The 121,896-nt window shown below is 38.3% G+C and overlaps 2 protein-coding genes across 2 annotated transcripts; one reads left to right on the top strand and one right to left on the bottom strand.

The window, feature by feature from the left end:
• Positions 1-272: 272 nt before the first annotated feature.
• Positions 273-47,368, top strand: LOC131586083 (1-phosphatidylinositol 4,5-bisphosphate phosphodiesterase zeta-1-like). The gene is made up of 13 exons (XM_058852820.1): positions 273-427; positions 1,438-1,588; positions 6,050-6,284; positions 12,785-12,986; positions 14,575-14,719; positions 16,563-16,718; positions 23,932-24,159; positions 26,295-26,451; positions 28,379-28,495; positions 37,425-37,597; positions 40,497-40,629; positions 42,174-42,323; positions 45,749-47,368. The coding sequence occupies exons 1-13, from the start codon at positions 273-275 to the stop codon at positions 45,832-45,834; spliced, it is 2,088 nt and encodes a 695-aa protein (XP_058708803.1). The 3' UTR covers positions 45,835-47,368.
• Positions 47,369-52,199: 4,831 nt separating this feature from the next.
• Positions 52,200-111,218, bottom strand: LOC131586158 (pleckstrin homology domain-containing family A member 5-like). The gene is given in 4 exon segments (XM_058852992.1): positions 52,200-52,346; positions 108,006-108,063; positions 110,898-110,991; positions 110,994-111,218. Coding segments are annotated over 4 exon segments (369 nt in total). The 5' UTR covers positions 111,081-111,218; the 3' UTR covers positions 52,200-52,216.
• Between the last annotated feature and the right edge of the window lie 10,678 nt (positions 111,219-121,896).

The raw sequence follows: 121,896 nt of genomic DNA, 5'->3' as shown, positions 1-121,896 counted from the left end.
CAGTGATTTGAAGGCTGATACTGGTGTGCCTCAAAGCAGGACATGGACAGCTGCTCTTGCCCAGGCTGGTTTTGAGGACAGAGAAGTTCCCAGCAGGAAAGTGGGAGCTTGGGTGGCCTCCCAGCACTTTGGGGTGGCATCCCACAACTCTCAACATCCACCATCACCCTGTGCCGTGAAGCCAGCTGGTTCTCCAAGGCCCAAAGAAGGGATTTCCCCCCAGGTCTCTGCAGTGGGTTGGTAGCACAGTGCTCCTGGTTATCTGGGGGAAGATGTTGTGCTGGCAGCCTCTGCCTCACCAGCTTGTCACCTCGGACCGGGACAGAGAGACCTCGGCCAAGCTGGCCAAGCTCCCCTGGAGGACATTGGCACGGCTGGCTGCAAAAGGCCTGCTCTGCCCCACACAGCTCCTGCCAGCACACGTGCTGTGGGTGTGGGATATCCTAAGGGTGGGAGACGGGCAGGGCCTGGAGACGCTTTGTGCTGGAAGGAAAAGGCACAGGATGGTGGCAGGGTGGTGGAGCAATGGGTGGGAGACGGGCAGGGCCTGGGGACACTTTGTGCTGGAAGGAAAAGGCACAGGATGGTGGCAGGGTGGTGGAGCAATGGGTGGGAGACAGGGGCAGGGCCTGGGGACACTTTGTGCTGGAAGGAAAAGGCACAGGATGGTGGCAGGGTGGTGGAGCGGGGGCAGGAAGGGGCCTGTGCTGGGCGCCTGCAGTTTGTGACATCACCAGAGCAACACTGGAGCGACACTGGAAGGATGGGGGAGTGAACATTCCATGCCATTCTGTCAGGTCACAGTGGCATGAGGAGCCCACTGTGAGCCCAAGTGAGATCTCGGCTATGCCACTGCAGTGAGGGGCCTGGAGCAGGCGGTGCACAGCCACCATGGATGAGAACAGATATCCTTTTCTTCTTCTACCTTCTCCTCTTCCTCTGCTCTCCCTGCCCTGTGACAGCTGCCATTGGGATGCCCCTGACATGGCCCTTTCCCCTCAGGCCTGGGCACACAGGGGATGCCCTGGAGGGCCTGGGGCAGCCAGTCCTGTCAGCCAGGGCCGGTTGATAATGTTTGGGTGGGCACAGTGCTGGGAGCACTCGTTCCCTGGTGTTTCTTGGCACTCCCCACCATTCCCTGAGCCTGCTGAATCCCCTCGGCTTCCCCACGTTTCCCTCCTCTCACTGCAGCCCTTTTTGCACCCTGACCACCCCTTGATCACACCCTCCCTTCGGCCCTTCTGTCACTGCTCTCTGGGACTTTGAGGACAGAGCAGAAATCTCTTCCTGCACACCTTGGGGCCTGCTGCATTCTCAGAGGGCAGAATGCAAGGATGTTCTAGAGTATGAAGAAAGGGAAGCACAATCTTCTTAGGTTTAATGAAATTAAACTTTTCCCCCTCATCCCCTCCATTAAAAGGCAATTTAATTGGCCAGAATCTTCCTTAACCTGACGTCTCATACGTGGTTTTGGAATACAATTCAGAATGATTTCATGAATGGGAATGTTGATTTAGAGGGCTGCAGGAGGCTGCTTGAAAAAATGCAAATAAAATTTGATGAAGACCATTTAAAACATATTTTCAAGGTAAGGTGTATGTCCATTAAGCAATGAATGGTTTAGAAGTTCAGTTACACACATCATATGTTTGCTGATTTTTTTCAAGTTAATTTTTTGGGAAATGTATTTCAAGCTAGTGTGGTGTGCAAAATCAGCAAAGAATTTTCCTCCTCCAGGTCTTTCATGTCTGTGTAAAATAGATAACCCAGGGTTTGAATTTGAATCATGAGCCTTTAGATTGGAAGGTATCTCTAAGATCACTGAGTCCAACCATTAATACATTGAAAAGTCCACCTCTGCAACTTGTCCCTAAGCACCACATCTGCAAGCATTTAAGTACTTTCAAGGAATGGTGACGCAGACACTTCCCTGGACAGCCTGTTCCAATGCTTGACAACACTTTCAGTGAAGAAATTTTTCCTAATAGCCTGGCACAACTTGAGTCCACTCCTGCTTGTCCTACTGCTTGTTACTCGGAGAGACTGACACCCACATAACTCTGTCTTTTCTCCACAACAAATTAGTGTAAGATGGAAAATATGTTGGTTTGGATTCCCAGGTTTTTTTTTGTAACATGTCTGCGCTTGAGAAAAGTTAAAGCATTCTGGTTTCATCCTATTCAGCTTCTCTGGTCAAGCTAATGAGCCCAGACATGTCTGTCTGATTCTGGACAGAGCCATGAGAGCAATCTTCTCAAAATCCTCTTTCCAGGAGGACAATTGGGATTTCTCTGAGCTGTCCAGGCTTTAGATCCAGCACACATTCATTCCTTTCTCCACTATACCTCTCCTGTAATATTTAAGAGGTGTGCCTGAATGGATGGGAATCGCTCTCTAACTCCCTGGGAATGGATTTGGCCTTGAGAGGTGGCAGTTTTAAAGATATTTCTGTGAAGATGACATGATACAGCTAGAAGCTGGACTTAAGTTCATTTAGTGTAGGCAAGCAAACTACTGCCAAGCAGATCTTGTCTCAGTGAGCAAATACTAACAAATGAGTACTGGATACATATTTTCTTCATGTAATGACTCAAAATATCTAAGATTTTCCCTTTACATCATTTCCCCCCCAAAAAACCCCATCTGTCTGGTAATGCTTTTTCCCTAAGGGAATGAAAACAAGTGTGTATATATATATAAATATATATATATTTATTTATATAAATACATGTATATTTACTTACTTTCACCTTTATAGATATGATTCTTTTGAGAATGTTGCAACCAGCTGGCAAATTTTGTCCTGATTTGGCAGAGACAATTAACTATGGCAAGTCAGAAAGGTCATAAGAAGGAAGGCACTAAGCTTTCCTCACCCTGTCTTCCTCTCTCATTGTTTGCCTTCTCAAACCAAGGTAGAACCAGCAGCATGAGCTCAACCCTGGCTGAAGAGGCTTCCTGTGGTTTTTTGAACTTTCACTGCATGGAGAAAGTTTCAAAGCTAGAGGATCTCTTGAGAACTTAAAAATATTTCTTGTGGTTTCCTCTATCTTCCCCCTACTTTAGTTTCTGGCAGGAATGTGAGAGATGGTCAGCTGTGGGAAGAGAAAAGGAGATTTGAGGGAAGTGACCTGCAAAGAAGAAGTCTGATCTAGTTGTATTTAACAACATATTATACCCAATAGCCTGATCTAGTTATTTATAGCAGTACTGTTAGGTGCCCTATGCTATTTGAGAAAGATTTACAGGGGTTCAGTAGTTTGAGGGGTTCAAATATTTCATCAGCGAAACAATATGTAAAAATCCAAAGCATTCTGGATGTTATAGACATCTTTGTAATTAACTGCACATCAGCAGTTAATCTAATGGTTATACATAGCAAAATACATTTTATAGAAAGCTAATTTTAAGGAATAATCAGCTTTTTTCTTCTCTGTTCTCTTTGAGCTTATTTTACTGTAATACTCTTTTGAGCAGTATCAGAATTATGAACATTAAGGTTTTAAGGAATAATAAATTTTCATCTAATTTCTCTCAAGACTTTGTCTCTTCTTTTTCTGAACAGCAAAAATTTGATGTGCATTAATAAAAATAGGAATGATAAAAATCTACCTCAAAAATTTACAATATCTTTTTATAGTGACATGATTTTTATCACTTTAATTTGAAGAGTTCTTTTGTGTAGTATTATTGCCTGTATTTCACCAGGAGGCAGCTAAAATAGAAACTTTACTTTTTTGTCCAGCTTCTCTTTGTGCCAGTAACTAAGTGAACATCCTCCAAGTCCTGATAGACTGTTTATTTTCAAAAGAAGTTGGTATTTTCTTTTCCTGCTTAATGGTTATAAGCAAATTTGCAGCACTGTTAAGAACATTAAAAATTGGATGGAAGAAATCAACCTTAGATGGGGAATTTCTCAGCAGTAATGAAATGTGTATAATTAGCATTTGTACAGAAATATTTTCTTGCTGGTGATTTCTGTTAATAATGATCATTATTATTCTCTTTTGCAAACTCAAAGCAAACACTGAAGTACTCATTTGTAAGATTTTTTCACTAGAACTCCTCATGAAATTTAATTTTGTACTCGTTTCAGTTATTTAATATATTTTTACTCCTATTGTACTTATTCAGAAGTGCAGAAAGAACTTTACTGCATAGGAAGGAACTGGCACCAGATCTTTAAACTTTTGGCTTTCATGGTATGGCTTCAAAACCAATCTAATTTAGCAGTAATCCAATCTCTTGATCAAAGAGCAGCCAGAGCTCAAGTAAGCAATTTCCTGCTTCTAGACATTTCTGTGGAAGCCAAAGCAGCCATAGTAAGGGCCATGTTTGGATGTTTGGATGCTGGAACGTGGTGTCTTTGGCATCTCAGTTTAAGGAGCCAACAACTGAGAATTTTCATCAGTTTACAGTCATAAGCACTGAGGCAGTGGATTGCCATTTGTGGTTTTTGTGAGCAATTTTGTCAGAAGATTTCTCTTGATTTGGCAGGTTTTAAGCAAAAATCAGGCTAAAATGATAGAAACATTTATATTTCTGTATTGATATTAATTAATTAATCAGTACATAATTAACTAATATATAACATATATACAATATACAGCATATAGCATATACTATATTTTATATTTTATATTAATAAATAATATTAATATACATAGTATATATTATATAGTTTATATAATAGAATATATGTTATATATTATTATATATATGCTATTATATCTTAATATACGTATTACATATTATATCTTATTATGGTTATATTATATTATATTATATTATATTATATTATATTATATTATATTATATTATATTATATTATATTATATTATATTATATTATATTATATTATATTATATTATATTATATTATATTATATTATATTATATTATATTATAAATGTTTTAATAAATTTCTATTTATATTTCTATTTCTATTTCTATTTATATTTATATATTTAATATAAATATTATTATATATTAATATATATTAATATATATTATATATTATAATATATATTAATATATATTAATATATTTAATATATTTATATTTATATTTATATAGAAATGCAATTTATATTTATATATTATATATATTATATTTATATTTTTATATATTATGTTTATATATATGCAAGACATATATTTATTTCTATGGTTATTTTTATATATATGCAGTTACTTATTTTAAGTAGAAAATTTTAAAGGAAAAATAGAATTGTTAAACCTGTGAAAAATGTAAAAAGCAGAAATGGTAAAAAAGCATTATTCTGCTCAAATTCTTTTGTGGCCTTTTAACTTTTCTAGTGACTTTTATACTGAAACACAGAAATTAATTACTATGCTAACATTCTGTAAGCTGTATGAAAACAAGCTTACAATTCAAGAATTCTGAAAGTGTGAATAATTAATCTAAGTTAAACATTCTGGCTTGTTAAGATTAGAACATGGTGTCATAGGTTATTACAAAATATCTTGTCTTCAAACTTGAATATTGTTTTGTTGTGAAACAATTAACTTCGTTTATTGAAGTGTTGAAAGGGTTGTATTTCTTGGCAATTTGGTCATCCTTATTTCATTTTTAAGATTACTGGTTGCTGATTTTGTGTGCAAATTTGACTGACAGTATTTACAATATGGTGTAAATAGCTGTTGGAGAGGTATTATACTAAATATATTTTCCACTTGATAAGTTTTATGCTGCACATTTATTTTAATGCATAGCATTTTAAAGATTTTCAACAATGTGTTTGAATATTAAAAATGCATTAAATCTAAATTTATTGCACTTATTTAGATGCTAATTGTGTCATATGGTCCATTTTACTTTACATAAAATATTTGTAGCACACAAAGTGTCATCTAAAAGTTGAGGAGTGTAATCTGATTGTAGTCACTGTTGCCTGAGGATTCTTCTATGATGCTCACTCTTATGGTCAGTTATAAAAGAGTGTTTGGTGCATAATTTGTATAATTGCATGTTGTTTCATTAATTTCTTTTTTTTTTTTTAATAAATTTTGCTTGCTTTTTTCCCTCAGAAAACTATTGACAAACAGTCAGGAAATATTATTAGCATGGACGACTTCAGAGCAATTTATCGAGCTCTTGTACACAGGCCTGAATTTGAAGAACTATTCAAGGCTTACTCGACAGATGGCAAAATTCTACCTGACAGCCAGCTCCTTAAATTTCTTATAAAAGAACAATTTCAAACTGAAGCTAAGGAAACAACTGCCTTAGAAATTATTATGAAGTATGAACCCATTGATGAAGGTATGTACAGTTTAACTATTTGATATCTAGCTCTTATTTCTCGTGCTTCTCTCAATGACTGTGTTGTCCTAAACCTCATATATTTCTTTCTTTAAAAGCATGTCTTTTCATCTATTTATTATGTTTTCTTCCTGTGTTTTAATTTCTTTTTATGGTGCCCTCCTTTCTCTGCTCTGTTCTTTTTTCTGTCATTTCTTTATCTTTTTATTTCTAGTCCTTCTACAAATTCTGTTCTTCAGCACATTACAAACCATTTTCAATTTGTTTTTCTTAAAGTCCATATCTGCCATTTTTCTTCTCTGCTCGTTACACTGTCTTCTCTCCCTTGAGTCACTTAGTGAAAATTCAAGGCCTCAGACAAGACTTTTATGTCCTTCTGACTTCCTTGCAGGGGCACTGTGGAAAATTTTTGTAGGTGCCTGGTCACCTTTTGTGAATCACTAGAATGCTGAGATGAGGAGGGCTTCATAAATCTGTAACATGTTCTTCACCTATTTAAAGGTGCCTCAAGTTGGGGTGTAACACTTCTGCTGAGCGTCACTGATTTCAACTTGTGGCAAAATTTACAGCTAGGAAAAGGATAGAACTGCATTTTGCTGCAAGCTGTTACTTTATTCAGTGGAATATGTTCAATTCTTTCGTTTCCTTGGTTCCCAGTCGTTGAAAACGGGTGGAATTGATAAGTGGTTAAGAAAAACAAACCCAAGGGGAAAATATTTCTTCTGGGATAATAGCACTGGATTTTCTATGGTGACCTGTGGTGGAAGAAGAAAATGGAAAATGCCACTTTTTCAATGAGAAACAGAAGAACATTGGGTGTTTCATTTAGAGGCACTTACTGTCCAGTAATAAAAACATGTGACTCCTTATGCCTTTACTCTTTAAGGTTGCCTTTCAAATTTAACTGTATTTTATTAAACATATTCTGCTCTTTCAGAGGAGCTAATGTTTACTAATTGTTCAAATTACCAGCTTAAAAGGTTCCTTTTATTTTGTGTTACCTGTTTTGATGGGAAAGTTCAAATCTATAGCACAGTTAAACAATGAATAATCTTCAGTCCATTAGAAAACACCTTTATAAATATCAACTGAAGTTTCTATAGGTTTAATTTAATGTCTGGTTGAAATTTCAGATGCTGAGACAAATTCTTGTTTGTTTCTTCACCTGTGATAAATTTGTTTGTCTTGTTATTGGAAATAATCTCGCTGAACAAAATAACCTCTGTATTGTTCATGCTCCTTTGAGTGAATTCATACTCCCACTCAAACATATTTATTGAAAAGTTCCAGTTATGATTGACATGAGAGATGATTCATATGGTATTGTGATAGACCATTTTGTGTAAGTGTCGTTCTGAATTTGCTACAGAACATTATTCATCAGGATGATCTGTTGGACTCATCTGTCACCCTTGCCCTCCCTGTGTCTTACAAAAAGGGAAAAGGCCAGGCTTTGACATTTGATTGACAGGTTTGCTAATAGTAATGACCATTCTCTCATAAATGTGATAGCACTGCTATGTCAAGATTAGGATGAAAACAATGACTACATTTTACATCTAATTTAAATAAATCCATTTATAGCATCCAGTGCATCCCTAACATTTCTGCAGAGAGATTTTCAAAGCTATTGAGCCAGATAACTTTGAATTTATTCTCTGTAGGTACTGTAGCTAGCTCAGGACAGTATGGAATAAACTAATCTTTCATTCTTGTTATACAATTTAGATGCCTAATGTCAAAATACTACACTAACAGGTTTTTTCACGTGTGTGCTAAAACCTTGCATTTTTGGTAGAAAGAGCCATTTCTATGGAATTGATCACAAAATATGTGATTCACACCTGACAGTTGTGTCTTACTAGCACCCCAATGAGAGTTTTATTCTTCCCAAACATTCCATTATCTTCCCATTTTACTATTAGCTTTGAATAGAAGACTCAACTCATTAAATGAGATTAAAGAAAACATGCTAACTAAATAATTTTTTTTTAAGCTTGGTATATATGTCTTTTTTAAAAAAAATTCTGCTCATTTACATGGATAGGATTAGAGGCACAGTGAGGATAAGAAAGTGCATCCCAGTATTATTTACAATGTAGAGCCATTCAAGGACTCTATTCCTGCCTATTTTCCTGCTAGGCAATACAAAAACAGGGCAAAAATGCAATCCTGTCTTAAAAAAAACAGCTTGCTTTGTAAATAACAATATAAGCCTGGTGCATCTGTCAGACAAGGACTTTGAGTAATCCAGAATGTATTTGTGAAGCAAAAAAAAAACATTCGCAGTTTATTCCTAGTGCACACAGTCGTGAAGGTTTTTTTTGGATTTTTGATGTATGTGAGACAGAGCTGAATGTAGAGCACAAATTTGCAGAAGAGAGCATTTGATCCCATTGGCCAAGGTAAATCAAACTTAATAAAGGAGACATCTCTGCCAAACTCCCACAGATTTCATAAAAAATCATGTGAAGTAAGAAAGATGGCTTAAAAATCTCAACAAAGACAATGACTGTGGCTGGATTTGAGAGACACAATATATCAGATTATGAAAAGATGTGTAAAGGTCTAGTCTCGGGGAAAAAATTCAAGACAAGGTGATTATGAGATATAAACCCTTAGAAAACTGAACTGCTGTTCAGATAGATACTTTATTCCAGCATGCACCAGTTGTAAGTGTGGGTAAGGGAGAAAAAGCTTCCCTAGAATATAAACTGAGACTAGAAAAGAATTAAGTGTATTATAACTTTAGTCAAGGAAATACTTCTCTCTTTACTGTTCCCTTAGAGCATGAATGTTTCATACTGATGTAGTCAAATTTCATAGTATGAAATTCCATCTGATGATGTTTCTGCCTTTTAATGACTGAAAGATTCCTCCTTCCATTATAGCAGAGTAAAACCCTTGTCTGTGATTGCAAGTATTTCTCATGAGTTCACCCCTAAAATTCCCAGCAAATGTATCTGTACCCACTCCACTCTCTCTGTCCCAAGTACCATAGACATTTAATTACTCATTTAGCTCTCTGGAAGCAAAGAGCACTCACATACATTTAAAAACATGGGAAACATCTCTCTCTCCACATTTCCTAGTCTCACATTCCGTTCAGGCTCTTCTCCTCCCCACTCCTGAGTCTCTATTTCAGTCCAGACACCTCTCCCAGACCCTGGCAGGGCTGCAGGTTGTACTCAGTCCCTTCAGGAGGAAATGGGTCTTGCAGGAGGCTCTGGCCAGTGCAGAGTGATTTCTTGCTTGGTTTGTCTGCCTCATTGTGGGTACTCTAAAGGCCTTCAGGGCAACAAACATCTTGTGATAGTTTTCCATTTTTTCTTTCTGAAGAGAAACATTTTCAAAGAAATTCCAAGGTAAATAAGAAAAATGGAATGTAATAAACTCTGAAAATAATGTATAATGTAATCCAAGTTTTTCAAATACCCAGGTTCAAATATCCATAATTCCTCTCTGATATGACAGTATTTGTATATATGGCAGAGCTGGAGTTTACCCTAACAGGAGGAATGAGAAAAATAATTTTATCTTAAATCAGATTTTAAAAAAACCCAAACAATATAAAGGAATATTGTTAATAAAATGAATTGTACACTATCCAAAAGAGGAGGGCAAGACAAAAGAAATCATTGAACTTTGTGAACAAAAAGAGGCAACGAGAAGACAGAAATCTTTTCTTGCCTTCCCTTTCTACAACAAATGGATAGGTGTGTGCACACTAACTACTGCTAAAAGGTCCTAATGGAGAAAAAGACTGAGGTTCCTCCAGGGGAGAAATGTAAGGTCTTGATGAAAGTCTTTTCACTGTGGAATAGTTATGGAGATGAATTCCCATTTCCTTTAATGTAGAAGCAGAAAATGTCTGTAAGTGGTCAGAAAATAGCATGGCTGGGCTATTCCTCAGAAATGTAAGCTCTGTAAAAATACAAAGATTTTTAGTCTGTTGATTGGAGACATGAGCTGAATGTTTTACTGAAGTCTATGAGCTTACATATTGACTAACAAAACAATGTTAGATGTTCATTTTTTGGGGATTATGGTCATTAGCATATTTGCTTGAACATTAATTTCTCTTGAGAATATTGCAGTTAACTTTTGTCGATGACAAGAACAGCCAGGAAAACATCATAAATAATTCAGAAAAAAAGCAAGACTGAAAAGCCAGTATTTTTTCACTAATTTAATAAATAAATGCAGAAAAGGTAGAACATAAAAGATGTACACACACACACACACAAATAGTTACTAGCTCTACTTGTAATTGCTCAGAGAAATCTATAGACCATGAAAAATAAAATAATCCAAAATGAAATCCAGACAGCTCATGTAATTCATTAGAGGCAAAACATACAGGATGAGTGTATTCTGTTTTGAGTAATGTGAAAAAATTCAAAATGTTTTTTAAAGATCCAGACAGTAGAAATTTAATCCAGTTGTTACAAGTATAGAACAATATACCACGTGCATGTGGATAAATCTATAGGATTCACTTTTCAAGAGTCATCAAGGCTGCAAGAAGTCATCCTGCAAATCTCTCAGCTAAAAGAAGACCAAAGAAATTCCCGATGCAATAAGTACAGTCGGTTCTGTAATATTATTAATATTATTAATCTGAGTAAGATAGTCAAAAATATGGATGGAACAGGGTAGGACCTTCTTAAATGATGTAATCAGGTCAGTGAAGACAGGTTGACAAATCCAAGTTCTTAGAAAATTGTAACAAGCTTGACTAATACAAGTCAAAGGTTACTTTTGAAAACAGGGGGGAAATGAATGATGAATTGAAAGACTGGAAAAGATCAAATGTAATATTTGTTTTAGAAAGGGAACATCTAAAGAACTAGTCACTGTCAGTGACTAGAAAAAAAAAGGAGAAAATAATAAATACGTAAACCCTTCTAAGACGGTAAAAGTGAGTAGCAGTTTGTCAGGACATTCCATGAAGAAATAGTATCCTGTTTTCTCCTATGAAAGATTAACAATACAGATGGATAGCAGAAAAACGAAAATTATCAGAAATCTGAAACAGAAAATGCCCTGGATTGGATTTTTTTTTGAGGAAAGGAGTGGAAAGTGGGAAGTGCAAAAGCAGTGTTCATAGGAGAAAAAGTGTGAAAAAAGAGGAGAGGAATAATACCAAACAGAACAAATATTTTGGACAGCAAGGAAGTTTCAGGGTAAATTTCTGTTTCCTAATTATGAAAAATTTCCTAACAAGGTTATTTAGCAGTTGAAATGCTTTTGTTGGGTTGTCTGTGGATTCTTCATCAATGGAAGACTGGAAGAATAACTTCAGAAAGACTTCTGTTAGGAATAAGTTGTTGGGTGAATGCATGTTTGATGTCTGGATGCCCTTCTGTTTTTCTTTATCATTGTAAAACATTGCAAGTTTTCTAGTTCAAAGACCTGTGTAATTGAGAAACAATTATTTTCTGTAAATTCTCATCCAGGTGTAAAACTTCCAGTCTGTCACACACCAAAGATCGATAATTGCAATTCTAACTTGTACATTCTGATTCTTATAGCTGCAGTAAGAATTACCAGGGCAGAAAAGGGGGTTTTCCTACAGGTATTTCCAGTCCCCAAGTTTGTATACATCGACTTCTAAACTATTATTAACATAAAATAATCTTGGATTATTTACTTATTGTTAACTACTAGCCTAACGGTGACAATAAAATTATTTTAGAGTAAGAACTGAGCAAAATCCCTCACTAATTCAAACTATATTTTGAAGCAAATCTAACTTTTGAGATTATATCATTTGTAAAATGACTGCATTACAAACATGACATTGAGAGCAGTAGCTGGCAGTGTAATGGCTCTGTTTGCCATTAAATCAGTCAAAACCAAAACAAATGGGATGACTATCACTGGTATGGACTCAATTAGTTCATTTTGTTATAAATATAGTAGTGTAATAGGCTTGATTTGCAATTCATCTGTGTAGACAGTTATTTCTTTGGTTACAATGCTATTTTTATTTCAAATATTTCTAAACATGATTTGATCAATATTTATTTGGAACTTTCCACCCCTGGCAAAGACATTTGGTGCTAGAAGTCATAGTTTCTGCAAGATTATATTGAGAATTTCTGACTTTTTAGAGAACAATCCTGGTTCTTTTAAAAGAGAAGATTCCCTTAACACGTTGTCTGGCATGTTACTTTCCAAAGTAAATGACAAATATTTTATTTATATTTAATTAGGACTACTGAAAATTCTTCTTAGTGCTGTCCATAGAAGAATAAAAGTGTCAAAACACATTTTTTTCCTCTCAGAAGTTTGAACCACAGCAATTCAGCTCCAGAGTCACACGTATCTGATGTTTGTGTTGTTTATACATTTGGTATGAATTTTAAAATTGCAGGAAAGCTTTGTGCTGTATAACCTTTAGCAGTGTTCAGAATTGGCTATTAAAAATTTCAGAAAGTGCATCAGAGTGGCTTCACAACAGAGATTTATTTTTTTTTCCTTTTGTTTTTGTTCAGTGAGGAAGAAAAGGCAGTTGTCATTTGAAGGATTTATAAGATACCTGAACTCAGACGAATGTTCAATATTTAAAAGCCAGCACAAGACCGTCTATCAAGATATGAACCAGCCATTATGTGACTATTTTATTTCGTCTTCTCACAACACCTACTTGATAGCTGACCAGCTAATGGGACCCAGTCACTTATGGGGCTATACCAGGTATATAGACATAATTTTTAATATTTTAAACTTTCTTTGGCTTTTTTTTTTTTTTTTTAAATTAATGCTAAGTCACATACAATCCTACTTGGAAATAAGGGACAAAGCCATCAAAGATACAAGTTGAAATGAGAGTGGTATTTTATTTTGTGTGTACACTTTTCAATATATTTGCCAAACCATCTGTTCATAGTCTGGAAGCAATCTATTTTTTTCACTTACATCTCAGAAAATCAACCTTGCAGCAAATGGAATCTATAGTATATTGTACAGTACACGATTAAATCAGTTTTTAATCTCAACGTGCCATGCAAAAAATAAATAACTCCCTGAAAGAAATGTAAAATTCCTGGGCAAGCTGTGATCTGTTCAATGTAGAAGATGTGTGCTGGAGTATGTCTGTGTCAAGGATATCTGTGTTCAGTGCATGTTGCAGTGTGGGCAGGTTAGAAACAACAAAAACAACAAAACATGGGCATTCAAGTAGGCAGCAGGGAGAGGAACCTGTGCAGTGTGTGACTCCAAGAGGATGATGACCAGGATGCCTTATTGCCAAGACAGGGAAGAAAGAAATTAATTGTGTAGTAAATGCAACACTGAGAGGGCAGGATGTATTAAGAATTAGGAGGAGATGTGTCCAGAATTATTTGTACTACTTTAATGAAGAGAAAGCAGCAGGAATCATCATCTATCTGAACACTTTGTAATTTTTTTTTTGGTTGCTCTCTTGATGTTCTTTAGTGACTTGCAACCATCAGAAACAGTTCTAACAGTAATTAAAATTTCTAATTCTAATTTCTAACAGTATTTAAAATTCCATTATGTTAATGCTGCCTTGCTGAAAGTAATTGCAAAGAAGGTATAACCCCCTCTCTCTTTATCTCCTATATGTGTGAGGAAAATGCTAAAATCAGCTAAAGGCATATTTGACATATTGTTAATGTGTGAAAAGCAGGATGTAAAAGACAGCTTGGTAATTAAGTAAAACAGTTTATAAGAAATGTTTCAGTTAGTTGCAAGTCAAATATTAGAAACCTAAGAATTTAAGGGATGACACTAACATATTCAGATTAAAGCAGTAAAGTCAGGGTGTCTCAGAAACTTTAGCACTCTTAGAAATGTGGTCTGGGGAGAGGAACTGTTTTATGTAAAGACCAAGTGCAACCTGATTCTCCAAGTACTATAGATTTTTAAATATAGTGATTCTCAAAATTCTAAGCAAGTTTGGAATAGTAGCACAAAATAGCATTGAAAATATTTATTCTTTTATTTTAAGTGGCAATTTGCCTTTGTTCCAAAATTCCTTAATTGAAATCTTTGATTTTTAGCCTTTTAAGGAAGATAATGCAGGTAATCCCATATTCTTTAAAGGTCTAATAAAGTTTATTAAATAACACACACCTAAAATAGGCAGAAACAGAAAGTATGTCTGTCTCATATAATTCTGTAGGATTTCTATTTATGGTGAAAATGAGGTGTTTTTTCTGTAATTAATCCCTGTGCTTGTAATTAGAAACACAGCAACTTGTATAAAAAAGTTTGCTATCTTTCTTTTGGCTGCAAAATTGTTTCTCTTGTTCTTCTGAAGTGCTCTGTTAAAAGGATGCCGTTGCCTGGAGATTGACTGCTGGGATGGCACCAACAACGAACCTATTGTGTATCATGGTCACGCTTTAACAAGCAAAATTCCATTTCGCTCCGTAATTCATGTGATTGACAAGTATGCATTTATGGTACGTACAGATCTGTGTGTGTATACATGAGTTGGTTAGAATGGGATGGTGGCTTTAACTAAGTGGGGACATGGCTCTTGTAAATTCTCCAGGGTAAAAAAATGCAACTGAGCAATGGGTATTTTAAAAATTAATTGCAGAGCAATTGTGCTATTTGTTCTTAATGTAGTTTAAAATCTAGTTAAAGGAATCATAATCATTTTTCCTGATAATGAATATAAACCAAACTTAGTGCAAAGGATTCAGGTGATCTCACTCAGCTTGTTAGGTGGAATTCTCACCTGACATAATTTAAACAAGGACTGAATCTATATTGAAGACCTAGTTCAGATTTTTTCTGATGTTTTCCTCCTTCTTTATATCCCTTAAAGGTTTTTTTGTCACTTACTCTTCTGCTGCTATGAGTCTGTCTTGTATCCTCTGTGTGAATTTATAAAATAGACAAAAATATTAGATAATAGATGAGTTTGAGACTTTGTTTTCCATTTCCTCTCTTTTGATTTTGAATGTTGACACTGATAAATGTTAGCAGCTACTGATGTTTTTTGGTCAGGTGACCCATCAGAGCAAAGTTCCTTTTACCTATCTCTAGAAAAACACTGAAATCTGGAGAGTTTTTGCACCGTCTCAGGCTTTTGTATAAGCTTCTGGTGAAACTCCTGCTCAAAGGAAGTGCTGAATGACTATTAAGATAAATCTCAGAATCAGGCCAGCATTATGTGTATGAATATATACATCCACGATCATAAATTTATGTGGATTTTCATGCATATGTATTTATAGCCTTCTCAGTGTTAATCAAAGCTGCGGTTTTTTTCTGTTTTCTATATAAAACTTAATTAATCTCTGATTTTAAAAGTGAAATTAAAAACATGATTTTATTCCACTGTTTTTCAAAACCCACTGGATAAAACTTGCCTCTTCTTGCTAACACACAGCATATTGTGCTTAACTCTAATTCAAACTTCAGTTCTCAAGCCCAAGTGCCAATGAGATGATAAAATCACAACAGGTCATGGTTGGTACCAGCTGTCCATGCAGGCTGAGCTTTTCTTCTCTTAAAAGTCAATAGCAAGTGCTCAGGAGACAAATGTAAAGACAGGAAAAACATAAAATGGTGTTTTCCTTATTGACAATTTAGGCTCTGCCTGAGCAAAGATTTCATTCAGACTATATTTTTGGTATCCACCAGTATTATTGGCAACTTATGAGATTTACTTATAAGTCTAGATGGATGCATTTCTTTTGAGTTCTTCTCTAATTTTTACTAATTTTCTCTTTTTCACCTTTTAGCTTTAATTTTTACTCAATTACCCTTGCTTGAGTAGTGTGATGAGAAAAGTGTATACTGTCCCTAGAAAAGTTTGTGGTATTATCAAAAATAAAAAATATCCATAGCTTGTTCATGTAAAGGAAATAATTTCTGAACAAGCTTTGGGGAGACTATCAAAGCCTTGATAGACTATTTGAAAAGTAGTCAAAAAATCTGTCATAAACTAAAGCAAAAGACATTTAATTCTGATTTATGCTTTCAATTTTAATTTTAGAATCTGATTTTAGCTTTTAAAACCAAAACAAAGCAGTCCTTTTTTCATATATGTCTAGCTCTGTTTTAACTTTCTGAAGGTGCATTTCTTTTTTCTTCTTCAATTGTGCTTTCTTTTTTCCACAAATGTTACCTGTTTTATTGTGTTACTAACCTGGAACAAGTGATCTATATTCTGAAGTTTTTGAAAATGAATGTAAATACAGATGGCCAAGGGGACTTTTGTAAGATATTTTGGAAAAGCAATTATTCATATTTTTATTTATTAATAATAAAATCCTAAAATTATATTTCCAGTCATCTGCCTATCCAGTTATACTGTCTCTGGAGAACCACTGCAGCCCTAAACAGCAGGAAGTAATGGCAGACTGCTTGAAAAGTATTCTAGGTGACAAACTTCTCACTACACCAATTGGTGGTGCAGTAGATATGACTGAACTGCCTTCTCCTGAGGTAATAAGTTTTCATTTTTCTCTGTGAAAGAAATGGAAATGATGGTGGGGTTCTTCATTATTTTTTTTTTTCAGTCCTCTGGGACTGAATTTATGGATCACATCTGTGTCAGAAATAGACTTCAGGTAGTAACAAAAATATTTAAACTGCACCAAAAAAACACATGGAAATACATCTGTTATTTGCTGATTTATTTTTTTGTTGCTTAAATTGAAGGAAATTCCTGAAATTTAAACATGTTATTGAAATGGAAACCTGAGCCTACATTTTTTGTCAATAACAGTGATGATGGAGGTTTTTTTTGGTCCTCTGCTACTGCAAAGCCATTCTCTTTCTCAGTGTGTTTCTCCCTCAGACAGCGTTTCTCAGCGGATGGCCCGAGACCCCTGGGACATGAAGTCAGAAAAGGCAATTAGATGGGTGTTGAAAATTTTATTGCAAACTAAAACAAATACATTTCCTTTGTTCCAGTCTTTGCACATAATTTTCTTTCAAGGACAAAAACTTTTTTCAAGTCTTTTGTAGCACAAATACGTGCACACATACAAAATACTTATTTCAGCTTCTCGCTGTTGCCAGTATAGCCATATTTTATTCCTTGTGTTTTTACAGTAGCTAAAAAAATGCAAATGAAAATGTGGGAAGGAAGCACTGCCATAAGGAAAAACAACACACAAAAGGTGTTTAAAATAATTTTTTAAGGATTTGTCAAGGAAAAATATTTTTGAAGTGATCTGTGCAAGAAGATGTGCTGAAGTATTACCGTACTCTTATATTTCCATAACAATGTTGTAATATTTAATGTTCATGTTTCTCCACCCTTTTTTTTTTTTATTGTAGCAATATATTTTTTTGCATCATGGTTTCCAACATAATTTTGAAGCCTTGAAAACTGTTTTTTCAATTAGGAAAAAATCTAAACTCTATCAAACAGGAGGGCTTGTTGTAAAGCTTCTCAAATCACGGCTGGATTCAGTGTAGGAGATGTGCAAGGATCATATGTCCTCTGAAGCAAGCACAAAATCAGTGAAATGGAATCACTGAATCACACACTTAAAAATATTAATTTCTATGATATATGTCCCTTACCATATGGTTACTGTGATACAGGGAGTTCATACTTCATATTTCCACAGCTTAGAGTTTTCATGAGTCAGCTCTGTAGAGTTTTGCCTGAAAATGGATTGCTGGGTCTATGTATGGAAATGCTGTCAGCTGAGATTAATTCTCCTGAGCTTTTAACATATTAAAGTATTGTGAGACATATTTCCCATCTGTGCAAGGTGTAAGGATTACCTAAATAACGCCACTGTCGTCACCTGATTACAAAAGTTTTAATTCAGAAAATTATTATCTTGAGAATGAACACAAATGAGGATCTTCTCTGTTTCTCCTAGGTTTTCTGATCATGCATGTAAGAAAAGTCAGTAGGACTTTACTTAGCAATGGAAATATGTAGCTATGACTGAATTTGTAAATTCAGTTATAAGCTTGACTTTGGCTGGCATCTTTTTGAAGAGCCAAAAAAGGAGTTTAGTGACATCACATCTTTAAAGCTTGGGACCTTGTGCATTTTCAAGGCCTGGGTAAATTCATTGTCATTTGAGAAAACCAAATTCTGAATTTAGTCTTCAGACTGCTTTACTCAAGCTGTGCAAAAGAGATGTTACAGAACCACAAATGATGAATTTGAAATGCTCTTTGTTGGAAGGATCCTCAGTTAGTGTGAAAAAGAAAAAAGCTGTCACCTATATAAGTTGTTGGTCCACTTTTTTCAAGATGGAGCATTAGCAAGAAAAGGGAAAAAGCCACCTCAGTGTTCTTCAAGATCAGAATTGAATGGTTATTTTGTGTGTACATGAAGTGGGAAATCACATAGTTTCTCCAAACACTTCAAAGAAACATTAGACAACTACAGGTTCCTTTTAGGTTTTGGAGTTTTGGAGGCTTCCATCGAAATAATTTTCTTTTATATGGTCAATCTTCTGCTTCTTTCTTTAAGTAGGTCTTGAACTATACCTTTGTCAACTGAGATGATTGTGTGTGTGTGGAAGGAGGTTAAAATGAGGAACACGCCCACTCTTAGGTGGTTCCTTGGACCACCTTGCAATGATGTCTCCTACCATTGTAATTCTAAGTGAAAATCACATGGAGGCGCAGGAAATAAAAGCGGAGGATCACTGAACACTTCCTCTCTCTGCTTTTCCCAACACTTGCTTCATCTGAAAAACAAACCCCAGAAAATTTCAGGACTAAAGGTTTTTTAATTCTTTGCCTTCAGTCATATATTCACACTTCCATCTGACTATATTGATATTATTAATTCCCTGCAATTCCTGTATTCTGTGGCATCTCAGCACACAATTCCTCCTCTACATATGGAGGAAGGAGAAGACTTTTGCACTACTTCTTTCTTTCCCACAAACTTTATCCCATGAGAAACTGAGGCTGCTTTTAAGCTTCACCTGTCCCATCTCTTTCCCAAGAAGATGTTTTGCCACCCAAAGCGACAGACCTGATACAATTCTCTGCTCCCAGTCTTGGCCATCATGGTGCTTCTAAAGAGACTTCATGAACTCCCTCTAATCTTCACTGGAATAACAGGTCCTTTGAGTCAGGTCCTGCATTAAATTAGATTTGACATCAGTGACGGGCGCCAGACATCTCTGCTGGTTGTACCAGCACTCCTGGTGATGTGCTGATAGAAAGTGAAGGAATGAAGTGCCTTATGCAGCAATTTGTAGATGAACTTAGAAAATATCTAGATGCTAGAAGAGATAAGGTTTTACTTACCCCGCTGTGTTCTTCCTCTCAAGAGATCTGACAGCAATTGAAAGGAGCATGTGGGCATCCAATATAACACAGAAAAGAATGTAAGCACATTGATGCTTTGATGAAAGTTTGTTCCTCAATTATTTTGCATTGTAGAGCATTGAACTGCCTTACACTGCTGACAGGATAGATATATCAGATAGTTAGGAATCTTTTATTATTTGCAGGTTTCCTGTCACAAAGTTGGAATGAGATATTGCTGTGTGATTAACTGAAAGTGAAGTGGCAACTACTGTGATTTTACAAGTTCTCTTTAATGTTTACCACACAGCTGCAAGATCAATTACTGCATTGTGATGTCTCAGAAGCATTTCTGGCCAGGATTGCCAAGGCTTCCCTATGGTTGTTAAACCTGTGGTGTCCAAATAAAAGGATCTGTTTAATGAGATCCTTGAGAAAGATCAATAGAAGGCCTCCAGTACAACTTCATGGGCTATGGATATTTTAAATTCTGCTATTATGGGGAAAACCAGCTAACTCCATAAGCCAGGACTCATCCTTCACACTTTTCTTCACCTGTATCTACTCAGTATAAAAAGGAGAGCTTTCTCTACACAGTGAGTGTTTTCAGTGAGAAATTCAAGATTAAGCACATCTAATTCTGTTGCTTCATTTATGAGATTAATTCCTATTTATTTTGACCAACACATTCACATATGCAAATGTCTTGACCAAGTCTTTGCATCAGAAATACTTTTGTTTCTTAGCAAGTCAAAATGTTTCTAGTCACTCTTATGCCTTTTGATCAGTCTATGGCATCTATTCTTTACAAAAAATATGAAAAAAAAAAAAAGAGAATGTGGTATGTCTTGGTGATGACCTCAAAAATAATAATAAAAAAATCCATACTGTTTCTCATAAAATTTCAGGAATCTCTAGGCTGTAGTGAGTACATACAGAAGACTCATCTAATTCCTTCACTATTTTTAGGCATTGCACTCTTGAGGGAACATGATTTTCCCAGAAATGTGGTAAACATGTGACAGTCATTATCTGTTAATAGCTTCTTTGCATTGTAAAGCAACTTCAGGAGGTAACTAAAAACAAGACATTGCCATATTTTATATCATTACCCAGGTAGGTCTTGGGTCAATGGCTTATTTGGTGTATAAAAATCATGTGGTTTGTTTGGTAAGGCATCTTCTTGGACCATTGAACTTTGGTAAGGAATCTGTGCAATGAAGACTCTGAGCCAACCTGTAACCATCTCATCTTTCTCTGCAATCATCTGGACTTATTTCCAATGCATCCAGAGATTTAGTTGCCCATGTAGAATATAGTTTCAGCTATAGCACAGCTATTTATCCTTAAGTAGACTTAAGGTAAGTAGACTTACCTGAAGTCTACTACAGAGCACAACACAGAAATGGAATTTTCAGGGTAGGGTGCTTCTCACTGGGTAAATGTGTTGTAGGAAAACTTGCTATGAGGTAGCTAAAATGCTGCTCCTGATATAATTAATATTTGTTTGCCTAGAGCTCAGACCTTGCTGGTGGTATTGATTAAAAATATCTGTATAATAAGTATACAGTATTGATATAAAGTATCTGTAGATGATAACTGTGATTTATAAGGCTGCCACAAAGACATCCATTCACACTTCACTAAGTGTGATTCGTTAAAGATAGCTGGTGTTGGGTTTTTTTAACAGCTGTACTTAACAAATCTTGTCATTGTCTCAAAACCTTTCCCTGTGTCAGACTTCACAGGAGGTGTTGTATCTTAACCCTATATCAGTATTTAAGGCAGCAGTATCATTCTTGAAATAGAATATTATGTAAAACTCAGAAGAGATTTTAACTTTGTTACTTAGCAAGATTTTCAAGGCTTGATATTCCTCTAACTGAGCACCTACAGCTGGTCAGGAGAGAAGAAGGGAGAACAACAAGCTCAATTTAAACAGGAGAAGCTATTCTGTCTTTAATACTTCTGTCTCAAATCCAGGGTTTGTTCCTTACATTTCTGGGCACTGAATTTTCACATTAATTGTAGTCATCAATAGGTGGGTTTGCCCGATCCAAAGTGCTTGTGATTTTTATCTTGGAAACTTGGCATTACTTCAGCTGATTTGTGTTATACATCCCATTAACCAGAATGCACAAGAAAAAGGTTTTGTTCATTTAATTATGTAAATATTTGTTCTAGTTGATTGCACTTCGAGGTTTTTGCTTATGCCAGTCTTGAAGTCCCACTATGCTCTAGGGAGGTCCTATGATGTTTTACATATTTGAATTTTTTAGTATGCTTGCAGTTTTTATAGAAGTAAACAGCAAATGTATTTTTAACATATTTTGCCTTTCATAATAAAACTAGAAAGGAGAAGTTATAGTGAATGCTCAGACTTTCAGCTCATTAAAAGGCTTTTCAGCTCTCTTAGAAGACCTGGACATGTAGAGGAAAAGGTGTCACATATTTAGCAGTGCTGATTACCAATTAAAGAACTCAGATTTCACACAGTCACTGAATTTGTAACCATACATTTGTTATAAGTTTTTTTGAAGATGTGTGAAGTTCAGACAAAAGCCTATGCCATTTTTTCACTCTGTGTTTCACTTTCAGTGATTGGGGGTAACTATTATTGTCATTTGCTTCTGGCCAAAAAATAGCAAATTCTCTGGAGTATTTTTGTAACTGTTTCTGAAAAGAACCATGATTTTAGAATGTTACCTTTGTAGAAAACAAAGCAAACCTTAAAAAACTTCTCCTACCTCAGGATGTTTATGTTTTTGCTAACAGCTCGCAAACAGAATTTTAGAGACTGATTGACATCATGACCCATTTTTATATCATTACACACACACACTATTGTCTTTTTTTACTTAAAGTTATGTTTGCATATAGGAGGCAGTAATGTAACCATAGATAGTTTTTTCTTCCCTTGTATACCAGGTCTTTTTTTATTTTATTTTATTTTTTTTTATTTGTAGAATGAAGTCTTCCCATGAATAACAAAATACAAGATCAAAAGTGGATAGAATTGCTTTTAGATACTGGGAAATGTGAACATGCAAAGCAAAATTCAGAACTCTTAAAAAACATGAGTAGCATTAATCATATTAAAACTCTTCTAAAAATACCAGAGAAAAATAAAAAAAAGAGTGCATTAATAAGAAATGAAGGCAATGTTAAAGGGCATCCTTATCCTGAGTCACCAGTGCAGAGAGACTAATCAAACCTTCCAGCAGCATGGCATTGATAGATATTGGGCATAGGATGTCTCATTCCACTGGCACCCTGGCAAACTACCAACACGAGATCTGAAGCGATAGGGGGATTATGAGCAATGGAGCTTGCAATGGAAATAAATGGAATGTCTCTATCCTTGCCTATGGCTCTGGTTTCTACTAAAAAACTTTGGCTTTATATATTTCTGTTATCCATACCTTTCATATTTACTTCGTGGATACCTTAAAACACAGCATTTCAGTTACCTTTCATTTATTGTGAATTTTTTTGTTCCCTCTTCCCGCCACACTCCCAGTAGTGTAATCTTCCTTTCCACTAGAGCATAGGAAATTCAAAGAACATTGTTGTGGATCACTTTATTCAAGAGTGACAGTAAGTCCTGTTACTCCCTGACAGCTCCTGTGCACAGATGTACTGCTGCATAATAGAAGCTTTACTATTAATATAGTTTTGTAAATTGAAGTGAAATATATACTCATAGGATTCTGTTCCATAGATGAAAGCCATGCTGTTAGAATCAATATAATTCAATGATGTTTTTCTCCCTTTACATTACATATTATGGAGGTTGATACACGTCCATTTAAAAATAGAGAAACTGCTTAGGCAAAATCACCAAACTTTTGTTTCCCTGGCCAGGTAAGACCAGCATAAGGTTCTACTGTAAAATAACACAAGTTATAAACAAAAGTTTTCATTTGGTACACCAGAGAGATATGCACAAAGGCATTAATCAAATAACAAATTTCCTGCAGGCTTAGTGATAGATGAAAACATTCCAAATGAATAGCAGACACATCTTTAAGTGTGTATATACACATAGAAGTACATTTAGGCTTAAAATAGAAGTAAAAAAATAAGTAAAAAAATATACCTTCTATGTCTTGCCTGGCTATCACTTTTGGCTCTTACTTAGCTTTCTACTTTTATCTTTTCATAGTTTCAGCATCTGGGTTCCTGTGGAAGAGAGCCTTTTTTCCTGTCATGGTGTTAGATAGGCTCATTCTGTTGTGTACATTGATCCCCAGATTCTGTTTGGTTTCTTTGGCTTTGGCTTCTGCCTCACTCTATTTTAATTCATTTTGCAACCTCACATCATTATATTTAATAAACAACTTTGAAGATTGGTTAAATAACACCAAGAGATGAAAACCTAAGTAATTCTAGTTACTATTGTTCAACCTCTTTTCTATAGGCATTAAAATTCAAAGTTCTGATAAAAAATAAAAAAGTTGGAACAATTGAGGAAGGTCTGCTCAGGATGGATGCTGAATATGGTGGTGAGACAGAGGAACTGAGTGACTCTGAATCTGAGTCTGAGGATGACGACGCAGATGACACGTTACCTCTTCAGCCATCAAGGAGTCCCACCAGAAGAAGAAGAGATCATAGACTTTCACCCCCACCTCAAAAAAAACCAAAGGTAACTTTTGCTGCAATTGAATATAGAGAACACACAGATTTTTTTTTTTAAAGAAACTCGATTATCTTAAAATAGAGACTAAACTGAAAAGTTGTTATAAATAAGTTATTTTAAAATAATTTATATTTTAAATTTAATTTAAAATTTAAAGAGAAAACTTTAAAATTACTAAGATCAGTGCATTTGGAAATTACATTTTTTAGCTCGAGGTTTCAGAGTTTTCCTACTCTTATAAGAAAAGTCAGACTGGACCACATTTTAGTACCCAACTCAAAATCAACCCCTTCCTGTGCTCCCATCTTGAACTTCAACATTTTCCTCTCTCAAAACTTGTGCTTGTCCCAGGCTCTCGGTCCCACAGTAGATTTAAGATGTGTTTTGTTGGTGCCATGGCTCTCCTGGAACTATGTATAGAGAACACTTACAGCAGTACCTGATGACAACAGGCAGAGTTAACCATTTCTTCCCCAGGTCTTCCAGTCTATTTTTGAGATAGATAAAGTCTCCTATTTTCTTCAGTTCTGGATTTTTTTGCATTAAATTAGGTGCACATTCCTGGTTGTGCTGGAACATTTTTCAGCACCTGGAGCTGAAGAGGTGTTTTTAGATTTATCATGCAGAGACTTAACTTTATTTCTGAAAAAAGTGTAAAAATTTGGTGTTTGAAAGTCAAATTGAACTTAGTTTTTTTAACCAACTATAATTCTCTACCACGGAAAATCTGTTGCTTCATCAAGGTTGAAACTGCCTTGTTCAGCTTTTTTAGGATGTCAGGCAGCACCTGGTGTACCCAGTCACTCTTGCACATCATGCTCTGATTGCCTGAATGTGGCTAAACCAGCAGTGCTCCTCAGAGCCCAGCACTCTCGCTGAGAAGCAGTGTCTCTTTTTTTTTATATGATTTGAAAGTTTTTTTCTTCTTTCTCATTCCAACTGACATGGAGAAATAGTAAGGAAAAATTCTGAGGAAGGATGGACTCTGACCAGGAAGGACCAGCTCTCTAGACAATAGGTTTCAAGAATATTTGTAGGACCATGTAACAGACTAGAATGAATTCCACAGACTCTTAAACAGCAGCAACAAAAAGGATCTGCTCATGTTTCCCAGGCAGAAGAGAAAGTGGTTTCCAGGGTCCCACTCTGTTGGAATATTTGCCTTGATGTCCCACTGTATTGCTTTATGGGAGGGTGGGAGAGCATTTGAATCCACAGCCAAGATACCCCAGTGATGCTGCTGGCTTTGCCTGCCTCCAGAGTTGTATTTTTCAGGATTTCCATGGCAGTAGACTCCTGGTGTCCTCATGGGACATAGCCCCAGAATAATTAATGCACTTGAACGTTGCATAGTTTAAGAGCCATGAGCAGGCAATCTCTATTATTTTGTGGGATGAGAATTTGCCTTCAAAAGCTTTAATGGAATGTAAACATGATTAGCATCAGCAGCTCTCTGCTGGCTACTGCCCCCAATTAGCTCAGAAGTTATGCTGAGGAAAATGAAGTGGTCACACAGTGCTTCTCTGTAAGAGAGAAGATCCTGGTAAAATTTCAGTCACTTTGGCTTATTTTGGTAATTGAGCAAGACTAAATGAAGATTTTGGTGAGAGAACTTTCAACCTTAATCAAGAAGAAAAGAGTTTTCCTAACTTCAGGGCAATGCTTAAAGGAATAGGCCTTTGATTAATTTTCTTGGCGCAATGTAATATTTTCCTGTTATTCTACATTTTATAGATGAGTTTATTCTGTTGGTCTTTTCTAGTACTTTATATATTTATGAATAGAAAGTTGGAGGTATATTTTTAAGGAGCAACATTAAAAGCCATGAAAAATTATATTATTTGCAAACCACTCTTAGGAGCAGGAAAACTGTAAAGCTATCGAGAAGAACATTCTGCTAGGAAGGATCTCTCCACTCACCCTATGATTGCTGTGATAAACGTGGGCACAATAACCTCAATTTTCTCTCAGCAGATCAGATCTCACTATTAAAGGTCATATTTATTAGATTCATTAACTGAGACGTTTTTTCATGCTTTATGCATCCAAAATGATTGTTTCTCTGAATTATTAATATTAATAATAATGAAATACTCATCATTGTGACTTTTTTATTCCATTATTCATCTGATGATGTTTAGGTGAGAAAGGGAAAGATTGCCCTTGCATTGTCAGACCTCGTGGTTTATACCAAATCTCAGAAGTTTGTGAGCTTTGAGCATTCCCTGCAGCATCAGCAGTGTTATGAAAATAATTCAATTGGAGAGAGTGCAGCACGAAAACTTTTAAGATCTTCAGGTAATTTCTTTGGAGTCAATCAGTTAAAAGTTACATTGGTGCTATGATTGCTTCACTGCTTAGGCATTGAAGGGTTAAAATTTCATGAAACACCTGCTGTCTGATTTTATTTGGTTCTTTGTATAACACTGTTTTAGATATGTCCTTTGCATAATATTTTTATTTCTGTTGGCTTTGGGAGGAAAACTGAAATTCAACTTTGCTTTAATTCCGTGTATTTTTATAAGAACAAATATTAACACAGTCTAAAAAATGTACGTCTGCCTTTCGATTCATTGTTTTCTGCATCAAGTAATTTAGGAATTGCAGTCAGCACTTGAAAAAGCGTGGAATAAATTTCACCACCTCCCTCCCCACCCCCATGTCTGGGCTGAGAACTGAGCGGAGTTGGCTCGGCAGTCGCCTGGCTTTGGTGACAAGTGCAGATAAGAGAGTCCTCATTAATGGGATGGATAAACCCCAGAGCAGGCAGCTTGCTCCACTGGAGCAGACCTTCCATCCCAGCCAAACTGAATTATCCAAACCATTCTGGGCTGGAGCAGCTCCATTTGGTGCAGCCTCTGCTGTTTGAGCTCCAGCTGCCTGCAAAGAGCCCCGAGGGAGCGTTAAAAGCAGAGATCACCGAGCATGACAGTGACAATGACAATGAAGGCTGCCACATGCCCACTCACTTTGTGGAGGTGATTCAGTGGCTGGCTGTTGCTAAAGGACACAAAATGATTCACATGAACACTTTCCAGTGGTAGAACAGGAAAGAAGGAACTTTATTTTCTGACCCCAGTATTTATAGATTCTCAACAATGACCAGGGATTGGATAATTAAATTACACCTTCCCAAGCACACTGGTCGTGTGAAACGTCCATCAAAAGATGTTTCTTAGAAGGAATGTGATAAACAACTTCTGTTTATAGAACTTCCATGGGAAAGTAACTAAAACTATGAAAACATTATCAGGTTTTAGTTTTCAGGGCAACAGCTGGCGAGGTGAATGATGCTGAACAGTGTCACAAAGTAGGATTTTCCAGCCACTGAGTCCTCTCTCTGGTTCCTCCAGCACTCTAGGAGATATAAAAGTAGCTCTAGAACCTCTCCTCCCCCTCAATAAAACCACCCCCAAACAACAAAGCAAACCAAACTCTACCAAACAAAACCGCTAAACAAACAAAAAATGAGGTGAGAGGAAAATGGAGATCAGAGAGATGACCCTGGAAATGTAGATTTTTGTTTAATCACTAAAAAGGAATCGTGCAGATAGAAGTCATCTGAAGTTTCCCACATCCCTGCAGTCAATGCTTACATATGAGAAAGGAGGGAACACTGCCAGCAGAAGGAAAAACAATGTACATGATAGTTATCTTCTGAGGCTTATATAACAAGAATTTCAGTGGCTTTTGAAAACGTGCTCTTCCCTGGTCCTAATATTATTTAGCCATTTTATTTAAACCTCCAAACAACAAACAAGCCAAGATCATCTAAAGATGATTTTTTTTCCCTTTTTTTTTCATTTTGAGCTATTATAGAAGGGGGAAACTTTTGTGCAGTTTCCTGTGTCTCAGTTTCCCGTGAGAATACAGTGGGCTTTAGTGTAGAAATCATAAGCTTACCCTGCAAAAAGGTGAAGAAACAGAATATTTCAGTGAAGGGATGGTTTTTGGATAATGAACTTCTTACAAAGGAATATATATTTCTTTATACAGGAATACTGTCAGATTCAAATACACACAAAATATTAAGGTTTAAAAATTAATTATTAAATGAACAAATGAATATATTTCAAAATAAAATGATGTTAAAATAGAATAAATTGGCATAATATTATGTAAAAAAATTGCTGGATCAAATTACTGTATTTTTATTATTTGTTCAAATAGGATTTCTTTAATAACAAAGGTTTTCTTACCAAGATTTTATCCTTCTGTTTATCAGCTAAAGAGTTTATTTCACATACTACAAGATTTATTACAAGAATTTACCCCAAGGGAACAAGAATGAGCTCGTCAAATTATAATCCTCAGGAGTTCTGGAATGTAGGGTGTCAGATGGGTATGTATCCTTGCAGAAACTATTGCATTCTAGGCTTTACAGATAAAGGAGTTTCTTGCTTCCTATAGTATTTTGGTGTTATGTAGGTTACGTAATTTTCCCCCAGTGGCATTATTTTAATTTTTGTTGTATAAAATTTTCCTTCAACCCACATATTCCACCAGTTTTTTCTCACTAGTAATTGTAAATATCACTTTGTGTTAAATAGCTGTTTCCTATGCCAGATATTCCATTTATTCTATTTTATTAATCTCTTTAAACTATCTCTTTGAATTGGATATTAAGAAAATCACTAATAACAAGCTCAGCATTTTTAAGTTTCCATTACTCAGCAATGCAAGTTTCTTCTGAAGGGTCTGTGGGTTTTCAGTGGCACTCTGTGACTTGCTTAGGTGCAGATGTGAGCACAACAATTGATAGTAGTGCCAAAAATTCCCAGAACAGGATATGCTACACAAGGCAGCACTCAAACATTCCTGGTCAGCACAACATCCAGAGACAGCTGGGAGCTGCTGGGAGTCTCCAGTCTTTATTCAGATGAACATACATGTAGAATTTTAATTTCCAGTACAAAACATATTTGTTTCCTGGGCAACAAAAAAAGTGCTAACTTCTGCTTCTTCATTGAAAGTTATTTATTTGAATTTTTTCAAAATAAGCATGGCATGACTTCTGTACCCAGCAGGCTTTGGAAAACCTCTCACCTGTAAGCATTTTGTCCTTTTTAATGGCTTTAGAGACCATTTTACCTTCACGTGTTTATTCTTCAGTTTAAAAGATTCTCAGTTCCAGAACATATTTCTATGTTTGCCTGCTAAATTTTCTTCAGCCCTAGGTAAAGTAGAGCAGAATAGTTTTTGTACCCAGGTATATATTCTGTCTTTGAGTCTTTGCCAAGGCCACCTGAGGGAGACTGTGGGGCGAGCAGGGCACTTTGCCTTAGGCTCTCGGTTTTGAGAGGTGAAAGGTGTGGATTCACCTTGTTATGTTGAAATACACACTCATCCAAGGACAGGCACAGATTTCATTCTGTCTGTAGGGCCCTGGAGCTTATGTCACCCTTGTTCCAGGCTTCCTTTTCCACTTGTTTCCTTTCTCAGCTCTCCATATATCTTCTGTGACAAGTTACTTTCTCCATCCTGACTGTTATTTTACATAACTACATAAGGAGTACAAAAATTACTATTTAGTATAAATTTGACTTGCTTCTATGTCCTCATAAATGCTTATTTGCAGTACAGATTTGGACTTGTGCTGGACTATCCAAGTATCTTCTCATCACCATACTGTGTGAAATTGGTTTGATTATGTTGTGTCCTTGTGGTTCATCCACACTTAGTGCCATGTCTGGATTATTTACCTGGGGTGCTGCCCTCCCTGTGTGCTATCATTGCTATCTAAACTATACATTGCCATTAAAAACTAGGAAGTTTGTTTCATTCTTAGAGAAAGCACTCGCCAGAGGTCCTTAATTTAAAATTGAATTAATCTCCCAGTCTTATCATACTGCAATTTACTAGTTTTCTTTCTAGCCTGTGAATCTCCACACTTATCTCTACAAAGGATAACCATTTGTTAGATCACAGACAGCGCCAAAATCTTTCAAAATTACTACACTGGCTGTTTACTCAGAGTGTGCCTTAATGAGAAGTCAGTCTAAACATTAATATGCAAAACATATGACTTTTGGTGCATAGGGGGTTTGGGCCCCTTCCTGGAAGAATTAAAAATCTGCAGGAAGTGGTTAGATTTGCCCTCTTGGTCACTTCATTTGCATCTTCACTTAAAAACCCCTCTATTTTTCACATGGGAATAGGCTGATTAAAACCAATTCTCCACATACATTATTTCCAAGCTATGTTAGATCTATTTATTCCCTAATCTGCTTTAGATAGCTGTTTGGCAGAAATATAGCAGCTCTTCACAATGCAACTCCCAAAGTGAGGGTATCTCAGTGAATCTTCTGCTGATGTCCTTTCACTGATTTAACACAGACTTTTGATTTTTATATCTGTCCCATGTCTGTATAATTCACACACCCCTCCTGTCTGCCTGCCTTTGTGCTTTACACCCCATGCACAGAAGTGAATCCTCTAGATCCCTTTTGCAATTCCCTGAAACTCTTCAAAGGACTCTTGGATTTCTCTTTGCCACCTATTCCCCTTCTTAACTCCCTTCTCCTCCCCACACCTGCAAGCTTACATTCCTTTAACATCCATAACCTTTCTGGCTGGGCAAAGAAAATATATTAGGTTTTGTTCAAACCTACACATAACACTGCCTTCCAGGGCTCTGCATCTTGTAATTATGAGAACTGAGTTACTCCTTCACTTCCCTTAGTGATTGACTCAAAACAGTGCTTTCTTCTGTACCTTGCCAGCAATTTTCTCTGAATTGCTTGGAACATATTAACTTGGAGCAGCCTGGCACTCAGCTAAAGCAGGATGAAATGGTCCAACAGGCTCAAGACTTTTTGGGGCTGAGGACAAGACATGTAATTGTGTAAACCTAATTTCCAGAGGAAGGCAAGTTAAAAAGCTCAGTAAAAAGTACAGAGTTTCCACAAAATAGCTTTTGGATATCACTGTGTACTCCCTGTCCATTCTCTGAAAACTGAGACTCACAAGAACAGGAGGTTTTGGGAAAAAAGAGGTCTTATGGAGAAAAACCCTCACTTTTCATAGTCTGTGAAAATTAGTATGCCTCCTGCATACAACTGCAGTGAGGCACTGGAAAGAACTGGTTTGATGTATCCATGTCTCCTTTTTATTTAGGAAATAAAATGAAATGGAAAGATTTATGCAGGGAAATAAAATTCAGGACATTTATTTAAATAAACTGATATCAGTTGTTTTATATAGACTGAAAAAAACAACAAAAATCCAAAATGAAAGAAAGCCTTGGTGAAAATCATAATAAAAAAAGACTTAAATAACCTTTTGAATGTGGCATTTGGAAATGTTCTACATGTACCAAAGCACTCTGCAGGAATGACCAAAACATGCCATAACTTACAGGAGAAAACCATGGTGTTGTAGGTAGAGAATTTTATTTCAGAATATCTCATATGTGCTTTTTGGGGTGTGCATAAATTTATATGCTGCTGTGAAAGTTGTACTTGTATGATGGGTTTTTTACTTTCTGTAGGTTTTATTTTGGACTGTGACACTGAAATGCAGCTTGGCAATTTTGTCACATCTGTTTTGTGGTTCAGTCTTGTGTGCAATAATATGACAAAATATGGTAAAAAATGATGCATGAAAAGAGGAGTGATAAGGAGCTCTCTAACTAGTTCTGATTTTAACCTCTGAAGCAACCAAGGGAAAAGAAACCAACTAATTTTGATCTTGGTATGCCTCACCTGTGGAAATTAAAATGACTCAAACCTGACCCTGCTTGGGTTCTGTGTCAATAACTATATTATTGCTCTCTTCTACTGGTTTTAATAGTCCAGAAATGCCTCCTTAGGAAGTGAAACCTAGAGGACTAATTTTTTTTTTAATGTTTTCCCTTGAATTTCACTGATTTAGTCTTCACAAAGAGTGAAGTGGTACTGCTAATTCAGGTGTAGACACCTGCAAGATAGGTGGGATAATATGATTCAACATCTGAAGCTCTCCAAATGCACTCAACTTTCCTTTGGAATGGCTCCAAATGCTGGGAGTGGTTTTGAATGAAGGTTTTATGTCTCTTCTGCAGAAATGCTTCTACTGCCAGGTTTATGAAAAAGCTCTTGGGCTATTCTGCTTCTTTTTAGGCAGTTTTTGGTGTGTGTCATAGATACTGGAATTTCACTTTAAAGCAAAGAAACATTGAAATTCCATTTTATCAGTTTTTCCAGCTGTCTTCACTGCAGACAACCAATAGAATAGTAAATAATTTATGTGAAGTCTAATAAATTTTAAAGGAAGATGGGTAAAAATTGCAGGAACACAATTGTTTCTGAAGTAGTTGCTGATCTTGTTCTAAAACCTGTCAGTGACTCCAGACTAAAACAGGAGAGGGAAGCTGATAATATTCACTTTTCTGCCAAGAATCACAAGTTAAGTAAATTTTAAAAATTATTTTGGAAACATTTCAGGTGTAAAATTGGTCAAATGACAACCAAAAATACTCAGACTTACACTGAAGTGTGACTTTCAGACTGACACATTAATTAGACAGCAAAAATCAATTTAGATTTTTAGATCTGATAATTTATCAGAAATGCTTTAGGTACTTTTCCCATGAGAATCTCACAAGAGAGGATCTCTACTTAAACCCTTTGCAGATTTACTTGGACAATGGAGGACTCTTAATCACCTGACATCTCTTTTCCAGTAGGACCACTTGTAATGAAGTAGGAGCAATGTCAGCAGTTATGAACTGTGTGACTGGATTCTTCACATTTCTAATGACAGTGTCTTTAGAGCCACAGTATTAAACTGGCCCAAAGACCATACAAAAAAGACTGACTGCACATTTTAAGGATGTTATGTCATGCAGTTATGCATTTATTCAGCTCTCAGAGGAGCAGTCCCTCTTCCTACGGCAGAATCCCTCACATTGTAAGCCATAAATCAAGCTTCTGTAGAGTGAAAACAACCATTTCAAAATGTGCAGGTGAAAAATAAAGCCAGAAGTTATCATTAAGATTAATATAATTTGGAGTCTGTTAGGGAAGAGAAAAAATACAGTTTTACTGATTTTTTTTTTTTGCCAGGAAGAGAGGTGATACTTTTTATGCCAAAATGTATATTGTCCATATAAGCTTGCTCAGTGTTGTAGGAAAATCAATCATTATATATTTTATTTTTTTTCTGGTAGAAAAAAAAAGAGGTTTTTTTTCTTTATTTTTGGTCTAGTAGACCAAAGTCCTTGCTCATAAAGTTTGTGTGGGGTCTCACCTCTTCACGGGTTTATTCTCTTTCACTTTGAAGCTCTTCCCCCCTGTCCTGTTATGCCCCTGTAAATAGTCTCGCTCCATCTTTCCTGGACTTCTGAAATATTTCTGTAAATTTGGGCAGTGATGGATTGAGTGCAGCTGTGACCTGCATGTGAGAAGAAAGCCTAGACAGTCTGTGCCCAGCTTGGAGTGCTGGTGTGGAATGAAAGCAGTGGCTTCAAATCCAATCACATTGATCATCTCATAAGCAATGGCAACATTCCAGAGCATTAGGATACGCTCCTGTTTGCAATAGCATTTCCCAGGCTGGGTGGAATTCAGCTCAGATTTGGGATATCTGAGGCACAGATTTTCGTTGCATTCATTGTGAGTGGCCCACTTTAAGAGCACAGACAACTGGAAAGAGCTGAGAGCAAGACAAGAAGGCTGATAAAAGTGTGATCTATTACATCTCTTTAGATTCAAATGAGTGAGGTAAACCATGGGGATAGGAACATTGGCACTGTGAGTGCTTTCTGAATATGAGTTTTTTTGAGAGGGCATAAAATTGATACATTTTGAGATGCATTTTTAAATGGCATAAAATGCAATTAAGTAACTCATTTCAAGAAAAAATGGTGACAAATGTGTCCTTATCTATTTTAAAATCTTCCCATTTAAATGGGAAAATGCATTAAACCTTATGGTTGTGATGTAGCTGATAGAACCAGGAAGCGAAGAACAAAAAATAAAAAATTACAATTTAAAAGTCCCACTGGGAATATTAATGAGAGGCAGGATCAAAAGATGTGCAGTTTTCCTCAATGCCTTCAAATCACAGTCACAATTCTCATTTTGGTTTTACAAAGCTTTTGCTTTTAGTCCACAAATCAATTATGTCTTGAATGGTGGCACCTATAGAAGGTGCTGTGTATGAATATTTAGAGTGTCTTTAGTTCTGCAATTAGTGGTGGAACTGACTTCAGTTAACTGCTTGTGATACAGAGGTTTGGGGTCAAAAATAATATTCTTCTGTGTATTATGGATTGGCTCATTTTTTGGAGCTAGTCTATTTCCTAACCTCAATTTGCCATATGAAGTTATTTACATCTGGGGCTTACTGGGACTGCCATGGCAGCTTTGGTACTTTGCAAGATGATTTGAGTATTCAATACTCTGATCTGAAGGGGATTTAGCCTCATGGTTCTAGGAATAGTTAAATCTGTTTTAGGTGCAGGAATCACAGTGAAGAATTGCTTTGCTCAGGTTGTTCCCCAAGCCCATGTTTTGCTGTGCTGCTTTGATTTTGATGTCAATATTAAAATTCTTCTGGTGCTTAATGAAAGGACTGAGGAGAAAATTTAATGTACACCGTGTTCAACTTCAGATGCCTTTACTTCCCCATGAAAACCATGCATTAAGATTATGTACTGCTCAGATGGTTTCATTGCAAGCTCATTTGGGTTTCTTTCCAAAATAAACTGTCAGTTTAAATCTCTCTTCATACATGCATTATATTTATACTGTTTCATAAAACAAAAGTACAAAGAATATTATTGAACAGTTCTGCTCTTGAATTCACCAAAGCTAAAATGAAACACTGGGTAGAAGTTCAGGATTGTTTGCAGAAAGATATTGCTCAGCCCAAGCTGCTGGGCATAGCTTTTAGTTTATGATCCTTGCCATTTCTCAAGAAGTGTTAGGGCTATACTGCACCTGATTAAAAAGAAAAATTGTACATCAATGCACCATAAAGTAGTGCCCTGGGAGGCTCCAAGCAGCTATGAGCCCTGTAAACAGTTTTAGTAGAGGTTTGCATCTCAGAGAATATGACACAAAATCTCACATTTGCTTAATCACCTTAAAACTTGCAATACAAAGAAACCAGTAAGTAAATTAAAACTACTGTTCCATGCGTTTCTTAACTTGTTCTTAAGGTCAAATTAAATTAAGTGAAAACACAGTGCTGATGTTTAGAGATATCAACCCATAATAACATTGCCCTTCACTTGTGTTGCAAAAGTAATTTTCCTAATGTGATAAAATATAAAGTATTCTCGTTTGCTTGTTGCTGCTGTTACATCAGATTTTCCTGCTTAGTCGCCTATAAAGCTTGGTAAATTTAGCAATAGTCTCATTATGTGCAATCATGTAATTTGGTTCATCATGTGGAAGCTGCTATTTGAAGCTGACTGTTCGATGTGCCTAATTTCAGTTGCACTTTTAAACCCACGTATCCTGAAAGTGTGGCCTAGGACTCACCTGAGGACTGAGAGATCCTGGCTTATCTGTAGTTCAGACTTCCAGGGGCCACAGGGTTGCAGCTCCTGTAGCATCCTCTGCACAGCTTGATTCAGTGCATTAAAATATACAAGCATCATATAGCACCAAATTTGGGGCTGTTTCTGGATGATGGGTTGAGTCATAAAGAGAAAATTTTGAACCGCTGCCAAAACCATACCAAGAAAATACCAACCCTGTTTAAAAAAGGCAATGGTGGGCAATGGGCAATATGAACACTCTGAAGTTTGGTTTCTGTTGTTAAAGGTAAAACAAAATTCCTGTGTATATTAACATAAAATCATGTCTTTACATTAACACTTAGATCAAAGCAGGAGTGCATGTTGTGTTTTGTTTTGGAGGCTTTTTTTGTTTTGTTTGAGGTTTTTCTAGACAGGGTTTCCAGTTATTCCTACTTGCTGCATGTTGGTTCATGATGCAGAGCAATTTTAGCTAGCACAGATGGGATTTCTTTCAGATTAAACAGATGATGCACTCTGGGAGCACTTCATGTATTCCACCCATTAATTGGTTTTGAGACTACGGAACCAGAGCTCTTCAGAAGTAACCCCACCAAAAACATGTGTTTATATATCATATTATAAATATCAGGTCCATTGTACCAGCTGCTTCATTCCTATTTGTGTTGTTTGCTTCAGAATATTTTAAAATGATCATCAAAGCAGTGAAGGAACGAGTAATTTTTGCAGTGAAAACAATTTTGTGTGTTTTCCACTTGCAATAAGGATTTTTGCATTATGTCAAATGTTCATTCAATGCATTCATATTATCTCCCAGGAAAATGTAATAAGGTCCTCTTTATGAATTATTATGAGTCACTTGAACTGCTTAAAGTCTTCTTTTTTCATTCCTACCAAACCATCCTTTTAAGTAAATGACTTCTTATCATTCTCTGTTTAACACATGTCATGGGTTCATAATGTCATAATTCATTGCTGATTTGACTTCTGCATTTTCTATTTGGAATGTGACAAGAAGCTCCATTGCACTGGAATAGGGGGAAATTTCATTAAACAGGTCTATTTCAATGTTGGCTTTATCTCATGAATTACAATATCCTGTTGATGAGAAGTGTGATATTTTATTATTGGTGCTGCAGCAAACTGAAAATGTTTTGAACTGCCAAGGAAAGGAAAAAATCTGTCAGGTGTATTCTTAGAATAATCACCAGTACTTGAGGATTAAGCTCCAAGAGAGTGTGTGCTCACATAAATTTAAGAACACTTTTAAAATTGCTTCTAGTTCTATAAATTTATATGTATTTTCACTGAGTATTCTAACTAAACTAAAGCTTCTTAATCTTCTGGGTGAGATGTTTTTGTGATGAATTCTGCACCATAACTAAGGTTAGATACAATCCTGAGGTTTTGACTTCTGCACCAGATCTTTGATAGCAGGTTTGGAGTGCAGGGTCTTGCTGCTGTAGAGAAACTAGGATGTGAATTCAGTTCTTGCAGAGAGAAGGATCTCTTATTTCATATTCTCCAAGGTCTAATTTAGAAAGAAAAGGGAAGAGAGGTATAGCAATGTAAAAAAGATCTATAGATTAGTTCTTAAAAGAGGGTGCAGTTCTAAAGAGTGTACTGTTTTTGTGCACAAATAATTCGTTATTGAGTATCACTTAATTTAAGGGAAATAACAGGATCCTACATATGAATTGAAAGATGTAGATATCTTAAGCTCATTTGAAATTTTTTTTAACTTTTTTTTATAAAATGTTATCAAATCTAATTCACTAAAATCAATACTGATATAATTTTACAGTGGCCTTAAACTTCCAAACACCGGGAACACAAATGGAATTGCAAGATGGAAAATTCCTGGACAATGGTGGTTGTGGCTATGTGCTGAAACCTGTATTCTTGAGGGATCGCAATACCACATTTACACCCCGAAATGTGGGAGGATACAGCAAACCAATGTCTCTGTCAATAAGGGTAAGATGACTGAAGTGTTGTTTTGTTCCATGAAAATGGGAAAGCAAATTTTATGTATTTCAGATGCAATTATTATCTAATTTTTTTCCCCATTTTATTCCTATTCCTGTTTGTTGGGAACTAATGTTTTCAACAAGATGGTAAAACTCTCACAGAGTATCAACTGCTGCTTGGGTGCTTTCCCATCTGTATTTCACTTATGCTTGCTAAAAATATGTAGGGGTTCAGAGCCTCCAGGAGACTGTAAAAATACATGATTTTTAATGATGCTGTACAAATAAATATAAATAATGTAGCTGAAAAAGGGGCCAGACAATTGTGCATGTGGAAGCTGAACTGAAAGCACAGAATTCAAATGTGCACTTTGGGTGTTATTTCTTTCACTATCAATAATACCACCTGTACTATTATAATGTTAATTGACAAATGGAAATTTTTAAAGATAAGATAGGAAGCTTTATGCTTCTTTTAAGTCTCATTATCTTTCTATGCATATATAAAAGACTATTTATAATCCTTAAATGGTATAAATAAGGGTGAAAGGAGGGATGAATTAATAAGTCTTTGAATTATTTCTACTTCTCCCAAATTATAATGTGATTGACTTCCCAAAAATACTTGAAATGCATGCCATTTACAAATAAATGATTAGATAAGGCCTTTATTTTGAGGTCAAGTAGATTTGTTATAATTGTTCACTAATTAGAAAAGTCCCTTTTCCCAATGAAAAAGTAATATTTCTGATTACACAGAATACCACTTGCATAAATGCTATTTAATTAGCATATAATTAGTGTGTAATTGCTATTTTGTTTCTTTCAGAGTAATAAATAGCAGAGATAAAACAATAGTTAGTGACAATTATAAAATACTTACATAATGCACGCACCTAATCAAGAACATTCTAGTGTCCTGACAGTGAGCATACCAATTGTGAATAGACATTGCTGGATGATTTCAGGCAGCCAGGCAAATACATCACTTATTTTAGCCCTAATTTGTATGAAGCTGGAATTAGGATGAGGAGAAACCCTGAATTGTAATGCAGGAGACAGACAAAACCATTGTCAATGCAGAGGAAGTGTCTGAGTTTGGAAGGAGCTGGAGAAGAGAAAGGCTGTGTTTAAGATTGAGGACTTTAGACTGAGACTTCAGGCTGGATAGTGCGGGCTGCAGAGAGGCAATGGCATCCCACTGGCTGAGGGAATGAAGGGCACAGAGAGCCCCATTCATAGCCAGCAGCAAAAACCAGGAAATTGTGGTTGAAGACAAAAGCAATTTGGAGCAGGAGTCAAAGGAAAAGCAGCTTCTGCTGAAAAAGTTACTAACCAGATGAATGCAGAAATGACAACAGAAAGCAAAGATAGAAAACATCTAAAGGGCAAATCTCTCTGAACGAATGAATGAATGAACGAATGAAGAATAGAAAAATCACATAGGGCCTGATGTTACTGAATTCCTTATCCTTAACCCAATGTGCCACAATTCCCATCAAGAGGCATAGAGCCTTTGAAGCAGAAATAGGGATGTTCAAGGTGCTTCCTAAATTTTTACATCACTCTGTATGTCTGCTTCACCTTGGATGTCAAAAATTGATTTGATTTATGGATTTGGGTCATGGTGTGCTTGAAAGAACTCACTCTTTTCCCATGCCAGGGGAGGCTTAGGCTAGGTCTAGCAGTGGGTCATGCAGGCCTTGGCAATGGCCCTCAGGAAATGGCAAGGAATCTCCCATGTCCTTAGTGGGCAGCCCATCAGTGATTGCAAAGATTCCTGGGGAAGGCAGCAGCTTTTCCTTAGGAAGAAAGAGCATCAGTGTTTGCCAAGCCACTGCTCTTCAGTATTTCAGGCTAGAACTTCTCTGGGGGCAAGGTGCTACAAGCACTGGAAAATATCAAAGCAAAGTGTGGGATTTGTGGGTTTTGATTTTTGGGGTGGTTGACAGGGGAATAAGAATCTCTTATGATGCTTAGGCCTGAGACCAGGATTGGGAGTCATATCTTTCACCTGTGCTTTCAGGCTTGTATATCTCTCTCAATACATGTTATATACTAATTCCTAAAAGGCTGATTACTGCACAGATGTTGACTCTTTCCTAGCTACCCTGAAATATAGATAAAAAGCAGACAAAGTTGTGACTTTCATAAATCCTGTCTTAGTCTGGGTGCCAGATTACAGGGCAGTCTGAGACAAAATTTCCTGTTTTTGGAAATTTTGGTCAAAACACATCAGGAAGCTCACTGAATGAAGAGTTTTTATCTAATACTAAGGAACACTGTGCAAGAGATGAGGCACAGGTGAGGCAGTCTGCTACATACCCTGTAGCACAATGCTGATGTCACGGTGGGTCTTGATGCTGATCCACTCCACACAGATTGGAATTCATGAGCTCGATAGCAGAAAATGTAAAAATCACTGTAGGCTGATTCCAATAGGATTATTTTGTACAGTAGCAAAATATAATTTTTATGTATAGCTATTGAATAAAAAAACCTGAAAATTATTGTTTAAAATATTATTTCAGTTATTTATTTATCTATATATTTATTTATTTATAAAGAGGGTGGTGAAACACTGGCACAGGCAGCCCAGAGAGGTTATGTGTATCCCATCCCTCTAACCATTCAAGGTCAGTTTGGACTGGGCTCAGACCAATCTGATCTAGTTAAAACATGCTCCTATACCACAATATTTCTAAAAAAAAAAAAATATATATATATATAAGTAAATTAGATAGGAAGCACCATATTCTTGATTCCACTGTGTTTATTACACCAGTTTATGACTGGCATATACTTAAAGTAATTTCTTTTGAAAGCTATTTCTATTATGGTGACTATATGGCTGTGGTGAATTAGTTCGTTCTTACAGTTATTTCAATATAACTTTAATTTTCCAGCTGATCAGTGGCCATCAGTTACCACCCAGCAGCATCTCTAGGACCAACAAAGCTGACCCCACAGTGCAGATAGAAATCTATGGTGTACCAGAGGACCAAACAAGAAAGAAATCTAGTATTGTAAGAAGCAATGGTGAGCATCAGTCTGCTCCTCGAGGCTGTGAACAAAGCACAACAACATTTTATAAGGAAACACCAACTTTGCATCCCAAGGAGTTATAGAAAATGCAATTATTTCTCTCTAGACTAGGATTTCCTGGCACAAAATCTGTAGCAGAAGTTCATGCTGTGTGTGCCATGTTTCTAGACTGATAGATTAAGGAAGCACAAACACACAGCTGGGAGCACTCCCCCTTTCTAAAGGAAGGTGGAATTTTTTTTTTTTGCACACTGCTGTGGGCTCATCCTGGACAGCAGCTCAGCTCCAAAGAGCTGCTTGCTTGTTCTCCTCTAGTTGAATGGGAAGAGGGCTGGAAAGGCCAAAATGAGAAAACCCTCGGGTAGAGAAGAAGACAGTTTGATAGATAAAGCAAAAGCTGCCCACACAAGCAAAGCAAAATAAGGAATTCATTCACCACTTCCCATGGGCAGGCAGGTGTAGAGCCATTCCCAGGGAAACAAGGCTTCATTTTGGAGCTCTGAGGTTACTTGGGAAGACAGACACTGCAATTCTGAATGCCCTCCCTTCCTCCTTCCCCCCAGCTGTGAGCATGACACCATTTGTAAGGAACATCCCCTTGGCCAGCTGGGGTCAGCTGTACCACTTGTGCCTCCTCCCAACTTCCTGGGTACCCCCAGCCCCCTCACTGGGATGGGGAGGCTGCTCTGCAGTGAGAAAGACAGAAATCTCGACACTGTGGAAGCCCTGTTCAGCAATAGCTCAAACACTGGGGTGTAGTCAGTGCTGTTTGAGTCAAAAATCCAAAATGCAGCACCATAGGGGTTGACATGAAGAAAGTTAACCCTATCCCAGCCTTAACCACTTAACTTAATGACGAGGTTTTCTTAAGAAATTGCTGTAACTTCATCACTCGTCTCATTTGAAGTCTCTGGTAGGAGTAATCCCTTAATTGCTTGACAGGTGAAGTGTGTACTCTTTGTAGCTGTCTGTGAGCACTCCCTTATCTTTATAATACAGATCTTCTTGATGTCTCAGACTACAAGCTTTCTGTGATCTCATTTTGTCTGTGCCTCTGTCTTCTATGCTTCCTTTTTCTTTTTTATAGATAGCTGCTGTTTAAAATCAGCCCCTGAATTTCTTTTCCCTGTATGAACATTGCTAAAGACCAGGCAAACCCCTCCTGTTCCACATTCTCTTTTTGTATTTCTGGTCAAGTGAACGTTCTACTACCTGAATTTATTCATTTCCAACACTGTGAAAGGAGAAACTTTGACAAAAGCATGAAACTGGTATGGCTATAGGAAAATTTAAGCTGAGCAGAAGTTCTTAACCTGGCTATCCTTGTCTCATTTTTCTCTCTTTTAAGGGATGACACCAACTATCTTAGGCTTTTGCCCCACTACAGTCAGTGGGAGTTTAGTTATTTGTTTAAATGGGCACAGATACCTAGGGTAAAAGAAACTCTTTACCAGTTCAAACTAGTGATAGCAGCTTAGTTATAGAGTAGAAAAAAAAGAAATCATATTTTAATCCTGTTTCTTTTCTCCTTTAATTAGCTTTGAGCCCTAAATGGAATGAAACATTCTCTTTTAACATCCAAGTTCCAGAACTGGCAATGATACGCTTCTGCGTTCAGGATGAGATTTCTCTGTGTAACAACGAATTCCTTGGCCAGTACACTTTACCTGTGATGAGCCTGAATACAGGTAATATTTTTATGTCAACCACCTATAACAGCTCAAAAAAATCTGCAACATTCCAGGCTTTTTTTGTTACTGTAGCATTGAGAGACTTCAGCACTATGTTTATTTTCTAGAGCACGATTTTGTAACAAAATGAATAAATGGCACTCTCTGTTTTTGAAATAAACATATTCTCTGAATGCAAATCCATGATGTTGAAATCAGAACAATATTAATGGCAGGTGATTCTTCCCACTGCAGTGTTCCATTCTAGATGGAAACTGCCCAGGTGGTATTTTAATTCATTGCAAGAAGTGAGACTAGTCAGAGCTGCTATGAAGACAGTGGTTTTGTGCACTTAGATAAGTTCAAAACCCAATACCAAATTAAAACAAAATCAACCACCAAAACCCCCTCAGGTAACCTATCTGCAACTTTTCAGAGTGGAGCACAATGGTTAAAAATAGGGCAAAATATTCATGGTATTTTTCTTGCTGGAGTTTCTTTTGTTAAGCCAGTAGAGTTCCTGGAACTTTTGTAATGAAAAGGCTGCTCATAAAGAGCAGACACAGAAGCCAATAGGCCAAGGAGAAAGGCTTATGTAAAATGGCTGTTTACTACACTGGCTTTCCAAAGCCATTTCTGACAAAACAAACAGCTTTTATTAGTGAATAAAGACGGCAAGGCAAAACACTGGAGCTGGCAACAGGCACCACACCTTTTTTATTAAGCTTAACAGGATTTGAAATGGTGCATTTTTTTTCCCTCATGTTTGGAAGTCATAAAGCTGCTTGTGATTCTTAGTTGAGGCTGAGGAGTTATACAAGAAAAATGACATTACTCTTAGAGCTCAGTTGTTTTTCTACAACATGAATTTTTACACTGATAACCTTTTCGTTTCCTTTTATTTGTATACTTCAGGATAATGAAAGAACACTCAACCTAACAATTCGCAATATCTGAGACAAATTCAAATATCAGGCACTGCTGCTTACAAGTACTTGCAAAATTATTGATTGAGGCTTTTTTAGATACAAATTTTCAGTGAGGCTTAATGTCTTTATAATTTTGGTTACAAATGAGGGATTCATATTTTGGAAAAGTAAGAGCAGTAGATTTCTGAAGAAACATTTTCAGTGCAATAATTAAAATTCTAGGGAGTGAGTCTAGGTACAAAAATTATAAATGATGCCAAACAAATTACCCCAATCCCCACTTAACACAATATAAAAAAAGTAATTTGCTATCAGAATGCCCAGAGGCCATAAATAAAATGCTTCTAAGAGGTAAAGTGATAAATAATTTCAAAATTTATTACAAGCATTCATTGCAATGCTTAACATTGAGATCTCTGAAAGCAGGTCTGGAACGATGGTTTTGCTTTAGGTACCCAAGTACTCTCTAAACAGTGAAATAGGAAAATAATGTTCTTGCAGAGGGAGTCACAACAAGCAGAAGACAAGGCAAGAACTGCCTAATATGCTGGAGAGTGAGCATGGATTTCAGTCTTAGTCTTCAGCATTCCAATTGCTTAAATCTGTACTACAGGACTGTCCCCAGGTCCCTAGGATTCATATCCCTGAGGTTTCCCTGAGGGCAAGTTGCTTCCAAAAGCTGAGCAGTGCTTACATCTTTTATTTTCTTTGACAGCCAGAGGGGCAAAGTTGTGCCATTTCCTCCCTCCTCTGCATTTTCTTTTGAAAGGATTCAAATCTATATCCACACTGCCTTCCTTTCCCCAGCAGCAGACTCCCAACTACCTGTAGACTCCACTGGGGAGGAATGCTCGCTGTCCAGCTGCAGCAGAATTTGATTTTCCATGTAGTGATTATGTAGCTATACTCAGAGGGGCTGAAATTGAGAAAAATTCTCTACCTGGGTGGTTAAAGGCAAATAGGAGGGGGGAGTCCTCTCTTACAGTCCCTGTGCCAATGAATCTGCCATGGTGAATACTAATACAGGACAGGAACTCAATTTTTAACTCTATTATCATGGGATCCAAGAGTAGTTAATCATTTAATGCAAATTGGGGCAATTTCAATAACAAAAAAGAAGTTTTACTTCTCTCAGGAAACTTTGTAGAATCTTCTGTAGGTAGGGGCTAGAACACAAGTCTTCAGAAATTAGTCTTAGTCTTTGAAGTGTATCTTCGGATAAGAAATCAACCAAGCCTTCCACATATTGTGTGCATGCCTTAAAAACTGATCTCAAATGTAAATTGCCTACAACCAGCTTTAATATTTGCTGCCTAGAATCTGAACCTTAAATACCAGAGGAACTTATGTGTAGTGTGACAGAACAAGGGGAAATGGCTCAAGCTGTGCCAGGGAAGGTTCAGTTGGACATCAGGGAGAATTTTGTCACTGGTAGGGTTGTCCATTATTAGAAAGAGCTGCTCAGACAGGAGGTGGAACCACCATCTCTGAAGGTGCTCAAGAAACAATTGGATGTGGCACTCAGTGCCATGCCCTGGTTCACAAGGAGGTGTTCAGTCAAAGGCTGGACTTGATGATCTTAGAGCTCTTTTCCAATCTAAACAATTCTATGATTCTGTATGAAAGAAGCAAGAAATTCCAAACCCAGGTAAATGTGGCTCCCAAAGACTCCACAGGCATCCACACACACCTAAAGAGGGATTTTGAAAACTACTGTTCAGAACATGGATACTTCTACAAAACAGACTTACTTAAATAGCTGGAATTATTTACATATATACATAGAAAAAATACAGAATTTTTTTTAACCATAAGTGACATTGTCACTTGTTATTAAATAAGGGACATTTAGTCATATAAAGCAGTACAGGCCGGGATTTTTAAGAAAAAGTTGTTTTGTTTTCTAAGCAGGTAAGTGAATTATGTTTGAAATTGAGAACTATGGCTTTTCCAAATGCTTCAATAACCAGATGAACACATAGTTTCATGATGGCATGACTTATCTCTGATAAAGTGAATTACTCATATGAAATTAACATTTAAGAAGTCATGGTAGGAAGTCTTACACTTCACTTTTTTCTGCCTCAGCTGCACAGTGCATGGCTGCTGCAGCACCGTTCTGTAGGTGCTATCACTGCTGATTCACAAGTTCTTTCATTTGCTCTCAAAACAATGTGTGCAGCACATAACCTGGGATGTTACAATGTAAGTTTGCCCATGTTTAAATATCACTGGGCTGAAAGTCTTCCATTTGAAAAAATATCACATCCTGCAAAACACTGGGCTTTTTCACTCTGACACCAAAAATACCAGAATTGAAATACTATATATATATATAAATGAGAAAAACCAGCACAAATGATATTCAGTTCTAGTATAATTTCATTTTATTTTAAAGAGCTACTTACAGAATCATAAATTATGCCTTGTTTGCATTGGTGATCATAAAAACACTCCATCATAATATTTGTGCTTGTGGTTAATACACTAATAAAGGTGTCATTATATTTACAGGTTACCGTAACATTCCATTGATATCCAAAGAAGGCATCAAGCTGGAACCTGCATCACTCTTTATTCATATTTCATATTATCGATGATATTCTGCAGAAGAAATCATTAAAATAACATCTGTGGCTTTGCAACAGCCCCAGTGGCCTGATTCCCAGAGAGGCACATTCACAATGATTTTGTGAAGCCAGAGGGAATATTATGGAGGGGGTATCCCAAATAAGGGCTGCTGTCCTTGGCCCTACTGCTGTTTTTCTGTAGGAGAAGACTGGGTCTGAGAAAACCTAAGGAGCCTTGAGGTGCACAGGTCCATGGGACGTGATGAGAAACATCCACAGGTCCTGAGGAAACTGGCCTGAGCCGCGATCCCTCACTTGGGAAGTCAGGGCAGGTTGGGGAAGTTCCCACTGATGGAAAAAGTGGAAACATAGCCCACATCTGCTATCAAAATCAGCGTTGAGGGAGGTGATTTTACCCTCCTAGTCTGCTCTCAGGAGGTCCCACTTGGGAAGTTGCATTTAGCTTTGGGGCCTCCAACACAAGAAAGAGGTTGATCTTTTGGAGAGAGTCTAGAGGAGGGTCATGAAAATGATCATAATTAGCATCTGTGAACTTAAAGGAACCACTCATGTTAATTATTTAATATATAAATATATATTTATAGCTCTAAGTCTATTCAATGCATGTATTGACTTGAACCCCTTATGCAGCATAGGACTGCAATGTGGGAAGACTGCTGAACAAATATCTGTGGCATCATGAGCTTAAATAAATCCCCCCTGAAAGCTCACACTCAATATAATCTCTTTATTCATGAACATCAGCTTCTCCCTCCTCTCTTCACACAAATGACCAGTTATATCTGCCTCTTGGATGTCAGAATAAAAGAAACAATGATACATATTGTTGACAAATTAATGTCCTGGATTAAATGTGACATTGTATCAAAACTTCTAACATTCTTTAAAAAACCCAAAGTATTGATTGGATAAGATTTAATATGAAATTTGCTGGACATCTGCAGGGAAATGTATTGTCAGGGAACCATCCCATGGTCCTCTGGTGAACTCATCACATGCAATGATGATAAATTACATCATTACCAGCATTGTTTCAACACCATCAGTGGAATTAATGGGCAAAGAATGCGGCCCCACACACTGAGAATTTAGTATTTTTACTGTACTATTTAATATTAACAAAACCAAGCCCTTCATTGCTGTCATAAGAACTTCTGCATATTGCTACAAGTCCTTAGCACGTGATTCCTTAAACTCACGCTGTCAGGAATCTGTGGCAGGAACATGGTAGCACATTTAAGACAACAGCATTATGAAATGTTAGGATATGTGCTCAGCAGATGACTGCCTATTCTCAAGGGCAACTGAGACAAAATGTACCGTGGGAAATGGGATAAAGAAACATTAGTGAGTGGGCAAATAATTGAATCATCTCGGAGAGCATTTAAATTACACTGTTTCCCAGGGAGTACCACTTTTCTTCATTGAACTGGACACTGCTCAGCTGAATGTTAACAGCTCCCACAAATGTTCCTTTGCTTTTCACAACAAGCTTCAGTACACGGCCTTGGAGCTCTGGGACTCTGTCATATACAATCTGCAATAATATCTAGTGAAATAGAAAAAAAAATACAAGTTTGTTAATCTATTTGACAGGCAAAGCACTTCAAATAGGATGATGATTAATCCAACTTTGTGATAATTGCTTTAAACTTCCATCCAGAATAGTAAGCTATTAACCATGAGCCAAATTCACTTAACTTAGTGAATTTACCTCAGAAATACATTTGACCTTATCTAGTTTATATAAAGAGATTCTACCTTAGAATCACGAGCTTAAGCTCATGAAATCTGATTACCATTTTAAAATAAATTTGAAACCTGTCTTGAACAATGCTTGAGAAAAAAAAAAAATCAGTATTCATAATTTTCCCTGTGAAAACTGGGAAAGATTGGACCCAGTTGAGCAAATGGAAGTTACTAAATTTAGATATATCTGATACTCCAGATGTGCTGTTGATACTTCTCCAAATAAATGAGATGGTAGTTTAGCATGTCTTAAACAATTATTAATGTCTATAGATTTAAAATAGCTTTTAAATTACCTTAATATTGTGAGAACACACAGGGATAAAGTATGAAATTATAATGGTGTAGTTTCTGAATTTTAAAAAAACCCCAAATAATCTGGAGCAATAGCCTAACAAGAATAAATTGCACTTAGAACAAATTCCCATGCTTCAGTCCCTGCATTAATCAAAAACTGTTGAGCAAACTGCATGTGGGCTGATAAAAATATGAAGGAAAATGCTCTCAGAGCGGGCCTGAAAGGTAAGTTTGCTTAAGAGAAGCTCATTTAATCTAAAATTGGTATGGCTGGAAATGTTTTTGCTATTTCACTTGCAGTGGAAAAATGCTTTAAATTTTAATCTCTCTATGCCATTTAAAAAGCAAACGTGGCGACATTCTCTCACTTCAGGAGAATGGAAAACTGAAACTGCCTTAAAGTCATTTGCCTGCTTGGATTTTCCATGGAATCTGAATGCAGGCTGTTACCTATGGCACTGCTGAGGAAAAGGAGAGGCAGACTGAGCCCCTCTGGCTTGGACCTCTGTGGGCTGGACTGATAAACCCTCTCTGTATTTCCACTTGCAATTGCATTCATGGAATGGACAGGACACCAGGCGATCCTCACAGAAAGCACCAACAGGACACCAAGAAAGGTCTTACCAGGGGGTTAAAATTCCCTTTTCCATTTAGAAGCCTTTGGAAATAATAGCTTGGGATGGCTGTCATGAAATTTGCACCTGGTGCTTTTTGGTTTTCATGTTTACTGTGCCTAATTTGCCAGATTGCCCATGAATTACAGATTCCACAGCTTCTCTTTTCCTCACCAAAATAAAAGTGAGATGATGAAGAAAATCTGAAAAGCAAGGACAGGCACAGTAAGCAGAATATAATTTAGAGTAAGTCTGTGATCTGATGCTGAGGTGATGCTAATGCTATCAAAGAAAGCTGCCTTGTTTCTTTGCCAATGTATTAAAGGTACCAGCTGTTGCTTTAAATCACCAAAACCTACACATATCAGCTGTAAATGTTAAGCAACTGAACTGGGGTAATGAGCAACTTTCAATCTTTGGCCAAAAATAGGCTTTCATCTTTGAGCAATGACAGACTTTTGCAGTGCAGGGTAGGTGGTTTTCAAATTCTCCCAGTAAACTGTTTCTAAAATGGTATTGCAAATTCAGCTGGAGTAAGGATTATTATCAGGATGTAGGGACAGAAGAAAGGTCTGGAGAAAGCTGAATAAGGGTGTGGATAAAACAAATGACACGTTCCAGAATTTGGGAACAGTTAAATCCTGAAATGATTGTGCTGTGAGAATATTTGCCTGCCTTTTACACAGACAGATCCGATGGAGGTGAGTTATATGTGGCCATGCAGCAAATCAGTGGGACAGTTAGGGCTGGAATTCAACTATTGCTGGCTGCAAAAAGAGAAACACTGTTGACCTACAGGAGTCTAATGACATTTTAATCACAAATGAGGGACAGTTGCTTCTCCATAGGTAGCCATGGCACAGTTCCTAGATTTGGTAATTAATCCAAGGCAGTTTTGATGCATGGTGCTGGAGGGAGCAGCCGTGGCTCCTGGTGCAGTTCCCCTCCTCCCCTTTCATCAGACTGGCTGGGGCTGCTCTGCCTTCCTTTTCTCTTTACACTGCATTCCACTTTTCTGTGTTCCTTCTCCTCTTCTCTACCACCATTTCTTAATGCAATATAACATTAACTGCTATGAGTGCCACAAATTCCAAAATCCAAACACAGGCACAAGAGAAAAGAAGGATTTGTTTGCTAAAAGCAGCTCCACAACATTTGCTGTAACTCATTTTATTGTCAGCCCTCCTGGACTTTCACATCTTCACTCTCACACCCGAGTAAAAATCAAACATAAAAAGCAGTTTTGCAAGGTTGATAATTTGCTGTAGGCAGTCATAAGCAATAGAAGTACAAAACTAGAATCAAAAATACCCAAGAGAAGCACATTTCAGATTTTTCTCAGTCTGGAACAAAGAAGGAAATTAATATACAGCTTCCTTCCAGCCATTTGGCTTTAATAAAAACTTATGAACTCATAAAAAAGGCTACTACATTTCTGTACACGGTGTTTTGGACAGCAACTAACTTAAGAGACAGCTGACTTATATTTTTAGTAGTTTTGCTTCCCTGGGGCGGCTTCTGCCTCAGTCTACCAGCCTTGGACAAAAAAATGCATCCAGAATGACATCACATATGGAGGAGCAGAGCTGCTAAAGCACAGGCATCGGGTTGGAAGGGGCCAAGTTCAGTGGAACCATATGTCCCCACTGTGATTAGCACTTCCCAGTGAAAAAGATTGAGCATCTGGGAAGAAGGCTCTCCGTTTTGATTAAGGACATTAAAGCTTTCACGAGATTTCTTTTAACAGCAGCGGAATACTCGTGAACCACAATTAAATCTCCTCCCAGTGACTAGTGACTAACTGCAGACGGGATTTTGGATTTCCTTGCATTCAAAGGTTTCTAAGAGCAATTTGAAAGATAATTGTCTTCCAGTGTTGCTGGCTGGCTCTTATCTGTTGTCCATTTTGGATACCTTACAATGAATGTAATGATATAATCATATTATGTTTGTTTGCTTTAAATATCTTTCAAATGTAAAGGAATTTCTTTAGACAGATTAATTAGATTTATTCCACTCTGATAGCGAAAAAAGAAGGAAAGAACAGAAAAAATAAAGCCTAGTTTCTTGTTATTCCACTGCAGTACTGTAGGGAGGGAAATTTGTCTCAGCTGTGAGCAGCAATACTACTCAGGGAGCCTTCTTACAGAACGCTGGAAGTCATCAGTGTAAGCAGGCAACTTTTGTAATTAACAGATGTGGGAAAAGAGAAATATTACAACTCCAGGACTGAGAAACGAAGAGATAAGCACTGAGACTCTGCTGACTAACCTAACCTTCATCATATCTTATCTATGGAACAGGGTGGAGTGGTAATATTTTCCACACCTTCTACTTTATAGCCTGCTGAAAGAGCATTTGTAAATTGCTTTGAGATCTTTAGGAGATTTGTTACATGTAATAATTATAATCTCCAATCCCACCTACTGTTTCAATCTCATCTGCCCTTACAAATGAACACAGTTTATACCACTTCCCATTCTGCCATAAATGCTTCTCCATACAAATGTTTCCTTTCACCCCAGAGGCATGAGCACTTCAGTGGTGTGTGAAATAATCATATATAGCTGTGAACTAATGGCATTTTAACATGAAAAGAACCTGGCTGTTCATTCTTGTGTTATCATTTAGGACAGTGACAGCCAATTTTCAAATGTTAATTTGAATAACAGCATCCATTCAATTAATACTTTTCATGCTACTGTGCATATCTTCATTCAGAACTGCTGGGTTATGGTGCAATGATGCTTGATCTCATTTGGCTAACGTGTAACTGTGGTTATGGGGTAAGACAGGGCACTGTGAAAAATCCAACTGTTTTCCTGAACAGAGAGACATAGAAGACGCTGTTTCACTTCTGAGAAAGATGCAAAGCAGACAGTCATCACCATTTGTGGTTCTCCTTATGGTACATTCCTTCTTCTTGGTCACCCTCATTGCAATGGCTCTAAAAATGTTGTATTGTTGTTTTGTTTCAAGAGAGGGCAAAGCAAATAGAACAAATTGCACCTGTGTGGGTTGTAGGTGACCTGCTGGGAAGGAGCTCTGCAGAGAAGGACCTGGGGGTTCTGGTGGACAATATGAGCCTGCAGTGTGCCCTCATGGCCAAAAAGGGATCCTGGGGTGCATCAAGAAAAGCACTGAGAGGAGGTTGAGGGAGGTGACCCTGCCTTTTTACTCAGCCCTAGTGAGGCACATCTGGAGTGCTGTGTTCAGTTCCAAGCTCAGCAGATGAAGAAAAGCAGGGAACCACTGGAGTGAGTCCAGTGAAGGGCTATGGAGATGGTGAGGAGACTGGGGCATCCCTCTCATGAGAAAACTCTGAGTGAGCTGGGCTCACCCTGGAAAAGAGACAGCTGAGAGGGGACCTCATCCATGTCTGTCAGCATCTGCAGGAAGAGGTCAGGGAATGTACCAGGATCTGCTCCATGAGGCCCAGAAATGGGACAAGAGGCAACAGGAGGAACAGATACCCAGGAAGTTCCACCTGAATGGGAGGAAGAACTTCCTTGTGCAGTGATTGAGCACTGGAGCAGACTGCCCAGAGAGGCTGTGGAGCATCCCTCAGCAGTGATATCCCAGAACCATCTGGACACAATCCTGTGCCATGTGCTCTGGGATGGCCCTGCTGGAGCTGGGAGGTGGCACCAGATGACCACTGTGGGCCCTTCCAGCCTGACCCCTTCCATGATTCCATGAAACAAGAAGGGGTGGAAGAAAGTGAATGGTACTCACAAGTTCATTGTAAGTAGGGTCAGAGCCTCTTGGAGCTGTTCTTGTTTTCCTTCGACTGACCTCATAAGGATCTGGCAGAAGATAAAATTCAGCGTGTGCACTTGGGGCAGAGCCATCTGGGAGGTGCTGGAAAACAAGAAGGTCATAAATATGAGTGTCCATGTTCTAGCAAAGAAAACAAATAAAAAGTACCAAATGAAATCTGTGTTTTTAGCAGACATAAAAACATGTTGCATTTTCAGTATTCAGTATTCCACTGGAGCGCCAGTGGAATAACAAGCATTAGTAGAATTCAGCTTAAAATGGAATCAGGAAAATAAAAATTAAATAACACAAAGACAAGGTAAAATTATCTGTCTTTAATATTTTCATTCTGATGGAAAAAATCCTTAAGCCTCAATCTACTCTAACTCATCTTAATCTGATACAAAGTCTGGCCTTTCCACTTTCCAGAGCAAGGCATAGGAACTGGATTTTAGATGGCAAGCTCCTACTGATTTTAACCCCCAAGTATCTGTGCTGATATTGGGGAGACCGATGGTTTCTAAGGGTGTTTTGTAAAACATATTGCTATAGAAGAGCCAGGAGCATTTCCTGCAGCAATATGGGCAGAACAGGATTCTTACAGCAGCCTTTCTGATCTCGCCCATCACACAGCTGCAATCTCTAATTTTCCAGTTCAGGTTACTGAATGATATTCCAGATATTCCATCTTATACAGCAGCAACTCGAGATCAGAGACAATCTATTAACCAGGCTCAGTCATCAACACCAGCCAGTGCTGGTGGGTGGAGAATTTTCTGATAACTTCTGAGGAGCTGTAAAGTCATTCCTAAAGCAGATTACAATTACTCAGGAAACACATGATATTACTTGAGGCTTCAAAAGAACACACAAGAAACATAAAAATTAAAAACTACGGAGCAAGCACGTGCCATTTAATGCTTGGCTTATAATTAAATACAAACCCTTGTGTTGGTTACACAGTATACAGTCAGAAAGCACAAAATGGAGTGTATCAAAATATCAGTAATTTTGATCATATAATCAGCATTTTAGACAGGAAGTTTGCCTGTCAGCAGCCAAGCAATGCAGTGACATGATGCAAATGAGAATACAGGCAAAAAGAAGAGAACTTAAAACATTTGGAGCCAATGAACCCAAAGGATTATACAGGCACTTGCATTTCTATCTCCTGTTGTAGTTTTACACCTGGCTCAGGATGAAGAAATTTCTCAGATTTTGATTATTCACAGTATGTGTCTGGAAATGTGGGGCTTTCTACAGCATTACCAACATCATATCCCTGGGATAGAAGAAACTGCTGTCTCCTAGCAATAAATAATTTCTCTGTTGGGAAGGAAAACAGTGCTTGTGTGTGTGAACAACCAGTTCTTGCACAACAAACCTCTGGTTTTTGTTATCTGAAATGATCCTTCAAGGCAAATGATGTGGTCTACTGCAAAGCTGATTCTTGCTACCATTAACATCATACAGCATCAAAGGATGCCCCACTCAAACCATTACATATTGTCAGCACTATGGGAGTGATTAATATTGCTATTGCTAAGTTCCCCAAAGCACATCTGATTTAAAATTCCCATGGGATTTAGATAGATGGGATTCAATAGCCAACATAAGAGAGCCATTAAAGGGCAATGGAACTAAAGGGTATTTTCCAATGTGGCCACATTGTTAATGCAGGATTTATAATTTACACTGTCCACTTGAAAACCCACCTCTGTTGATTTAGGACTGTACTAAAACTTCAATTGAGGATTACAAGTAACAGTAAACAGAGCATCTCTTAAAAATCAGGAGGGAGAATGAAACACAGCCCTAAGTCCCAGTCCAAGGAACCAGGATCCTAAGTGCAATCTAGATCTCCACTTCTCAATGAATAGGTAAACATCACTGTAACTTGAAGGTCAACTGATTTTAGTTGTTTCAGACAAAGGAAGGAACCAGGCTGAGGTGACAGGCTCCAAAGGTAATGTAGTTTAACAGGACATGGGTGTCCAGAAGTGGATGTGATTAACTGAAAAGGAGTCAGGTAAAACTGTCACTGTGCTTTTGAACTGCTCTTTCTCATGTTACCTTGCCTTCAGCCAACTAACCTTCCTCTGTCAGCTGATTCCTCCCAAAATTTAAGGGAGGCACTTTGCAGCAGTGTTTTGGCTGTATGAGATGGACTGAAAACTACTTCCTCACTATCTCTTTGAATGTATTTAAATCTGTGTTCAAAGAGGTGAGTGGGAGGAGAGGGTCAAGAGAGAAAATTAAAAAAGAGAACATTTTAGAGATTCAGACGGGAAAACTCGACGGGGGAGCTGTTGCTCTGGATTATTTCAGAACTAAAATAAAGCCCCTTTTCATGAATAGTAGCAATCAGCAGTCAGACTGTTAGAGGTAATTTGATGTCCAGCCACCTGAATTCCAAGTAGACATTGTAGTTCTGATTATTGGTTTTTTTCTCCCCCACTTTAAAGGTGACATTTCCCCCCTTCCTCCTCCCTTGCTGAGGAAAGGCAAACAGGCTGCTCCAAATCCCACTATTGTCCCAGTTTTCCATCTGCAGAGGCACTGTTATGCCACCAAACAATCAAAAAAGCTCATATGATGAGTTTATGTCGGTTTCTCTTTTGATTGGCACAAGAGCTGAATTTCTTTTCTTGTGAAAAGCCTGCTTAACCATAGGATTTCTTGAGGCAAGACTTGCAATGGAAAGAGTTGTACTTTGCTAGACACTTCCTAGCAGGAACAAGGAGTGATAGTGGCAGTTTGACTGTAATAGTGCAAAAACAAGGCTTGGATTAACGTGGCAAAAAATCTCTTTTAAAATCATGAGTAGGTGGAATTTGAAGTAAACTGCTTTATTAAGACAACAGACATAGCAGGCAAAAAACCCCCAAGTTTTGGGCAAACTAATCCTCTCCTAGGGTTTCTGAGTTATAAATAAAGGAGAATGGAGAATAAAGGAAAAATGGAGGAAACATCAGAAATATTTTTCTTACTAAGGATTATGACTTCTGTCATATTACAGTATCACATTTAGTGATCACTTCTAACTCAGTCTGCCCTGGCTTATTTATAAATTTAGGTTAACATGAGGAATACCTGACCAAAACCACAGAATCCCAGATGGGGTCAGGCTGGAAGGGCCCACAGCGGTCATCTGGCCCCACTTCCCTGCTCCAGCAGGGTCATCCCAGAGCATATGGCACAGCATTGCATCCAGATGGTTCTGGAACATCTCCAGTGAGGGATTCTCCACACCCTCTCTGGGCAATCTGTTCCAGAGTGTGGTCACCCACACAGGAAAGAAATTCTTCTTCATATTCAGGTGGAACTTCTCTCTTTGCAGCAAAGAGTACCTGCTCTGATAGTTCAGGATAGAAACAGAGTAAGATTTCTAGCAGACTCATAAGTAGTTCTGAAATCCAGCAAACTCCCTCTTTATTCTTATTAAAAGTTTTTAAAAAATCAATTATTTTTGTCCATAGTCCAGGGCAGAAGGAAAATCAAAGGGTACCTTGGGAAAGTCATTTTGCACTTTACAAAACCTTTATGGCTTGAATGGACTTGTGATCAAGGTAACAGAAAAATCCTAAAGTTTTAAAATGAATTCTATTTGTGTTTAATTCTGAAGTAATTTTATTAACCCAAAAATAAAGGCTTTTACTTCCTTAAGAAGAAGCTACTCCCAATTTAAATTACTGTCTTAAATCTTTCATTGTGTTTGTTTGCAAATAAATCCAAGCTATAAAAATCTGCAAGACTGTAAAGGTGTAACACCAATGTTGGAGTCTGAGATACAGACTGTGTGCCCTTGTTTTTAATTTTTAGTTCTGGGATTCAAGAGAACACTGAATTTCATATTATATGAAATTCATGAGCATGTTTTCATGGTGATACATGAAAACAAATGATAAAGTTAGATGAAAAAAGCTAAAAGTGTAGGTGTGTAGATTAGAAAGTTTCTTAAATCACTGGGTGAAAAAAAATAGTTTAGAGAACAGGAGACAAGATGGAGGATTTAGGGTGTTGTCCCTTGTCCTTTCTTCTTTCTTCTTCATGTTCTTCTCCTGGAGGTTTTTGGGTAATAGTTAGTGATTGGATAGAAAATGCCGCAGTGCATCACAGAGGTGATGGGTCATTGGGTCATTAAGAAAAATAATATACGTGTCTATTGTTAATTGGGTAAAAATAGGTATAAAGATAAAAGAACTGCGTAGTTCGGGGCCATTTTGTGTACCAGACACGAAGTGTGCCACAAGGCCTTGTTTGTACCATCAGAAGAAAGAAATGTACCAGATTGCAAAGATTAACCTTGTAACCAGCCTGGAGAGACCTGTTAAGTTTTGTAAGGATCCTTCAATAAACAGGAGAAACAAGATTCTAACGAGCTCAGGAGTTTTCTTCGAATCATAAAGACTGAGATAAGTGGAACTCCCCACGAGGGAGGATCCCAAAAGAATTCAGCCCAAAGAAGGCTGGGAGACTAGAGAAAAGTTGTAGACACAGAGAATAGAGCCCAAGGGAGGCAAAGAAAGAGAAATTACAATACCCTTTTGTAGAGTTATCAGTTTATAAAAACAAATTTAATGAATTTAAAATTAACTACTTAGAAGAACATGCTATTCTGACAACTTGCTGACTGTGTAGCCAGTGCAGAATTACAACCATGAGCACTGGCTGAACCAATCTGAAGAAGCACAAGATCTCTGCCTCATCTCTCAAGTCTCTCAATATGCAAAAATTAAGTTGATGAAATAACAGTGATAAAACAGTGGCAGCAAAACTCGTCTGCATTAGAGGAAGTTTAATATATTGCAAGGGAAACGTGACTAGCACTCCAAATTAATTAAAACAAAACAGAGATCAGCATCACTAATAGCAAAGTAAGAGAAGTACTGAACAAAGAAAAATTCTCAAAGTGATCAAATGGAAAAAGGAATACAAAATTCAATGAAAAGTCACAAGTCTAAATATAAATACATTGCAGGCTCTGAGGAATCACTTGCAAATGTGTAGAGTAAAAAGGGGAGAGACAGGCCTATATCTCAAACCTAACACAGCTCATATTTCAAACTTCAAAATCAGAAAGCTTTTCAACCAAAAAAAAGCCCCAATGAATTAAAAAAGAAATAAAAACATTCACAACAGCTTTTGAAAATGAATGCCATAGCACAGAGAACTATTGGGTAAAACAAGCTAACAACAACAAAAAGAACCCCATAAACCAAATAAGGGAAAAAATGAACAAAACCAAAAAATAATAATAAAAACATCTAACAGGCCTTTCAGCTCACAGAGAATCTGGTTCTCCTGAAAGTACCCTATAAGGTCACTTGTTAAAGCTGCTGAAAGAAACTAAGGTGCCAGAAATGAAGAGATGGTAGTGGTTCACAACAATGAAAGGATGCAAATTAACAAACCTGCAAGGACTTGAGCTCACAAACTCTTCACCCTGATTTCAAAGAGGGAGTGAATACACAAGTTAAACCTTAGCAGTATTCCCAGAACCATGGGTGCCATTCAGGATGACAAGAAGGGCCCAGCTGAAGGATCACAGAAGATTTACACAAGATTAGGAACACAAGCAGTAAAATAGCAAGTGGTATTTCATAGTGGTACTAATGAAAAAAAACCCTCTCTATTTTACACAGGACAAGAGGGAATGGCTGCCAACTGAAAGAGTGTAGAGTTACATTAGATATTGGAAAAAAATCTTTACTATGAGAGTGGTGAGACACTGGAACAAGACAGACAAGAGAAGCTTTGGACATCCCTTCCCTGGAGGTGTTCAAGGCCAGGTTGGATGGGGCTTTGAACAACCTGGTCCTGTGGAAGGTGTCCCTGCCCATGGCAGCAAGATGATCTTTAAATCCCCTTCCAAGCCAAACCATTCCATGATTCTGAAAAATCCAACAGGGGGCTCTGAGACGACCATTTCTACTATGGAATAAAACCTTAGCAGTAACAGTAATATAATCTAGTAATAGATACCATTTCATAGACTGGTCATCTCAGAGAATTCACTGAAAGTTTTGTGTGCATGTATGAAACAACACAGAGCTTTTAATTAGTTTTTAAAACAACTTGTGGAGAGTTGGTGTGGGGTCAGGGGTGAACACAGAAACCCATCAGGTGCAGTTAAACACAAAGATATCAGCTCTGACTCTTGAAGTCACTGAACCACAGACAGCTGCTGGCCAGGAATTCTTGTGCAGGTTCTCCAAAAAACCTCCAAAACAAATCCTCACCTCTGGCAATCTGTTTCTGTCAAATGCTGCAAAAACCACTAAATACACTGTTCAAAACACCTTGAACACAGCACACGACAAACTGCTGGATAATAATATAATATAATAATAAATGTAGGGGAGATAATCTCTCCTACATTTGGCTGCTTTTCACAGCTACATGAAGCCCAGTGGGAATGATGATACAGCATCAATGGATTAGAAACCAGGGTTTTGTCTTTTCAAACTTTAAAACTAACTTCCAACAGTTTTTTCTATTCCCCTGGCTTCTTCACCTTTTCAACAAGGCAGGACGTGATCCACCCACTTGTGACACAGAGTTGACTTTCACTGCCTATTACACAAGCCTGCCAAATAAGAACATCTCCCTCCAGCAGGCCAGAGCTTTACCCTCTGTTCCCTGTTTCCCTGGAAACTGATGCAGCATGGATTGTGGAAGGGAGAGTAGAGTAATTCTCAAGCCACAGACACTGAAAGATTATGAAACCAGTGAACAGGATAATTAAACTCTGAACGATCCACAGCTAATTTGCAGTTGAACTTCCCTACACAATACAGGTCTGTAATTATAAATTTCCATCAGATACTTGATACGAGTCTGTGTTAGGGGGGTTTCACAGACAGATGCCTGAAACAGGGATACTATTTATTATATTCAGACAACAAAATTCACCAGCCAGGGTGTAGCTGTTTAATTTTGTTGTCAGCTGAATCACAGCATCCAGCAGAGTGGATTAGCCCCTAATAGCACAGGCTTTCCTTCTGTCCAAGCTGCCACCAGCTCAGCATTACCCTCCCCAAGAACTCCACGTCAGACACCAACCTCCTAAAGCTGCTGCAAGCAAATCTAATCTCAGTGACAGTTCAAATAAAACCAGCACAGATGAAAATCATCACATTCTGCCTTTCCCTCTCGTTAAAACAGATTTAACTGATTTAATGAGCTTTATACTCTCCTCAATAGGAAAAAGCCTACATACATCAATAAAAACTAGAGGGAGCAACACTTGAAAATGCTTTTTTTAATTGACTTTTGCTTTCAGGACAACAGCCCAGGGACGAAGTTTCATTATCACTCCAATATTTCATGTCCTTCAAAAAGTACACAATTTATTCTCAGGATACTATTCAAACATAATTCACAGGAAATAAACTAAAAACAAAACCACAAGAAAATCAACAATTCAATTGGATTTACAAGAGTAATAAAAGTCTCTTCAGTTTTGAATCCTCCAGTACAAATTCTTTTAAGGTAGTATACACCAAGAATATTTAGTGATTATATTTTCTTAGAATACCCATCTTTAAAATTACTAACACTGATGTATATTCATGTGTATTTACAGTACCTTTAAGAATAGAATAGTAAATACTGGAGTTTTGGCTTCCTGTAAGTAAAAAAGCTCCTTATCATCCAAAGAACTTAAAAAAAAGAAAAATCACAGGAAATTTGAGAGGTAAACTGTACGGTATATTACATGCTGAAACCAAAGTACAAAAACCCAGTTAGCCCAAAAAAGAAAAGAGAAAAATTAATGAGCAAGACAGCCTTCAGTGAAAGCCAGAGGCAATTCATTCACAGCTTGTTCTTTTCATCAGCCTCTGATGGGCTTTTCTTAAGGCTAAGGTATTACTTAGAAATATCCACACAAACACTGAAATACAAACAGTCATAAAGCAGCACTGAAAGTGAAAATTTAAAAAAAATGTTCTGACATCCTACTCGAAAACCAGAAAAATAAAAGAAAGATCAAATGCTTTATTATACACTGATTATTACATGAGAACATGATTACTTTAATCCTCTGCTGAAGAGATGAAAAGAACAAATCAAAATTTGCTTGTGTTTCGAAACTGCTGCTGATTCTGCACCTTTTAAGCCATTTGTGACCCAAGATTTCAAAGCAAACTGCTTGAAACTCAGAAAAAAATCCCTAAACAATTGCATAAATTCAAATAAAATAAGAAAATATGACAAACTGGTTTTGTTCTTAACTGAAAAGGAAGAAAATATATATAAAAAGATATATATATAAAAGATATATATAAAAAGACTGAATTACTTTCAGTAATCCAGTTTGAAAAAGAGAAGTTTGTACAGTTCAAGTTCAGGCACATTGTGAGTGTGCAAACAGCATAAACGGACAAAACCTGTAAATGTGTTTATTCCAACTTGTCTCCAAGTTTCTCCGCCCAACAGCAGCTCTGTCTTCTGCAGTGGATTGTACCCAAAGAAATCTGTAACTGCAATGTGCAGTTTGACAGACAATGATTCTGTAGACAAAAATCACCACGTTTGACCTACACAACTCAACCATGCACAGAGCAAACCCTCCTGGACCATCTTTATTGTCAGCTACAAAACTCTCCAGCAACCATCTCCAGACAAATAAAAGTTTAACATTTTTATCACATTAATTCCTTCATCTGAAAAAATATCTATTGTGTTAGGTGCCTTTAAACAATTTACATAGAGCTACAAGGCAATATCCTATGCTGCAGTTCAAATAGCAAATTATATCTGAAAACCTTCGAAATAATAATCTAATTTACTCTGTATATAAACATGTAGCATTGCAGAATAATTATAAAAGAGCATTAATTATGGATTAATACTGTTTCTTGGTAAATCCTTAGCTGCTGAGACTATAATGCTGAGATATTATAGTACTACCAAATGAATCATTGTGCTCTCAACTGCAGAGCGATGCCAACAGAGCTGAAATAGGTTGGCAACATCCTGCCACTAGAGAAAAACAAGAATTTGTTGTATTTCCATAGCAAAGGGTGCCTTACAGGTGTTGACATCTGCCAAATCTTGTACTTGCAAGGGCTAATGAGACAGCAGCATCAACTAACCCCCAGCTATTAATTGAGGATTATTAATTGAGTATGACAGGATTTTTTTATTTGTCCACCTACACCAGGACAGCTCCTGAGGCACATACTTGCAGCTTCCAGCTCCCAGGAAGTCACACCACAGCCCATCAGGATGTGCTGGGATACACAGGATTGCACAGCAGTACTTGAAGATTCACTGACATCTTTCCCCTGTTTTGAATAATTCATTCAATGTGTAAAGCAAACAAATAAAACACAACTCCTGTTCTAAACTCCTCACCCAAACACTCCCTGCTCAAGAAAACCCAGGGTCTGAAGTTCAGTAATTTGTTTAGAACTGGAAGTTTGACAGACAAAGAAAAAAGTGCTTTCCCAAAAAGTAGGTTTCAATTAATGTGCTAAAACCCTAATCTCTCTCTCTCTCTGACACAAGGTGTCCTCACACTTGTATTATTTTTTAAGATTAAATTAAATAAGATACAGTGTTCTTACTGCACCAAAACATCAAAAACAATCTATGAACAGTATTAAAAAAGTTAATTCTGCTGTAAGTTTTAAAACAGGTGCTCCTACTAAATGTATTTAAGGGAAAATACTACCATAGTCTGAAAGTAACTTTTTGTTCAGGTAAGTATTACACATTGTATTACTAAATTCTGTTAAATATAGGAATTGCAGGGTGTGTTTGTGCTGGGGTTTTGTTGCTTTGTTTTCTGGGTTGGTTTTGTTTGGTTGGGTTTTTATTTATTTTTTTTATAGCTTGTAATAAGTTAATATTCAAAGAAATCCTTTACTTACTGCTCCCAGATTTTAGAGTTACAATTTCCTTTAGTTTTTATATCAGGAGGTAAAAAAAAAAAAAAAAATCAATCTCCACAAGCAATAATCTAGTACTCCACTGCCAACCCACGGAAATAGGAACCGTCCAAAGAGCACATTCAGATAAAAAATGCTACCAAAAGCTTCTTAGAAATACCAATATCTGAACTGCACACATAGAGATATTTTCAGTGTCATTATTGTATGATCAATCAAAATTACATCACCACTTCACATTTCAAATGTGATAAAGAATGTCCTGAGTGTATTAAAGAATGTCAAAGTGACTTGTTTTACTTTCATACAGGGGTATTTTGATTCTTTAGAGCTACATTGTGGCCTACTACATTTTTCCTTTTTATTCTCTTTAGACAAACTGTTTTAGATTTTGTGTGCTTGAGAAATTTGACTTGAGTGCAAGTTGACTTAGAGGCATTTGAATTTCCTTTTGAGTGTGAAGACAGAAGTTACCTTTGATGATTATCACATTTATTCCTTCTGGATATGAATTTTAAACCCTAAATTTTTATTTTAAAGACCAGACCAAGCATTTCTGCTCTTTTAAGACCTGGTAAGAGATCCTCCAAACAAAGTGTCAGCATTTATGCTTGCCTGTAACACATATTTCCTCCAAAGCTTTTGATTTTATTAACTCAAAAGTAGCATTAACCCTCAAATACTTCATCCAAGTTTTAAAGTTTGGAAGCAGCTTTAGAAAGATGACCTGACTGGTATCCTCTCACAGCAGCTTTCTGGTTTAAATTGTGTACAGAACATTTATGCCTGTTTGTGGATGAACACAGGTTAGTGTGGCAACAGGTCCATTCTAAAAATCAGTCCCAAATTCCTCTTCACTCTTGGAAACATTAAGAAATTCTACTTAGTGCCAACTTCCTTCCCCAGAATAACCCATGTTGAAGTGATTCAGATATGAATAACCTAAACAGTTGGAAAAACAGGTTTTATTCATGATGCTAAGTACAATATAATTATTAATTGTATGAAGTACATCTGAGAATAATTACATATAAACTAGTGCTCTTTGGCACTGCAGTACTTGGCATGGTTTTTACAACCTCAAGTCACTTCACCTGGAAAATCTTATTCTTGTGCCAAGGAGTCAAATATGTCCTGCATTAATATTTTAATGTGGAACATGCACAGCTTATTCACAGAAGCATGTGAAAGAAGTAACCTGATCTGCAGCATAAGCTAATATACAAATGCAACTTTAAAAAAAATAACAATACCCCACCAAATAAAAACTAAATCCTATCCAAGTATTTAGCTTGTCCCAACAAAATGAATCTCACAACATAAGACAGTCTACATTTATTAAAATGAGCCTCAAATGTTCTTCCTGGCTTGAACAGCAAGAGCAGGAAGGTTGCTACAAGAATGGGTCTTACCCTAAGCAAAAGCCTTTTAAGTAGTAAAAGAGACATGAGGTAAATTCCTTCAGAAAAAAAAAAAAACAAACCAAAAACCAAACCCCCCAAACAGTCTCACGTTTGTTTGGTTTAGACTTCATCTCAAGTTTCAAAGATGCTGAGAAAGGACTGCTGTGGTTTATCCCCAAAAATCCTTTACATAAATTTTTATACGAAGAACAGAATTCGCCTTCAGAGCATGGAAAATAAAAATAGTAGGTTTCCTGGAGAAAGAGACTTCTTTCCTCTGGGCTATCTACTCAGGCTGGGACAGAAAGGAGGGAGAAGGAAAGAGCCAGAATGGATTAAACAGTCAAAAATTTCTGTTCCTAGCAATAACAGAATTACTCTACCTTTTAAATCTTGTATCATTACAAAAGTCATTCTTTCTTCTTCTGAATCAATAATTTGATTTAGTCACACTGATACACCTGTAACCCACCAGTGACCTGGGCCTTCAAGACACATAAGGATTTAGTCAGCTCCAGCAGATTTACAGCCCAAAAATGCAGTGAGTTAGAGATTTCATTAGAAAAGTGCTATATTATTTAACATTCACAGCACAGGTATTATGAAGTTCTTCCATAAAGGCTAATATTTTTACCAGTCTGTGAGTTACATATTCTTCAAAAGATATTTCCATCTATACTCTGATGATTTTAAAGTGTCTGATATGATTGGCAAAAAATATCCAAATGTTTTTGTTAACAGGAGGAACATGATAAACAGATTATAACTGCATTTTCAATATGTTCCTTGAATTGGTTTGGACACAAAAGTCAACACTTCCATAATGCAATGAACTATTTCCATTCCCTCCCCTATATTCAATCATTTCAAGGACATAAAAAGCAACATTTAACAATATTTTGACACTTGCCTCCCCTTTAGATATATATACACTAACTGGTTGAAAGCACAGTTACCCAATGAAGCCAGTCATGCTTTTTTTTTCCACAGGAAGGATGAAAACACCAAATATTGCAATTCTATTTACCCCTGACATACCTACTTTTCCCACATCATCCTCATTTGTGTCCCCATTGCATTTTATTCCACATCCTACTCCAACACTGCTTTTTTGTCCTCTCAGTTCACTTCTAAATTTATGCCAAAGTAAAATGTTAAACTGGACATCAAGTGTGTTCTCACAGAAAATTTGCAAAGAGAAGAGAATATTGAGAGCTTGAAAGAAAGACTGGAAATACCACCTGATTTAAACAGCCTGAATAATCTCTGCTATTAAAGCCAGGCAACATTAATGACAGATTTCTTTCTAGAATAATCCTAGTCTTTATGTTCAAATTCACCTTAAGTAATCTTTAACATATACTATTTATATACCCTGTATTTATAGGTTGTGCATCCAGTACTCAGACTTGTGCAACAGAGAAGCATCACCTCTTACTCAGAGGCTGAGCTACTCAATCTCCTCTGAGAAATTCCACACAACCAGGATCTGAAAAAGAAAAACCTCTCCTGAGCCAAGCTGCTCAGCATAAGCCACGTTCCAAAAGGTATGGATGGCATCCTTGCTCCAAGGCTGGGAAAAAGCTGACAAGAATCTCCCCCCCTCCTCCCTCTTGGCTTTAACGTGTTTGCCCACATATTAAGTGAATCCAGCTCCTCCAGCAAGCACTGGGATGGGCAGGAGAACAGGCAGTAAATGCTGCCATCTACCAGAAAGTCAGGAGTTTTCTGTTTCAGCTGCAAGTAAGAAAGCAGGGAGCTGGGGGGAAGGCAGAGGAGCTGCTGGGTAAACACAGCAGCCAATTCTTATTCAGTCGTAATCTTTAAAACATAAAAGCCACTAAATAAAATCCACAAGAAAAAAAAGACCCTCCAAAAGGTGGAACCCGGTCCAAGTATGGAAAGCAAAAACGTAAAGCTGCATTTCAGCAGGCCAAGAAAAATTGCCTCTGGCATATGGCACAAAAATCGAACAGAGGCTTGCTCCAAACAGACAAAATTCTCTTAGAATCTTAAGAAGAGGTTAGATCTGAGGAGGCAGAAAATACATTTAAGACAGGCAAAACCACAGTAAAACACGTTTTTCTCACTGGAGAAACCAAGTTCCCCTTAGAAGCACTGAAGCATTTCTTTATAGGCAAGAGAGTTATAAAGCGTCCCAAAGCATGTCACTAAGGAAGTTTTATTTTGGAGAACTCATAAGTGAACTGCAATAAAACCACCTGGTTAAATTAGTATTTTAAAAAAAAATATTACTTTAAAGTAATATTAATTATTCTAAGGAAATAAGGAGAAGAATTAGTAATATGACATAATGGCTGCTCTTCACATGTAAGAGGATGGTTTTATCCAAAGAATGTGGATACCAAAGGGTGATCCTGTCTGCTTATTCACTTCTCTGCTTTTTTCCCAGTTCAGCCTCTATTGGGTGGTTATCGGGTATTAAGAAGAATATAATTATCAGGTATTCAGAGAAGAACATAATTAATAGAAATTTCAATGTATAGAGTATACCGTGAAGAAAATTAGTATCACCTCTGCAGGGGAAAGCCTCTCACATTTATTGTAATGGAATCATATTAATCAGAGCCACATGGTTATCTGTAAAAATGTGATTTTTATTTTTTTTAAGTCCTTCACTCAGATCTCTTAAAGAAGTCTCACAGTAATGAAACAAAACCTGAGCCCCGTGTATGTACAGGTAGGAATATGCAGAATACGGGACCCATTATACTCAAGATATTCATAAACTCCCTGAAAAAGCAAGTGAAGTGCACAGGAATAACTTGCACTTGATATAAAATTATTCAGGACAGGGAAATTTGATTGAAGAGGGCTGCTGAGAAAACCCACAATAGCCTGTGCCTGAGATACAAGATAGCAATTGAAAGGGGTGCATTAATTGAAAAGGGATTCTTACAGGGAACAGAAGCGCAGCCAGGCATCAGGCTTGGATTAGGTGCTGCCTCTCAGAAAAGGGCTGGAAAAGAAAAGCCCAGAGGCAGTCAAAAAGCAAACATGGAACAGCAGCCAACCCTGTCACCACGGAACTCCAGGGGCCATGGAGATGCAGCATTGTGCCCTACTCCAGCCCCAGGGACAGCAATGAACACGGAGGGTCTCTGAGAGCCCGCGGTCACCTGCACTCAAGCACAGAGAATGGGGAGGAGGCACACGAGAGAAATGGCACAGACAAAGCAGAAAGACAAACTGGGGAGCCACACTGAAAAGTGATACTGAAAATTCCTTCTGCACTCATCATCATTCATCATGATGGGTGGATGGATGGATGGATGGATGGATGGATGGGATGGATGGATGGATGGATGGATGGATGGATGGATGGATGGATGGATGGATGGATGGAGGGATGGAGGGATGGAGGGATGGAGGGATGGATGGAGGGATGGAGGGATGGAGGGATGGAGGGATGGAGGGATGGAGGGATGGAGGGATGGAGGGATGGATGGATGGAGGGATGGAGGGATGGATGGATGGATGGATGGATGGATGGATGGATGGAGGGATGGAGGGATGGATGGGATGGATGGGACGGATGGGACGGATGGGACGGATGGGACGGATGGGATGGATGAGCAGCTTCACTGAAAAGCAAGTTTTGCTCATCAAAAGAAACAAATGGAACACATTCTTTATCTTCCATCATAAAGTATCCTAGAGAGCAAAAAAACCCACATGCATATGCAGATTAAAAGTACTAAAATACCACAACATGCTTTGGTGCAGCATTTAGCTACACCCACACACCCAGTAGATACCCTATTTTCATTGTATTTTTTCCTCAAGGTCTTAACATTCATCACACACAGGTCTTTTAGGTCTGTCTGCCTAGTACAACCATTCTGAGGTTATACTCTAGATGACCATTCATTAAAACAAAAACAAAAGCAACCCCCCATTTCCTAGACAATTAAAATTGAGCTATAAAATTCAACCACTTTGACAAAACATCCCAAAGGCAGCCTTAATGCTTTTTTGCATAGGAACATGGGTATCAGCGTAATAACAAAATAGAACATTTAAGATTACAATAAAATCCTACCCTGAATATGCACTTAGGGAATGCATTAGAATTGTTCTGAAACAGGTATATAATCCTTTATGAGAACAAACTGATGCTTGTGGGGCTTTTCTCCCCTCCACTTATTAAAAAATAATATGTTTAATCAATATTAATGCCAGAGCACAGAACCTGCACTCCCAGTTAACTAGTTTATTAACAAATAAAAAAAAAATCTATTGTTCCCAACAACAATATTTTCACACTGCACCACAAATTTAATTACTAATGGCACTTCAGGCATCAACCCAAACTTCAAGCCTAACCCTTTTATCCCCACATTACATCACAGCAAGGTTAACATCCTAACTCAGGTGAACTGACTTCACCTTCCATCAAGAATTTTGCCAGCAATCACAGAAAACAACTCTTGAGTGCTAAAGCACTAAAAGACTCTTTACTCGTTTCCCAGGCAGTCCATTCAGCCATTGCTACACACATATTTTTAAGAAACGCAGCATTAACTCCCAAAAGACAAAATTAATTTCCCTGCAGGAGCATTTACTTGTAAAATCTTGGTAACTAGATGAACAAAGGAAAATAAAAAAAATTTGGCTCCCCAAAGAAAGCACTTGGTTTAGCATGCAAAGCAAGGCAGATTCCTAAAGGTAACAGACAGTGGGTTATAGTACATAGTACTGGTTCCAGTATTTATATAATAACCACTTTAATAACCATTGAATAGATACCACAGAACACAGCTACCACATAATACAGCTGCTCTGATACCTGGTACCATTATAAACACATACAGCTGCCTCAGCTTTACCTGAGAAAATCCCCTTCTTAGCCCAGAAACCAAGTGGTATTTTGATTTGTGCGCTACACATGATAAAGGAAAACTCAGTCAAGGATTAATATCTTATCATCCATATAAGCATAGAATGAAACTTCAATGAGATTTACATTCAGAGAGGGGAAAAATAGACCAAAAAATGCAGACAATATGCAACAGAATGTACCTGATTAATTACTACTGGAAAGCTAATAAATCCATCCTAAAAGTAATACGCATCTGTAAAGTCTTTCACAATGCAGACTGCAGCACCAAAAAAACAAACAAACAAACAAAAAAAAAACTCAAGACTGAACAAACACTGATTCAAAAATAAATGTGAAAGTTTAACACATGTCAACTTATTAGTGACATAATAATTTCAAAATAAAAACAAAAATGCTCATGCAGAGCACATTCTTAGCCAATAAATCTAGGCTATAGCTAGATATTTGAATGCTTTGATCACATGCTTAATAAACAAAACAATCATTTGGATGTGTGTTAACACCATGACTACAAACACAGACTGCAACTGTAATTTGTCCCACCAAGGCTTTTGAAACTATCAGGAATATTCTTCTTTTTACGTTGTTTATTTCCCAGCTCCAGCTTCAGAGCATTAGTACTTGTCCCAGCTACCAGACACAGAAAACCAATTGCTCTCACTTTGCTGCAGCTATTATTAGTGTATTTCTGGAGTTCCTTCCAGCTCCCTCTTCTGTAGGCTACATAATCTCTCCTTACAGGTTGTGTTTCCCTGACTCTCTGATCGCTTTGCACAGTTTTTGTTATCTCAAAGTCTGCACCCGCTGCATGTGATTTTACCGGATTATTGCTTAAATGTGGTACACCCATGGATTTACAACCTTTTCACTATTTTTTGCAGTACATTTGATGTGACAGTTGAAGAAAGTGGAAATGTGCATGTTCTGAAATCCACTACTGCTTTTAACAGGGGCTCATTCACCCTAACCAGGTTTCCACTCTAATAAATGGAACTGGGGACACCGGGCTTTCACAATCCAAAATTCCTAGTATGGATGAAATCACCAGCCCTGCTCATCCTCAACAGGCACACTCCATATCTTCAGTATTTAAGTATTTGGGGGTATTTTTAGTTGATCTCTATGGCTGAGGATGCACCTCTGCAGCACTCTCACAATAAAACAGATCAATTGTAGAGCAACCCCTAAGATTCAGTTACCAGTTCTATCCAGGATGACCAAATCCTGGCAAGAGAGAATGCAAGAACAAGATTGTCCTCCAGCAAGGACATAAGAATTAGCAAGCTCTTATAATAAAACTACTGCATTGCTGACAGGGAAATCAAGATGCTTTTGTAAGCCAGTTAATTACATATGGGCTTGAAAGTGATCTTGCAACAAGGAAATCTTACTGGATAGAGTATTACAGAGAAATCTCATGTTGATCTTAGAATAATACCAACACTTTCTTTTAAACAAAGCAAACATGTCACCACAGTACTTACAACTTGGGAATAAACTTTTGTACAGAAATACTTACTTTATCCTTCAAGCCCCAAAAATCTGCCTCAGAGTTTCCTTCCAAAGCAACAATCGTTGCATGAACATCTAAAACAGCCTCCTCATCTGCACCACTTTTGTCATGGCTCAAATCTTTCCATTAATGAGGCAGATAGAGTGTTTTTTGAGGTTCCTTCCTTGCTGTTTTCTGAGAATGAAGAAACCATAAAACTGTAGGAGAACTGCAAACAAGCCACCGTGATGGACTGGGAATGGTCCATACCCAAATGGGCTTTGCTTCATAACTGTGGCATCAAAAACATTAACTGGATTGAATATCTAATTATATCTATTTCTTTACTCATCCTGTGTATATTTTTAATAAGAACTTACAGTAATTGCACATTTTAATACCAAATAATTTCCCCCATATAACCACTGTCAATCCTGAACTAAGTAACTGTAATGAGCACTAGACAAAAAAAGCTTTTCCAATATTAATTTGTAGGCATAGTATTTTTGGAAAGGAGCAACAGGGGTACTGATCCAACTTGTCCATTTTACCAGTGCATCAGTATTGAAAAAAAAAAATTAATTTTGGAACAAAAAGGAAGAGAACAGTTTGTCCATGGAGAGAGTTATAATATAGGATCAATTTACATGTAATGAATAAATTATTAATAAGATAATGTTGCAATTTAAATAAGGAGTTATTTCCTCTTTACTGGAATATTTTACAGCTTACCTATGTATACTTGCATATTTATGTGAGTGCTTCATAATTCCAGAATACAGGGAAAAATTAGACACAGAAATCTTCAGTACCAACCCCTGCAGCACTCAGAGATTCTTTGCTGCCAAAAGCACTTCAGACAGGACTGGTTTTAATAGGACTTGAGTATCAATTGACTGGATATGAGCTTCTACAGCAACCAAGGCTGACCAGAGAAGTCCATTTCCAGGATGCTCCTAAGAATGACAGAGGAGCAGCTTCAGCAAGGAAACAGACTCAAAAGTCTTCCAAAAGACCAAACATTATGGCCCTACTGGAGTTGAAGCAATCCATTGCATCTGAAAGCTTTCCTGCCCTTCTCCTGCCTGACATGCCAGGCAGGGAGAGCAAGAGAAGAATAAAATGAATACAAAGAAAGAAGAATGGGTTATGTGCCAGACTACACCAGTGGCAAATCTGGCCTTGCCACTAATTCCAAGTTGAGGCACCAAATCTCATAACAAGAATGCATACACTCTCAGAGGAGGACATCAAGTATGACAAAATGAGCCGTATTTATAAAGAAATAAGCTGGAGATAACTTGGAAGAACTCCAACAAGTCATAGAGGCAGTTCAAAGCACTACCAAAGACAATTCACTCAATGCCAGTCCCTCCTCTCAAATGGAACAAGGATCAAGCTCATAAACTACCAATTAGTTCAGACTGCATTAGGCTGTCAAAACACTCTGGAGCTCCCCCAGCCAAACTACCCAATTATTTCACGCTTCAAAGACCTTTCCCAGACTTAGAGACTTCCTTGTCCAGGGTTCCCCTACCAATACTACATTAGATATTAAATGCTTGCTATACATATCCTGTAAGAGTCACCTTAACAAAATAACATGTATTCCTATTTCCCTTCTGGATTTCTCCACTCTCTCTTCTTATATGCTGAATTCTCACTTTTCATTTCATGTCTCTACGACTGTTTTAACTCTCCTAGTTAGGGCATCCCTTTTTGTGTCAGACAAACAGTTGTATTAACTTGCCTCTTCTCACTTCACCCCCTTTTAGAGCAGGTTCAGTCCTCTTGATACCACCCTAATATTAAAAATTAAGAATCCAAACAACCTCTACAGGTTCCTTGCAAAGAAAATAAAGATTAGAAGTAAATATTTCATTTTAAAGGTACCATTTTTCCTTGGAGTACATCCAAAACTGCCTCTCATCTCACACAAATTAAGATTTATTACTCCTCACACACTTCTTAAGAGATCATGATTACTTCTGACTTGAGAAATGAAACTCCTTTCATAAACACCATCCCCCACCCCTTCCCTGACATTAAGAAGTCTCTGGCATCTTTTCTCAGTGGGACCTCAAAAACACACAAACACCAAACAAAAAGCAACCAAAGTCAAGACACAAGGTCTTACTTCATATGGAACGAATCCAAGGTGACAGCCTAAAGGCACTGGTAGCAGCTTCCTCAAGGCATCAGTTTTATTTCAAAAGCCAGCTGGAACACACTTAGGAGATGTGGAAACAGGCTTCTGTCTGCACAAAGTTACACCAGAGTGCCACAGGGATCCACAGAGCAGATAAAAACAGAAGCCTGAAACTGATGGTGATTCTGATGCTGATGTGAAGATGTCCTGAACTGAATTCTGCCTGTTTTTAAAGCAGCAACACAACCACACGCTGCACTTAACACTGCAGATTGTTTTGGTAAAGAACACCCAATCATGAGGGTATTACAGACTCAGCTGTTAGGACAATGAGATCCACGGGCTCCACACAGCAGCTACAGTGAAGTCACAGGATTTAATGTCCTAGCTGACATTTCTTTAGGTAAAAATCTACTGCTTTCCGGTGGTGTCAATCTGGTAGCAACTCTCACAGTTTTAGGTTGTGTTTGTCATCACTGATATCTGCTGGCAAGCAGGAACAAGAGATAAATTGAAAAATTCTCATTGTAAGAAGCTCCTTGAGTAACAGCACCTTTTGGAAGCATCTGGTATTCGACTAGAGAAGCTACATGAATGAGATTATTTAATTTACAGTTCTACTGCACAAAACACAAAGCCGTCTTGCTAAAAGCTATGGAAGCATTTGGAATTGAACAGGACAGAATACACAACTTCAGATGGGTAATGAAGGAGCTGCTAAATGTTCTTATAACTATGAGCTTCACTGGAACAGCAGCAGCACAGAAGAGCCTTGTATTCCCTTTCCTAAAATCTGACACAATAGAGGTAACACACTTGAAACTATAAAAGCATAGGAATTACCAGTGAGGAACTGCAGAGGGAATTTTGAGGTGAAAGCAGAGCAGAGGCATTGGGAAGAAAGCTTCAAAAACATGTCAAGTTCTATCTTTCTCTCTGGTTTAACCACTTTTGGTGTGTAAGGAAAGTCTAAAAAGTCAGCCCAGAAATCACTAGGACACAGTGTAAGTGCCAACACAGGCAACCTTTTTGAAATAACTTCTGAGGTGCCTGAAGCTACAAGATTAAATCCCTTAGGAATTCTAACTCAAAACACTATCCCATTCACAATAACAACTCGAGTATTGTTGATGTGGAGGTTCCAGCAGGATTTGCTGGCAGGCAAATTACCTCAAACTTCTCAGACTGCTCAGCTACGTCCACCGCACTGCTGGGTTACGTCACCTTAATTGAGTAAAAAGCAACTTAAGTTGTGCTGACTGCTGACAGACAGAAAGACTAATCTGAAGGCACATTTCAAAAACCGACCTGCTCTCTGAAGTGATGTGATTTATTCCTGACTCTGGAAACGAGGACAGAGCTCCTGAGCTGGTGGAGCATTAGACTGAGAAGCAGAACGTAAACATTCTGGTTCTCATCACAAGCCGCTGCAGGGATGTGACAGGGTCAGAAAGGCATTCTTTGGAAGGCAGTGTGCACTACGGCTTTTCTGACTGCTTCCCAGATAATTTCTCAGCTCTGAACCCAACGTGGAGATGTAAAATATGCAAAATTTTATTGCTTGTTTTTGAGAGGAAATTGTTTAAAACCTTGCTGGAACGCACAGAGCTTTCTAGCAAGAGTAAATAACCACTCACTGCCCTACTGTCCTGGATAAAGCTGCATACGAATTTCAGCTTTACCCATTAGGTTGCTTTGAACAGCTGCAGAATGCTGCTTTTTTTGGAGAGGTCATCTTTTAGTGTTAAGAAAATCACTGCCCTGTTATGCCTCAGCCTGAAATAATGGCATTCAAAACATGCTATATTTAGTTTGTTCTGTTTATATTTAGTTTGTTATGTTTTCAGTGACTAATTAGAAAAGAAAGATGCTTGTTGTTTACAAGCCAATAAAACCCCAACCAAAAACCAAAATACTCTAAAATACACCCAAGGCAACATTTTTTTTTACTCCTAGAAAAACAAGTTATTTTACTTCTCTACTGATGGTTCCCTAAGAAGCAGAGTGAACCCTAACTAAAGACTTTTAAGCTACAAGCTGCAGTGGTTTTTTTTTTTCTTGAGTTTCCAAGCTATACAGCAGGAGTCAAAATACAGAGGCCCAAATTAACTCTGAACATGGTCATGTTGAGTTAACTGACATGTTTGGTTCACACAGCATTGATCATTTGAATGAACATGATGCAAGCTCTTTAAAGAAGCCAGTGCTGCAATCTGAAGTTTATATTATGCAACTTGTATTAATTGGCCTGTTCACTGTACAGGAAGATTCCACCAGCTGCAGTCTTTGTGTGACTACAGCAAAGGAGCAGATTTAAACTCTATTTTTTAAAAATCAAATGTTATGCCTTTAAAATAGAAAGTATTTTATGGAAGAAAGATGAAAACCAACAACTTCCTGCAGTTATTTCCTGAGACACTTTTACTGATTTTTACATGCAATGAAGCTAAAGAGTCAGAGAGAAATGCTCAGTATTAGAACTCCTTAAATGAAATTCAATGCAAATTCATTTACAGCCAGTTTCTACACTGCCAGTTTGGGATTATAACTACTTATGTATCAAAGTCATGCACCACTTTGGAGGCTTTTGCACGCCTTTGTTGTTTCCAAGAACACAATAAAATGATTAGTAACTGATAGAATTCTTCATTATTTATATCTTGTTAAGAAGTCAAAGGTCTCGTGCAAGAAGAACATATGGAAGGTGCTCATTTGAAACAAAGAGAGGCAGGAAAAATAAAGAGTAAATCCAGCAGCTGGAGCCGTAGTGCAGCTCGGGTCCACATGGGGGACCCAAGCCTAACACTTCAATAGCTCTGGCACCGAATATTCCCGAGGTGAGACATCATCACAGCTCTGGGAGAAGTTTAAAGTCTTTCCAAAGTGGCACATCCAGACAAATCATCTTTCTGATTACCGCAGAAGGAAGCGCTGCAGGTAGGCGAACATCGCGGATGGAAGGGAGGAGAAGGACAAGCGCTCATCCACTGACTGACACAAAGGGACAGGACACACTGGGGACTGAGGTTCCTGAATTTGACAAACTCAACTTCGTATTTGTTTCGTGAAGAACTGACTCATGACCCTCTCCCTAACTGGGAGCAAGAATGCGCTAACCCACCTAATGTCTAGAACTAATGTCTTTAGTTTTGTGAAGTTGTGCCATAAAAGCCTCCATTGCCAAAAAAACACAGGTCCCAAACATTCTAGAACACTGAGGAATTTTCTTGACACTTCTTCATTGGTTGTCACATCAAATATTCCGAAATAATTTCCCGTTACTTCTCCCCAGAGCCATTTCCTTCTTAAAGAGTGACTACTTAAAAGCAAAAGCGATACCCCAAAAGCATTTTAATATTGAAGAAAATTACTTCAAGTTGAAGCACCATGGCAACTACGAGTTGCTATGCATTTTAAGTTTATCACTTCTTTTGAATTTCCATTTATAACAAACCAGAGTTGTTTAACACTCAAACACACTGACAGTCCAACCCTCCAAACAATGACATTTTCATGTGTGATTCTCCATCATTTGTTTCTCAACAAACAAAAAAGGAAAAGAAGTTAACAAAAAACATTTTACTGGCAAGAATAAAAACTGAAATACTGAGGGATGGGGTGACCCTCATAAATTGCTTATTGCTTAAACAACTATTAACATTCTTGCCAGTCTTTTCATATGGAGATGTGGGGGGTCGTAGGGAAATGAATGCACTCACATGAGGTAAGGAAATGTGAGAAATGCTTAGAATGGGAATAGGAAACCATAAGAGGATAACTGAGGATATAAAGTAGAGATGAACACCTGGCAGGAATATTCAAGCTTTAAAAAAAAATCGAAGTATTCTACATGTGGTTGCAGAATGTCTTTACATTTCCATTTACGACTACCTTCCAAGTCTAAAATGTTAAAATCTGCACATGAAATACATCTGAAGATGAAGATCAGAAGTACAAACAAAGGCGCTTCTTATTTTTCTTTAGAGGGAACCATTTTTTCAGTAAAATTGTAAATTTCCACAAGTTATAGGATCCATAGCGATCAACTTTCTGCATGCTTTAGGCAAGAAGAGATCTCAATGCATTAGTACTTTTCTTAAGAAACTCTTCATATTTAAGCTGTTTCAGACCTGTTTTAATTCCTGTGCAGAAAAAAAGAAAAGAATAATATCCCCAGAGAACAATGCAGCTTCAATCAGTTCTCGTGATCTCAGGATTACGCACCTTGACTATACCTTTAGCAAAACAGATTTCTTTTTAACAGTATTGTTATTTTTAAGCTGTTTTGGACTTCTGATGAGATCAAAATACTGCTCCCGTCAGAAGAGTTACTGAATCCAAATGTTTCCAAGGAAAATTTAAACACAGAGTAATTGCTAAGCACACAGTACAAGCAACTTTTTGGTGGAAATGCATTAGTTGGGCTATAATGTACAAGTTTCCCTTCTGGATTTATTTCAGTTCAGTTCCTGTACTGAGGAAGTTGAAACCAGAACCATTTTCCCATTTACAAAATTGAAAGGTTCAAAGAAATATTTTCTACTGTGAAACACGTTCCATGTGCTTCCTGCAAAACACAACTGTGTATTCCTCTTGCCTCTGCGAGTTTCCCAGTAATATCTAACTGGCCAGGGAGTTTGTGTCCAGGGTCCAAATCATTTCAGTTCAGTGATTCTGCTGCAGCAGAACGCAGACACTGCAAATTCAAACCAACACCTGCCTGTGTGACAGCTGGAACTTGTATTTCAGACCTGCAGGGACCCCTTTTCCTACACAGTAATTCAGCTAAGCCCTTCCTGCCAGTACCTTGGGGCTCACATCACAATCTTTTAAGGAACTCAGCAGCCAAAGTTTGGTTGCATCTCTGTTTAAATACAACTCCTCTGCCTGCAGTAAATTCTTCCTTAAAGAAAAGTCAGTTTGCTTTGTGAAAACACAGGTATTATGGACTATACCATGGACATAGCAATTTGCTTCATAATGAAGTGAGAAAAATATGACGTATTTCATATTTTTGTTCTGTATTTTTACAGCTGTCTGTGCCACAATAGTCACTTTTGCTGTAAAAGTTACAATTAAAACTAATGTTGGCAGTCTTTATGCGCTAAAATAAAAGATAGTGAATTATTTTTCCATTTCTACATGAAATATTCAAATGAAGCCCGTACAAATTAAGCACCTATGCTCAGCCAGAGGTTGCATAAAATTTATAGATTACGGATATTAAGTGTTTAATATAACAATTGTATAACTGCAATGCATCCTGTGTGACTCTCTTTGCTGAAAAGGTTTCTAGGATTCATTAAAACAGGAAAGGCAAGAAAAATAGGCCTTCATGACCATTTTTAATGGTGTGCAAGGTAAACGTTTAAAAAACTAAGAATTTTTACTTTGCTGCCTTAATTGGCATTTCAAAACTTGGAGATTTCTGAGCAGAAAGCAGCAGCAAAGGATTACATAATGGAAGGCACTCTTCCAAGACCAAAGACTATCAGATTTTTCTAAAAGGAAAGAAGTGTCAATTAAAAGATTCACTAATTGATAGAAGGCACATCACAAAACGTTTAAAATCCTGAGCAGACACAATCCATAAAAACTTTTCAACAGATGGGAAAACAAGCAGGGAAATACATCAGAAACTGATTATACTATTTTGAATATTGTCCATTTCCTGCTGATAAATAAGTAATAGCCTGTTTTAAAACCATGTGAGCAATTAACAGATCATAACAAGCACATTTTACAGTCATTGACTACAGAAACAAGTAGAAGAAACAGGAACAGAACTTTAAAAGCAAAACCCTTGGTGCCAAGGACACTACACATTAGGTTTGGTTTTGGTTTCAAACACTCCTGAGGAGCTACAAATTACTCCCATAGGTTATCACCTGAAACAGAGCACAGGAAAAGGAAAATTTAAGCTACTATTTCTGCTTCCATGGCCTCTCTTGGCTGACAGAGTAGAGCTGCAGGCCCACATTTTCCTGGAGGGATGATCTGTGGAAGAAAGGGTGCTCACAGAGATGCTCAGCACAGAAATCTCCCCAGTTTCCAACAGAGGGAGCTGGCCAAACTTGCATGGTAGTCTTGCTGGTCTCAAAATAAAACTCAGAGGTAAACCAACCACACGGAATAACTTATTCTCACTTCTGTAGGAAGCAGAATTTAAACATGCCAGCAGCCAGGCTATATAAAAATGGGGGAATGTCACATTATCTCATAAAAAATCCAACAAACAGAAGATTCTAAGGCAAGCAAGTGGCAAGATGTTTGGTTTTATTTGAGACATTTCAGTTGAATATGATCACTTAAAAAAAAAAAAATTAAAAAAAATTTGTAATCTATTCCAATTAGTAGGCTGCTTACAGGTCATGAACAGACCAGCAGAGGGGACACCCTTATTGCCCAGCAGGCAGAGAAGCTGAAAATCATCTCACAGTGATTCCACTAATTTGGAAAAAAAAAAAAGAAAAAAAGATAATTTTTTTCTGGGTTTAAAAGCTGCTAAAAATCCACAGCACTGCTAAATCTTATCCTTTTCCATAATTCCATATGAAACCACACGAGCGAATTATTCATTGTCACAAGTGTGAATGTCAAGCTGTGACCATCCTGACTCCGGACAATTTGTGAAAGAACTCTTTGATGTGGATTTAAATTAAAAGGGCTCTTCCTCTTGCCCCCAAGGTGCAGTAAAATTCAAATGCAGACTTCAGTATCCTGGCTTCATTTATAAATTACTTTTTGACAGACAGAAGACTTCCAAGAGATTCTCTTTCAAGTCGATGGGAAGATAAGAAGAAGGTGGCTGTTAATCATATCCATAACATGCATGCATATTGCAGCTACCAGTTTTAAAATTACCAGGATTTTATATTTTTTTAGCACTTGAAATTCTTGCAGAAGCAAAATTATGTTCCTAACATTTCTCAGAAGAAAAAGTGAGACACTTCAGTATTTTCACATGTAAGAGCTACTTGAATCAAGGGCTGATAAGGATCTGTAACTAATTGATTAAGATGCCAGTTGATATCTACTAAAGATAAAATACAAATGAGAAAAATCCTCTCATATATTATATACACAATTAATGCCTGTCTACTTTTGGAAAAAAAAGAAACTATTAGTTCCATAGGGTTACTTGAGGTTATGGGAAGACTTTCAAATACACTTCTGTGCATCCCCTCCTCCCAAAATATCTAAAAATTGATAACCTGACAGCTCAGGGATGCACTCTGGCAATTCAAGAACTAAGACACATTAAAATACGTGCTAATTTGTGGACTGTAAGCTATAGATTTTCTTTATGATGTGCTATAAATAACAGGAACATCTCTTGCTGCATTGACTCTCCTAAGAGAATGACACAAAAATACCTTTGGTAAAAGTGCAGAAGTAAAGCAGCCTCTTAAATTTAACATCTAAGCAAGGAAACCTCTTAAACCACTGTAAAATGCTGAAGTCTATATGAAAGTAGACTCATTAAAGGATCAGCTCAGCTTCCACATCTTGCAAGTTTCCAATCATTATTCCCCTACCTTGGTTCTTTACACTTATTTATGTAACATATATAGTGTAGTCCATTTTCTGCCATATTCAGATTGCACTGAGGGTTTCAGGATGCATCTGCCACTTCAAGCACCTTCTCACCCAGAAGAACGACTTCAAATAGTCCTGAAGTACCTACCACTTGTGACAGCTATTCAACTTCATTAGTTCAGAAGTTCTGATGTTCTTATCACTGCTGCTGGTGAATTCTAACCACCAAAAGCCTTGGGAGATGCTTGACTCTGCCCCATTGCCCAGGCAACAAACTCAAAATCTAAAAAATCCTTAATGCTGAACAACTTTTATTAGCACTGTATTGAGTCATTCCTTCTGCTCTTGCTCTTCTCTTAGTTTTGTTGTTGCTGTTTTCATTTAGTTTAATTTATGAGTTGTCATGCAATAAATTCAACTTATAATTTTTTTGGTAGGTACCAATGTGATACACCATTTGCCATGTTAAAAATCAACACACATTCACATTCATGAAACTACTTCCTGCCTTGAGGGATTTTTGTTATATCTTACTGTTGAATCTTCTTCCTAAAAGATTAAACTTTAATCTCCCTAAGCCAAATTTATTTAAATATTTTGGCCTGAAAATTATAAATCCCACTTATACAAAGCTGTGTTTGTGAAGTCCTACAGATTTTTACTCTTTCATACTGGCATAACACACTATTTCTCAATGAAGCAAAAAAGTCAACACCAGCATTAAAGTTTGTGTAATCCTAAATTATTTGAAAATGGAGAAAAAAAAAATAAAGAAATAAGAAAAGAAAACCCTCAAGAGCTTCACAGCACTCATCAGTTACTCACCCTGGGGCCTAAAACAAGTTTTTCTTGTTGACCACACCAACCATAAAGTTCATAGTTTAACATGGAAGAACACACTCCAATTAAGCAGTGGTGCACAGAAAGGATGTTTTTTTTTTTCCTTCTGTGTTAGTCCTTGATCATTTATAATCGAGGTAAGATAATTAATTGCCAAAGCTCCTCCACCCCAGCATTACTCATGTGTTTCAAGCTAGAAGTGGAACAAAACAGTGAAAAGCTTAAGAGACACTGTGTTCAAATCAAAGCAACACAAACACCTAAGCCAGCATTTTATTGCTATTACCTGTTCAACTACACTTGAAAGACGAGGTCCTAAACTGGTTGTAAACTGTTGTAAACTCTAAGTTCATCACCTGCACCACCGCCCAGGAGAGCCAAAATCACATGGACAACGTTGTGCAACACACTTAATAAACTTCATACAAAACTCACTCAACCCCACGTTCACCACAGCTTGCATTGGGTAATTTCTGATAGCTACAATATTGTGGGTCTTAAAAGCAATAAATTAACTTTGCTGATGAATGTTGTCCATTGTTTGATGTGGTTCTGGTAAAAGGACTCCCACAGAAGCAACTGACTTCTTTTCTTGCTCCCAAAGATGAGGTTTTCATGTTGGAGCAAATAAGGGATCCAAAGGGATGCTAAGCACCTATGGAAGACGTTTTACAGGCACTTGCTATTTCATGATGTCAGATGAGAAAGATACTGAGGTTTTGGACACAGGATTGCTCATTTTTGAGAGGTGTCTAAGAATGATATCTGGGGGAATTTCTCTTAATTTGGGAAAGTGATTAAACATCCAGATGCTATAAAAAAATAGAGGAAAATATTACAAGATAGCTCTCTGAAGCTCAAAAAAATTAGGCACTTTCACACATTGCCACAACAGACTTAATAACAGGACTCCTTCTCCCGTAGATGAAAAGTCTTGCTTTATGCTTTGAAGCATATTATTAGTCTAAAATACAAGTGTTTATTCCACTTCCTTTTAACCTATGTCAGCCCTAGGAGAGAAAAGGTGAGGGCTATAGTTTAACATGTGGGTCACTTCAACAAGAAGCTCGAGTTCTGTTTCTCTTCTGCTTCTACGAGTCAAAAAACAATCTGTGTCCTAAATTCCCAAATTACTCTTGCTCAGAGTTCTGATCCTGGCAATTAGTGCCCTCCTGAGCAGTCAAGCTGCAAAGTTAAGAGTAGTCTCTAGGTAAGCAAACCCAAACCAATACAGTCAGAACTGGATCATTATTTTAGTACAGGGACATCACTCACACCAGGAACAGGCGGCTGCAACCTCATTTTTACAATCTCTGTGTCTAGAAGAAAGGTTCTGAGCCCATTAAGCCTCAATAACCCTGCATCATTTACAGCCTTTAAGTACAGTATTAGTGGTTCCTTGCCCTCTGCTTTAACTACTGCAGTTTTCTTCCTAAATAATATTTCTAATAGAAAGGCACTATTTGAATACTCAAAAAAAACCCACCACGAGAAACACCTATCCCTAAACCCCACAACAAATGTACACTGATTTGGCTTTAAAAACCACTGTCAAAGAAATTAGCATGATTTAGATAAAAGATCAAAGCTTCTCATATGAGGTGACACAACTGCAGCCATGACTCACATTCATTCTGCTTCTTAAAGAAACAGGTTTGACCGAGTGAAGAAGTTGCAGACTCAACAGGTAGGGTGTTCTCAATATCCTGCTCCTCAAATGAGCTGCTTACAGAATCCTTGTTACTCTTGCAAATACTTTCTCCTGTCCAGATGAAACCACGGCAGTCAAATAGAATTTTCCCAGTGTCTTTTACAACTTATTTCCCCCTACACTGCCATGATGGGGTAGGAAGTTGGGGCTTGCCTGCACAAAAACATGAAGCTTCACTCCATGCACCCTAAAAGTTATCATTTCCTCCAGTCTGCTCCTCATTGTACCACTTCTTCATCCCTGCTTCCAAGTTTTGGTTTTTTTTTCCAGACACATGAACTAAAATTAACTGCAGCGATGATCTCACCAACACAGACTCACTCAAGGAGGTGCCCAAAGTTCATGCTTGCTCTATTTTCTGAAGGCTGGAAAACACCACACTTTGGAAGGCATCTGGTTAGGCAGCCTTCTCTCTGCTCTACCAGGGAATGTCAAGAAATGTAGGACACGTTAAAGATGTGAAAGCACAGTGGAAATCTCTAACAGCCATCAAACTGGAAATACTTGCACACAACACAGAACTATGCAGCAATGCTGCTTTGGTCTGGAACTAGCACAGAAGTATGCCAGAGATGAAAAACAAACAATCTGAAAATCTTTTTATGCTCCAGAAAATTCACTCAGGAAAGATTTCTTGATTTAAGTAGTGGATTCTATAGCGTATCACACAGAAATTAATTTCTGAAGTTCTCCATTATATTTTCTCCACACAGAATAAATGCTTCTATCTGTTTACACAAAACCTTGTAGGGATTAATCATGTTTGAGCTCTAACCCACACCAGGCATGTTTGAAATTACTTACAGTAGATAAATGCCTTTATAAACATGTAGAAATTCATCTCTTCACAGTCACATTTGAACCCTGTGCCTGTTAGCTTGGCTTCCCCTGGGCTGAAAATCAAGGATGAGGATAACACCACCTAAATCAACATCCCACTAAGAACCCCACAGTGCTCTCAAGCTGACACAATGACCTTGCCCAGGTGACAACAGCTCCAAGGTTTGAGGTTTTAAACGCAGTGGCAAGAGAGACCACCAAGGAAAACAGAGACAATGAGAGGACAAAAGTTTCCGAGGGTAGCTGTACCCCATACTTGGTGCTTTTCTCCCACATAAAGAGGCAAAGCTGTTTTTCTCTCAGGTCATCTGCATTTGCCACGGCAAAGTTGCACTAATTGATGCTTCCAGAGAGTGCATAAACCCAGTCAATCCAAAAAAGTGACCTCAACCGAGTTACAAGTCTGTGTGGGATCACAGTCACAAGGCCAAAGCTTCTCCCTGCAATTATTTCTTCAAGAAACACGTCCCAGTGAAATAAGATTAGGAAATTCATCTACTGGCATGAAAAGGCAGTAGTTACAAAAGACAGCAAAAATTAAAAAAAACCCCAAAACTCCCCAAATAAGCACATTTGTTATCAAATTTCCACAACAGATGCTCTAGAACAAACAAAAAAAAAATAAAGATGAGTCTGTAATTTCTACAAAAGTCCCTGTTTCTCTCTTCCCATTTTGGATTCCCACTTAATAGAGGGAATTGTAAAATTTTTAAATTAGATTTGAAGCATAAATTAAACCAGGATTATTTGTAACACACTGCAACAGACTCAAACCACCAAAAAACCCCTCAATAGTGCAAGTACTAACAACTTTAGTTGTTATTTATAAATTTAGGCTCCCCAAATTTAAGGAAGTTCTGCCTCTTTTTATCATATTTACAAGTAACATTCACAGTTACACTACATAAATTAAAACTAATGCAAAAACAGGCATGCAAAATGTAAAAAATAAGACTGTCCTGGTTTCTAGACTTCTTGGTCTAGAAAATAAAGAAAAGAAAGAAAAAAAATGAAAGCACCTATGTATCACATCTATAGGTGTATATATATATAAATATATATATATAAATACAGATATATAGTACAATCATATTATGGAGAGAGATGTTTGGTACCTAAAAACCTACACATTCCTGAGACTTCATAACATACAGTTTGTTTGAATGTACTCTATCAAGAGTCAATTCAAAAAATAAACATATAATGGTAGCTTACATCTGCACTTGTGCTTGGAGCCCTACTCTTACTAGCAGTGCTACTTATTTTACACATAGCAAACCAGAAACGTCTAGGCAAGCATTGTGCCTATAACAATTACAAGTAAATATTCAATTGCCACTGAATTTAAAACAAAACTAAAAATAACAACCAAACAAGAACAACAAATATCAAACAACTTATTTGATTTATGCTTTATCAAATCAAACTTATTTTGTGTGATAACACCCAGAAATGCTGTCACACTCAATTATCCTCCAATTTAATTTTAAATGATTTAGCATCAAATTCTTCATGGACAAGCCCATATAAAAGCACAGAAACAAATTACAAGTTTAAAAAAAAACATGTAAAAGAACAAACTTTAATATTTGAGTTCTTTTGCTGTCTACCCAGAAGTAAAAAAAACAACATGAACCAAACTGAGAAACACTTTATCATTATCATCATCCATGGGATTGAAAAGAGATTTTCCTCTCTCTTATGAAGTAATATTTTACTGGACCAAACCAGAAATGAAGCAACTTACAACACTGCTCTGCAACCTTCCTGCATATTTTCATTTGTGTACCACAAAGCTATCCCAAGAAGGTACACAAGTGTTGGATTGTTTTGTTTGGCTGCTGCTGTTTTTAGACAATTCAAAGACACTACCAAGCTCCCTCTACTCTTTTATTTATTCCTGAGATGCCATTAAAGCACAAGGCAGGAAAAATGCCTTGTCCTAGACACATCTGCATCCTGGAAGAAGAGGTAATTTGATTACTAAGACTCATTTCAACATTTTTTTATAAACTGAAAAGTGCTACGTTCCAAATTCAATGTGATATAGAGAAGATTTTCCTTAATAATTACTGTAGCACTTCCAAACAAAATATACAAATTAATATGAAGTAGAAATAATCCTTGCTACCAAAAAAAAAAATAAAAGAAAATCCACAAGCATAATAAAACCCACTAAAAACACTAAACACAGTAAAAGCACCATAAATTTCTCCTTCACAGTTCACCAAGCTCAGGACAAGCCGGTGCCTTAACCCACTTCCATTAACTTTTATTCTGTATTTCAAATATTAATCTTTCATTGCATCCACTGGGATATGAGGGGGGGTCTTTAAGCTTTCTCTTAACATCACAGCCAACCCCAACACTGCAAACAAAGTCAAAATGCAGCTTTTGTGAGAAGCCTGGGCATGGTGCTTGCTCCCAGTATTCATCCCAGTCCAGACTGCATCACATCAGGCAGCTCAGAACTGAGTCAACCACCTCAGTTTGAGCTTCAGTTCCCTCCCAGGTACACACAGCCAAGACTTTAAAGTCTACATTTAAGGTGTGTCTTGATTTTTTAGTTCAGGGGGCTAAACTGAAAGTCACCTCTCATTGGTACTGAGATCCACAAAGGTGCTCAGTTTTTATCATTACTGAACAAACTGCAATTTCAGAGACATTTCCAGCTCTCTGTAACCTACAACTATACTGGCGACCACAAAAGCATCAAAAATCCCCATCTCTGCTCACCCTGATATCACTCACTTCTCAGAACTGAGATCTGTGTTTGCACTCACATTTATTCTTAGTGCTTCCATATCTCAGCCACAAGCTGATGTCCATGGGGAAAAAATACTGTAATGTTATCATCTTATGGAAGAGCCACTGCTTCACTGACAAAACATCACCCAATGATTTAGGCTGGGAGCCACCTCTGGAGCTCATTTATTCTGACCCCGTGCTCCAAGCAGGAACAGCCTCAAACCTCGTTCAGGTTAATTAGAACCTTGTGCAGTCAAGTTTCAACAATCTTCAAAGACAGAGACCCCACGGCCCCTCTGGTCTAAAGCTGAGATGAAGCAGGTCACAGATTATGCTCCTCTCAAGGATAATTACATTTCCTTATCATCAAGAGCTGGCAAAAGCCCCTGCCATTGCTGACAAAATGATATTACTATGTCAAATAGCACTGGAAGAGTTAGCAGCAACAGCAACAGCAGCTGTCAATGCCCAATAACAGAGTTTCTGCACTGAAAACTGTTTCTGACAGTATTTTTCAAAGCACAACCATTTCCTGAAGTCATCTTGCCAAAACTGACAGAACTCTGGGTATTCAGTCAGAAATACCTCCTCTATTTCATGGCATAGAGGTCCATATATTTACTGCTATGCTGTGATAACAGGTGGGTCAAATGCAGAATACGTTTTCTGCCTTTAAAAGCAGCAGACACATCAAATAATCCATGGAGAAAACACAGTGCTTACGAACAAGTCAGCTAAATGAATGGTCTTTTCCCTTATTTTATCAACATGATAAATGACTTGCTGAATCACTTCTGAAGTCAACTTCTTTTGTTATTTTGGGGTTTTGTTTTGTTTAGTTTTAATCAAATATAGTAATGAATCAAAGACAACTTAAAGATTCAAATTCCCCCTGAAACTTGTTGCCAAGGTAAACACTCCTTTTGCCATTATTTTATATTTGGTGCTTCCCTCCTTGATTGAAAAACAAATCTTTACCTGCTCAGTCAGTTTGGCACTCATTTTCCTATGTTAACTTCAATAGTTTAGTCTCTAGATATGATCTGTAAGTCCAAGAGAGGACCTGAATTTTTGATATTGAAACTGGCAGGAAACTATACTAAATACCAAAGTTTGTTTCATGTGCATACAAACACACGTGCACACACGTGACAGCCAAGAGAAAACACACAGGGGAATCAGCCTTCCCCCAGTGCCAAAGTTCACTTTTGAAAGCACCTAGAAGTTTAGACTTGCACCTGGCAAGTGTAATCCACAGGTTTTACACTCGTTTCAGAGAGTTCTAGTTATTTAAGATCTCAACACACACTGCTAAGCCAGAGCAGCTAATTCTACAGTTCTGATTCATTCCTGTCAGTACAGTTACTTTTTAACTTGATTCAGCTTCCATTTCAGCTGTACCCAACAACATTCTTTTTCAAACTTCTGTGGACAGGCAAGTCGCTCAACCCAATAAGCAGTATTAGCAATTTTGCTGGGTTCTAAAGTTTCTGCTGATTTTGGAGGCAGACTTCAAAGAATATCTCCACATCTTTATTTCAATATGCCTTCTATGCTAGAAATAGCACCTACTTACTGTTTTAGTTAATCAAAGAAAACTGTAAGCATAAATAGAAACACCAGTGAACCGCAGGGAAATACTGAGCTGGCATCACTTAAGTATGCACATAAAAATACTGTATAAAAACTATAAGCAAATCTACATGGCAGATTTTTTTCCCCCCATAGAGCATTACCAGGCAGCATGATATTTGGTGAGAAACATTTCAGCATTAACAAACCTTCTTTAGGCAGATGGAGCCTATGCCAGCACAAAAGTCTTTTCCCTGAATAGCTGAAACTGTCTGAGGAGCTGGTATTTGCAGCAGCTCTTCTGGAAAGTGATACAGGTCCACATCAGCTCATATCTCACTGTAAACTACAAATGACACATTTTCATTTTGATGAGACTTGCCCTATGGCTGCATGATTGCAAAAATTATTGCAAGAGAGGAAAGACTTCATGACCACAGGAAAAGGAATCTGTGGCACTGATAACTTTTATAGCTTCAAGCCAATCTCAGCCAAGATGAACCAATCCTGGCAAAGTGCTCCAAAGGTACAGTGAAAATACAAGCAAATAAAAACCCCTGAACACCTTTTACCCTTGGACTGAGCCATTAACCCTGAGCCTGGCAAAGCCACATCCACTCTATTTATTTCTCTGACTGCAGTTTGAAGTGTTCAGCCTGGAAAAGAGAAGGCTTAGGTGTGACCGAATTGTGGCCTTCCAGTACAGGAAGGGAGCCCACAGGAAAGATGGAGGGCCTGGAGGGACAGGACAAGAGGGAATGGCTTCAGACTGACAGAGAGTAGGTTTAGATTGGATATTAGGAAAAAATTCTCTACTATGAGGGTGGTGAGGCCCTGGCACAGGGTTCCCAGAGAAGCTGTGGCTGCCCCATCCCTGGAAGTGTCCAAGGCCAGGTTGGATGGAGTCCTGAGCTACCTGGGACAGTGGAAGGTGTCCCTGCCATGGATGGTCTTTAAGGTCCCTCCCAACCCAAGCCATTCTACAATACATAATTGTACAGCAGAGCCTGAAGAAGATCCATTATCATCTTTCCCCTATTCTGATTATGTTGCTATATTTTATATATTAGTAAAGGCCTGTATGCACAAACCAGCCTTTGAAATAAGTCGTGATATTAAGGGCTAAAGTCCTTGAAACCTTCATGCAGAAGAGAGAGTAAAGCAAAACAATATCCCTGTGTGTAAGAGAAAAAATGTAAACTGTGTGTGTTAGCCAATAGTAGCTTGCTCTGCCTGCAGACCCTGTAGAACCCTATAAAAGGTGTGCTAAAGACAGAAATAAACGGCATTCACAATTACTTCTGTGAAGACTGGTGAACAGCTCGGGGGTCTTTCAATATGATTATACATTTCATACTGTCAGCAATTAAAGTGGCCTCAATTCACCATTGCTTCAAGCTTGCTCAAAAATTACACATCAAACAGTGGCAGAAAGCAAATGCTGCTTTGACAAATGCAGCTCTTGACATAACTTCTAAGTTATGTCAAATTCCTTGTGTTGTTCCCTGCATTCCAATTTCTTCAGCTATTACAAAGAGTTCTGAAAGAGTTAGGTCCCAAGAGTTTTTTGTAGAGAATGAAAATTAGAAAGCCGCACCCCAATAATTTTTGATGCAGACAGACCATCACATTAGATTAGGTGCAAGCAATTATGTGAGCTGAAAAGCTTGCACATAAAACAAAAACTATTTTTAGATAAAAATACTTTTCAAGTGTCATTATTTTATGCAGAAGAATTTTAAAGTAACTGCATAGAAAGCTGTAGTCTCTCTAGAGTGGAGTCCATTTTCCATTTAGACTTGCTTCTGGAAGACTGGAGATCTTTAACTTTTTTTTTTCAAAGTTCTGTTCGTGCTTTTGCTGTCAGCAACCTGGCTTAAAAAGCTGAAGGTAGTGCCAAGATACTGGCTGCTGGCTTCTCTGCCAAACAATTCTTCTATTGTTCCTCGGGATTTAAACAGGCTTCTTTTTGGATAAGGAGTAGTCACAAACCAGTCCAAATTAAAGAGCCTGAAAATTGGGAAAGCATGGCAAGATCTTTACCAGCATTTGGAAACTCACTCGGCTATTCTTCAGTTTTGTTATTTTCTTATTCTCTCTTCAGAAATGGACAACCATGCAAAAAAAGCCACCAAATGGCTTTAAAAGCTTTGCTGAATACCTGGTAGGATTTAATTCAGGCAGTGTTGGTAGAAGCTTCACAACCTAATTTCTGCTGGTGAACAACTTAAAGAAACAAACTTGAATTAAAAAGTATTCGTTTCCAATATTCTTGTTACTCAGTTCTCTCTTGTTTACTAGATCACATGAGAACCCAGGTTTCCAGTACTCTTAGATACTTACTCCTAATCTTGCTCCTCCCAACCCAAATGAGAAATCATTAAAAGCACATAAACCCTACAGCGGGAATCCAGCTGGTGGTACACTAAGCAGCTTTTACCAGCTAAATTCTCTTCATAGCATTTTCTTCATATTTTAAAGATATTCCAGTGGCACATCCAGCAAATTTAGGATTTGATTCCCATCCTTTGAGAAAGTTTACAAGTCTATCCCCACAAATACAGTTTAACAACAAAACCCATAATCTGTGTCAGACCAGTAATCTGTATTTCCACTCTTCCAAACATCTAAATAGGAAAAAACACCACAGGTTTTCTGTTCTGTTTGATAACATGAAATAATATTGAGCCCAAAGCATCAAACCTTTCACAGAACCTTCTAACAGAGGGTTCTTGTCCTCCAAACCCTTTTGGAGTTGTGTGTATACAACCCACAGTGATTTACTATTAGCAATACTAAGGTAAGTATTTGGCTGTCAGATTTTAGGAATATGCAACTTTGTATTCTGACACTATTTTCTTAGGAAAACAGAAATTCATTTTCAGAGCTGACCAACATTGAGATCCATATGTAAAAAAGCTTCTGGATTCATTACTCAAATAAATTCATAGCTTCACTAGCTATAAGGAAAAAAATCCAAATCCATAACTTCAGAGAAAAATGTTGTCTAAATTATGATTAAACCTCTACAACATTTATATCCCACTTGTTACATTTTCCAAACAATTTATTTCTTTAGAGAATAATATAGAAAAGATAGTTACTTCCTAATAATCCAAGTACTGATCTAGAGTTGAAGAAAAATCATTCTTCAGATGCCCATGTGCTTTGATAAAATGGATCTTTTGGGAAGAAAGGGAGAGAAAAAGAGAAGATTTTCTTTTCAAGTAAGTAAATATTTCATCATTTAGACTGTTGTAAGCATCTTACTCTACACACCCCAAGCTTGTATCATCTAAATTAATCTCCTACTATCTCTAAAATGATCTCATAGGATTTCTGAAAGCAGGTACAAGTTTAATACTTCAAATCCATTTATAATCTGAAAAACAATTCAGCTTTAAAACCTTTTTGCCAGGTTCCAACTCATTCACCCAAACCCCTTTGTGCAAAAAGTCAATTACACCAGTCTGAATCAATACTCAGCCAGCAGACAGTATCTAATGATTTCATAACTTTTATGTTTCTCTCATTAAATCTGTGTGTGTAGTAAAGCTTCAGTAGGAAGATCAGTAAGGTTTTCATGTTTACACAGTTTATTTTCAAAACAAGTTAAAGCCAAAACCTTACTATAAGCAAACTATTAAGCATGCAGCCATGCTTTGTGCACACACAGCATCCATCAAAGCTTTAGTGATAAGATACCAGCCAGAGATACTCTGCAAGACCATTTCTAAGTACCTGCAGCGCCATAATTAAAACAACATTCCTCTCATTTACTCCTAGTAAATTAATATTTATACCCTGGTAATTAACACTGCTCTCCAGAGCTGCTGAACTAGGTTAGATCCACACAGCAGTGCTGTGATCAGCAGCAAACACCTGGGACAGCCCATCAGGATGGGAGGGATGCACAGGGATGCCTTGTTTTGGCAATTCCAATGTTCACAAGTGGGACACCAAACGAAAGGAGTGACCACAGGATTCCATGACTGAAGACTTCCAGCCTACACCATCCCCAGCTACACTTTCCATGTGTTTTCAGCCACTTTCCTGAATGACAGGCATTTCTTTCAGACCTTTGGAACACCAGCCACAAGGGCCAGCTCTTCTTGATTTGTGATTCCTCCTGGTAGCTCTCTTAGTGGAACACACAGCAAACATGTTCTTTACTTGTTCTTCACTTTACTATTTCTAACTTTGAAGACCTGCACTCTCCACATCAGCCCTCAGTGAGGAATTGCAGGCATTCCTCAAATGAAGCTCTTCCATCTTTGATCACCCTTGTCAAACTCCTCTGGGTCTCCAGTCCTGTTATATCATTTTCCTGTTAAACCAGTACTACTTTAGCATAAAACTAAGCTCGCTGAACTGGAACAATATTATTTCAGATGTCAGGCCTTTACAGCCACATGGCTTTTCCAGCTGGAGTCTGATTTTAAGAAGCCTGTTTTCTCTCTGCACTGTGGATGAAGGCCATAGCTTCTGCTTCTTCTCCTAAATGAAAGTGATAAAATATCATCCAAATATCAATAGATTACATTTTTTCCTATCCTGAGGGCATGCAATTCTGTCAATTCATAAGCTTAGCATCACGAAGATATCAATCGAATTTGAGCAAGTAGTGCTGCCTTTCAAATAGGAAAAGGAAATCTTGTTAAAAAGAGCCAGAAATCCTTGCTTGAAAAGGTCAGTGAAAAGCAGTGGCATTGTGACAAAAAAGAGCACACCTAAGAATCAAAAAGCACTTTTTACTTCTCAAATGAAATTATTAAAAATCCCCACTCATCTGAATAGCTTAGGACTCTCTAAGAACTAGAAATACCAATAAGGCAACAAATTGATATAATTGCATGTAAAGTTTTTTTTTAAATGCATGCAGAATTTCCTCGCTCAAACCAGAGGAGTAGCCATTAAAGAAGCAACATTTGCTCCAAGTTAATTTTAGCAAAGTAGAAATGAAAGATTCAATTAAGATACCGGCTCAAAAGGAGACATAAAGAAGAAAAGAAAAACACAAACTCCAACTCATCCACCTTTGGAAAGTCATCACTAAAATTTAAGACCTGGTGGCTCCATAAGCTGAAGTGATAAAATAGCATCTATTATCTGCAGGTTGCCTTTGAAGAGGTTCAAATCACATCAGGCAAAAACAAACAAAAAAAAAACCAAAAAAACCCAAAAACAAGCACAAGCTGTTGTTTAACTCAAAATTAAATTTTAATTTTAGTGCCTGCTTCACAAAAAAATCTGTACCACAATTGACAACAGTTGGGATATATTTGAAAAATTTGAAAGTCTGAAAGAATATGGAGCTGATACTCCTCTGTACTCTGTGTTACTGCTGAACTCAGTATTCACCTTGACACATTTAAAGTGAGAGGCCAGTTTTCTTCCTTGTTATCTTAAATAAGAAACAGATTCTTATATTTTTTTAATTCTTTTTTTAAAGAAACCAGTGGTAAAATCTGCAAAGAAAGGGATTTCAGTGTTCAAGTCAGTACCTAAAGAATGAACCCTACGTGTCAGCTATAGAGAAAAACCTTGAACCAGTATTAACACTACATAGATGTGCTTTTTTTGGCTATTATTTTAATTTCAAAAAGTCCCTCCCCCCAGGCAAATGGGAAAATAAAATAAAAATAAAGAAAATAGAAGAAAATCAATTAAGTAGTCAAAATGAACAAGTATATAAAGAGGAAAAAACATTTACCAAAATAAATTCTCTCTAGAATGTCATTACACATCTCTTTTTATTTTTTTTTTAATGCTGACTACCTATACAGGGTAACCAAGAAAATATTTTAATTGGCCTCTAACTTCATATTCTTCCACCTATTAATCTTGCACCACAATGAAAAGCTTTAATCTGTTTTTGTGGCAAAACAATCTCTGACAAGCAGATGGTTAATTTTGGTTAGATAAAAATAAAATCCTTTAAAAGGGAGAGCTGAGCCATGTAAAATATTTAACATCAACCACTTCAGCAGCCTCAAAACAGGTTACAAAGATACATAAACTTTTGATGAATTCACACTATTTAGTTCATCTACTGCCAAGACAGGTCATATCTTGAAAATACTGCTGTTCTTCTCAGCTTAAAGGAAACAGCTCCTGTATGTAAATTCCTGTCCTAATTTCATGTAGGGTGTTCATCACTCTCTCCTCAGCTGCCAGGACTGCTCATCAATCCTACTCCTGAGCATTTGGAGAAACAATCTTTCTTGTAGATATTTTCTTTCCTCCATTATAAGTTTTATTTTGAAGAAATGTCTCCATTCAGAGGGATGCTGCCTCTTCCCCAAGAGCTCCCTGTTTACTGCTGTAACTCACAAAATATTTACATCTCTAAAGTTACCAATGCACATCAGCTCCTACTCTATACCATTCTCTTTTTTTTTGGGAGCTGCACCTCCTCAGCTTTACATGAGTCAGCTCTCCCCAAATTATTACCCTGGCCATTAGCACCAGGTGAATCAAAGTAAGAGCACTGGAAGAGTATAGCAAATTACTGAAAACAAAATCCTAGCTTCAAAGATCATTCATTCCACACACAATATTTATATACTCTTCTTTATTACGCCTCAAGCAAGTAAATAAATAAATAAATATATATATATATATAAATTTATTAAACATCCAAGGATAACTTACAAACTAGCAATGGTCTTACATAATTTTTGGTGGTCCAAAGAATCACCAGAACAGCAATCAGAAATAGCTCAAAGCAGTGTCACCAGAGAACTCTAGAACTAACATTTCCATGGTATTTTGTGCAATACAAAACATGGCCTAAAGAGCATGAAAAGCTGAGATGCTTTGAAAAGTGAGCAAACACGAGCAGTGGTTTCGTATGCAAATTAAAAAAAAAAAATCAAATATTTAAAAACATAGTAAACTCAAGTTGCTAAATTATGGAAATTATTATGAAATTACATTCTTCTCCATTTCCACCTCTTTTATTTGAGTGCTGGGTGTTAAGAATGTACCATTATGTGGAATTCAGTCAAGCAAAAATTTTTTGCTTTGTTTTACCATTTCAATACATAACTTGGAAAGCAACCAGTGAAATGGCACAACTTATCTCTTAAAACAAGACCAGAGATTTTAGTGGCTCTCGATTATGTTTTCCTTACAATGATCCTTTGCAGAAAAGTACAAGTTTCAGTTTAGAGCCCTGATAATTAGTGCCTGTGGGAATAAAGTAAATTATTTTTTCCACAGCAACATAATTTCCTGTAACTTTAATTTTTCCATGATGATATTCTAGTAGTTGCTCAGACATAAGATTTTACTGCCTGCGGTGTGATCAGGATTTGAAACAATTATCTGCTTTCAGTTTACTCTCCCCATCCAAAGAAAAAGCTGGGTTTATAGTTATTAAAAAACTGTATATGAGGAAAGTACTTGCCAATAAGCTCCAGATAATTTTAGGGATGCTAAAGAACTCTTCTCCTTTTGGATTCAATTATTTAAGATGACAAAATCTAACAGATGCAACTTGAAAGTGCACCTGGAGTAGAGGTGCTGCAGCCACCTTCTCGAGAATGAGAATTTCCTCCCAAAACTCTCAGAATTCATCTTCACTGACCAGGAAAAGCTTAACCTACAGAAAAGGGGTGCAGACAAATTGCTTAAACACAGATTTCAGAGCATTCAGAGCTGCCAGTGGTTTGCAGAGAGGCAAAACCACAGAGGTGATGCTCCAAAGTCATCCCAAGGCCCGCTCAGTGGACGCGCTGACGGAACCCCTGTTGTTCTCAGAGCCTTTCACCAGGTATTTTTCACTCAGCAATGAGAAGAAACCGTGCCTTGCATGGCACAGAGCTGTACAAAAGACAGCAGATGCAACCACCCTTTCCTACTGAAATGAAAAACAAGTATCAGCACTTTTTTTTCAAGTTTTAATGATGCACAGGGATGCTATGTTTAATCATCACACCTCATGAGGAGGAATCATTAAACACTTCAAAAGAAGCCTCTAAAAAAGATCAATGTTCTACTTGATTGAAAAAAAAACCCAAAAAACCAAACAAACATTGGAAACTACATTCCCTTGTAGACATCTCAGCCAACAATATTGGATCTTTCCCAAAAGAAACGCTGGGGTTACAGAATCAGACCAGGGAAATCAGTGATGCAGTGATGAGCTGAAGGGACATCGTGGTGTTCACTCAGGCAAAACCCAAACCTCAGCCAATCCAGATAGTGAAGTCAGGCACTTACTGGTGTTTCCAAAACCCAATTCAACAGTGTTGTAAAAAACAAACCAACCAACCTCACAAATCCCAGCCAGCCACATGCCAGACTTCTTGTCATCCTGCTGATGAAATTCCCATCGTTTTCAAATGGACATTGGGAATTCCTATTATATCATTACATAAACAACAACAAAAACACCACATATATATTCTTCTATTAAGCACCATCAATAGCTTTTAATTTTATTTTAAAAGAAAGAACTGATAGATGAGCTGTTCCTACTCCTTCACATCTAATAGCCTGAGTTTTCACTTGAATATTTTAAGCAAGGGTCTATCAGCACACAGGTGTTTTATCTTTTAATTTTTAGAGAGAAAAGGTATGAAATGTTGATCTCCCAAGTAAATCATTTCTAGTAAAAAATGCTGCTGTCCAATGGCACAAAACTAAGTATTAATAAAGCTGTTCAAGGAACGTATTTTAGTGCTATTCTTGAAAGATAGTTTTACACTCCATAATGCATTCATCTTTGCTTCAGAAGGAGTATTTCCTAATGTATTCATTTGAACTTAACACTACTTTGCTTACATGACAGCTACTAATGCTTTTCATTTTAAAATCTCTTTTATTCTGTGTTCAGCACTGTAGTTTTTCATCAATACCTCTAACAGTTATTTTCAATACCCACTTCAATCCACTGAGAAAATCAAAGTGTTGTATTTAATAACCAAATATTCCTTCATCTGAGCATCATGAAGTCTCCAAGACAAAAACATGAAACTCTACCAGGAACATAACAAAAACATTGTGAAGCAGTAAGGACTTATCTAATGACTACAACACTATTTATCTCCTCCCAAAAAGAAAACAGCTTTGATTTAAAAAAAAACCAACAAAAATTCCCTGACCACAAATCGTATTTTTCTGTTATCACAGTGACATTACCAAGACATCTAAGAGACCTGGAGAGAAATGGAGAAAGAATCAGTCTTGCCATGGTGTGCCAACAGAAAATACCAAAACACAACTCAACCCCTGGCTTGTCTATTAACCTTCAGAGGTTATTTTCTTCTAATTTCTTCAATTAGACAGATTCTTCCCCAAACTCATAGCAGCCAGTCTTTCACAGACAACAGTCTGGAAGACAAATAGAATTAAAGTATGTCAGTCTAATGACAGCAGCCCTACAAAGCAAAAACCCCTCAAGTTCAATTGTTAATCTCCACTTCCACTCCTTGTAAAACGAGAAGTACTGGCCCCTAGCAAGCAATTCAAACTATCATATGGCAAATTAAAGAGCATCACTGATCTGAAGGAATCACAGGGTGCAATTCTCCCTGGAAAGAATGACCAGCAGGTTGTTTGAAGTACAGGAGAAAGTCATAAAGAACGATTTGTTTTTGCTCTGCCACGTGAGTTTACCCCTCTCCATCCTTGTCCAGGGAGAAAGGGAAGAGTGAAGGAGGTGAGGGGAAAAACAGAGGAATAGATGGGCTGAAGATTTTATTTGCTATTAACAGCACATTAGTTGAATGTTTAAGTGTCACTGTATTAAATATGTTGCAGGTGAGCATGCACATACATACACCTCTTCCTCATTTTCAGAAATAAATCAAGTAATCTAATCCATCAATTTACAGAGAGAGATTTCTAAACATATCTGTTAATTACCACAATTCTAGTGAGTAGTCCCTAGTGCACACTTACTTTAGGGGAAAAAAGTAAGCTTAATTAAAATAAAAAAAAATAAAATTAAAAATCTGTAAAGTTGAATATACAATTCAAAGTCTCAACTCTTCAACATTTAGCAGCGTATCCTGAGCAGGCTTTAATTTTGACTGAACAGCAGAAAATCTTGCTGGGTTCATTTCAGGCTGCAGGCATTTGATACTGCACTGACCTCGCAGTATTTACATTCCCCTCAGGAAAATCTGGCATGCAGTCCAACTGGGGAAGATCATGTCTAACACTACTTGAGCTACCAGTGCTAGAAGCAAGCAGAGTAACAGTGAAAATAGTAGGGTGAACAGTAAGGGCATGTACACAGAAATAAAATAAAAAGGAAGAGAAAGAGAAGGTCAAACAGCAGAAGAGGAGAAGAACTGAAGAGACAAAGACTTGGAGACAGTTGTTTTTCTGATATAAATAAATCCTTATTTTTTTTTCCAAACCAATGGTGCAGAGAGGCTTTCAGACTACTAAAAAACCAAATTACTTTAGCTCAAGGAAAATAAACTGATCAGAAGACTTGAAATATTTGCCTCTGATCAAAACAAATTAACAGCTGCCAACTGTAGCTTTGTCTGCATTGTGTTGAATTTTTTGTTGTGGTTGACATGTCTATGTCAAATTTGGACAGAAAAAAACAACCCAGACCATAAAATCCTCCATAAGCTCTGCTTTTGACCATCCCCTCTCCACTCCTAACAGAGACACGTGGTGAACCCAGCTGTTAAATCCAAAACCTGCTCACCTCCATTCATTGCAATTCAGGCTCCTACTGCTGCAAAGAAATTAGACAGGAATACAGGAGCCAATTTTCCACAAATTCTACTCCAATATTTCTTAGAGGTGCTTAACCCATCTTCAAACAAGTGAAAAATTTTGTTTGTTCTTTACAGATTCACTCTGCCAGCAACATAATCTCCTGTATATCAGGCCTGGTGAAAGTGTATGAGACACACAGGTCCTGAACCAGAGCCAGATTCATTTCTTCAGCTCCTTGAAAAAATAAATAAAAGCCTTAAGTTACCAGAACGCCTTTTAAAACCCTGTTTCAAATTGCACAATGCAGTTTTTCACGGAAAATAATAAAAGCAAGAGCTCTTGTGTAAGTTAATGGTTGCAATACTTGACAAAAATGATGGTACCTTCAATCCTCATTAAAAGTTTGAGAAGTCTCTGTCTGCACTAATGACATAAAAACAGCATCACTAAAAGTCAGAAAGAAAAAACAACTCCATTACTGAGCAAAAGACTTCCTCCCCCTCTTATTTAAAACCAGGATGCTGATAATTCCAACTCCTCAGCCTGATGCAATCTTTGCTTAAATCATCGAGGGCTGCGAAACCCCACTTAGAGCCTAATAGGACATCACCACTTTAATCAACAGACTGTTTTCTATTTATGTCTCACTTCTAGTTCTCTTTCAGCAACCAAACAGCAAGATTTTCAAGGAACTTACATATCTGAACTCAAAAATGTTTTGAGGCAGCAGTCACCCAAACAAAAGATTATAATGAACAGGATAAAAGACTGGTATTTGAATTGCTGAATTTGATAGCACTTTTTGTTGTTTTGAACCACAAAATGAGCAATCAGAGGCACCAGAAATCCCGAATTTCTTGTTAGACAGGTTTGGCACTTTTCACCTGAAGTTGGATGAAAACCACAGGGTGAGCTCAGTTCTGAAGCACATTGCAAAGTGTGTAGCTTCGAATGCAAGAATAAAGAGCATTTCAGGAAAAGGTTCAGATATTTATTATACCTTGAAAGTGAAGTAAAATGCAAATGTTCCAGGTACGAAACTTGGGAGTGGGTGGTCTGTAAAAGAGGCATAAAGAACAATGTGTTCTGTATATATATATGTGTGTATATATATACATATAGATGTAAGATATAAACACTAGTGGTAACAGGAAGACCAAAAGGATACCCTTTCATTAGATTTGCATTTAAACAGAAGTCACTTTACCATACTACTAGGCATCACTCATCTAAATAATGCTAAAATGACACTTTTTATGCTGTGTACTATGCACTGTGCAGTATATTCAGCTAGGAAAGTAGGCAAATTTAATGGTTTTGTTGTCACTTTATCTGCTCTAAAGAACAAAAAACTTTCCTTTAACCCTCCTCCTTGTGGCAATCACTAATGTGGCAATCCTAAACCTGGGAAACTTTTAAATTCAGTTTACAGGAAAAAACCCTTTCATTTAGTTATTGAATCGTCAGACAGACAGGAGCTGCAGATGAAGAAATACAAGAGGAAGAGGAGTACAAAGGAAATAAAACACTTTTTGCAGCAGGGTTAGCAAAATTCACACTCTGCCTCCTTCCAGCCTCATCCTCACAGCATTTCAAGGCAAGGTTGAGGTGGGTTAGGGTAACTTTAGTGCCATATTCCTCCAAAATTCACTGTAATAGGGATATTTTCAGGTTTCAATTAAACAAGTTAAAATTTTATTGATTCAAAAATCAAATTATTTTAACTCTGCTGATACAACAAAGAAGATGGATCAATCAGCACAAGCTGAAATGCTATTAATTGAAAAAAAAAAATAGTAACATTTGGGTGCTTTACCAACTGAAAATATTTCAGTGTTTCAGACCATGTAAGCAACGGATCCCCACATCAAGCAGAGAAGATGAGTTTGTACCACAAGAGAGATTTCAGATCAGAACAGATGATATGAATATCTAATGAGGTTTAGCTTGCATCATTCTTCTGATTAAAATTCATCATTAAATGAACACTTGATCTTACGACATTGATTGCTCAAACATGTATTTTTGTTTGCAACTTTCTTTGTCAACCTCTGCATCAAACCTTACAAAAATTTCCAACCAAAGAGTTTTATATTCATCTAGAGGATTTTCCTTATACATCAAAAAAGACAAAAGTAACCCTACAAAATGGTGTGAACAAAATTTAAAATCCACAACAAAACCCTCCACCTCACAGTCTTAGCCAAGAGGAAACCAAGTTACTCTTTCAGGCATTCAAGTAAATAAGATTAAAAGGTTTTGTTTTTCACTGTAAGCATTTGAGAGCATCACGTGTTTATTCTTGTTGCTCACAAAATTTTATTTAAAAGAGAGATTTCTGTCCTTTTTATAAACCAAGTTCACTGAAAAAAATTTTTAGATTATACATCACATGTTTTTACTCATCTCAAAAATAGTCTCAAAAATGATAAATCTTACAGACGTTGGTCAGGAGCTGCATAATCTTCAGGATTAAATAAAAAAATAGGGAATAAAAAAAAATCCAAAATGACAGAATTTTGCTAGTAGTACAGCTCAGAACAAAATCCAAAGCTGTATTTTTGCAGGATTTGTGCAATTACGGTATCCTACTTATTCAGGGAGTAGATGATAAAAGCTTCCAGGAAATACTGGAGTGGAAAGATGGCAAAGATGACATTTGAAAATTGGAGCTTTCACCAGGCATTTTGCTTCCAAATACCTTTTCCTAGTAGGACCTCTCTTGCATGGTCTGACACACTGAAACATTTCCAGTTAATAAAACACAAGATTTATTTTTAAAGCACTTGTTTCTATTAAACATGATTTTTTATAGATTCTGGAAGAAGTAAAAACAGAGAGCCAATTTTAAAGGTTAGGTTGCTTGGCAATGTACCTTTCCTTACAAATAGTTGTTCTTACTAAATCACAGTGGAGAAAGCCATGAAGAATTAAGTTTGTGGAACCTCCTGAATATGCAAGTATTTTTTTAATTGCTTCTATAAAGCTTCAAGACAATCACAGGCCGCACAGAAATTCAAAATACTGTCTTAAAAACCCTTTTTTTCCCCACCCCATAGATTTCAAATAAGTATTCAAGTTTCATAGGTCTGGAGCAGAGATGAAGAAGAGATGAAACTTCTCAACCAAGCATTTAACCAGACCTCCCTGTCCTACCCAGCACTGGGAAGCAGAGTTTTACTGGAGTGCCTCTGCTGTCAAGTTCCCATCCCCAAATTTCTACTTCTGATGGCCACCACTGATGCAGCTTCTTCCCTCCTCACCATCACTGTCAGAGAACACCTCACCTTCAAGCAAATGCAAGGAGAGAGCTGCAAGGCATGGTTATCTCACACATTCCAAAGAAAGAAGGCAAGGGAGGAGGGAGAGAGAGAAGGGGAAAGAGTTTAAATTTAGGTATTTACTTACTGAAACACAGAAAAGAACACATATCCAGGCACCACGCTGGCAGGAATCCCAGCAGTCAGGGCTGTGGAGCTTTGCTTCCAGCAAGGATTTCTTTGCCTGAAGCTCCACAAGAGCCTTCTCCCCCTCTCACAAGCACACAGAAGCGAACTGAGGAGTGCTCTGCACTGCCAGCCCGAGTGTATCTCAGGTTTCATGAAGTCTAATTCATTAGAATAAGAGCTGGGGTAACATAAACATGTGCAGGAAAAACAGGCTTGGCGCAACACCACAACAGACACCGGGTTTGATCAGCACAACAAAACTCCGTCAGACCACAGGGTTAAAAAAGAAAAGTGGGTGCAACTCCTTTAAAGCAAAAGCAGAACATAAAAGGCACCAGGTAAAATTTGGACCTGTAAAAGCTCTAGCAAACAGAGCTACAACGAGTAGTTCACAAGGCACCAGGTGAGGTTTATGGAAGTGTCCCTCAGCTCCGGGTGCTGCAGGATATGGTACCAAGGTGAGGAAGAGAAAAAGAACCTGTGCAGCACCCAGACACAACAGGAAGATGAAATACAGGTATGTGCCCCAAAATCAGTCTGAAGAAGGCACATCAGTTATCTTTTTTTTTTTGCAAAGGGGGGAGGGCTTGGGGAAAAAAAATGTACTACTGTATTTATTAAACACTGCAGCAACCACCTACATGAAAGTTTTGATTGATGAGCATTTCCTCTGCTTTTTGCCATCCTTCACACATGAAAGACCATGCAAGAATTCACTTCACTGTAATAAATGTAGAGTATATCCACTTTATCTGCCAGTAGTACTTAATCACCAAAAAAAGACCAAAGCTGGGGAAAAGATCTTTCCACTTCAAAAACAAGGATCTAAAGCTAGAGACCAATTTACTAATTTGTTAACAAATATCAAAAAAGTTTGAGTGTCTTCAATATCTTTCTCATGGACTTCAGTATCTCATGTGACTACTCATGTATAGGTATTTTTGTATTTTTAAATAATTACTTGTCAATTCTTACAAGTGTTGAAAAACTTGGTAAAGATTTTTAAAAAATCAGTAAGTTTTCTTATGCTTTCAAGTCTTTCTCAGTGAAACTGAAGCATTTAAGGTATTGCCCAATTTAGAAACACACTGCAGGAAAGAGACAGCTCCAAATATCAACCACAGACGTCATAGGCAAAAAGATCCTTTAGAAGCACAGCAATTCCTAACGTTCACATTTGGTATTCCACCTCCCAGACTAACTTTGAAACAGACTCCTAAGCCAGGGATAATGGGCCCTTCCAGACCTGCACACGAGTCAGACAACTTGTTTTTGCAGGGTGAACTTTTGCCACCCTTCCCTCTGGGAGAAATCCCATTAAGTTTGCTCCTAGGAAATCAGCTCCCACTCCTTTTCCTGACTTGCCACCGCTCCTTCCTGCCTGCTTGTCTCTCCACTCTTTCCCTTTCTGCAACTTCTCCCACCCTTTTAGCCTTCCCCTGCACTACAGCACTACCTACAGCCTTGTCCTTCCACATCCAACCCATAAGAAGCTGCTTTTTGGATGCAGTCCCACCTCTCCTCTGACCCACACCCATCTCTTCCTGTGCCTAGAATCCTTCCACCTCCACACCCAGCTTGAGCTTTGCAGTATTTTTGGTTCTCAAAATATTTCAGTGGAAGAAAGAAGCAAATGTTAAAACAGATAATAAATGTGCAGGCATTCCCAAAAAAGTTCTCCTTATCTGAACAGCTTTGCTCACTACAAAAGGCACAGGATAGCTTGTAGCTACGTCCCAGTTCACCCACACACCATTATTTGACCTACAGATCATACCATGTAAGAAAAAGAATTGAGTTTATTCTTCATTTTAGTAAAATAAAGGTTAGAGGTAACAAGAACTAAATTTCCAGGAGGAACACTGCGATTTTTTAGTCCTGGAGAAAAACTCTTTGATCTGTTCATATTTTTCTCAAAGTCCAATTTCCTTTCAAGAAAGGGCTTTTCTGCAAACACTACTGGTTGTTCTTTGATTTTTCTGGAGAAAGTCTCATCTGAATGGGAAAGGGTCTTTAGAATGCACATAAAAGACAAAGGTTCAAATGAAAGCTGAATTCTCAATGAGCATAGGTTTATTTTAGTAAACAATAGAAACTCAGAGCTGAACGAGATCTTATCCCTTTTAATCACTTAATAAATTTTTCTTGCCTTCCCAATTTTCAAGCTACATGTCTACAATAAACAAACCTGCACTGACAAAAAGCCTCTATAAAAGCACACAAAACCTCTGTTTGATGCAACAGTGCATTCACCTTGGCTGTGGCCAGGGTTTGCCAATGCCTTGATTCAGCTAGCAACAGGAAAAAACTGTTCTGATGAATACAGAAAAAGGTAAACTTCAAGAGCAAACCCTAAAAATGAAACTTCAACCCTCTTAATTCTTTGAGTTTTTAAGAACTTCTGCAGTCAGCTTTTTTACTGCCCAAAAAGTGTCAGTCCTACAGCAAAGTTGAGAAAAATCAAATTCTAACATCCAAACAGCTTACCTAATAGTACTTCTGTACAAGCCAACCTAGGCAAACTGATGCAAAATTCCACAAATATTGTATTTGGATTGATTTTTAGAACAACCTTATTTGACAAATTAGCAATTTAAATAATATAATATAACCCTTGTTTGGAAAGGAAAACAAAAAATTACATAAATATTGAACATGTATTCAGAACTATTGCAATGAGAACCAAAACTGCAAGAACAGGAAGCAAGTGCCTGAGTTTAGATCATTGGGTCGTTTTAACCACCAAAAGGGGTTTCTTATGCAAATACATAAATGCACATACACAGTTATGTAATTTTATAGTACTCAAACCCAGTGCTTCGGTGCCTAAAGATTATGAAGTCATCACAAAATCCTAAAAAGATCAAGCTGGAAATTCTCAATGATCTTACTAGATGAGGAGTCTGTGGCCCGTGACCAGGTCTGTCTTCTCCACTGGGAAGGATCACAATGGGATTGTCCCATGGGGTCCTTTTCCTTAGGCACTTATAAATAACATAAGTAACTTAAGCTCCCCATACTACTCTCCAGCTTAGATGTGTTTTGGGAGTAAAGCCCTTAACTTTCCAGAGCTCAAAGTGCACAATACACTCAGCACAATTAACCAGGCCAGTGAGAGACCCAAAGCAGGACAAAAGGAATATCAAGTTTGCTGCATCACAATTTTCAAGCCCCATGAGTTTTACTTCAGAAGATTCAATACTTAACTGAAAACAACAAATGTTGTAATTGAATGTCTTGGTTCTACAGTCAGGGGACCTATATTCTGGGTAAAAGTTTAGTTGTATAAATACCAAACCAAGCACTACTTCAGCAAAGTTTATTGCTGGAGTTCCCACCAAGTGCCAGTGAAGGGCTGTCAGTGCACAGGTCTAATGTAAATTAAACAAACCCAGACTTCTCACTCTGAAAGGGACAAAACCCCTAAACAATACAACCACTCTCCTGAGAACATACACAAGGTATCACCACATTGCACATTCTTTTTAACTCCAAATAGCAAACTACACCTTTTGTCATTCAGGTTTACTAGAGGTGAGGAGGATGTGGGGAAATGGTTCTGTCATTAGCAAATATTCTACTACTCGAAAAAACCCAAAAAATAACATGCAAAAAAGGTCAAAGTCCTAGCTAGCATCAACTTATTAAGACAACCCTACACCAAAAGAAAACCACAGTATACAAAGGGAAAAACCCCTTATCTCTCCCTGTTATAGTGTATCTTTCCAGCTTAAAACTAGAACAAATTCAATGCCATGGGAGAGGAAAAAAAAAGTGTCAAATAGTCACCGTTTGGTATTTACTTATTCTGAAACCGAGTGCACACATCCCAAGAAAAATAGAGTGTCCTTTAAAAATAATCACATTTCAATGCAGTCTGTAAACTGAGTCATTTGTTTGAAATGCCAGTCCAAGGAATGCTAAGATTTAGCTGACGATTATCTCCTCGACATTATCCCAATTTGATTATACAGTGTTTACTACATCAAAGCCAAAAAAAGCACAGTAATAGATTCAGCAACACACCCACTTGGAACACTGAAGACCTATTTTTAAAGAACCAGAGGAATAATTTTCAAAAGGTTTTTATTTTCAAACACAGTCTAGCATAAGAACTTACCACAAAGGAAGGTTGTTAAACATTTCTATTCAACCCACATATTTGAAGCTGTGCCTCAGAACTTAGGTCAAATTATTTATGTGATCAGGAAACTTGACTATCCTTCTTGTCTAACTCTGACTGGAAACATTGCAGCAATCCAACAGACAGGTTTCAGCGGATGAAGCACCAAAAGCATGACATTAAAATTCATTTCATTGTAACTTTGTAACTCATATGGAACATAAAACGATCTGTTTCTTCCAGAACCACAAACAAGATTTCAATATTTTTAGTTTTTAACATAGCTTTATTACGCCGTAATTGGGTATTAATAACATTCAGCAAATCAGTACACACAAATCAGCAGGTTATGGTTAAAAATCCACATGTGGGGGTGTTTGTATAGCAGAAGGTCACAAACAGCCCGTGCTGTTTGCCCCTCATGCAGAAGCCCCACAGTAGTTAAAATTCAGACAACCAGAATTATTATAATCAACACATCACCCAGAGTTACAGTGCCTGGGATTAGAAGACAGTGATTATAACGTTGTCACCCTGTCTTCGTTAGCTCTCACATCCTCTCTAGCACCAGCACAGAGAGGGAATGCGAGACAGCTTTAAAAGAAGCTATCACCGGGCAGGAATTCAAATTCAGCCTGAGACACTACACAACAAACCAGTATTTAACTTAGGATGCCAAACTGGTCAGACCACGTGAACCTTTCAGCAGGCCTGACAGCACCATCCCTGCTATCCTCCTACAGCTCTCAAACCACACAGAAGTGTTTGTGCAACATGTTTTCAAAGGCAGCACAACTTCCAAACACAAACAGAGCTATTTTCTGTTGGCTGTCAGCAAGACAATCAGCTCCATGCACATCCTCACAGTTATGGCAGCACCTTGAACACAAGATCTTGGAAGGACAAGGGTGCACAACCAACTTAGCACTCAGTAAATCTGGCCAGAAGAGCATCAGTTACTGTACAACAGCTGTTCACACACTTGTTTATTCAGGAAAACTCAAGTTGCTATTTTCCAGTTACTACAGCTAGCCAACACTCTGTTCATGGGTTTATTCTACAAGAAAAGGTTCCATCTCAAAGTCCAGAAGAATATTTTTTTTTTCATATTGTATACACACACAAACACAGCTTTCTTTAATTCTCACTTGTCATCATTTAACAATCTGCACAGTACTCCTGAGGTGAAATTTTTAATGGATCCTTGTCCTCAGATTGGTGTATTTCTTGTCAACTGCTACACAACACTCCTGCAATGTAAATTGCAAGAAGGCGGAATAGAACAGAAAAACAACTTGCTTATTAACAAATAATCTGCCCTCGTAGACAGCACAGTGCCTATTCTGGTCAGATTTTTGGGAGCATTATGCTCTATTGTATGCTCTCTATTTTAACTTTTGTTTAGGACCAAATCAAACACACTCATATAAAATCAACCATGAAACACACATATAACAGCCACCTCACGCTGCCTACAATGCCTCTTACACAGAGCAGCAACCTTGTGCTCAACACTACAACACAGGAAAAACCTACCTGCAGCCTATAAACTCTATCTGTAAAGTTCACTCATAAAAGTTACCCCACTAATGACATTACTAACTTAAAGACAGCAAACCAAACACAGTGCAGTGAGCAAAAACTCCTGAATGATTTGAGAAAAGCCTGTGAATTGTTAAATAGAAGAAAAAGAAGCATATTAACCAAATATACATAGTGTATTTTTAGCCACTTAAAAATTTTCCAGATAAGGAATAATGGACTAACTATCTGGAGGGGAAAAGCTTGTAAGAAATTTGTACAGATCCAACCAATACACCCCCTGGATTTCTACACAAGAGCTTGATTTTCATGTCTCTCATCCAAGAAGACAATACACACAGCAAGGCTACCACAGTGAACGTGCTCCTCAAAACATACTGAAACCAGAAGAAAAAAGAAAGAAATAATGGAAATCAATGCTAGAAGCAGAAGCAGGAGGTCTGCAAAGAAAATGGCCAAATTAAACCTTCAGTGTGGCTTTAAACAATGTAATTAGCCAACAGGGCTGAAATCAACTCTTCTCCCAGTGATGAAGTAAAATCTTGCCTTTGTGAAAGCATTTATGGCACAAGAGGGTACGCACACAAATGTCAAGCAAACAGACAAATTCCAGGTATTCTTGAATTGCAAGGACATTTGTTGTCAGATGGTTACATTCATAGCAGAAACTGCATTTGAATCTGCATCCTCAAACAGCTTTAATAAACACAAAAAGTCAAGAAATTGTTTTAGCTGTGCAGAATTCAGTAAAAAAAGGGCTACATACCCTATGACAAATTTAAATGCACCTTTTGGATTGACAGCACAACACTCAAGTTCAGTTGGGAACGCATTCAAAATTACAGTGACATTTAGACAAACTAATTGAAAATTATAGTAATGTGACAAACATTCAACTTACTTTACATAATATCTTGCACCTTCAAAAGTATATGCTTCCTCCCAACCTGTGGGTAAGTCTGGAAAACAAGCAGCAAAACATTCCAATTACCTTCTGAAATGATGCTAGCCATACTGGTCTACTCCCTAACACTGAGGGAGTTGAAATACGGTGTCTGATTCCACATGTCGAAACCTTTAGTCCCAGAAACAAGTATTTCAGAATTGACTCACAAAACTGCCTAAGTGTGAATTCTGTGAGCCAAGAGAAGCTGCACGCCTGAAAATCTGATTGGGCTTTCTTGTTCTCAAATAATACCAAGGATGGCTTCAGTGTGCCCTTGTTTAAGGTCCCTTTGCCCAGCAACTCGGGGTCATCGCCACATCTCCCTGCCTTGAACTTGAGCAGCATCAGATTACCTGGCAGGCAGAGATCTAAACAAAAATCCACCTAACTGAGTTCCATGCAAGTCAGAAGCTCCTGAAGAGGCACGATATCAACTATACCAGAGCATTAGCATTGTATTAGCATAATTCCACCACTCTTGTGACTAACAAGTGTTCCTGCAGTGTTTACAACTCTATTGCATTTTACATGAAAATCATTTTCCATGTAAATCTAGTAGAGAATGTGGGCATATCTCTTCCTTTCTTTTACCACTCTTTGGAGTCAGGAGTCCAGATATAAAAAAAACCCATACCACTAATGGTCAAAATCTCTCAACTAACAGTTTCCTGGTGTGATTGAAGCTCTGGAGATATTGCACCTCTAGATGCACCACCACCCTTAAAAGCTTGCCCCTGTCAATAAAAATAATGATTGATACATAGAGCTCTCTCATTGAATTATAAAAGCAAGAATGCATTCCTAAAGAAAAAGAAAGCAATCAGTCTGGGTTATGTGGTGGTTTTCATCCTCCTTATTATTTATTTGCTCTGGCTGCTTTTTTTTTTTCGCTCCCGTCTTCTGCAGAACAAAAAATCAAGGTGTATTTCGACAATGGGGCAAAGTACAGCAAACAGGAAGTCTCTCCAGCAGAAGTATTTATGGTTGCTATAAGAACTTTGCAAAAAATACCCTTCCAGTGCTGAATAGCTGCAAGAATAAAAAGCACTTCAATTCATAATGGAGGACAAAGCTCTCCTCACCGTCTAGAACATGCCTCACAGAATTATTTAACAGAGAGCTTTGCAATAATATACATCTGCAAAAGAAGTGCCATTCACTCAAAAATTGTTTAAGAGAAGATAGATGCATTTTGAACATATTTTGACTAGGTTCCAAAACAATGGTCAGAGCAAAAGAAGAGATAAACCTCAGAATAATTCTGTTTGATTATATCTGTGTATGGAGAGATTCATTTACATACCTGTGAATGAGGAAAACATTAGGAACAGATCTGGTTTTTAGACACTTTGGTATCTGATTGATGAATTATGGCCAACGTATCCAAGGTCATGTCTCAGTCTTGTGTTCAAAAATAAGTTTAATTTACCTGATGATAACTCTACTCTGTTATACACAATACTCCAGACACTCAAAAGCAAACTGCATTTCCTTTCGAAGGCACTTAACAGCAGAAACAAATGAGACACTTGGAAAATTACCGGGAAATCATCATCAGTCAACAGAGACAGTGGGAATAGTTTAAAAAAAGAATTAATACTCAGCTAATGCCAGTGTTGAATGAGAAAAGCACTTCACACACATCTGCCCCCATGCACATTGCTGTAGATGAAGGCCACTCTCTCTGAGCACTGAGAGCAGGAGGAAGAGGAGCCTGACAGCAATCAGTAGTTCTACTCCCAAGCATTAAATGACTTCTTTTAAACAACAGAACCTTTGCTGCAAATCAAACTGTAGAGTTCTAATAAACAGAACCCTGTGGTTTTTAAACTATTCCCAACTCAAAAACTACAAAAAAAAAAAGAAAAAAAAAAGAAAGGCTGTCCACAGTTTTCTAAAAGGCTGTTTCTGATTCCTTAATGCATAAGTATTAACCAAACATGAAAGCAGATAATCTGATACAGACCAATTCACTTGCAGATTATTTCCCCGTGATTATCCAAGTGATTATACACATAAAAACAACTGCACGTATTACTACACTCCACCACCTCCCAGTGGCATATGCAGCCTGTGTGCAATTCCAGCAGTCAAGAGTTGGCTCCGGGTCTCCAGAGTGTCTGCTGTAAATCCTCCTCCTCCAGCACCTCCTGCTGCTACTTCTCCAGAGTGGAGCAAACAGCAGAAGCAAAGACTTGATTCCACCCTCCTCCCTCCAAGTTATTTCTAATGTTTCAAGTCCCTTTTCCTCCTACCTATTCCACCTCTCACAGTCACTTGGAAACCACACAGACTCTCAGCCTAGATGGAAGCGCAGGGAGAAAAAGGGTTTCTAGGTGACTAGCGAAATCAGCCTCTACATTTCTAGTACACCTATCGTGGTTCAATCTAGGTACCGCTGGAAACAGAAATACGGCGAAAGGTTTCGTGCTCAAGTGAGGAAGGATGCTATGCAGGTGGATAACCGGGGTAGCCAGCAAGGAGCACGAGAGGAACGAGGCGGTCTCTAATGGTAACTACACAGCCTCGCAGGGGTGATACAAGGCAACGGAGGGAAAGCGGAGACAGATACATTACACAGGCACAACTCGGGGGCAGGGGGAGAAGGCGCTCGAAGAAACTGGCGAGCAGGCTGGACACGCAGGAGCGCCCGGCGGCTGCAGCGCTGCTCACCCCGGGGGAACAACTGCGCGAAGTGCGGGGAAAGCGGGATCGGGACTTGTCCCGGGGGGCTGCGGCGGCTCCGCGGGGACCCCGGGCTGAGCCCGCCCGGGCCAGGGGCGGGCGGGGGCGGCCGAGCCGGGGCAGGGCCGGGGGCCCCGGGCAGGGCTCCGGGCAGGGTCCTACCTGCGCTGCGGCGGTGCCCGGTGATCACGGCCTCGCCGGTGAGCGGGTGCAGCCAGGTCGTGCTCTTCGCCTCCTCGCTGCGGGGACGGACACACGGACACAGAAGACGCGGCCGCCCTGGCTGATCCCGTAACTCCAGCTGCCGGGCAGCGCCCGCAGCCGCTCCGCGCTCAGCTCCGCCATGGCCGAGCAGCCGCAGCCGGGGAGAGCCGAGGGGAGCGCGGGCGGGGGGGCGGCGCGGGCACGAGCAGCGAGCGCGTCCCCGCCGCCGCCAACACCTTGGGGAGGGGCGGGAGCAGCGCCCGCCCCGCCCCGCCCCGCCCCGCCCGCCGCGGGGGCGCGCTGGCCGCGGGGGCGCGCCCGGCCGGCGGGGGCGGGTTCCGGCGTGTGGGGAGGGAGCCGCGGGGATGGACGGAGCGCCGGGAGGCGGCCGGGGCCGTCCCGCGGGGCCGGGAGGCGATGTGCGGCCGGCAGCCGGGGAGGAGGGACGGACGGACGGACGGACGGACGGACGGAGGGAGGGAGGGAGCTGCGGCCGGTCGGAGCGCGGCTGCCAGAGGAGGGCACGGCTCCTCGGCCCCGGCTCCGCTCGTTCGCACCCCAGCGCTGCCAACTCCAGAATCGTGGCTGCGCCCCTGGCAGCCCCTCATCGGGTCCGTAAGGACAAAGGAAATTGAAAGTTTTGTCCTATTTCCTCCCCGGGTGAACGCGCTCTTCTCACACCCTCCGCTTCAGGCGTTTTTGAAATTTCTTACGTAAAGGCTCAAAGTATAAAGAAGTGGCATATTTTTCCTTCACGCAAACCGTGCTATCTGTGCTTTGTGCCCCACTTGCGAAAGAGCTCTGGGATATGGCATGGGTGCGTGTTTTCAGTGCTTCAGGGAAGTGGCAGTAATTCAGGTAAAACCCACTGCAGAAATGACTCTCTGTGCCCTTGTGTATAGTTTAATGCACGTAAATTACCCTACTGCACGTGTATTATAGCCATGCACCCCTTCGATTTAACTTATACATGACAAATGTAAATTAAAAAAACACTGTGCCCTGGCCATGATATTTCTAAGGGAACCTTGCCTTGCAATACCACTTTCTGAATAAGCACTAAAGCTGGGAAGTCTTGCAGCATTCCCATGTCCACATCTGTAATTCACGGTATTTTGCACAGGCAGTTTTGCCCCCTTTCCCATTTTGAACACCTTAGGAAAACTAAAATTGTGTTTTGTTGTTTGGTCCCCATCGTGCCATGTGGTCAAAACTTTAAATCCCTGTTGTCCCACACAAGATATTCCAGATACGAAGAGCAGCCATATGAGAAGATCTGGAGTTATCTTTAAGTAACTGGATGCAAGATAAGAATTCCTCCCTGTCCAGCAATACCTTTCATTTCCACTCAGCACTGACAGCACCTGAGATTTATAGACTACCAGAGGAACAATACTCTGGGGAAAACACAAGTTATTCTATAAACAGTTCCCTTCTCTCCTAAGAGAAAGAGCCCTTAGATGATGAGTGAAGTGAGTAATGGCTCTTCCTGTGAAGGGCTGTGGAAAGCTGCCTGACAACAGCAAGGTGGGAATCCTGTGCATTTGGGGCTCCTGAGGTGCTCATGCCCTAATATTTCCCCACACAGCCTAAGTAAAGCGTAGAGCAAGTGCTCTTAATCCCCCGAACAGTGGATACCTTCCAGTATGCAGAATCAATTTTTTTCACAAGCAGAGAAATGCATGCAGCACAGCTAGACTTATATTGGCCTAGATCCATAAATTAGGTATTTAGGTAGAATTTAGGTGCATAAATCCTGCCCAGTCCCAGCATGTGCTTTGCCAAATGGCTTCCTCAGGCCACCAGGTTCTGCCAGTCCCTTGCTTTGCAGCCTCTTTCTGTTTTGCTTGTGCTTAGAATTGCTGCCATCTTGGTAAAACCAGGATCATGGTACTTAAAATATGCCCAAATTCTCAGGCAAGACATTACTGCCCCAGATGCCACAGAGGCTGGATAAATCGGCCGTGTTCAGGCCACACCTAAGAAAGACAAGTTTCATTTCTGAATAACTCACAGCAAACAGGCTGGCAGCAGAGTCATCACCATGAGCACTACGGGGAGCATATTCAGCCTCAAGGATGAAGGGCATTCAAAACCATGCCACTCTATTCCCAGGAAAATGTTTTTGCTCCAAGCTATACGGTGTTCTGAAGCTGAGACTATTCTATGAGGATACTGAAGGTGCTCCTCCTCCCCCTCACATTATTTTGCAAATGTAATTATTGGGTTATAGGGTGGTGGCATGACTTGCTGGTTTCATGAGTAGGAAGCTCAGCCAGGGAGTGATGGAAGACCCTGGTTCTACTTCACCCAGGGACATTGGGTTCAGGGACTCAAGTATTTTATGTTAAGTAGCCATCAAATAAAATGTATTTGCAGATGCTTATCCTGCCAGGTGCTATGCACCCTGAACTCACAGTGATTCCTGGGAGCCCGAAATGTTGCCATTTTGTGGAGCAAAGGGTATGGGGGAAAGCACATCTGCACCACTTGTGCAGGCTGGTGCTGGCAGCTTGTCTTTCTGAAGGCTGCTGTAGGTTCCACAGTTAAAACTTTGGCTTCAAAGTTGGTCTAAAAGTTTGATCAAAACAAATCACACATGGAGTTTTTTTGCAAGGTTCAGTAATGATACATTTTTTTCTACAGTCAGATAAGTGCATGAATGCTCTTAAAAGAGGGACTCGAGAACAACATTCAGGGAAAAAAAAGATTTATCTCTAGGGGGAATAAAACTTGTCTTTGAAAAGAGTTTATATCACTATAAAAACTGCATGCATAATTCAAGACACTACATATTGTACCTTTCACATCATTCCTTTTACTATAAAAAAGAGCTAATGATTCCAAATGTGAAACTGGTCAGTGTGATTTATAAAGCTCAGAGAAATCCATCAGAATGTTCCCATCTGCCCAATGGGGTTTTTTTGGTTTATTTTTTTTCCCAGAAGAGTTGAAGACAGACTGTTGGAGTGGTGACCACCACTGGCACAGCTGTTCTCTGCTCTCTGCATGTATGGCCTTATTTATCTGCTGCTCCTGTCACCGACGGGAAGAGGATGTGGAGCAGGATGTTAATCTGTGAGACAGAGCCCTCCCATCAGTACCCCCAGCCCTGGGAGCATGGGATGAAGCAAAAACCCAGCTCCACTGAGACTTTTCCCGTGTTTCTCCATCTTGATCCAGGCTTCCTCTCTTCCTCTTTCACCTCCACACGACAGAACCTTTCCTAGCAAATCCCTCCAGGCCAGGGAGTACTAAGGGAGAAGTAAGACTATTGATGTTTTAAGAAAATAATTTTGGTTCAATAATGTATTCATAATCAAAATACTTAAAATTCCTGGGGCAAAGGAACCCTGCCCACAAAACAATGAATCCCTTTAAATGAGATTAATTAAAAACAGTGTTGAGAGAACATTCATTGAATAAGACTCAGAGAATTCCATCCACACCTCTCCCAACAGGTCTGAGGTGACAACAAACACAATGAGCTGAGTAGAGAGGGCTAGACCCTAAGCATAGCATCTGACAAAGCCTCTGAAGCAGGGAGTGGACTGCAGTCAGAGAATCACAGAACATCCTGAGCTGGAAGAGACCCACAAGGGTCATCAAAGTCCAACTCCTGGCCCTGCACAGTCACACCACGTGCCTGAGGGAGTTTTCCAAACCTTTCTTAAACTCTGCCAGGCTTGGGGCCATGACCACTTCCCTGGGGAGCCTGTTCCAGTGCCCCACCACCCTCTGGGGGAAACACCTTATCCTAACATCCAACCTAACCCTCCCCTGATGGAACTTCAGGCCATTCCCTTGGGTCCTGCCACTGGTCATGAGAGCGAAGAGAGCAGTGCCTGCCCCTCCTCTTCCCCTCACAAGGATGCTGTGACTGCAGTGAGGTGTCCCCTCAGTCTCCTCCAGCCTGAGCAGACCCAGTGCCCTCAGCTGCTCCTCACACGGCTTCCCCTCAAGGCCCTTCACCTTCCTTGTGGCCTCCTTTGGACACTGTCTAACAGCTTCATGTCCTTTTTATATTGTGGCACCCAGAACTGCCCCCAAAACTCGAGGTGAGGCCATCCCAGCCCCGAGCAGAGCAGGACAATCCCTTCCCTTGCCCAGCTGGAGATGCTGTCCCTGATACCCCCAGGACAGGGATGTCCCTCCTGGCTGCCAGGACACTGCTGCCTCATGTCCAGCTTGCCCTCGACCAGCACCCCCAGGTCCCTTTCCCTGGCACTCCAGACCCCAGCATTCCATAGAATTCCATTGCTGGTCCATTTCCAGCACTCCAGACCCCAGTCTGTCCATACAGCCAGGGCTGCCCCATCCCAGTGCAGACACTCCACCTAAAACCTCTCTGCAGAACTGTGTTCATCACGATTGATTCTGTGTGTTCTGTCAACGTGAATCAAACTGGATGAGGTTATTTCATGGAGTCTGTGACTTTACATTTTTTATGTTGTTTAACTAGTGAGACAATATAACCCTTTAAATGTGAGGAAAGGCCATTGCTGGAGGTGCAGTTTTATATTACACATTCTCACGAGGGAATGTGCACTGCTCTACTTCTGAAGGGTGGGTTCCCTTTTACCCCATCCCCAAACATTAGTTTTTCTTGCCTTTGTAGCAATACTGCAGACCATGGTGAATTACATCAGTTTGCTGATCTGTTAGAAAATAAATCACAAATCCTCTCAAATAATTAGTTTCCTATCAGATCAATAAGCTGATCTAACACATCCTGAGGTCACTTGATAACTAGATCCAACACATGGGGTGAGAAGAGAAGAACCACTCCTTTAGGCTACATTCTTCAGTGATGAGGAGGGGGGAAAAAATCAACAATCTGCTAATTAACGTTCTCTGGAGTCAGGATATCTCTGTGCAGATGAAAGAAGCAATTAGCCTAGGTCAGAGGAAATAAGAAAGAGGAAAAAAGCTGTTGAACACAGCCTCTGCAGACAGCTCTGTTGCTAGAATGGATCCTCTCTTTTACTCCAAATAAAGAGCCTGACGACTGTCCAGGGCTCCTGTCTGGTTGCTCTGGAGGCTGAAAGTTTTTCGGGGGGTCATTGGTACCAGTGGCACAGGAGTCCTCCTCTGGGTTAAAGCATCAATGTGACTGAACAAGCATTGGGTCATTAGCCTGCCTGCCATCAGCACCAGATATCCTCACACACTGGGAGATGCACAACCAAAGCCTGTGCACACTCAGGCAGTAGAAACGAGTGGTATCTTACAGCTTCATAAGTTTTGCAATCTGTGCTTGACAGGAAAAGCAGTTGTTCTCATCTCAAAACTATTTTTTTTATCTGCAACTAATGATTTCCAGGTCTAGCTGTGCTGTGTAGAATTTTTGTTTCCTTCATGGCAGTGAATCCTAATATGAGGCCATTTTCTTTGAAACATCCAGTCAGACTAATACAAAACAAACTCCAAAGCCAAAGTGTGAAATTTGCCTTTCCCTGGCAGACAACACCAGAAAAGAAAAAGGGGTTATTATTCTCTGAACCAGCACCATCTTGCCAGAATCATCTTGCCTGTTCAGTGTAATTTTGAAAAAAGTCTATACACTTTTTTGTTGCAAGCCTTTTTTCAGAGACTCATTCACTGTATGGTCCATGCCATGTGTGAGGTTACATGAGAATCTTCCAGCCTGAAATGATGGATGCCCTCTTTGGGACATTCAGGTTTCTTTTAGTGATGCTATGATATTCAGTGTTTCAAAAAGGATTGAAGATGCTACTTTTCAAGATGAGCAGCTACTTTTCTGGAACCTTCTTCATTATTTTCACACCATTTCACAGCCTTCTTGCTTAGGAAGCCCTCAAGCCTACTATAACAATAGTGGCCTGTGATGTTCACAGAGTGTTAAAAATGACATTTTAATATCATGTTTATTGCCAGGATTAGTTTAAAATAGTATTAAGAAGGAAATAATTTGTGAGGGAAGTGCAGTGATCTCAATATGTTACTTTTCCTCCAACTGGCCATTGCTAGCTCCATTTGACTTAAGCCAGGGTATTTCATCTCTCAAATAACCCTCTCACTTGAATCATCTAGATGGAAATCATATACAGTGCAACACAAATAAATTCCCTGTCTCTCAGCTGGCTTCTCTGTTTCACAGATCTCTTCAGTATCTGGTAGACTTCAGCATCTGCTTTTCTTCACACAGTTCTTTTCACTGCTGCTGTCCAGTTGCACAAAAACCTGCTCTGTTTCAAACAGTAGGAGATGAAGAAGCTTTCTCTGCTCTAGAAGAAGATGACCTGAGTTTCTGCCAAAGAATTGCCTTTGTTTGTTCAGTAATTGCTTGAACAAATAAGAATGAGCTTCATGTGGAATATCTGGAAGAGCTTCACCTGTGGTTTGCATTATGTGAGATATACAGGGCCCTGTGGCTGCAAAGGTTTTATTTATGTGGTCTTTTATGTGGTCTTTTTTCATACCTTTCCTCATATGCATTCATTCTCCCCCTCCCTCTTTTTTTTTTTTTTTTCAGTGGGGCTAGTAAGAATTTGAAGTATGTTTGTGTTTAATACCAACTATATAATGAATTTTAAGCTATTCCCATTCAACTTTCAGCAGCTGACAGTCTTTTTCCAGAGCAGGGTGAAATAATACTGTGTTTCACCCTTGAGATTTTGGTAGGCACCCTTGTTGCAATCTGGATGACATTTTCCATAAAATCATGATGTTGTGGATACCTTGGCCATGAAGTGCTTTAAGTGATACTATTTTTGCAAGCCATTTAACATCTTAATCAAATCATGGGCCATTTTCTGTAATTACCACAGTTGGTGTAATACGTGTGTCAGTCTTTATGGACTAGACATAAGATTACCAGTGATGTTCTTTAATAGTGTTACAGCAGAACAAGAAAAGTAATCTATTTTTAGCCTGTAATTTTCCCTGCAACATAAGCAAATCCAAGCCATATCTTAACTTGTTGATCTAAAATTTCCTTGGCTATATTTAGATATGGGCTGGTATCTGTTTCAAGGCTTGTTTTGTTGTTAACAGCACTCACCTTTTATCATCTCAGCAGGTTCTATCTGGCCTAATCTATTTACTAGAAGTTCTATTCTTTTTTTTTGTTGTATTTTTTGTATACTTCAGCTTTTCTGTGCACATCTCTTTCATTTTATCTTCATGAACTGCTGTTCTTCCATAGTTTCAGCTCTCCCAACGGGAGGTAAGACAGAGTTTTGTTCTTTCACATTTGTTTCCCTTACATCTGATTTACATTTTACTCACAGTAAGAATATTTTGTTCACTGCATGACATGACTTTTACCTACTCGTGCTGAATAGTTATTTAACTGAAAAAAAAAAAAAAAGTTTCTGCAACTTGGCTTGCAAAATTGTGTCCAGCTCAAACTCTTTGGATTTCAGGTACTGGGGCTGGATTTTCCTGAGAAAAGGAAGGTGTCTTCCAAGGCCTCTTTTACAGCAGCAGTGGGCTGGTCTAGATAGTCAATACAGTTAATGTAGACTATGGAGCAGTTCTTATTCTGATGTAGGGACCTATATCCACTCACTTGAATCACACCTTGAGCTGGACTGGCTACACTGACTCTGTTAACAGTGGTGGGATTCCTTCCCAGGCAGGAGCAGAGACCTTTACTGTAAACTGCTGTAGTCAGAGGAGACAAATCCCACCTGAAACACAGCTGCCATTTGGACAGTCCCCACAAAGAGCCTCCCATACAGAGTATTTCTTTCAAAGACAACTGTAGTCACTCTTGGAAAGCTTTTACAAGATGTTTTTATTCTTATTTAATTTAACTGTGCATTTTCTTCCAACCAGTTTCTTCCATTGCTTCATGAAACTTCACGCTGGTTGACTGCAGTTTTTAGACTTCATCTCTGACTATTCAGACCTGTTCTGCTTCTTCATTTTGTGATGAGGTTCTGTAGCATCAGCTGGTTTCATTTTCAAGACTTGTAATCAGATCTAGCTCTGTTCTGCAGCCAATTCTGACAACCTTTAGCAAGCTAAAGCTGTGCACTTCTAGCAACCAACTTCTGACGGTCTCTTGGTCCCTATAGTATTCTGATCTCAGATTTGATTTTGAAAATTACACAAGCATCAGTGCTTTCAAACATTATAAGTATTTGGAAAGATTTCTTCTAGGTTTCAGTTATACAGTGGCCATGTGTCAAATATTTCAGTATTTCCAAGAGCACAATATTTTCTCAAAGCTATAGCACAGGATTTCTCATTAGCAATCTGGTGCTTCTGGTCCTGCAGTACTCAGAGTTACCTTAATTCATCTTTCTTTTCATCAGCCCTGTCTCCTTTTTAAAGAAAAATTGTGTTACTTTATTGAACCTACTTCAACCATATCCCCCATATCAGGAGAATTTAATATGCTTTGAATTTTTTTAGTTTCTGTTCCAGTGTTCTCCCCTTACCACTCCTTCTGGTCTTTTTTTTTGCTCCATGTCATCTTTTGTTTGTACTCTGCCACATGTTAAGTTACATCAAAGAAAATGCCAGATTAGTGATAAAAAAGGCATTTCTCATAGAAAAAAAGGGACACATGCAAATGTATATATATATATATATATATAAGTAATAAACATACAAGAGAGGAAAGAACTTGTGAAGGAGAAACTAAAAATGTTCCACTGAGCCAGTTTCTGTCACCAAGTATCACTGACAGCAGTTGCTGAACTGGGGAGTGTTCCAGCCTCTAAGGCAATGGGTCACTTTGTTATAGCCAGAAACCCACTGTCATTTGTCTTGCCATAATCTCAGCTGCTCATCTGTGCTTGGTTTTATGCTTGTATAGTTCTGTCATACATTTTATTTTCTCATATCCTATTGTCATTCAAATGGTTTCCAATCTTCATTTTTATTTTTGTGGATTTCTCTTCTCCAGGGGAAGCAGGAGCCCTGTGTGGCAGGGTTGTATTAGCTGAAAACAAGGTTATCTTTCATTAAACACTTTGTGGTTCACACATCACACACAGGCTGTAATTCCCTGGTTAAATATTGCTGTTAATGCATCTCTTTTTTTCCCCAGCTATTTCCATTTGTCCCAGCTTGTAGCAAAGGTTAAGCCAGCTTGATTTGTAGTAGTTGCCTTTAATCTTTATGCTTTTAATTTTCTGAAATTATATTTTCTGTACTGAGGAACTTTCATCTCAATTTTTTTATACAGATTTCTGCATATGGAGAATATCTTGTCTTTCCCAATCTAAACAATTGTATGATTTTCTGATTCTATTTCCTTTCTACCTTCTTCTGCTGCTCCCACCAGCTTTTACCTTCCCATTTTGCCTTCCTTTCTCAACTTCTTCTTTATCTTCCTCTGAAATGGCGCTCCCCATATTCCACCTTGAACCCTACTTCCTCCTCCTTATCTTTGCATTTCCTGGCGTTCCCCTTTAACTCATCCACTCTCTTCCTCCATTTACACTTCTGCTCCTTCTCCAGAGGACAGAAACAGGTAAAAGCTGTGACAGGGTGACCTGTCCCCTGCGCCTGCCTTTCCCCGAAGGCTGCATCTTCTCTCCAAGGCTGGCTGCGCACCTGTCCTCTCTTGTGATAATTTCTGCAGAACTCTGCTCCTCCAGCTGGTCCCCAGAGGACCCAGATTCGTGCTGTGAATAACGAGGCTTCCCTCCCTCCAGTCTGTTCTGACTATCACTTCTTTTTTTTCCTCCCTGCCCACTCATTTTCTATGTTTAATGCCCATCTGACACCATTCTTCTCTCTCTTGTACTCAGCCTTCCGTTACAACTGGCTCCTGGCGTTCCATTTTTGCTTCCCAGAGCTGATGATTTCATTTTCTGGACTGAAATCTCTGCTGCTCTGCTAGATCAGCTGCTTTATTTCTCCAGATAAGCCCTGTTTGTTTTGCTTTCTTCATGACATTTCAGTATGCTCATGGTAATTTCATCAACCAAGCTACTGACATCGTTAAACATGTAACTCTTTTAATTTTTCAGGTTTTCGAGAGGTCAAGGAGGCATGTGTCAGCCTTGCAGCTTGAAGAGGTTAACATCCAAGCTTTGCCATTATTCTTAAAACATCTTGAAGCAAAAAAGAAAGGATACTACTGTCGTACTAGGAAGAGAGTAAGAAAAATCTCTGTGAGATCAGGCTGCTGGGAAAAGCTTGAAAGAAAACCAGGAGCTCTCTGGAACAGAAAGAAATTAAGTAATCCTGAATCTTTGAAATGAAAAAAAGAAAACCAGAATTCTTCAGCAAGAGCAGGGGGAGGGCTTTTAAACAGAGCCTGTAACAAAGACAACTGCAGAGGGGATTGCAAAAGCTCTGACAAATGAAGCAACCCTGCTCAATCAAAAGCAGGAGTGAGCAGCAGCACGCCAGAGGCCCAAAGGCTGCTGGTGCTTCACGACAAGCTGCAGCAGAGGCCACATGGCCACCCTGCTCGAGATGTTGTGCAAACCCTCCTGGGTGTGTTAACCTGCCTGCCAAGGAGCCACAAGACTCGTCAGATAAATGCCCTAATGTGTGTGGTAGGAGATGGGACAATGCAATTGTTACCATCTGTGTGTCCCTGTGCTAATGTGAGGAAAGGAGAAGGTTTGCAAGGAAAGGGATGTGCTTGATTTCTTCTCGATGACAGACAGAGTTTGTGTCTAGCACCACTTACAAAGATTGCCTGCTGCAACAGAAAAACAAGCAGAAGAAAGGATATATTATTTTTTTAACAAGAGTTGTTCAGTGCTGTGTATGTGGTGGTGAAGAAAAGTTTTACCAGTTCAGCTATCCCAGGGAAAAAGTTCTTCCGTGTTGTTGACCACTGCTGAAAAGATCATGTAAACCAGCAGAAGATAAAACATTTCCAGTAACACTATGAGGTAAAAATAAAAGTGAAAAAAAAAAAAGAGAAAGTCAGATTGCCAGTGTAATAATAATTATAGTGCAGTAGAAATGCCCACAGCAGAATACCTTTATGAAGGAGATGAAATAATGAACTGTAGAA

This window comes from Poecile atricapillus, chromosome 18 (genome assembly GCF_030490865.1).
Source record: "Poecile atricapillus isolate bPoeAtr1 chromosome 18, bPoeAtr1.hap1, whole genome shotgun sequence".
In the NCBI taxonomy this organism is placed as follows: domain Eukaryota; kingdom Metazoa; phylum Chordata; class Aves; order Passeriformes; family Paridae; genus Poecile; species Poecile atricapillus.
The sequence above is the reverse complement of the archived record's forward strand: the minus strand, read 5'-3'. Positions and strand labels throughout refer to the sequence as shown.

Excerpts from the sequence above, each read along its gene's own strand:
- LOC131586083 (XM_058852820.1), top strand. The coding sequence starts at position 273 with ATGTTGTGCTGGCAGCCTCTGCCTCACCAGCTTGTCACCTCGGACCGG. Across the intron at positions 14,720-16,562 it reads TTGACAAGTATGCATTTATG|TCATCTGCCTATCCAGTTAT; the intron begins GTACGTACAGAT and ends TTATATTTCCAG. Across the intron at positions 16,719-23,931 it reads CTGAACTGCCTTCTCCTGAG|GCATTAAAATTCAAAGTTCT; the intron begins GTAATAAGTTTT and ends TCTTTTCTATAG.